At 41.0% G+C, this 144,179-nt stretch overlaps 1 protein-coding gene across 1 annotated transcript; it reads left to right on the forward strand.

Annotated features, from left to right (window-relative positions):
• The first annotated feature begins 39,302 nt into the window (after positions 1-39,302).
• fam155b (family with sequence similarity 155 member B) lies at positions 39,303-100,439 on the forward strand. The gene is made up of 3 exons (XM_039004758.1): positions 39,303-40,028; positions 96,369-96,540; positions 99,534-100,439. The coding sequence occupies exons 1-3, from the start codon at positions 39,303-39,305 to the stop codon at positions 99,842-99,844; spliced, it is 1,209 nt and encodes a 402-aa protein (XP_038860686.1). The 3' UTR covers positions 99,845-100,439.
• The last annotated feature ends 43,740 nt before the right edge of the window (positions 100,440-144,179 follow it).

Consider the following 144,179-nt stretch of genomic DNA (forward strand, 5'->3'; position numbering starts at 1 on the left):
CGCTTATTTACATAAGTATTCAAACCCTTTGCTATGAGATATGAAATTGAGCTCAGGTGCATACTGTTACCATTAATAATCCTTGAGCTGTTTCTACAACTTGGAGTCCCCCTGTGGTAAATTCAATTGATTGGACATGATTTGGAAATGTACACACACACACACACACACACACACACACACACACACACACACACACACACACACACACACACACACACACACACACACACACACACACACACACACACACACACACACACACACACACACACACACACACACACACAATATATAAGGTCTCACAGTTGACAGTGCATGTCAGAACAAAAACCAAACCATGAGGTTGAAAGAATTGTCCGTAGAGCTCTGAGACAGGATTGTGTCGGCACAGATCTAAAGGGTAACAAAAAAATAAAAAATTATTCTGCAGCATTGAAGGTCCAAGAACACAGATTCTGAAATGGAAGAAGTTGGAAACACCAATCGAGGGAGAAGGGCCTTGGTCAGGGAGGTGACCAAGAACCCGATGGTCACTCTGACAGAGCTCTAGAGTTCCTCTGTAGAGATGGGAGAACCTTCCAAAAGGACAACCATCTCTGCAGCACTCCACCAATCAGGCCTTTATGGTAGAGTGGCCAGATGGAAGCAACTTCACAGTAAAAGGCACATGACAGCCCGCTTGGCCAAAAGGCACCTAAAGGACTCAGACCATGAGAAACAAGATTCTCTGGTCTGATGAAACCAAGATTGAACTCTTTGTCCTGAATGCGTCACGTTTAGAGGAAACCTGGCACCCTGCCTACAGTGAACAATGGTGATGGCAGCATCATACTGTGGGGATGTTTTTCAGCGGCAGGGACTGAGAGACTAGTCAGGATCGAGGCAAAGATGAACGGAGCAAAGTACAGAGAAAGATCCTTGATGAATACCTGCTCCAGAGTGCTCAGGACCTCAGACTGGGGTGAAGGTTCACCTTCCAACAGGACAATGACCTTAAGCACACAGCCAAGACAAAGCAGGAGTGGCTTCGGGACAAGTCTCTGAATGTCCTTGAGGGGCCTAGCCAAAGCCTGGACTTGAACCTGAACGAACAACTCTGGAGACCTGAAAATAGCTGTGCAGCAGTGCTCCCCATTCCACATAAGAGCTTGAGAGGATCTGCAGAGAGTAATGGGAGTAACTCACCAAATACAGGTTGTAGCGTCATACCCAAGAAGACGAGGCTGTAATCGCTGCCAAAAGGTGCTTCAACAAAGTACTGAGTAAAGGGTCTGAATAGGGTCTGGTATTTTTCCTTTTTGTACATATGTTTCGTTACCAGCAAAAATATTGTAATCAGATTACAGATACTTTTGAAAAACTAGAAGATTACTTCAAGTATTCATTTTGACTTCAGAAAGGATGTTTACGAAAAGAAATAGGGCATGTGCTGTGGGATTATTTAAAATACTCTTTGAAGAGGTAGGGTTTCAGATGTTTTCGGAAGATGGGCAGGGACTTTGCTGTCCGAGCTTCAGGGCGAAGCTGGTTCCACCATTGGGGTGCCAGAACATAGAAAAGCTTTGACTGGTCTGAGTGGGAGCTGCCCTGCTGTAGGGGTGGGAGAGCCAAGAGGTGACAGAACTGAGTACTCGGGTTGGGGTGTTAGCATAGCCTGAAGGTAGGGAGGGGCAGTTCCTCTTGCCTCTGTCCTCTTTCCTGTGTGAGGAAGGTTGTACTCTACGGATGTTATAGAGCATGAACCTGCAGGAGTGAGTCACTGGTTCGATCTTTCGATCTTTCGAGAGAGAGAGAGAGAGAGAGAGAGAGAGAGAGAGAGAGAGAGATCTGAGAAAGGAGGGGAAAGAAAGAAATTAAAATCGAAGGCATTGGGAGGTTGAAGTTGCCCAGTGCAGTGAGCCATCGTCAGGAAATTAACTTATCAAGGTGTCAAGCTCATTGGGGAACTCTAAGGGAACCTGGTGGGCGATAGATGACAACAATGTTAAGCTTGAGTGGACAAGTGACAGGAGTAGCAGTGTTCTCTGGGGTGATCTATGTCTCCGTCAGGGCTGAAAAGTCTAGGGACTGGAGGGCAGCATAAACTGAGATGAACTCGACATTCTTGACCGCAGATCGGCAGTTCCAGATGCTGCTGGAGATCAGGAATTCCACATGGGTTGTGCGCGCAAGGTACACTAAATTAGGAGGGTTGCAGCCAAGGTGTGGGAAGCATCTGTAAAGCCTACAGGGATAGGAGCAAACAGGTATAGAAAACACATACATATTTGACAAAGATACAAAAGAGCTCATCTGAAAATAACTAGATAAAATAGTCAAGCGAAAGAGTGGTGTTGCGCTTTCCTCTCTTTCCTTTTCGAACAACTCTGCAGCACAACAGTCTACGTTTCTATGAGGAGACCATCACTTGCACCTGTCGCTGAGAATACAGTACAGGGGGAAACGGAAGTACTAACACTAATTGCCTAGCAGCGGTGAAGAGCACACCTCCCGGTACTAATTGCTGATTGCCTGGCAGAGGAGAGACCACTCCCCCTCCAATAAAGCTAATGATTACCAAAACAACAGCAGTCAGAAATTGCACCTGCCCCTTAATCCTGGTTGATGTGTAAACAATCAGCTGCAAGTTTTGACCAGTCAGCAGTTCACACACCAAGTAAGCTACTGGGAAGACAGACAGTGCTTAAATTAGATTGCCTTAGCTAGCAAAAATACGGTACTGGACAACAATTAAGACAAAAAATTATACCTATCACTCCTGGAGATATCAGCAGTCCTCTAGCTATAGATTAAAGAATGACCAACTTGAATAAACGATCGGAGGTAAGGACAACAGCAGTGGTACGCCTATATCACTTAGGCCTATTATTGATACTGTATCTACATAGCATTTACACTATATATAAAATAGTATGTGGACACCCCTTCAAATTAGTCGATTTGGCTATTTCAGCTACACCCGTTGCTGGCAGGTGTATAAAATGGAGCACAGAGACATGCAATCTCCATAGACAAACATTGGCAGTAGAATGGCCTTACTGAAGAGCTCAGTGACTTTCAACGTGGCACCGTCATAGGATGCCACGTTTCCAACAAGTCAGTTCGTAAAATGTATGCCCTGCTAGAGCTGTCAACTGTAAGTGCTGTTATTGTGAAGTGGAAACGTCTAGGAGCAAAAACAGCTCAGCCGCGAAGTGGTACGCCATACAAACTCACAGAACTGGACCGCTGAGTGCTGAAAGAAAAAGTATGTCCTCGGTTGCAACACTCAATACCAAGTTCCAAACTGCCTCTGGAAGCAACGTTAGCAAAATAACTGTTCATCGGGAGCTTCAAGAAATGGGTTTCCATGGCCGAGCAGCCGCACACACGCCTAAGATCACCATGCGCAATGCCAAGCGACGGCTGGAGTGGTGTAAAGCTCACCGGGATTGGACTCGTTCTCTGTAGTGATGAATCAAGCTTCACCATCTGGCAGTCCGACAGACAAATCTGGGTTTGGCGGATGCCAGGAGACCACTACCTGCCCCAATGCATAGTGCCAACTGTAAAGTTTAGTGGAGGAGGAATAATGGTCTGGAGTAGAGGTCGACCGATTATGATTTTTTAATGCCGATACCGATTATTGGAGGACCCAAAAAAAGCCGATACCGATTAATCAGCCGATTTTTTATTTATTTATTTGTAATAAGGACAATTACAACAATACTGAATGAACATTTATTTTAACTTAATATAATACATCAATAAAATCAATTTAGCCTCAAATAAATAATGAAACATATTCAATTTGGTTTAAATAATGCAAAAACAAAGTGTTGGAGAAGAAAGTAAAAGTGCAATATGTGCCATGTAAAAAAGCTAACGTTTAAGTTCCTTGCTCAGAACATGAGAACATATGAAAGCTGGTGGTTCCTTTTAACATGAGTCTTCAATATTCCCAGGTAAGAAGTTTTTGGTTGTAGTTATTATAGGGGCGGCAGGGTAGCCTAGTGGTTAGAGCGTTGGGCTAGTAACCGAAAGGTTGCAAGTTCAAATCCCCGAGCTGACAAGGTACAAATCTGTCGTTCTGCCCCTGAACAAGGCAGTTAACCCACTGTTCCTAGGCCGTCATTGAAAATAAGAGTTTGTTCTTAACTGACTTGCCTAGTTAAATAAAAAATAAAAAAAGGTTAAATGTAAGTCGCTCTGGATAAGAGCGTCTGCTAAATGACTTAAATGTAAATGTTATAGGAATTATTATTTCATATACTTTTGACTATTGGATGTTCTTATAGGCACTTTAGTATTGCCAGTGTAAAGGTATAGCTTCCGTCCCTCTCCTCGCCCCTACCTGGACTCGAACCAGGAACACATCGACAACAGCCACCCTCGAAGCATCGTTACCCATTGCTCCACAAAAGCCGTGGCCCTTGCAGAGCAAGGGGAACAACTACTTCAAGTTCTCAGAGCGAGTGATGTCACCGATTGAAACGCTATTAGCGCGCACCCCGCTAACTAGCTAGCCATTTCACATCAGTTACACCAGCCTAATCTTGGGAGTTGATAGGCTTGAAGTCATAAACAGCTCAATGCTTGAAGCACAGCGAAGAGCTGTTGGCAAACGCACAAAAGTGCTGTTTGAATGAATGCTTACGAGCCTGCTGCTGCCTACCATCGCTCAGTCAGACTGCTCTATCAAATATCAAATCATAGACTTAATTATAACATAATAATACACAGAAATACGAGCCTTTGGTCATTAATATGGTCGAATCCGGAAACTATCATTTCGAAAACAAAACGTTTATTCTTTCAGTGAAATATGGAACCGTTCCATATTTTATCTAACGGGAGGCATCCCTAAGTCAAAGTATTGCTGTTACATTGTACAACCTTCAATGGTATGTCATACTTATGTACAATTCTGGCAAATTAATTACGGTCTTTGTTAGGAATAAATGGACTTCACACAGTTTGCAACGAGCCAGGTGGCCCAAACTGCTGACTGATACACCCTGACTGCTTGCACGGAACGCAAGAGAGGTGACACAATTTCCCTAGTTATAAGAAATTCATGTTAGCAAGCAATATTAACTAAATATGCAGGTTTAAAAATATATACTTGTGTATTGATTTTAAAGAAAGGCATTGATGTTTATGGTTAGGTACACATTGGTGCAACAACAGTGCTTTTTTCGCGAATGCGCTTGTTAAATCATCACCCGTTTGGCGAAGTAGGCTGTGATTCGATGAGAAATTAACAGGCACCGCATCGATTATATGCCACGCAGGACATGCTAGATAAGCTAGTAATATCAATATCATGTGTAGTTAACTAGTGATTATGTTAAGATGGATTGTTTTATATAAGATAAGGTTAATGCTAGCTAGCAACTTACCTTGGCTTCTTGCTGCCCTCGCGTAACAGGTAGTCAGCCTGCCACGCAGGCTCCTCGTGGAGTGCAATGTAAGGCAGGTGGTTAGAGCATTGGACTACTAACCGGAAGGTTGCAAAAACGAATCCCAGAGCTGACAAGGTAAAAATCTGTCGTTCTGCCCCTGAACAAGGCAGTTAACTAGGCCATCCTAGGCCGTCATGGAAAATAAGAATGTGTTCTTAACTCACTTGCCTAGTTAAATAAAATAAAATATTATTTTTTTACCGATAGTTATGAAAACTTGAAATCGGCCCTAATTAATCGGCCAATCGGTCGACCTCTAGTCTGGAGCTGTTTTTCATGGTTCGGGCTAGGCCCCTCATTTCCAGTGAAGGAAATCTTAACATTCTAGACGATTCTGTGCTTTCAACTTTTTGGCAACAATTTGAGAAAGGCCCTTTCCTGTTTCAGCATGACGATGCCCCTATGCACAAAGTGAGGTCCATACAGAAATGGTTTGTCGAGTTTGCCCGACCTCACTAATGCTCTTGTGGCTTAATGGAAGCAAGTCTAGTGGAAAGCCTTCCCAGAAGAGTGGAGGCTATTATAGCAGCAAAGGGGGGACCAACTCCATATTAATGCCCATGATTTTTGGGATGAGATGTTCGACGAGCAGCTTTTCTACATACTTTTGGTCATGTAGTGTATGTGAATCACACAGCTGCTCTCAATTATTCAAGCCTTAAGGATTGTGGTGGTTGTGGATGGCTATTCACAAATGTATAGGTGTATTTTAACCCAATAATGTTTGAATTAAAGAAGTGTAGGCTAAGCTTCCTATCAATCATGGTTTTTGCAACCCGTGGACAGCCAGTTAAAATTGTGCATAGGGGGGGATCTCAGCCTATAGAATACAAGTTTGAGGGAGTTCCGTGGTGTTGTGCTCCATTCGTACTGTCAACTCATTTAATTTAAGAAGACCACAAAGTAGGGTTTTTTGCTAAATTTAATTTGTGCTGATTCACAAAAAATCGAAATGCCTAACGGACAAAATCGTACACTTTTGATAGACAAATTATCGAGATATCAAAGTGTCACCCATAGAGATCCCAAAAAATGTATTAATTATTCCAATTCCTTATTCTATGGTGTCACAAACAAAAACTTAAACAATGGGCCTGAATGCAACATACGGCATTCATTTTTCACGTTTTGCAAATAGCACTTTTCGGTAATGCTCAAAGCATGCCATTCCATGAGAGCAGAAATCTTTTTCAATCATGTTTTGAAGCAATGACACCGATCAATCCTCCATGACAACAAAAACATAAACAACTGTAATGCTCGTCAGAAGAAGACCAAGGTGCAGCGTAATACGTGTTCATGCTTCTTTATTAAAAACCGAAAACCAAACAAAACAACAAAAGAACAACGAACGTAACGTCTTGAAGGCTACACAGAGCTAACAAAAACAACATCCCACAACCTAAGGTGGCAAAACAGGCTGCCTAAGTATGATTCCCAATCAGAGACAACGATAGACAGCTGTCCCTGATTGAGAACCATACCCGGCCAAAACATAGAAACACAAATCATAGAACTAAAGAACATAGAATGCCCACCCAAATCACACCCTGACCAAACCAAATAGAGACATAAAAAGGCTCTCTAAGGTCAGGGCGTGACAACAACAGAGTAGACTAATAAGTTCTGTGTTTTTGGGTTTGTTCAGGTAAAACAATTTGACTAATCTACAGTATATTTTCAGGGTATTTAATTACTTGGAATGACTGGAAATCTGACAGACTTTGGTTTTTAATGTAGATATATATCTTCATTGTTTTATTATCTAGATGTCGTTCAATTGGTAATATTCATTTTTGTCTTCTTCTAATGACTCTTAAGGAGAAAGTAATCTAAAGGTTACTGAAAGAAATCAGATTACGTTACTGAGTTTGGGTAATCCAAAAGTTACGTTACTGATTACAATTTGGGACAGGTACAGTGCCTTGCAAAAGTATTCATCCCCTTGGTGTTTTTCCTATTTTGTTGCATTACAACCTGTAATTTAAATATATTTTTATTTGGATTTCATGTAACAGACATACACAAAATAGTCCAAATTGGTGAAGTGAAATGAAAAAAATTACTTGTTTCAAATAATAAAAATTATTTAAAAAACGGAAAGTGGTGCGTGCATATGTATTCAGCCACTTTGCTATGAAGCTCCTAAATAAGATCTGGTGCAACCAATTACCTTCAGAAGTCACATAATTAATTAGATTGCACACAGGTGGACTTTATTTAAGTATCACATGATCTGTCACATGATCTCAGTATATATACACATGTTCTGAAAGGCCCCAGGGTCTGCAACACCACTAAGCAAGGGGCACCACCAAGCAAGAGGCTTGAAGACCAATGAGCTCTCCAAACAGGTCAGGGGCAAAGAAGTGCAGATGAGGGTTGGATTATAAAAAAATATCCGAAACTTTGAACATCCCACGGAGCACCATTAAATCCATTATTATAAAATGGAAAGAATATAGCACCACAACAAACCTGCCAAGAGAGGGCAGCCCACCAAAACTCACGGACCAGGCAAGGAGGGCATTAATCAGAGAGGCAACAAAGATAACCCTGAAGGAGCTGCAAAGCTCCACAGCGGAGATTGGAGTATCTGTCCATAGGACCACTTTAAGCCATACACTCCACAGAGCTGGGCTTTACGGAAGAGTGGACAGACAAAAGCCATTGCTTAAAGAAAAAAATAAGCAAACACGTTTGGTGTTCACCAAAAGGCGTGTGGGAGACTCCCCAAACATATGGAAGGAGGTACTCTGGTCAGATGAGACTAAAATTGAGCTTTTTGGCCATCAAGGAAAACGCTATGTCTGGCGCAAACCCAACACCTCCCATCACCCCGAGAACTACATCCCCACAGTGAAGCATGGTGGTGGCAGCATCATGCTGTGGGGAGGTTTTCATCGGCAGGGACTGGGAAACTGGTCAGAATTGAAGGAATGATGGATGGCGCTAAATACAAAGAAATTCTTGAGGGAAACATGTTTCAGTCTTCCAGAGATTTGAGACTGGGACAGAGGTTCACCTTCTAGCAGGACAATGGCCCTAAGCATACTGCTAAAGCAACACTTGAGTGTTTTAAGGGGAAACATTTAAATGTCTTGGAATGGCCTAGTCAAAGCCCAGACCTCAATCCAATTGAGAATCTGTGTTATGACTTAAAGATTGCTGTACACCAGCGGAACCCATCCAACTTGAAGGAGCTGGAGCAGTTTTGCCTTGAAGAATGGGCAAAAATCCCAGTGTCTAGATGTGCCAAGCTTATAGACATACCCCAAGAGACTTGCAGCTGTAATTGCTAAAAAGGTGGCTCTACAAAGTATTGACTTGGGGGGGGTTGAATAGTTATGCACGCTCAAGTTCTGTTTTTTGTCTTATTTCTTGTTTGTTTCACACAAAAAAATATTTTGCATTTTAAAGTGGTAGGCAGTTGTGTAAATCAACTGATACAAACCCCCCAAAAATCTATTTTATTTCCAGGTTGTAAGGCAACAACATATGAAAAATGCCAAGGGGGTGAATACTTTATCAAGCAACTGTAACTAGAAACAGATTACGTAGCCCTGGCTACATATTCGTCGCCAAACCCGCTGGCTCCAGGTCATCTATAAGTCTTTGCTAGGTAAAGCCCCACCTTATCTCAGCTCACTGGTCTCATAGCAACACCCACCCTTAGCACACGCTCCAGCAGGTTTATTTCACTGGTCATCCCCAAAGCCAACACCTCCTTTTGGCCGCCTTTCCTTCCAGTTCTCTGCAGCCAATGACTGGAACGAATTGCAAAAATCATTGAAGCTGGAGACTTATATCTCCCTCACTAACTTTAAGCATCAGCTGTCACAGCAGCTTACCGATCACTGTACCTGTACACAGCCCATCTGTAAATAGCACACCCAACTACCTCATCCCCATATTGTTTTTTTGCACCCCAGTATCTCTACTTGCACATCATAATCTGCATATCCATCACTCCAGTGTTAATGCTAAATTGTAATTATTTTGCCACTATGGCCTATTTATTTCCTTACCTCCCTAACCTTACTACATTTACACACTGTACATAGATTTTTCTATTGTGTTTTTGACTGTAAGTTTGTTTATCCCATGTGTAACTCTGTGTTGTTGTTTTTGTCGCATTGCTTTGCTTTATCTTGGCCAGGTCGCAGTTGTTCTCAACTGGCCTACCTGGTTAAATAAAAGGTGAAATAAAATAACAAATGTAAATTAAAAAACATTTAGAAAGTAACCTTCCCAACCCTGTCAGTAGGCTAGTTTTTGGTTTCGTAACATCATTATAAATTATGTTTATGGATTACTCTACCCTGTTGGTCAAAAACAAAAACAAAGCATGTGTGTATATGACCCCAATTTTGTTTCCCTACCCATGGCAACCAATGTGTCCTATGCAGACTAGAATTGGCAGTGTTAAAAGAGTAGACTGTTTTGGTCATGGAATACGGTGGCAGGGTTGGATTCAAGTTCAGAGATTTCTTTAGGCTGGTTTGTTGTTGTGCCGACATAGTGAGTGTTGATTGCTGTCCTGAAGCATTTTATTTGGTTGAAAGATTGTTGGAAGCTAGGGGGAAAACTTGGAAGATGTGCTTTTTGCTCAGTGGATTAAAAAACAACTTCCTCCACAATGTCTGTTGCAGTGCAGAAACACAGGGGTGCTTAGTACTGGGTGACTGTGCACAACTCTTACCCATAATGATGCCTTTGTATCATTAGAAAGTGCCTTTGGCTTTCTGTCCAAAACTCTGCTAGGACCATTTCAATGCACACACTTCTCCCCAAGCCGAAAGAGAGTATCATTGTGCAAGAGTATGGCAAGAATTGTAGCCCGGGTTAAAATAAACAACTCTATCCACAAGCTATTAAACAAACACTTGTGAGTCGTGACAACATCAAGTTGCTTGTGAGGTTCAGACCAAGACTTCAAGCCCCCCCCCCCAATGTTGTTCCTTCTCTAGATATGCGTATAAGGTCTCAAGATTCCCCCAGCCAAAAGTCCAAAGTCTAAGGGCCCAAGTGTTGTGCTAGAAATCTAACATGCAGAAGCAGACCTTTTCTAATTACCCTCCGGTTCCTGACTGCTTACATTACACAAAGTTATTAGTTTGGCCTTAGCAATCAAAGCAAATAAAGAGTCCACACTCTGAAAGACAATCTGTGTTTATTGGCCTTGGTGATGCCGACATTCCAGCTGGTGGCTCCATCCCAAATCCTGATCCTGCTTCACTGACTTTTAATGACCTCAGCAATATGTCATGAGGGCCAACGGTGGAGCCAACGGGCACCCCAGACCACTGCAAATGATCCATGAACTAGCCTTATATTCTGGACCAATGCATCATCAAGCTGAGACCCCTCTTTCTACTTTCAAATCAATAAGTCTCATACTGTATATGGGCAGAAAGATAAACAATTAATTGCTGGTGTTTTCACACTCAACATCTGTAAAAACAAAAGGTGTTAAAATATTTTGGGGGGGGGGTGGCAGTTGCTATGAATCACTCATCGTAGTTGGACCAAATGAAAAATTATACTGGCTTTCATGAGCACCTATTCCCTAGGACTACTCTTTTACATGCGCTAACAGGCCCTGTTGAAGTGAAATGCACTTAAAGTGAACATGTTGGCTAGTGTTACACGTCTCCAAGGTACAGTGGTTTCACAGTGAAGTTGGTTGCGGCGGCCTGGTCATGTTCAGGATTTGGACTTGGCAAGAAACGAGGCTCCTGGTTTTTAAAGTGCAGGATATCTTACGCGAGAGCATGAGGAGTCGGGTTCAAGAAACCTGCCACAGGGAAAAATCGAACCTGGCAAACAGGGACAAATTATTAAAGACTCTTTTTAAACCAAGCCATGGTCACACACACTCTGACAGCCCAGAAGGAATAGTCCTCTTCTCCTTACAAAGGGCCTGATGTTTAGGTGAGGTCCAACAGGGAAAGGAGAGACATTGAGCATCCGCTCAGCTATGGAAACTGAACATGACTCATCCAAATGAAAATACAATGTTATAGTGTGTCTGCGTGCGCATGTCCGTCCATGGGCGTGTGTGTAGCCGCGCATGCGTGTGAACATATGTGTAGGCGGAGGAGAGAGGAGAGGACACAATGACTTTCAGAGACAGCACCATTGCATGATCCTTCTCTGCCAAAGGCCACCCATCATTGGCTGTGACAGGTCCTGACTGTGATGTTGCTGCAGGTGTCTCCTCAGCAGTGCAGCGTCTGGGAGAGGAGCAGGAGGCCTGTCTCCCACAACCACATCTACAGCATGGAGCTGAGCAGGCCACAGCCTGGCTGACTCCGTGCCAGCCAGCACCTCTCTTGTCTGACCTGCCTCCACTACATACAGACGTAGGATCTTAATTTGTTCACCCTATTGCAGGAGAATTGAGGCTTAAAAAGGCTTCTGAAGTTTGTAATTCCCACCGTTAATTATAATCCACATAATAATTCACATTTCCTGTTGCTGCAGGATTATTTTCCTGCTATAGCTCAAATTAACATCCTACATCTGTACTGGTAGCAGGCGTTTCCTTCTATGGCAAAACTAAACAGCAGATATGAGAACGTGGACATCCTGAAGGTTGTGAGCTGAGTAATGGAGCCTGGACCAATAGGAGACTGGGGGTGGTTTTAAATTCATGATATGACTGACATGACTAAGATTTACATTGACAACATGACATATAAGTCAAATCTATTCATGGACTTTGATTTCAGGAAGACTTTTTAGATCAAAATTTAATTTGTCACAGTCTGCAAGAGCCTATGGGTGTCCAACTTTACCCTCTCTGAGGCAATATAAATATCCACAAACACAAACACCCAGTGTATATAGAGGGCTGACCTCAACCTGACAAGAAATGCATGCCTCTGGTCTAGTTCTCTTTAAACAGGATGCACATGGAAGCAACGTTTTTTTCCCATTGAGTTTAAATGTCATTACAAAATGTCCTTAAGCTCAGCTTTCATATTCTTTGGCATTTGCTCTGATACATATGAATAAAGGTATTCCTCACCTGCGGAAAAAGTTTGCCTTTCTTAGCAATATCATTGCACTAAACATCAACAAGATGCAGTAGTGTCCAATGTGGAAGTAAGCAATTATGAGACCATAATTAAATGTAAGCACAGTATAATGAGGCCTAGTGGGCACAAAGGAAACTGTTTGTTTGGTTGCTGTAATCACAAAGACAGCCCTCCAGTTCTGCCTACTGGCTCTAAATCCCAAGGAGACCAGCCCACTGGCCCTCCCATTTGTAAGGCTCAAAGCAAATAGGCCTGAAATCACTAGTGTCACCACAGAGCCCTCCCTGGAGACTCCAACAGCTCTGAGATCAGTGATAATATCAAACAGAAAAATGTTCAATTTGGAAAAGGATCTAGGGGATTTCTGCAGTTGCAGGCAGCAGTTTTCTGGGTTCCCTGTATTTTCTAACAAAGCAGTTAACTATCCGAGGTAGTTTTTATTTTTGTTTGTACCTGAACCAGTGGTTGTAAATCTCAATTAACTTACATGGTTGTGCACATGGAGGATAGCAGAACCAATAATACAGCCAATTTGTAATGAAAGTGAGGGTTGGTTTTATCATTTAGCCTTTATTCTTACTTAAACAGTTCAATGTATGTATGTGGAGTAACACCTGGGAAAGCATAATGAATAATACAAGGCTTTTACAGCATCTCTATACCCATGGATCCTTGCCTGCTAATGAGCAGATCAGCCCTGAAGCAAGAAGAGTACTAAAAATAGTTTACTGATAGTTTTACTGAAAGATGCTGATTTTACTTTTTACAATATTTATATTGGTTTTGCTTTGTGCAAGTTTAATAGATGAATCTGGCTTTTTCTTCTCAATTATTTTCACGTTTTGAATGATCCACACTATTATTGCTGAAAATATTTTCATCATATTCCACAAGTCTCACGTCTTAAAGGCTCACATTTTACCACGTCCTTATTTGACGAATCAAGTTTGTCACAGGGATGTAATCTGTTTCATCACCAATAAGCTCCATACTCAGATAAAGGCATGAAAGAGGAATGTGTGCTTCTGAGAGAGCCTCATCAAACACAATAGAAGGAAGCCATGCCAGAGAGAGTCTCTCGCGATGTGTGTGTGTGTCTCATGTCCCTGGCCAGCCTTGTGTGCACAGCTCATTAGCATTTCCCATACACTTCCCGGCCCTCAGCTTGGAGAGGCTGCCTGGCACATGTAACTGCTGAGGAAGCCACGTTGAGCCCACCCACATGAAAAAATACTACAGTTTACTATAGCATACTACAGTACTTACTATATAATTCTGTAGTAAACTGTAGTATACTGTAGAATACTATACTACACACTGTAGTATCCCTCGATCATTTGTAGTACTTACTAAGGAACAGGGGTCTCTAACAGGTCGACCGCGAGGTACCAGTGGCTTGCAGCACACCTATGACTAGGTCGCCAAACAATTCTGAAAGTACATTCCATTTTCAAGTGTTGCACCGAAAACTGTCATAAACAAATCTCACAAGTATCAGACACCACAAGCTCCCAGCTACTATCTAATCAACACATTGGGTGTTTCTCAAAATGCATACTACCGGGCTCCAAGCATGCAAATTGGAGCACGGGAGGGTCGGAGTATGAGTCCAAATTAAAGTATGTGAAACGGAGTATGTAGGGCACTTCTCAAATGCGTACTCCATTTGTACATATTTTGAAGCATGTATCAATGCAAGCTTCAACGGAAAGTATGCTAAGAAATTTGACACAACCACCTAAAAAATGTCTTGAAATCATTATTTGAGCTGAAGCGAGAGAATATACACTTCGACTTCAAATGAAATTTTGCCTATTCACATCTTATTTGTTGCATGACTACAATAATTTATCTTGATACATCAATAAATACATGCTGTGCTCATTTTGGCATGGTTACCTGCCTACAATACCCACTGTAGTGTGCGTAGGTCGTAAGTCAATAGAGCTAACTGGCTAGCTACTACTGTTAGCTAGCCAGATAGCCACAAATAATTTTTAGCTAGCTACCCACGAAGAATTGACATTGGATAACATTGGTTTTGGGTAATTTTTCCCTGTTATACTATCTGGTTAGCTACATTATTAAGATTCACATATAGTAAGCTGATTGTTATGAAGTAAAACGTTTAGTTTGTGTATATCTTGTTTAGTTTCTATTGTTGCCATTGTCCTTGACTGGAAGAAGGTTCAGTGAATGGGAGATGCAGTATAAGGTAATACAGTAGGGGGAGTGCAAGTGCTTCTCAAATGAAATGTGTTATGCATTTTCCACACTCTCATACTCAGAAGAACGTACTCAAGAGAACGTCCTCGGAAAATGCATTTGGAGCATGAGAGTGTGGAGCACGGTAATATGCATATAGAGAAACACCCAATATCTGCAAGTTAATTTCCAGCAATATTGACTCTGTCTGTCTGTGTGGTGTGCGCGTTTGTCAATCACACCGTGTATAACCGTGTGTGATAATCATCTTATGGGTTGACAGAAATACTTTTTCCAAAACCTTCTCAATGAAATGTTAACTGAAAAGTAGGCTTACCTGGCAGAAGAATATCATGAGTAAGAATATAATTTGTATCTATTATTTGTTATTTGCAAACTTTTCCATTAAATGAGTAGCAGCAGTACAGAACAATCGCTAGACCGGCACATTAGACAGCACATTCCTCACTTGCTAGATGCACAATTAAAGGGCCAGATGCGCAATTAAAGGGGAATTACACTTACAAATGCAAATTTCTTAGTTTTCTTTCAGACCTAAATATTGTTTCTTCTGGTGTGATTTAAGCATTGACATTGACATTGACCAGGAACAATTGTAATTTTGAGAGTGAAAAACTAAAAACATCTAAAACCAAGAAAATTTCAACTCAGAAAACATAATTTGGGAAAATGTCACTGATTTGGGAAAGAAAATCACAGATTTTATAGGGGCCTCCTTCGAGTTTATTATGAACTATTATTTTACCAGGTATATTGACAGAAAACACAGTGCACTACTTTCTCTTGTACACTAAAGACCCAGGGAAGAGTTGCAGGGGAGAGGAGAAGAGAAGAATGTGCCTATTTGTGCCTATTTTTTTTAAGTAGCTCTCAAGCTAGTAAAGGTTGGAAACCCCTGCTATAGAATGTTGTAGTATATTGTAGAATACTATAGGGAAAAAACACTAGTAAAATTACAGTAAGGTCCGCAAAAACACTACAGTCCCCAAAAACACTACACTTTAACTATAGTAAATAATATCAAGTATTTAATGTGCATATACCCTTCCCACTCCCCTTCCCCATATCACAATTTGTGCCACCCATACAGTGTATTCTGAAAGTATTCAGACCCCTTCCCTTTTTCCACATTTTCTTTCATTACAGCCTTATTCTACACGTTTCCTGTAGTTCTTGACCAGGTTTGCACACACTGCAGCAGGGATTTTGGCCCACTCCTCCATACAGACCTTCTCCAGATCCTTCAGCTTTCGGGGCTGTCGCTGGGCAATACGGACTTTCAGCTCCCTCCAAAGATTTTCTATTGGGTTCAGGTCTGGAGACTGGCTAGGTCACTCCAGGACCTTGAGATGCTTCTTACGGAGCCACTCCTTAGTTACCCTGGCTGTGTGTTTCGGGTCGTTGTCATGCTGGAAGACCCAGTCACGACCCATCTTCAATGCTCTTACTGAGGGAAGGAGGTTGTTGGCCAAGATCTCGCGATACATGGCCCCATCCATCCTCCCCTCAATATGGTGCAGTCGTCCTGTCCCCTTTGCAGAAAAGCATCCCCAAAGAATGATGTCTCCATCTCCATGCTTCACGGTTGGGATGGTGTTCTTGGGGTTGTACTCATCCTTCTTCTTCCTCCAAACACGGCGAGTGGAGTTTAGACCAAAAAGCTCTATTTTTGTCTCATCAGACCACATGACCTTCTCCCATTCCTCCTCTGGATCATCCAGATGGTCATTGGCAAACTTCAGACGGGCCTGGACATGCGCTGGCTTGAGCAGGGGGACCTTGCGTGCGCTGCAGGATTTTAATCCATGACTGCGTAGTGTGTTACTAATGGTTTTCTTTGAGACTGTGGTCCCAGCTCTCTTCAGGTCATTGACCAGGTCCTGCCGTGTAGTTCTGGGATGATCCCTCACCTTCCTCATGATCATTCATGCCCCACGAGGTGAGATCTTGCATGGAGCCCCAGACCGAGGGTGATTGACCGTCATCTTGAACTTCTTCCATTTTCTAATAATTGCGCCAACAGTTGTTGCCTTTTCACCAAGCTGCTTGCCTATTGTCCTGTAGCCCATCCCAGCCTTGTGCAGGTCTACAATTTGATCCCTGATGTCCTTACACAGCTCTGGTCTTGGCCATTGTGGAGAGGTTAGAGTCTGTTTGATTGAGTGTGTGGACAGGTGTCTTTTATACAGGTAACGAATTCAAACAGGTGCAGTTAATACAGGTAATGAGTGGAGAACAGGAGGGCTTCTTAAAGAAAAACTAACAGGTCTGTGAGAGCCGGAATTCTTACTGGTTGGTAGGTGATCAAATACTTATGTCATGCAATAAAATGCAAATGAATTACTTAAAAATCATACAATGTGATTTTCTGGATTTTTGTTTTAGATTCCGTCTCTCACAGTTGAAGTTTACCTATGTTAAAAATTACAGACCTCTGCATGCTTTGTAAGTAGGAAAACCTGCAAAATCAGCAGTGTATCAAATACTTGTTCTCCCCACTGTATATCATTTTTTTTAAATATATTTTTATATTTATAATTCTTATTTAGGTGGCTTCATAGCATATGTACGCACCACTTTCCATTTAAATTTTTTCGAATTTTTTGAAACATGTTCTTTTTTTCATTTCACTTCACCAATTTGGACTATTTTGTGTATGTCCATTACATGAAATCCAAATAAAATCCATTTAAATTACAGGTTGTAATGCAACAAAATAGGAAAAACGGCAATGGGGATGAATACTTTTGCAAGGCACTGTACTATAGAATTTTTTTCATGTGGGCACCGTGCCACAGTTACATTTCAAAGACCTCAAAGAGGGCGGTGTTTCGTGTGAAACCCCCGTGCTATGTTCTTATTGTGTTTCAGAGCCGTGTAATGGAGGCTGCTCTGACTGAGCTAATGGTACAGACGTGGTGCTGTAGCTGCAGGCTTTGCTATTTCAATACTAACTACTCTGCAAAACACTGCCCTGTTTGCCATACACGTAGACTCTCTCTAAAGTGCATTTACTGTATTATGGTGTTATGTGATTTTCACAAATCTTTTAGGCCATAGATAAAGCCAGAAGGGCATTATTTTCAGTGAATTGAAAGGAAATGTGCTTTTCTTTTCTTTATTTTGAGCTTGTCGTCCTCCAACTTTTGCACTCAAAATGGTAAACGGCTCAGACTCTGTTTTCCATTTTTCCAGAGAAGGACTGTGTCATTATTCTGTGTTGGCTGGGTGGTGGTGAGACACTGTGAATTTTGTGCTGGCACATTAGTCGTATGAGACAAGAAATGCTGTTTCTCATATTCTGTTGACGTGTCAAATGTACTTGCTTTTTCACATCCAATGAAGCTGAGCTCAAAAAAAGAAATGGATTTATGCTGACATTCTGTTCAAAAACCCACAAACCAATATGACGTGGTGCAGCAGCACATACAGAAGTCCAGAGCCTACCCTGTCAATGAATAAGAAGACAGACTAGTTCAGCAAGGAAAGACTGTTACTGCCATCTAATGGCTCAAAGAGATCAAATCGTTTTTCTTAGCCAATAACTGCTTCAATTAGCTATTATTTATTTCTGAAGATTTTTATTTTTATGTTTAGTTGCCTCTAATTTCACATTTAGCCTTTTAGTTTCCGCAAATGCTTATTTTTATATATCATGGTGTCTCAGGGGTTATTAAGATGGCCTCAAACTTCAGAATGACAGATATTTATTAAGTAGTACTTTAAACTATTTTTACTTTGCACCACTGTATAAAACAATAAGTTACAATGGCCTTACATTAATTAAGAATTGTTGGAAATCATAATATTTTAGAGAAAAGAAAGACTATAAAAGCTCAGTCCTTTTCTCTTTCTTAAGTGTCCACTCTTTCACTTCTGTTATGAGTGAAATGTGGTCTCTATCACAGGGCCGCTCTTGGAATTTGTACCCTGACGTTTTTTTTAGGGCAGGTTATCTCAGTGTGCAGCGACATAATTCTTAATGGCACAGGGTTGTGTTGCGTGACCCAGGTCAGTAGTCCACTCCAGACAGTGGGAAGAACTGATAAAATTTTAGGGGGGGGTAATGAATTACAGTTTAGGGCAGATGAGTGGCTCCTCTTATGATGTAATTCACCCTAAGTCCCCCCTACCTGCCAGGCATTACTCATCCTGACCCCTGACCCTTCAACTCTGTTATTCCAGGTCCTGTCAGAGAGAATGTGCTGAGTTGCAAGGAGCCTTATCTGCTAAGCCTGTTGAGTGTTTGTTTAAAGGCATGTCGATGATGATCCGGGAACAGCAAAATGAAAGTAAGAATGTACTGGGATAGTTCTAAAGGGATTTTTATTTTTCCTCAAACATGCAAATGCTGTGTAGGCATATACAAGTTCCAATGAATTCATGTTTCAATATGTTAGTAAATTATTTCATTATCATAGGCGTTTTATTACACAGTTACTGTAAATTCAAGTATATAATCTAATGTGTTCTAGCTTGACTGTACTGAGTTGTACATTATGTGATACCATTTCCGATTGAGGGAATGAATGTGGATGTTGAGTTAGTTTTTCCTTGCTTCACCACAGCAAAGAAAAGGGTAGCTCTGTTATTCAGCATCCTTTCCCACTTATAGAATGGCACTGGGTGGGGTGCAGCGCTGGATAAAAAACTAAAACAATGGCTGCCCATGTTGTGGTTGGCAGGCGGAACACTATCATTATCAAATCATTTATGTGACAACCGCCTGCCATCGACCAACATAGGAAGTATGATGAAAGCTATCATTAATAGAAGACCACAAGATGGTTATTGTTGGCCTTTTTTAGTTACAGAGGAAGTCAGCTTGTCATTGGAGTTGTTTTTTATGAAATGGGATAAATCTTTGTTGGAGATGGAATAAGTCATGTTGTCAGTCATGATGGCTGATACTTCACATAAAATACAATGCATCAGATTGTCTATTTTATAGAATCTGCATTATTACAAAGTGCAAAACAATCCGTTTTGAATTTTGATTAGAGCTTGTCTGCAATCATACATACAATTTTATAAATCTTCTGTGCACTGGCATCCATCTAACAATTCCCACAACTGTCATTAATGTAATAACTAGATGTTGGCTCCAGGTACAATGGCTGTTGGTCTATCGAGAAACAGCCTGGCAAATGATTCATTTTGCCAAGAGTAAGATAGTTCTGCTATTTTTCATGGGGCCGCTCCACACAGTATGTTACGAATGTTACGAATGATATATAGGTTTACACTACCACTGTGATTGTATGTATTTGTCCATACATGTTAACTGTTGATAAATATACATCTAGTTTCACAGATACAGTACATTTCTGAGAAGCATATTTAATCTCAGATATTTTAGTGTAGGGTCTTATGTGGATCGCACTAGCATTTTCACAGGTGCGGTGTTATCACCTGAGACCTGGAGCCATCACAAATCAAAAAGGCAGAGACTGAGAGCTTTGGCCCTCAGAGTATAAGGGCCTGAGGTGATTCACTCCATGGCTCAGCACTCTAGCCTATCACGTTACGCCAGCTCTCCAAACATACCAGGGCCATCTAAGCCTGCCAAAGGAAGTGTTATCTTACCTCACAGTTCAGCAAGTTTGGACTCCTCCACTTTCAGTACCCTCACCATCCCCTTAGCCTTCAGGAGTCTTTAAGGACTGAATCAGGATCAGCTTCTGAGGGACCTCTGGAAACACAAACCTCTGTGGCAGCTTAGACAGTTATCAGGAGCTGGGCTGAGACTGATACTAGCATTATGCCAGGTAGTGGTGGCTGACCCCTGACCTTGGAGTTTGAGACTGATCATTGGAGCTCTTGGGAGAGGCGGTGTATTATTCTAATTGAGAAGCAGAATACTGTTGATCTGCACGCACAGGACATTCATGAGTCTTCTTCTCGAGGGATGGATTACTCGGTCCTCACAACTCAGGCAGTCACCCTCTCCATTACACTCAATCCGTGTCCTTCTGACACACAGGGGGCAAATAACCAATGAATGTCCCCCATGATCTCTCAATGCACTGCTGTAACCCAAAGCCTATTGACAAACATTAGAGGACTGAATGTTCTCGATATATCTATTGACTGGATGTTCTCAGTGACGTGGGAAAGTTATTGATTGTCCACTGATCTGATTCACTGCTATTGGCCTTTTCTATTTTGGTTTCTGTCCATTATTTACCCAATAAATATTTACTTGTTTGTCCAGTAATTTGGCTATGTGTGGTTGTGTGTGGGCCCGAGGTTTGTTATGAGTGAGACCCTTGAGTCTTTAAGAGCAACTTCCTGAGAAAGGGAGTCGACAGCCACACTGATGGCAGGATGCTGCAACAAAACACCCACAGTCTTCCATCATCACCAACCCACTAACCATGTCGCCACAGAAACCAATGAGCCCTTAGCGACAATCAATGGTAATATGGGGAATCAAAACATAGGCCGTCTTTCATCTGGAGTCATATGCATAAATAAAGAAGTGTGTTCACCCGAAAGTATTCTCAACAGAGGAGGTTGGTGGCACCTTAATTTGAGAGAATGGGCTAGTGGTAATGGTTGGAGAGGAATAAGTGGAATGGTATCAAATACATCAAACACATCGTTTCCGTGTTTGATGCCATTCCATTTGCTCCGTTCTGGACATTATTGAGTCATCCTCCCCTCAGCAGCCTCCTGTGACTCAAGTATGTTTATAATCTGTTTTAGATGACATATCTAATGGTAATGACTTAGCCTTCCCACTGGGCACACGCTGGTTGAATAAACGCTGTTTCCACATCATTTCAATGAAATGACATTGAACCAACATGGAATAGACGTTGAACTGACATCTATGCCCAGTGGGTTTACTCTTTATTCCCCAACAACAAAAGATGTAACACAACACCACATCTGACAATGGTGGAGGCGTAAAACCACTCCATCATTGTCGCTGTCATTGTTTGATATGGCAGTCGTCTATAAAGAAATATAAACAACCATAGTAACCTCTTTATAGAGAAAGCATCTCTAAATCGAATCCACTCAAACATCTTAACTAGTGCAGCTAGAGGGTGCCAGGTTGAGTTTCATCTATATTAAGCTTTTAGTCAGTAATCGAAATGGAAAGGGAAAGGGGGATACCTATATCTTCCACATTTAACCCAACCCCTAAGCAGATAATTACCATCTCATTATTCCCCTTGTCCCCAGTCCAAGGCTCAGGGATTGATAAGATGCCTAATGATAGTACATCAAATCAAACTTTATTTGTCACGTGCGCCGAATACAACAAGTGTAGACTTTACCGTGAAATGCTTACTTACAAGCCCTTAACCAACAGTGCAGTTCATGAAGAAGAAAATATTTACCAAGTAGACTAAAATAAAAAGTAACACAATAAGAATATTACAAGAATATCAATGTAAATTGTCCGGTGGCGATTTTATGAATTGTTCAGCAGTCTTATGGCTTGGGGGTAGAAGCTGTTGAGGACTTTTGGTCCTAGACTTGGCATGACCATTATGTGCCTGTATTGTGGCCTTCTGGGAATGTGATGTGGAGTCTGTCTAAACTGAAGCACATCTCTAATATTTGAATTTCTTCCCAGTGCAGAACCGGAATCCTGACCTGCCTGACTCTGATGTACGATGCTGGCCCTGAGGTTGAAGCAAACCCGAACAGAACCCTTTTGTTCTGAGTGCATGGCCCCACACCATGGCCTAGCTGGTCATGAAGCTATCAGTGGTAAATATGTACACATCTCTCCGGGATCTGGTCGTGGTCTTCCAGACAGCTGATACCGCAGTGATATACTACAGAGCCCAAAGACATAGAGATATTTAGAGCACTCGGTGTCATAGGAAGGCCTCGATGATCATCAAGGACCTCAGGCACCCGAGCCACGATCTGTTCTCCCTGCTACCATCTAGCAGACGGAGACGGTACAGGTGTATTAGAGCCGAGACCGAGAAACAACAATCTCCAGGCCATCAGACTGTTGAACAGCCATCACTAGTCGGCTACCTGCCTGGTACTCTGCCCTGCACCTTGATACTAATGCTCCATGTACAGTATATAGAGTCATTGAATGCTGGTCACCTCATATTCTGTTTATATACTGTTGTTTAATCACTATGTATTTACATTATATACTGTATTCTCGACATAGCTCATCCTAATATACCTACTACTGTACATATCATTGCCTTTCCAAATGATATACTGCCTATACACACACCACGTATTTTCTATTCTGGATACTAACACATGCTCACTCTACTCTAGATTGTAAATTGGACTCGTTCTGTTTTTCCTTGATTTCCTGTTTTGATTATTTATGTAATTGTATTGTATTTGCGTGACTTTCTACTGCACTGTTAGAGCTAGTAACATAAGCATTTCGCTGCAACTGACATAAGTCCTGCAAATCTGTGTACACGACCAATAAACTTTGATTTGATTTGACAAAGGAAACATCACATGCATTTGTTTTGTGTTTCCACTTCAAACAAACTGTGGTGTTTGAGCTAGAGCGAGGAGGGGAGTGAGGAACTGCCCAGCACACTGTGCTTATATCAAAGAAAACTTCCTTCACAACACACCTCCCACCCTGTCACCCGCACACACACACACACACACACACACACACACACACACACACACACACACACACACACACACACACACACACACACACACACACACACACACACACACACACACACACACACACACACACACACACACACAAGAGGTTGGTGGCACATTCATTTGAGAGGACAGGCTTCTGGTAATGGCTGGAGTGGAATGTGTGGAATGGTATCAAATATATCAAACATGGTTTCCAAGTGTTTGATGCCATTCCATTTGATTCGTCACGGTCATTATAATGAGTCGTACTCCTCTCAGCAGCCTCCTGGGGCACACAGGCATGCACACACAACAACTTCTGACTTTTTCTTGCCCTCATTGTTTTTAAGAGTGGGGTTGAGTGTCCAAAAAAGCAGCCTTTACAGAGGAGTGAGAGTTCTATTTCACCATGTGGACTAGTGTCAGGAGGATATTGTACGAAGCCATATGCATCAATGACAGACTTGAAAAACACAATTAATTCACAGAAAATGCTGTCAGACAACTTTCCCAACCCCCATTAGGTTCTAAAAGGTCAGAGTTGACGTTTCGAGAAAAATGTAGTACTGTTTTCAAAATATACGCATTACAATGCATATACCTACAGTACTGTAACTGTCGTTGTGGCTAAACAGAGAGCAGTTTCATTTTGTCCCATTTGGAATTATTAGAAACTGACAGCATCACCCACTGTAGAATATGAATGTGTATACTTATTTTGTCATTACAAAATAATAATAGTTGATAACAGGCTTATTGTTACCTTACTTTTTCATAATTTCATAAAACGTTTTCATAATTGATATGGTTTCTATTGCCCTCTATTGGCTATGAACATGTACATTGTTGTTATAGAATTCCCTTACCAGCAGGGGGAACTGCAAAGCCATTTGTAGACCCTCTTCTGTGTTTGCAAACATTGCGCACAAGGGCGATGTGCGCAAGTTGGTGGGAGAACAAGGGGGAGTTCTTATAGAACGGCAGCAAAAAAAGTCTCTATTTACATGTTTCTTATGAGTGCATTTCACACTACTTTTGGATTATAATTGGATTTTAAGGCTAATATGAATGTCCTACTTAATATAATGTTTGTGTCATCATTGCAAATCAACTGCATTATAATTAAACACTTCAACTTCAAACAATAAATTGGCTCTTTGGCTAGCTTTTGCTACAACCTATATCAATGAGCGTTAGCATTGTAGCTAACAATTGCTGCATCCAAAATAGTTATTTTGAAAAGATCACAACCAAATATAATCTTAGCGACTGTTCAAGCAAAAATCAAAACATTTTTGTAAGCGTATGAGAACCCCAAAAGTGATTTTGTTTAGAAGTAATAAAAACGTACATCTAGGCTATGTTGAATGGGCGCAGATGGAAATGGCTTTCTTACTGTCGCCAATAGTAGTGCGCATCTTTGTGTGACATCAGTGTGATGTGTACTGGAAAGGGGTCTATAGTACTGGTATGTAGCCTGTCACCATATTGTCTATGGTTCCTTTCCTATGGTTGATTGAAATCATGTGGTATTGCAAGTGGCTTGTTAATGGAAGGCAGCATGTGGGATTTCAGTATAGGCAGGCAGAATCCTCATGTGAGATTAACATTTTCCTATAAATCATTGCATTGATGTCAGTTACAGATGTGCACAAATGTTTGGGCAACAGAAGCATATATATTCTGCCCTGTAGTTCCACTTTCTTTCCACTAATAGAGGTTGAAGCCATGTGCAGCTATACCATATCTGAATCAGGCATTTCTTGGCCATAGAAGTTACAGACAACTGCTCAATGCAAAGCCATGGAAACTGAAGGTTTATAATCATTTATTTTGGTTACCTTAAACTGATTGTGTGTGTGTGTGTGTGTGTGTGTGTGTGTGTGTGTGTGTGTGTGTGTGTGTGTGTGTGTGTGTGTGTGTGTGTGTGTGTGTGTGTGTGTGTGTGTGTGTGTGTGTGTGTGTGTGTGTGTGTGTGTGTGTGTGCGTGCGTGCGTGCGCGCGCGTGCGTGCGTGCGTATTGTAGAAACATGGTAATAACTCCTCTTTGAAACTGGGTAAATGAAAGGGAACTAGAGTCTCAGATTTCACATGATGCATATGCATCATATTCCGCATCCATCACAGGAAAGTCCTGACATCATGGAGGAAGAATTTTCTAATTCCATTTGGGCAATTGACCACAGATGCAGCCTTAAAAAGTACCATATTTCAATGAAGATAAATGTATATCCACTCTTATTATGTATTTAAGCACAAAATACTGTACTTTCATCTTCTGCCTTCCTTTATAATAATATACATAACTTTTCTGAGCGAGAAGGACTGATTGTGGAATTTACTGCTGGTGTTTTCCAATTTTACAGTAAAATGCAGAATGCATTGGCAGGAATATTAGGATAGAACCTATATGTATCTGTTTATTTATTTTCCCTTTCATGCTTCAACTATTCGCACATTGTTACAACATTGCCAATAATAAAGCATTTGAAATGTCTATCATTTTTTATTGTTTATTTCCCTTGTTTATTTCCCTTTGGTTTCTTGTCTTTTCACTTGCTTTGGCAAGTGAAATAGATAATAAACAAAAGTTAAAGAAACCATAGAAAATTAACAGTAAACTTTACACTCACAAAAGTTCCAAAGAATAGAGACATTTCAAATGTCATATTATGTCTATATACAGTATGGTAACAATGTGCAAATAGTTAAAGTGCAAATGGGAAAGTAAATAAACATAAATATGGGTTGTATTTACAATGGTGTTTGTTCTTCACTGGTTGCCCTTTTCTTGTGGCAACAGGTCACAAATCTTGCTGCTGTGATGGCACACTGTGGTATTTCACAGTCCCCAAATCAAAAACAAATTCAAGAAAATGTACAGTATTATATAGAGACATTATTGCATGGAACTTTGTTCCATCTCAAATTGCTCAAATAAACAGCAAACTTGGTTTCAAAAAACAGATAAAGCAACACCTTACGGCACAACGCCTCTCCCGTATTTGACCTAGATAGTTTGTGTGTATGTAGGCTACGTGTGCCTTAAAAAAAAGTTCTGTCCTTGAGCTGTTCTTGTCTATTAATGTTCTGTATTATGTCATGTTTCATGTTTTTTGTGGACCCCAGGAAGAGTAGCTGCTGCTTTTGCAACAGCTGATAGGGATCCTAATAAAATACCAAATACCAAAATAGATATGGGAGTTTATCTCTCTCAATAGCAAGGCTATGCTCACTGAGTCTGTACATAGTCAAAGATTTCCTTAATTTTGGGTCAGTCACAGTGGTCAGGTATTCTGCACGGTGTACTCTCTGTTTAGAGCCAAAGTAATTATCTCTTTGTTTTCTCATGATTTGGTTGGGTCTAATTTTATTGCTGTCCAGGGGCTCTGTTTGTGTTTGTGAACAGAGCCCCAGGACCAGGTCGCTTAGGGGACTGTACTCCAGGTTCATCTCTCTGTAGGTGATGGATTTGTTATGGGAGGTTTGGAAATCGCTTCCTTTTAGGTGGTTGTAGAATTTAACTGCTCTTTTCTGGATTTTGATCATCGTGTATTGACCTAATTCTAACACTCAGGGCTCCCAAGTGGCGCAGCAGTCTAAGGCACTGCATCTCAGTGTTAGAGGTGTCACCATAGACCCTGGTTCGATTCCAGGCTGTATCATAGGGCGGCGCACAATTGGCCCAGCGTCGTCCGGGTTAGGGTTGGCCGATGTAGGCCGTTATTGTAAATAAGAATTTGTTTTTAACTGACTTGCCTAGTTAAATTTAAAAAATCTGCTCTGCATGCATTATTTGGTATTTTAGGTTGTACACGGTTTCACTCTCAACAACATCTATCCAAAATAATCCCAGTGCATTTATATTGTCTTATTTTGGACCTGCCTTCCTGCCTTTGGGATAACAACTCCCATTGTTAGGGCGGAGACATGAGCATCTTGTCATTATATACAGATCTCCGGATGGATACACAGCCTGCTACTTTAGGTTAGATGCACACATACCGCACACAACACAACGATGAGGGACAGAGACAGTTTGTGAAAGTATGCCTTATCTACGTACTTTGAAGAACTAGTGCTGCATACTTAGGTAGGCTAGCTAAATAGAATGACTAAAGGCAGTACAATACAGTAAAAGCAGTACAGTATGGGGAGCACTGTCTGAGCAGAGATGAGATGATTACTTTTAAGGAATAAAAAATAATAAAGTCATCACATAAAAATAAAGTAATATACACAACTGAAATATTGTAATATTTTATAATAATTTCCTATTTTCTTATTGACGTCTACCCAATGTGGACCTGATTGAATGTTCACTATTTTGGCCTTTGGAATTTCCATTAAAAAGCTCTAAAATCTTTGTACTGTCATTATTTCATAATGCATTTAATGTTGAAAAAAATTATCAAGACCGAAATCGAAAAACCTGGATTCTTTTTTAATAATCTTACCGAAACCGAACCAACCTCAAAAAGCACTAATCGCTCAGCACTACTACATATAGTAGTGCACCACCATCACACTGCATTAAAATGTATTGCACAAGTTTATGCTTTACTGGCATGGGGACAATTCTAGAGCACATTCAACAGCCAAATTCATGTATCTTCTTTACACCAGTCATCTGTGGCCGACCAGTTATTTAGAAATCACTACTGTGCAGTGGCGTGCCGTGGGCCTGGGGCCTGGGCCTTCAGTGAGGTACTACACAGTCCCACCCGAATTAATCCACCTCTTATTACCATCATTATGATGCCATGGCTCTAGACACTATACATTTAGACAGAAACGCAGTATAACCAGGCGTTGCGTCACCTTGAAATTGACAAATTGACATTTTTGGGTAAACAGTGTTTACCCAAAAACATGACACAATCAATGAGTCTTTTCAATATTTCCCTTCACCTTTTCATTGTGCAGCTCCGTTGCCCTGCGCGCTTGTTCTTTGAGCTGTAGATCCACTCCGGTGTCCCCAAAAGTTTTCAAAAGCACCATTGCTTGTAAGTGCCCAGCCGTACTTTGGTGTCTCGTTGCTGCCTTGGTTAGACAACTCAAGTTTGCAAAGCCAGTGTGGCTCCAAACACCAAATCGATCACTTGCAAATAATAGGCATTCCCAGCAGTACAGTTTGCAGTGCTTCTCGGAGCCTGTGAGCCATTGACAGCGCTCGTAGTTGAAACTTTGAAAGTGGCGAGCGAACGAACCCCTTTCCCGCCTGTGACAGGCTTTGTGGCGTCGGGCGACCTCTCCTTACAATGTCTAACTTTTCTTGAAAAGTTCGTCTTGAGAATGGCGTTATAATTATATCCTCGACCAAATCGATATCTTCTCCTCCTTCCGCCATTGTGGGTTGAAAAAACAGCTTAGTAGTACGCGAATTAATTTGTTTATCAAATTCAGTTTCCTAGATCTGCATAGACCTGCCCATAGGACCTGCCTCTCAATATTGGTAATCCAATCAAAAGACGTGCACGCACTACGCCTGCTAGCTGGCTCCTGTGTAACACTGGAGCCAGGCAGCAGGCGTACAATAGCCAACTCTAAAGCTGATTGGTTGACACTAAATTTTCATTTCCATTCACTATAAGCTACAAGCGCCCGCACTGTTGATTCTGAAGGCCTGAGGGCAGATTTTAGACCCCTGGCAACACATGATGGCTGAATATGATTGGATAAAAGATCTAACATAAAGACCAGCCCTCCAAATCTCAACCTGGGGCTGGAAGCAGTGCAACCAAGAGGAAAGCTATGAAATGAAGAGTATAACTCTTACTCTGGGGAATAATTTAATACATATTTGTGGGAAAATATATTTAAAAAAAAATTATATTCTGATGATGTTTAGGCCAGCAGAGAAGGCCTTGCAGGCCCTGACGGCCCACCACTGCTACTGTGAAACCACAAGGGCAGGAGAGGTGTCCTCTGTAAAATTTCTATGGCATGGCTTCATATACTCAATCTGTGGCCCAAAAAACTATTCCAGGATTTGTGAGGATTGAATGCTCTTTCACTAGGGAAGCAGGGGGGGAAATAATGTTTGAAAAAAATCCAGGTTAACGCACTAAAGAAATGTAATAAAGCATGGGCAATGTTTGAAGCAGCACGCCATGTTAAAACAACTAGGGTCTGTAGCTGGCAGGTTACCAGGGCAGATGGTTCTTATTTAACCTTTGATCTTGATGCCAAGGTCTGTCATAAGAAAGCCCATTCTCCCCATCTGCTGGTGACAAGGTCTCATCTTTAAAGCCTATTTGACAGAAGAGAGGTGAGACACATGTTCATGTGCATTACAGGGTTAGCTACCCTATACAGTCTGATCTCCCATGGATAACATGGCGTTTATACAATAGGCTGTTTTCTGACTTCAGAGACGTGTTGTAAAATGTCTTTGTCCAAATGGTCTGATTTGCGCAGAGCTTGAACATGCATGTCTGTCTCTCCAATCCAGTGGCGATTTTAGCACGTAAATCTTGGTGCAGCAGACTCCCAAAATGTATTTTGTGATGCATGCCAGCAAAGCCACTACACAACACAACACTAAATAATACATTAATTGCACTATAATGGTGACAAACAGTTACCACAAACTGTTAGGGCCTACATAAAGCTGTCCCAACAGCAGAGTCCCAAAAGCAGTCCCAACAGATGTCCCAACACTTTACCACTGCTACACCTGGCTATCAGCGGAGCCTTGTCTGGCAGCGAAACAGTTCATTCAGCCTCATTTACTGATGTGGCTGACTTGCTTAAACAAATGTGGTTTCTACTGAAAATTGAGATGTACAAACTATGGCATAAGGGGACGACGAGCAGATAAGAGGCAATCCGTAATTTGGATTAAGACATAAATGAGCAAGCTAGGACGGACGTAGTCAATATAACTATTTGTTCAGCACTTAACCCTAACCCTAACCCTAACCCTACAGCGACAGAATTCAGAACATGGGCCGTTCTTACAGTATTCTCCCTGTACACCAAGTCAGAACCGTAGGATAAATAAAGGGGGCAGATAAGCAGACAATGAAAGCTCTTACAATATTCGATGATTACATTTCTCTAAAATAGGTTATAGGCTACATGTGCACCACCAAGTGAGAAAAGTAGGCTAAATTATGTGGTGGGAAATGGATCTAATTATTAGGGTGAGGCACATGGGCTACTAACAGCTTACTACACAACATACATTTAGTATTACTTTCTTAGCTACAGTATACATATCTCCCTGGCATATTACATAATTTATGCTGCAGCATACAATACATTTTTTGACTCACCTTGTTGTGCTGTGCTCACTTGAACAGGAAGGTGGCGCATCAGTCCTTCACAGGCAAATTTTGTCATCAAACTTTGTCATCAGAGTATGGCATTTTCTGGATTTATGGTGCTTTCAAGATCACTGGGAACTCTGAAAAAACAAGGTTGAATCATGAGGACGTCAGTGATCTTCAAGTTAGAGCTCTAGAAAGAGACCAGAGTTCCCGACTTGCAATTCCGAGTTGGATGACTGTTCAAAACGTATTTTCCCAGTCAGAGCTCATTTTCGTCGAGTTCCCAGTTGTCTTGAACACGGCAGAAGTCATGCTGGATTGACAGCATGGCCACTGTTGAATGTTTATCCTTTTAAGCTTGGAAAAGAGACCCTTAAACCCAGACTTGGACCACACACCCACTCCACTGAATAGCAGGCTAGTGATTGCTTTGCAATGCTTGCAGTTAACCAATGATTCCTTCCAAACCATTCATTGTTGAGTTTGCGATTTCCAACTCGTTGTGTAATGTTTATGTCCAATGGCCGATGAGCACCGATACGTTTTATCTATAATTTCTCTTCATTATTTGTTTTCATATGACAAGGATTGTAAAAGATTTGCCAGTAGATTGTTGAGTTGATGCATGATGATGACTGCTTGTCTAGCTTGCTAGCTAAGATTTTGAAGGTATGATGTTGACATGATCAGTCCAATCAAATCTACTGTAGATATAACGTGATTTGACGTAATTTTATCTGTAGCCAATTACCTTGAGCCTTCTTGGATGGGAAATTCTAATGTAACTCCATGGCAGCACCCAAGGGGCTTGAATTTTCGAGCTATACTCGTACATTTTGTGGTGACGTAGTGTCCCCATGAGTGACAGAACACTGAGCAAATCATGGTGCAACTAGAGAACATTACCCACCCCTATGCTCCGTATTTTCCACTGGCTGCCCCACCACCACAGAAAGCACTGAGCTAGGCTGAAAGTCCTGCATTTTGGAGTTGCCTTACTCAAGAAAGCAAAAAAGAGACCAAGTTTGTATGTGACTTTATTCACTTTATTAATTTTTTTAAATATAATTTGCAAACTGTTATGTACTAATTCCAAAATAACATGCAAAACATGAAAAAAAATGAGGGGTGCTCATTGCTCCAATCAGAATTAGTTCCTATAGGGTAGAGACATGACCATTACAACTGTTTCTGGATGAGGATAGTGCAGACTAAATAAAAATCAGATGCAAAACTTTGGGGAGCCTGTGTGAGATTCTGTACTTTTGCTTGAGATACTGTATTGTCAAAATGTCTGCTTGTTACTAGTTAGATATGCCTGCTGAAAACAAAGCAAAAAACTGTTCATACTTCTTATTTTTATTATTCCGCTAACCTCGTCACCAGGATCGAATTGCTGCCGCATATAGCCTGGTAACATTGTGCAATCAAGTGGCACTCGAAAGGAGTGTGTTTAAAATCGAGGCAGGAGAGGGAGCGAGCCTGCTACGGCTGTATTAGATGGAACCATATGATTTTTTGGAAGCACAATTGATTCTGAGTTCCGGCATATAAAGTCCTCGAGCATATAAAGTCTGTCAAAACAATTTCTAAGATGCGCACTTTCAGATTTTCTGAACTCATGTCCACTTTCGCTGCTTGTGCTTTGAAGTCCACAATGTAGGGGGGAGGTTATACAGGTTATATTCGATGGCGATGGACTGAGAGATCAGTCAATTAAAACTAGTGCTTGTTTCGTTCGCTCCTGCCATAGACTTCCAGTCAAATCCCGTTCTGAGGCGCTGTGAAACCAGACGGTTCGACAGAGAGAGAGCCGGCTGGTGAACTAGATTATTATTCCACTGGAACCTGTAGCGTCAAAATCGTAAAAGCTACCAACACCAAAACAACTTTAAAATGTCCAGACAACCACTGGTAGGTGTGCTTGAAAAAACTTTTTTATACTACTTATACTTTTCACACTACAAACATTATTTGCATAATTTCCAATACATTCCAGGTGCCATAGACTTGAATGGGAAAAATTCAGGTCACTGCTAGTCTTCGACCATTTAATCTAGAAACACCATCAAACGTTAAAATGTGCAGACCGGTCTGGAATAGTGTGCTTGTATACAGCTTTTTCATACCATTTATACAAAAATAATGTACATAAAAGCTCCATAGGCTTGAATGGGAAGTATTTGAATTCCCTCTGCTCTTGAACCGTTAAAGATACGAACACCAAACAAATGTTTACATGTGCAGACTGACTCAACTTAAATTGCTTGTCAAAAGATTGTTGATGCTATTTATTCATTTTGAACTATAACTGTCTTAAATTAGCATAAAGGTTCCATAGACTTCAAAGGCACAATTTTATTCAACACAGCGTTGTGCTACCATTCCTACTTCATAAACTATAAAGCTCGTCTTATCCCCACTCATTTCAATTGCGGAATGCGGGCTCCAACATTCTAAGCTGAAATCACTGCCATGAAACTCAGAATGTTCAGACTAAAACATATTATATGTCTTAGTTTGTGACTCACTCTAACCTATTATACTAGCTACTAACCCACTATCATAGCTCCACACCTACAAAACACCCAAAATAGGTCACTATAACTAACACATAGCCTATGAAAAACCTATTACTACTACCATTACTACTGCCGACACTACCACTACTATTTCACAACTATAAATACTTCAAGACTTGCAAACACACCACATTTACTGAAGTAAATGTAATTTTGTAGTTGTCTATTTGATCCACTTCAATAACATTAATACACAACAAGTTATACAAAACATGTGCCTGTTAATTAGCTATACTGTTATTAAAAGCACTTTGCTAATATTAAATTCATATATAGCTTATGAGACAGTTTATGAGTCACTTTCATTATTTCTCCAGCAGGTGTCACTGTACTGCAAAAAGAAGTGTGCTTAGTTAGGTCAATGGTTGAGTTACTGAATACCTGATTCACACTATATATACTGTACTGTATAAATTCACACTGTTCTGCCTTTGTTGGACTATGGTGATATTCCTTTACATGAATATCCCAGGCTTACACGTACACACTAGAAACACGTTACCATGCTGCTCTAAGAGTTTTAACAAACACAAGGCCTCTTACACATCACTGTACCTTCTATCAGTTAGCAGCATGGTCATCCTTAAACAGACTAACTGATACATGTTTGTTTATAAGCCATTTTAGGGCAGTACCAGTCAAAAGTTTGGACACAACTACTCATTCAAGGGTTTTTCTTTATTTTTACTATTTTCTACATCTGGAGAACAACAGTGAAGACATCAAAACTATGAAATAACAGCTATGGAATCATGTAGTAACCAAAAAACTGTTAAACAAATCAAAATTCAAAGAAGCCACCTTTTGCCTTGATGACAGCTTTGCACACTCTTGGCATTCTCTCAACCAGTTTCACCTGGAATGCTTTTCCAACAGTCTTGAAAGAGTTCCCACATACGCTGAGCACTAGTTGGCTTCTTTTCCTTTACTCTGCGGTCCAACTCATTGGGTTGAGGTTGGGTGATTGTGGAGGCCAGGTCAGCTGATGCAGCACCCCATCACTCTCCTTCTTGGTCAAATAGCCCCTACACAAACTGGAGGTGTGTTGGGTCATTGTTCTGTTGAAAAACAAATGATAGTCCCGCTAAGCGCAAACCAGATGGGATGATGTATCGCTGCAGAATGCTGTGGTAGCCATGCTGGTTAAGTGTGCCTTGAATTCTAAATAAATCACAGACAGTGTCACCAGCAAAGCACCCCCACACCATCCCACCCCCTCCTCCATGCTTCATGATGGGAACCACACATGGGGAGATCATCCATTCACCTACTCTGCATCTCACAAAGATACGGCGGTTGGAATCAAAAATCTCAAATTTGGACTCATCAGACCAAAGGACAGATTTCCACCAGTCTAATGTCCATTTCTCGTGTTTCCTGGCTCAAGCAAGTCTCTTCTTATTATTGGTGTCCTTTAGTAGTGGTTTCTTTGCAGCAATTTCACCATTTAGGCCTGATTCACTCAGTCTCCTCTGAACTGTTGATGTTGAGATGTGTCTATTAATTGAACTCTGTGAAGAATTTATTTGGGCTGCAATTTCTGAGGCTGGTAACTGTAATGAACTTATCCTCTGCAGCAGAGGTAACTCTGGGTCTTCCTTTCCTGTGGCGGTCCTCATGAGAGCCGGTTTCATCACGGCGCTTGATGGTTTTTGTGACTGCACTTGAAGATGATGTATTGATGATGCATTCACTATTATTCTACAATGTAGAAAATAGTAAAATAAAGAAAACCCCTTGAATGAGTGGGTGTGTCCAAACTTTTGACTGGGACTGTATATAAGCACTTTACTCACCCTACAGAGTCATGGACATTACCGTCTGATATCACAGAGCTGTAAATCTCAATGTGACTTCTCTGGTTAAATAAAGTATAAATAAAAAATCTATAAAAATATAGGACTGAGCCGAACCGGCTCTGATATTTTTTCTTTTAACATTGTCCTTTCCAGCATAGTTCCAGCAGCTAAGGTGGATGCGTAACCAGGACCTAGCCTAGGCCAGCACAGTTCGGCTCAACATTTACTTGGCTCAGTTTGCCCTATAGTGTGAATCAGATTGAAATCTACATGTATTATATGACATTTAAGCAAATACCTTCTGTTATTGCATGTGACAAATGTATATAGCAGCCCAGGATCAGTCTAACAATGAGTAAAACAGATACTTGATACCTTTGGGACAAGAAACAGACTAAATTATACTTAATTATAGAAACTGGTTGCAAGTAATCTTATTTAATCCATTGATTTAGCTAATGGGGGAGTTATTTTGCTTGCATTATTACAGTATATAGTGAGCAACAATTCTAAAACAATCTAATTTGTGCAGTAAAATTGAGCTTACTTTCTTGTGGACCTAAGGATGTCTTTACAATGCAAACCTGCATTGAAGAGAAATTACATTTTTCCAGTGCCAACATAATTATGAGTGTCTATAGAGATGACTAGTCCTTCTCAATTTATTCACTTAAATGTCATATACATTTAACAAAAATGTGTTTTCAATACAATATAAGGCTTGATCTACATAGTTGTTTTCTTCAGCGAGCAGGCCTTTCTAATCGACCTGGCCCGGGTATCCTGGAAGGATATTGACCTCATCCCGTCAGTAGAGGATGCCTGTTTTTTGTTTTTTTAAATGCCTTCCTCACCATCTTAAATAAGCATGCCCCATTCAAGAAATTTAGAACCAGGAACAGATATTGCCCTTGGTTCTCTCCAGACCTGACTGCTCTTAACCAACACAAAAACATCCTATGGCGTTCTGCATTAGCATCGAACAGCCCCCATGATATGCAACTTTTCAGGGAAGTTAGAAACCAATATACACAGGCAGTTAGAAAAGCCAAGGCTAGCTTTTTCAAGCAGAAATTTGCTTCCTGCAACACAAACTCAAAAAAGTTCTGGGACACTGTAAAGTCAATGGAGAATAAGAACACCTCCTCCCAGCTGCCCACTGCACTGAGGATAGGAAACTCTGTCACCACCAATAAATCCACTATAATTGAGAATTTCAATAAGCATTTTTCTACGGCTGGCCATGCTTTCCACCTGGCTACCCCTACCCCGATCAACAGCACTGCACCGCCCACAGCAACTCGCCCAAGCCTTCCCCATTTCTCCTTCTCCGAAATACAGTCAGCTTATGTTCTGAAAGAGCTGCAAAATCTGGACCCTGACAAATCAGCCGGGTTAGACAATCTGGACCCTTTCTTTCAAAAACTATCTGCCGAAATTGTTGCAACCCCTATTACTAGCCTGTTCAACCTCTCTTTCGTGTCGTCTGAGATTCCCAAAGATTGGAAAGCAGCTGCGGTCATCCCCCTCTTCAAAGGGGGGGACACTCTTGACCCAAACTGCTACAGACCTATATCTATCCTACCCTGCCTTTCTAAGGTCTTCGAAAGCCAAGTCAACAAACAGATTACCGACCATTTCGAATCCCACCGCACCTTCTCCGCTATGCAATCTGGTTTCAGAGCTGGTCATGGGTGCACCTCAGCCACGCTCAAGGTCCTAAACGATATCATAACCGCCATCGATAAGAGACATTACTGTGCAGCCGTATTCATCGACCTGGCCAAGGCTTTCGACTCTGTCAATCACCACCTTCTTATCAGCAGACTCAACAGCCTTGGTTTCTCAAATGATTGCCTTGCCTGGTTCACCAACTACTTCTCTGATAAAGTTCAGTGTGTCAAATCGGAGGGCCTGTTGTCTGGACCGCTGGCAGTCTCTATGGGGGTGCCACAGGGTTCAATTCTTGGGCCGACTCTCTTCTCTGTATACATCAATGATGTCACTCTTGCTGCTGGTGAGTCTCTGATCCACCTCTACGCAGACGACACCATTCTGTATACTTCTGGCCCTTCTTTGGACACTGTGTTAACAACCCTCCAGACGAGCTTCAATGCCATACAACTCTCCTTCCGTGGCCTCCAACTGCTCTTAAATACAAGTAAAACTAAATGCATGCTCTTCAACCGATCGCTGCTTGCACCTGCCCGCCCGTCCAGCATCACTACTCTGGACGGTTCTGACTTAGAATATGTGGACAACTACAAATACCTAGGTGTCTGGTTAGACTGTAAACTCTCCTTCCAGACTCACATCAAACATCTCCAATCCAAAGTTAAATCTAGAATTTCGCTTCCTATTTCGCAACAAAGCATCCTTCACTCATGCTGCCAAACATACCCTCGTAAAACTGACCATCCTACCGATCCTCCACTTCGGCGATGTCATTTACAAAATGGCCTCCAATACCCTACTCAATAAATTGGATGCAGTCTATCACAGTGCCATCCGTTTTGTCACCAAAGCCCCATATACTACCCACCACTGCGACCTGTACGCTCTCGTTGGCTGGCCCTCGCTTCATACTCGTCGCCAAACCCACTGGCTCCAGGTCATCTACAAGACCCTGCTAGGTAAAGTCCCCCCTTATCTCAGCTCGCTGGTCACCATAGCAGCACCCACCTGTAGCACGCGCTCCAGCAGTTATATCTCTCTGGTCACCCCCAAAACCAATTCCTCCTTTGGCCGCCTCTCCTTCCAGTTCTCTGCTGCCAATGACTGGAACGAACTACAAAAATCTCTGAAACTGGAAACACTTATCTCCCTCACTAGCTTTAAGCACCAGCTGGCAGAGCAGCTCACAGATTACTGCACCTGTACATAGCCCATCTATAATTTAGCCCAAACAACTACCTCTTCCCCTACTGTATTTATTTATTTAGCTCCTTTGCACCCCATTATTTCTACTTTGCACATTCTTCCACTGCAAATCTACCATTCCAGTGTTTTACTTGCTATATTGTATTTACTTCGCCACCATAGCCTTTTTTTGCCTTTACCTCCCTTATCTCACCTAATTTGCTCACATTGTATATAGACTTATTTTTCTACTGCATTATTGACTGTATGTTTGTTTTACTCCATGTGTAACTCTGTGTTGTTGTATGTGTCGAACTGCTTTGCTTTATCTTGGTCAGGTCGCAATTGTAAATGAGAACTTGTTCTCAACTTGCCTACCTGGTTAAATAAAGGTGAAATAAAATAAATAAATGTGCAGAACCATAGAGATTAGGATTATTGTGAGGATTGATTATTATTATTATGCAATACATATTATGGTTAGTTTTTTTTGTTGGTATTATTATTGTGACACACTTTAGTACTAGTAGCCTAGCCAGGCAGTAATAGAAGGACTACAGTAGCAATTGATGACAATCAGTACCACTCTAAAATATGGTGAGGGTGGTTTCTCTGTGGGGAAAACACTATCAAAGAAGTGTAAAATGAAATGAACTAACGTTTAATGATCTTCTGACCTCACATTTTTGGGGTTGTAGTATATCACCACACTCAACATCATCTAAATCCGTTACCATGGCATATTATTTTACAACATATGAATTGTCACATTTATCTATAGTCACATTAAATATTTTCTTGCGAACCAGATGAATAACGTGGTGTTTAATCTCTATCCTTAAATGCCTCCTGGGGTAAAGCTGTCCAGCGAAAGGAATGAATGAAAGCTGGGGAATGAATGGAGCTTGCGTTAATGGGGATGTAAGAGATGTGGAACCACAGGGGCGACGAAGAGCGCAGGCGCCCCAACCCCCTTCAATTAAAAAATCTCAAGGTTTTCTGTGCAAAACCGAAGATGGCGACAGACTAAACGAGACTATCAAGGAGGGAGAAGATGAGAGGCAAATGTAGCTTTTTTTTCATCAGAAACGGAAGAAAAAATAAATCATTGTGTCATGTTTGAGGATGACAGATATAGAATAAAGATTTCGTTTTTGTACATACTATGCGTTTCTTGTGTGATGCTGCACCGGTGCTGGAGGTGTCAGTAGGATTTCGCAATATGTTACAATTTTGGGTGTATAGGGAATATTATGCCGGACGTTATCTATTTGCGATGGATCATTGTAAAAATTAGACGCCAGGGTTTGGAGCTGGATTGATTTCTTGACACAACAACTTGGGGAAAATTCTTCCCATCACCATGTTGCAAACGAGGTAGGTGACATTGTTTGGGGGATAGCCTATATTGCAGAGGTGAAAAACCCATCTGAGATCGCTTTTGTCTCCCCCCTAAAATATGATCAGGGGTGCTTGGATGTTTCGAAGGGAAGATGACGCCGTGTTAAAAATCTGTTGTGCACCCAAACAAAACGACAAACCCTGTGCCGATTCCGAGAGGGTACAGAAATGGCGAATGTCTTTGGCATCCCTATTATTTTTCACTGTCCTTCTCTCTGATCACCTCTGGCTGTGTGCTGGAGTTAAACTGAGGTCCAAGGATAGGAGCAACCGCAAAATCTGGAGTAACGCGACTGACGGGGTCCACCCGGCTCTAAATGAGGAGAAATTTGGTATTTTTCTAAGCAATTTCACCAAATCCGCTGCTCCAAGTCCTCATTGCACTGATTCTCATAGCCACCACACTCACCTGGAGTCAGCCTGCACCACGTTGTATCAGCAAAAAAATGGCTTTGGGTCCTCTTTCTCAACTCCATCAACGTTCTCGTCACAGATGTTACTTGATTATTTTAGGAATTTCAGCCTTTCTTTTTGTGATTCTTACACCATCTCCGACTTACTGTTGGGGATGTCAAGCCCAGACAGTTTGAATTGCAGTCTTCAGAACATGGTTTTGGATTTGTTTAGAGGCGGTGGGGATGACGAGGATGTCTGCAGCATCTGTATCCAGGCGTACATGCGGCTGGACCAACACGCTCAGGAAAAATATGAAGAGTTTGACTTCTTCTTTCTCAAGTATTTATCGGAGGATTATTCCGTCCGATCCCACACAGAAGACTGTAAGGTAAGATCAACTTGTACATCCTGTCATAAGTGCATTTTACCTTGTAATGGCTGTTTTATTCAGCAGGGAGCTATGGGCGGAACGGTAAAAGCTCCTTCGTCTTCAGGCTACAGAAGACACATTTACACACAATAAATTATTTCAGGTGACTAATTACACAGACAAAGTACCGTATGCCTACACAATACCTCTTATGAATGTTTTCCATCTGAAACAATTTATTTGCTCATTCATGAACAGGCCTACTGTATGTGAATATTCATACTGAATTCATGAATAGCCTATGAATATAATAATACATGTGGTTCATGGTTGTATAATATCTACCTATAGCAGATGTTTGTTTCCTTGTGCTTCTATAACAAAAATCATGTTAATAGTGTTTTGTTTTTCATGCCACTTCTCAGCTCTGGTATCTTGCCACCTGTGTGTCGAGCTGTGATGATGTCACCCCTCTGTGCCCTCTCTGGGTTGTCTGGCAGAGCCTTTGATGTTCCACTACCTCACAGCACAGGGATGTCTGTGGTGAGGGGTATTTATGAGTCATATTGGACCACAGTCAGACTCTTTGCCCTGGTTGGTGTTGATAGAGCCATGATGCCTTAGGTGTTTCCCAAGTCTCTAATGAGAGCTCGGGCAACCAGGATTTCCTAAGGCTTTGAAACTACTCTGTTTCCGGGTGGCACATGTGGAAAGAGGTGTCACTGAGCTGTAGCCTATTGACCCACAGCTGTAGGTTTAAGAACAGCCCTGATGATAAGAGAGACAGTGCTTCCAGCAAACAGAAGATGTACACTACATAGAGCAAAGGTAATATTATCTGATGGTTGTCATAAGGTTTTGACCTATGAATGTTCTAAAAACTTGGAAGGCTGAACTAACATCCATTTAAAAGATTCCATGCAGAAACAACACAGGCAAAAAGGCCACAGGCACACTCAGGGATTTTCAATGAGTGATGGATTTACTTGTGCATATTAACCAACCGTTATTAGAATGTTATTACACAGGTATAAGAGAAACACTACATTTAAAATATATATAGATGAGATTATCATATTTTGAAAACTTCAGATAACATCCACGTTTTCTTGCTGGCTGCCAAGCCATCCAACGCCTTGCAAAGTAACAACTTCATGTAATGTTACCTTGTTATCAAATGAAAATGTTAGAAGTTATCCAGAGTACAATTGATTCCACACATACACTTAATTCTGCATATGCACACCCCAGCGGTAGAAGCTACCCTATCCTAAGGCTACTAATTGGTTCCCAGGTGCTGCATATCAAAAACAAGCACGGCACCCTGTCTTCTTCTTAAACAAGACTGTCTTGACATTTTGTCTCAAGGTCACCTTTTGTAGAGCACATCAGTTGCCCTTCAAGTGTCAACTAAGAAACACCTGTCAACTAAGGAGACCTATCCATGCGGCGCTGCGCTGTGCTGAGGTGACATGTGTCATGAGTTTACTCATGTCCCATGCCCTGTTGTCCCCACTTACATCCTCTATTATGGTATTTTCTCACAAATGTCCCAAATGCACAAAAACTATTTTAAATAGAAAAAAAGATTTGATGTATTCCTGTATTAAAATACCAGATTAGTATTTCAGGAATGTATGTACAGTAAGCCCATTAATGTAATAGAAAACCACATGGCTTCTGCATTTTACTAGTTAACAAACAAAAGGGTCTATTTCTATGTGAGTAGGGACACGAACTGAAACATTTTGGGCCGGAAGAGGTTGCTGTCAGTGTCAATTAGTTCTCACATGTCTCATCTCCTTCGCTGTGGATATTCTTGTTTATATGATCATACACTGGGCTTATGTTGGTTGTAGAGCTTAAAATATGGAGACAGATAGAAGGTGACAGCCCATACAAGCTAATTCCTCATCTTTCCTCTTATGTAGGCTAGAGATGCTGTTATTTCAGACAGCCTCTCCAGGCCCTTGTCCAAAACTCCTAAAAGCCTTCCCCTGTTTGACAGAATTGTTGCTCTTTCCAAGGACAAACATTTTGCTCACAGTGTGACCTTACAGATCAGTCTTCTTTGGTGACGGGACACACAGTGATCCTTCGGGCATAACTGTTATTGATGGTGTCAACCTCTTGGTGGGGTCAGCTACAGATCATTTTCAGTTATGTTTTAACATTGCTAGTGCCAAGTCGTAGCTCCTCCCTCTAGGATGTAATGTATCCCCTGGCTACTACTTTACACACATGAATGGACACATTTCATAGGTGCAGTGGATTAGAAGGGGATTGTCAGTCTAATGCTTGACTCATACACATTTACTCTTAAAACTGCTTTGTGTTTTGTAAAACTACTCTGTCCATACAACTATGAATTGTATAGTTCACATTTTTCCAGTTCAGTTTAACCTGTAGGCCTATCCCAGTTGTTTTCCTATTACCATATCATTATCAGAGTAGAGTGTAGGGCTTGAAGGAGATGTTTGTTACCTTTTGATTTTACATACATATTTTCTAAGACCAGTTCTCACTATTTAAAACATGACATGGTCAATTATTTATGATCCCCTTCTGCTGCTGCTACAAAAAGGCAGCCAGTAAATACAGCCTAGTAGTGAACACTGTGTCTAATCAGAATCAATGTTTAATCACTGTTAATCTTATGTAACATCATCTTTCTTGTAGGAATAACAGGAGCAGCACCTGTGCACTCTGCTTTTAGATATGATAGTAGTCTACGCTTGTACATTCACTACACCAAGCTGCTTTGATACCTATTTCCTATTCCAGAAAGTAGGGAAAATATTGTAATCTTGAAGCTGCAATATGCAACTTTTTGGGCAACCCTACCAAATTCACATAGAAATGTGACTTATAGATCTGTCATTCTTAATGAAAGCAAGTCTAAGAAGCGGTAGATCGGTTCTATGTTATTTGTATGCTTCCCGTTCTTAAGTTTAGTTTTTGCGTCTTTTACTTTTGGTTTTGTACACCAGCTTAAAACAACTGAAAATACAATATTTTTTGGGAATGGAAAATAGATTTGACAGCAGTTTAGATGTATCAAGGATTCTCTACACTATACTTGCTTGTTTTGTCACATAAACTGAAATTCGGTGAACTATTAGAATTGTAGCAACCAGGAAATGGCAGAACGATTTCTGCATAGTGCATCTTTAATGAGTACTGTTTATATTCAACCCATATTAATCCCTTTAACACATTTTCACACACGTTTTCAGCAATTTAATGTTTTCAGTTATTGGTGTGAATATGTGTACTTACTTATTGCATTATCAAATATACATCCTTTACATCGAAGTAAAATACTCCAAACAGCCACATGGTAATTTGTGTACCAGAGGGCTGTGTTTTGGAAGTAACATGGCTGGCTCAAAGAGAGTGTCAGAGTATGAACCAGCTGACTCACAGCACGCTAGAATATCAATGAGGCAATGAGCTTCCTGAAGGATTTACAACAGGGTTGTCACGTACCCACACCCCTAGTATTAGTCCAGACCATTGGCTGCTGATTGGCATCATCTGACCAATAAAAGGGTGCTAACCTGGACCATCTCTTTCATAAGCTTGCGGTCATCCTTTACCACATGCATTGAGTAGCAAGCATACTGCATCACATCTGTGCAGTGGATACCTGCAGTATAAGTAGAAACAACATCTTGCATTGGGATACCATGAAATTTCTCCTAAATGGAAGTCATATTGATACTAATAGTAACATTGCGAATGATGTGCTGCTACAGTCGTTGCCCTGATAGTTTTTGATATCTTCCTGAAAGCAGTGGCCTACAGGGCCCTACTGCTGATGAGTTATTATGTGCTTGCCTTCACGGAAGGCCATGCTGTCTGCCTGCTTATCACCCTGGTGAATGGGCTCCATCAGCTTTGTAATGTGGCCTCCCTCCGTTGTCCTGGATGGCAATATTATAAATGTGCTCACAGAGGAAAGTGGCACCACAGAGAGAAAGACCGTTTCTAACGTAAACAAATTGATATTTTATTTATGCAGTTAATCAATTCCGTGCCTAACGTTTGAGGTTTTCAAGTAATATCTGATCTTGAGATTGTTTGTATTTTTTGATTTTGGCTTTGCATTTATATTATTCATTACACTTTGTTTATTTACTTAGATTATTCCATTAATTTGGTTGAATAATAATGTATGACTAATGTCAATTTAAGAAGCTTTTTTCCCCTCAGGATTAAGGTTATAACAATCTTCAACAGCATATTGTGGCAACTTCTAATTTAATACAAAAGTATGTAGACAACCCTTCAAATTAGTGGATTCGGCTATTTGAGCCACACCCGTTGCAACACTCACTACTGAGTTCCAAACTGCCTCTGGAAGCAACATCAGCACAAGAACTGTTCGTCGGGAGCTTCATAAAAATGAGTTTCCATGGCCGGGCAGCCGCACACAAGCCTAAGATCACCATGCGCAATGCCAAGGGTCGTCTGGAGTAGTACAGCGGCTTACTTTTCTATTTTGTTGCCTTACAACCTGAAATTAAAATATATTTTTTGAGGGGTTTGTATCATTTGATTTACACAACATGCCTACCACTTTGAAGATGCAAAATATTTTTTAATGTGAAACAAACAAGAAATAAGACAAAAAAACTGAAAACTTGAGCATTAATAACTATTCACCCGCTCCTTGGTCTTTATTTAATAAAACATTTTATTTCACCTTTATTTAACCAGGTAGGCTAGTTGAGAACAAGTTCTCATTTACTACTGTGTCCTGGCCAAGAAAAAGCAAAACAGTTAGACACATACAACAACACAGAGTTACACATGGAATAAACAAACATACAGTCAATAATACAGTAGAAAAAGTCTATATACAGTGTGTGCAAATGAGGTAGGATAAGGGAGGTAAGGAAATAGGCCATGGTGGCGAAGTAATTACAATTTAGCAATTAAACACTGGAATGGTAGATGTGCAGAAGATGAATGTGCAAGTAGAGATACAGGGGTGCAAAGGAGCAAGATAAATAAATAATGGGGATGAGGTAGTTGGATGGGCTATTTACAGATGGGCTATGTACAGGTGCAGTGAACTGTGAGCTGCTCTGACAGCTGGTGCTTAAAGCTAGTGAGGGAGATATGAGTCTCCAGCTTTATGGTGCCACTTGCTTGATGGTGCCCCTTGTTTAGTGGTGTTGCAGACTCTGGGGCTTTTCAGAACAGGTGTATATATACTGAGATCATGTGACACTTAGATTGCACACAGGTGGACAAATTATGTGACTTCTGGAGGTAATTGGTTACACTGGATCTTGTTTATGGGCTTCATAGCAAAGGGGTTGAAAACATATGCACACACCACTTTTCCGTTTGTAATTTTTTCGAATTTTTTGAAACAAGTAATTTTTTTCTTTTCACTTCACCAATTTGGACTATTTTGTGTATATCCATTACATGAAATCCAAATAAAAATCTATTTAAATTACAGGTTGTAATGCAACATAATAGGAAAAACGCCAAGGGGGATGAATACTTTTGCAAGGCACTGTATATAGCTGACCGCCATTGGACTCTGGAGCAGTGGAAACGCTTACTCTGGAGTGATGAATCACTCTTCACCACCTGGCAGTCCGACAGACGAATCCGGGTTTGGCGGATGCCAGAAGAACGCTACCTGCTCTAATGCATAGTGCCAACTGTAAAGTTTGGTGAGGGAGGAATTATGGTCTGGGGCTGTTTTGCATGCTTCGGGCTCGGCCCCATAGTTCCAGTGAAGGGAATTCTTAACGCTACAGCATACAATGATATTCTAGGCAATTCTGTGCTTCCAACTTTGTGGCAACAGTTTGGGGAAGGCCCTTTCCTGTTTCAGCATGACAATGCCCCCATGCACAAAGCGGGGTCTATACAGAAATGGTTTCTCGAGATCGGTGTGGAAGAACTTGACTGGCCTGCACAGAGCCCTGACCTCAAGCCTATCGAACACCTTTGGGATGATTTGGAACGCCGACTGCAAGCCTGGCCTAATCGCCCAACATCTGTGCCCGACCTCACTAATACTTTGGTGGCTGAATGGAAGCAAGTCCCTGCAGCAATGTTCCAACATCTAGTGGAAAGCCTTCCCAGAAGAATGGAGGCTATTATAGAAGCAAAGGGTTACCAACTCCATGTTAATGCCATGATTTTGGAATGAGATGTTCGACGAGCTGGTGTCCACATACTTTTGGTCATGTAGTGTATTTAATAGTATAGTTTGAGGTGTCTATCTGAAAAAAGATTTGTTGGTGACAAAGGTCAATATTGCTAGTTATAAAAGTTTTATTACACTTTCATTATGCTTGGGCATCATATAAAATCCCTTATAAAAAACTGCAGAATTGGAGCAGTTTTAGTTTCAAAAACAAATCTTTCTATGAACCAATTTCAATAATTAGATCAGATGAGTTTCAAACAGTTTTGGCATCAGCACTTCAAGTTAAAACAAACTCCAGAGAACACCTGATGACTAATTTACTGTAGAATACTGACACCTTGCATTTCAATTTGTTGCGCAAGGCCATTTTATTGAGTGAGATTGTATCCATCTGCGTTTATCTTAAGATTTGGCAGAAATAACTTTGTATCAAAGGGTGCGAAGATACTTTGACAAATGGAATTATGTCACATTTTCACATTAGAGTGAGTTCCTCACGAAACCAGGACAAAAAGAGACCAAGATTTTTTTCACAAGATTTAATCCATAGAATGGTCTTTTGGAGGAAGGATTGTTGACATATATTTGACATTTGTATCTAAAAGCACAATTGAGAAATAATTAATCAAAGTTAGCATATTTATGACATTTTGGTCTCCTGCTACTTTGAGTTATGATCCAATTTGTAAGCATTACAAACAGTGAACGTGAAATTGGATTCAAAATGCCCTCTGCTGGTGATTTGCAGAATGTGCAATAAAAATAAATCAAATCAATTAAAATTTGATTGGTCACATACACATGGTTAGCAGATGGTAATGCGAGTGTAGCGAAATGCTTGTGCTTCTAGTTCCGACAGTTCAGTAATATCTAACAAGTAATCTAAGAATTCCCCAACAACTACCTAATACGCACAAATCTAAAGGGGTGAATGAGAATATGTACATTTAAATATATGGATAAGCGATGGCCGAGCAGCCTAGGCAAGGTGTAATAGATGGTATAAAATGCAGTATATGATATGAGTAATGTAAGATATGCAAACATGATTAAAGTGGCATTATTTAAAGTGGCATTGTTTAAAGTGACTGGTGATCCATTTATTAAAGTGGGCAGCAGCCTCTCTGAGTTAGTGATTGCTGTTTAGCAGTCTGATGGCCTTGAGATAGAAGCTGTTTTTCAGTCTCTCGGTCCCAGCTTTGATGCACCTGTACTGACCTCGCCTTCTGGATGGTAGAGGTGTGAACAGGCAGTGGCTCGGGTGGTTGTTGTCCTTGATGATCTTTTTGGCCTTCCTGTGACATCGGGTGCTGTAGGTGTCATGGAGGGCAGGTAGTATGCCCCCGGTGATGCATTGTGCAGACCGTACCACCCTCTGGAGAGCATTGTGGTTGAAGGCGATGCAGTAGCCATACCAGGCTGTGATACATCCCGACAGGATGCTCTCGATTGTGCATCTGTAAAAGTTTGTCAGGGTTTTGGGTGACAAGCTAAATTTCTTCAGCCTCCTGAGGTTGAAGAGGCGCTGTTGCGCCTTCTTCACCACACTGTCTGTGTGGGTGGGCAATTTCAGTTTGTGTGTGATGTGTACACCGAGGACCTTAAAACTTTCCACCTTCCTCACTGCTGTCCCCTCGATGTGGATAGGGGGGTGCTCCCTCTGCTGTTTCCTGAAGTCCACGATCATCTCCTTTGTTTTGTTGACGTTGAGTGAGAGGTTGTTTTCCTGACACTACACTCCGAATGCCCTCACCTCCTCCCTGTAGGCTGTCTCATCGTCGTTGTTGGTAATCAAGCCCACTACTGTTGTGTCGTCTGCAAACTTGATGATTGAGTTGTAGGCATGCATGGCCATGCAGTCATGGGTGAACAGGGACTACAGGAGGGGGCTGAGCACGCACCCTTGTGGGGCCCCAGTGTTGAGGGTCAGCGAAGTGGAGATGTTTCCTACCTTCACCACCTGGGGGCGGCCCATCAGAACGTCAAGGACCCAATTGCACAGGGCAGGGTTGAGACCCAGGGCCTCCAGCTTTATGATGAGCTTGGAGGGTACTATGGTGTTGAATGCTGAGCTGTAGTCAATGATCAGCATTCATACATAGGTATTCCTCTTGTCCAGATGGGATAGGGCAGTGTGCAGTGTGATGGCGATTGCATCGTCTGTGGACCTGTTGGAGTGGTATGCAAACTGAAATGGGTCTTGCGTGGCAGGTAAGGTGGAGGTGATATGATCCTTGACTAGTCTCTCAAAGCACTTCATAATGACAGAAGTAAGTGCTACGGGGCGGTAGTCATTTAGTTCAGTTATCTTTGCCATCTTGGGTACAGGAACTTGAAGCATGTGGGGACAGCAGACTGGGATAGAGAGCGATTGAATATATCCGTAAACACACCAGCCAGCTAGTCTGCGTATGCGCTGAGGACGTGACTAGGGATGCCGTCTGGGCCAGCAGCCTTGTGAGGGTTAACACGTTTAAATGTTTCACTCACGTCGGCCACGGAATAGGATAGAGGGCGCACTCCTTGTTAGCGGGCACTGTATTATCCTCAAAGCGGGCAAAGAAGGTGTTTAGTTTGTCTGGAAGCGTGACGTCGGTGTCCGGGACGTGGCTGGTTTTCTTTTTGTAGTCCGTGATTTCCTGTAGACCCTGCCACATACGTCTTGTGTCTGAGCCATTGCATTGCGACTCCACTTTGTCCCTGTACCAGCATTTCGCTTGTTTGATTTCTTGCAGAGGGAATAACTACACTGTTTATGTTCAGCCATATTCCCAGACCTCTTTCCATGGTTAAATGCGGTGGTTCGCGCTTTCAGTTTTGCACGAATGCCACCATCCATCTACGGTTTCTGGTTAGGGTAGGTTTTAATAGTCACAGTGGGTACAACATCTCCAATGCACTTCCTTACTCACTCACCGAGTCAGCGTATAGATGTGATTGTTTACATTGTCTACAACAGGGTTCCCCAACTGGCATTTAGGTGATTTTATTTGGCCCCCCAAGTTTTCGGAGAAAATAATAATATGTATTTTAATAATAATAATATGTATTTTTATTGTTGGGCATAAAATACTATAAAAACACCAGCAAATCAAGTCCAAGTCATTTTTATTTTGGAAATCTGTTCCAAACTATTCCCACGCATAATAGAGAGATACAGTACCAGTCAAAAGTCTGGACACACCTACTCATTCAAGGGATTTTCTTCATTTTTACTATTTTCTACATTGTAAAATAATAGTGAAGACATCACAACTATGAAATAACACATATGGAATCATGTAGTAACCAAAAAAGTGTTAAAGAAATAAAAATATATTTTATATTTTTGATTCTTCAAAGTAGCCACCCTTTGCCTTGATGACAGCTTTGCACACTCTTGTATGTAAAGTGGTAGGCAACAAAGAAAGAGTGAGATATAACTAACTAACTTACTTAACCATTACTTTGCCATGTTCACAGACTGTTTATTCTACTATTTTCAAACTGAGAGGACTGTGTTTTTAATCAGCTCTCCCATCTCAGGGTGCCTATTAGTGGAGGGGACGTGACTGTGGAACTCCTTTCTGCAAGGATCAGAGACTCACATTAAATGAAGACATCTCGCTCTGTTCCTTTTCCCCTAACTTTGCACATCTATGACTCCAGTGTTTATTTGCTAAATTGTAATTGTTTCGCCACTATGGCCTATTTATTGCCTTTCCTCCCTTATCTTACCTCATTTGCACACACTGTATATAGACTTTATTTCTATCGTGTTATTGACTGTATGTTTGTTTATTCCATGTGTAACTCTGTGTTGTTGTTTGTGTCGCACTGCTTTGCTTTATCTTGGCCAGGTCGCAGTTGTAAATGAGAACTTGTTCTCAACTAGCCTACCTGGTTAAATACAGGTGAAATAAATAAATAAACTTTGCATGCACAAGATTTTCAGGGTCATGACTCAATTAACCATCATCCTCCCTCCAGAGTTGGCGTGTCCTTTATATGCTTTCAGTTAACACAGGGAAGTTCTTAATTCCCCATTCTCCAATTACCTTGTGTATCAGAGATACCTCTGCTGACTAGTTTGTGTGAACATGTTCCTATAGGGGTTCATTACACAGACTTCATAATGTTAACTGCCCAATCACACACCATTGTCCTTCCTCCAATAGTCTCTAGTTTCAAATTTCACGTTTCATTAGTCGTATCAACATGATACACATGGTATACAACATCCAACGCAATGCTTACTTACAGGTTCCTTCTCAACAATGCAACAACAATAAGAAATAAGAAAAGATAAGAATACAAACATAATGTAAATGGCTCAGTAGATTAAATATAAAACAGGAAGGCACAATTTATAGTCCAATATTTACACGTGTTTTTGGGAAGGGGGGTTTGGGGGGCAAGTGTTTTCATTGTGCAGTATTTAACAATACTGATAAGTCTGGTAGCAGCAGTTGTTGTGCGTGTGTGTGTATGAGTGTGTGGATGATTGTATATCTGTATGGGTGTGGGTGTGAGTGAGTGCATGTGTGCTAAGGTGCAGAGAGTCAGTGCAGGTGGTCAGTCCAGTGCAAGTGTTCAGCAGTCTGATGGCTTGTAGGTAGAAACCATCTCTGAGCCTATTGGTATCATACCTCATGCTCCGATACTGTCTGCCTTATGGCTGCATCCCGCTACCGGGATCGATATGACAGCAGCCAGTGAAAGTGCAGGGCGCCAAATTCAAACAACAGAAATCTCATAATTAAAATTCCTCAAACATACATGTGTCTTATATCATTTTAAAGTAATCTTGTTGTTAATCCCACCAAAGTGTCCCGATTTCAAATATGCTTTTCAGCGAAAGCACTACAAACGATTATGTTAGGTCACCACCAAACCACAATAAGCACAGACATTTTTCCAGCGAAAGATAGCTTTCACAAAAAGCAGAAATAGAGATAAAATTAATCACTAACCTTTGATTATCTTCATCAGATGACACTCATAGGACTTCATGTTACACAATACATGCATGTTTTGTTTGATAAAGTTCATATTTATAACCAAAAATCTGAGTTTACATTGGCGCGTTACATTCACTAGTTCCAAAAACATCAAGTGATTTTGCATAGCCACATCGTTTCAACAGAAATACTCATCATAAATGTAGATGATAATACAAGTTATACACATGGAATTATAGATATACCTCTCCTTAATGCAACCGCTGTGTCAGATTTCAAAAAAACTTTACGGAAAAAGCAAGTCATTCAATAATCTGAGACGGAGCTCAGAACAATAGCCAAATTAGCCGCCATGTTGGGGTCAACAGAAACCAGAAAATACATGATAAATGTTTCCTTACCTTTGTTGAACTTCATCAGAATGCAGTCCTAGGAATCCCAGGTCCACAATAAATGCTTGATTTGTTCGATAATGTCCGTTATTTATGTCCAATTAGCTACTTTGGTTAGCGCGTTAGCGGTAAACAATTCCAAAGTCACAAAGCGCATCCACTATAACGTGACGAAATGTCCAAAAGTTCCGTAACAGTCAGTAGAAACATGTCAAACGATGTACTGAATCAATCTTTAGAATGTTGTTAACATACATCTTGAATAACGTTCCAACCGGAGAATTAGATTGACTTCAGAAGAGCGGTGGAACGGAGGTCCTCCTCATGTGAAGGCGCGTGTTCAATGCGTGGTCACCTCATGGCAGTGATTACTAATTCCTGTCTTCTTCGGCCCCCCTTCGCATTAGAGTCATCAGACAAAGTTCTATTGACTGTTGACATCTAGTGGAAGTCGTAGGAAGTGAAAACTCATCAATATCTCACTGTAATTTCAATGAGAGCTTGGTTGAAAATCTGCCACCTCAGAAACAATTTTAAACAGGACGTGGAACTTCTCAGGTTTTTGCCTGCCATATTAGTTCTGTTATACTCACAGACATAATTCAAACGGTTTTAGAAACTTCAGAGTGTTTTATATCCAATACGAATAATAATATGTTTATATTAGCAACTGGGACTGAGGAGCAGGCAGTTTACTATGGGCACCTCTGTGCACCTTTCATCCAAGCTACTCAATACTGCCCCTGCAGCCATAAGAAGTTAACGGTAAGGGAGTGAACGGCTCATGGCTGGGGTGTGTGGGGTCCTTGATGATCCTGAGGGCCATCCTCAGGCACCATTTTGAGTAGATGTTCTGAATGGGTGGGAGCATGGTCCCAGTGTTGTACTGGGCCATCATCACCTCCCGCTGGAGAGCCTTGAGGTCGCAGATGGAGCAATTCCCATACCAGGCCGTGATGCAACTGGTCAGGACTCTCTCGATGGTGCAGCGGTAGTATTTGGAGAGGACCCGGGGTGTCATGCCGAATTTCTTTAGCCGCCTTAGGAAGTAGAGATGCTGTTGCGCCCTTTTGACAAGAGTGTTAGTGTTGTTGGTCCATGTCAAGTCCTCAGTGATGTGGACACCGAGGAACATGCTGACTCTCTAATGCAGTTTCATTGATGTGGATCGGGGCATGTTCCCTCCTCTGCTTCCTGAAGTCAACAATCAACTCCTTTGTTTTGCTGACGTTGAGGGAGAAGTTGTTGTCCTGGCACCACAATGCCAGTTCACTTACCTTCTCCCTATAGGCTGACCACTGCCGACAGTGTGAGACGATCAAACAAATGTTCAGAGCCCTTTTTTACTATGAGGCTGTGCTCTGTGTTAGGCCACCAGGGATAACATAGTATAGTAATGACCTTCTCTGCCCACAGCTGGTGTAACCCTCACAAGGTCTTGGTGTCCTTTCTGATTGGTGCCCACCTGGAAGAACCTGGGGCCTCATTTATAAACTGCGCGTACGTACAAAATATACCACAAAAATGTGCGTGCGTCATTTTTCACGCAAAAGTTAGCATTCATACAAATTTTGCTTGACAAGAGAATGTGCTCATCTCTCCGCAAACCTTAGACCATGCGGACACACATATTACACACAAATATGACACACACAAATATTGTATTGCAAGCTGACAAGTAAGTGTTTTGTGCAAATGGGGGATATGATGAAAAGCTTATTCATAAAAAACGAGCGAAAAACACAGATTTATTTTTAGAATCTAAAATAATTAGACATAAGAATCTTATAATTAGACATACAGTACCAGTCAAAAAATGTGGACATACCTACTCATTCAATGGTTTTTCTTTATTTTTACTATTTTCTACATTGTAGAACAATACATTTTATATTTGAGATTCTTCAAAGTAACCAACCTTTGCCTTGATGACAGCTTTGCAGACTCTTGTCATTCTCTCAACCAGTTTCATGAGGTAGTCACCTGGAATGCATTTCAATTAGGAGCTGTGCCTTGTTAAAAGTTAATTTGTGGAATTTCTGTCCTTAAGGTGTTTGAACTAATCAATTGTGTTGTGACAAGGTAGGGGTGGTATACAGAAGATAACCCTATTTTTTTAAAGACCAAGTCCATAATATGGCAAGAACAACTCAAATAAGCAAAGAGAAAAGACCGTCCATCATTATTTTAAGACAGTGAAGGTCAGTCAATCCGGAAACTTTCAATAACTTTCTTCAAGTGAAGTCGCAAAAACCATCAAGCCCTATGATGAAACTGGCTCTCATGAGGACCACAACAGGAAAGTAAAATCCAGAGTTACCTCTGATGCAGAGGATAAGTTCATTGGAGTCACCCGCCTTAGAAATTGCAGCCCAAATAAATGCTTCACAGAGTACAAGTAACAGACACATCTCAACATCAACTGTTCAGAGGAAACTGCGTGAATCAGGCCTTCATGGTCTAATTGCTGCAAAAAAAACACTACTAAAGGACACCAATAAGAAGAAGAGACTTGCTTGGGCCAAGAAACACGAGCAATGGACATTAGACCTGTGGAAATTTTTGAGATTTTTGGTTCCAACCTCTGTGTCTTTGTGAGACGCAGAGTAGGTGAACGGATGATCTCTGCATGTGTGGTTCCCAAAGTGAAGCATGGAGGAGGAGGTGTGATGTGTGGGGGTGCTTTGCTTGTAACACTGTAGGTGATTTATTTAGAATTCAAGGCACACTTAACCAGCATGCCTACCACAGCATTCTGCAGCAATACGCCATCCCATCTGGTTTGCGCTTAGTGGGACCTCCAGGCTGTGTAAGGGCTATTTGACCAAGAAGGAGAGTGATGGAGTGCTGCATCAGATGACCTGACCTCCGCAATCACCGTACCTCAACCCAATTGAGATGGTTTGGGATGAGTTGGAACGCAGAGTGAAGGAAAAGCAGCCAACAACTGCTCAGTATATGTGGGAACTCTTTCAAGAATTTTGGAAAAGCATTCCAGGTGAAGCTGGTTGAGAGAATGCCAAGAGTGTGCAAAGGTATCATCAAGGCAAAGGGTGGCTACTTTGAAGAATCTCAAATATAACACTTTGTTGCATCCCAAGTTATTCCATATGTGTTATTTCATAGTTTTGATGTCTTCACTATTATTCTACTATGTAGAAATTAGTAAAAATAAAGAAAAACCCTTTAATGAGTAGGTGTGACCTAGTAGCCTAGTAAATAGATAGGCTAAATATATTTCAAGTTTTGCAATATCATAAGCAGCACGGTTTATAATACCGGTATACAGTCGAATTTAACAGCTGATCTATTACATAGAAGTAGGCCTATGTATCAAGTTTCAAGTTTTTATTGTCATGTGCACAAGTACAGTGAACTGTAAGTGCTGTTATTGTGAAGTGGAAACAAGAAGCAACAACATCTCAGCCAACATCTCAAAAGTGGTTGCAAGCTCACAGAACGGGGCCGCCAAGTGCTGAAGCTCGTAGCGCATAAACGTCTGTCCTCTGTTGCAACACTCACTACCGAGTTCCAAACTGCCTCTGGAAGCAACGTCAGCACAGAACTGTTTATCGGAAGCTTCATGAAATGGGTTTCCATGGGCGAGCAGCCGCACACAAGCCTAAGATCACCATGCGCAATGGCTAGATTTGGGTAATGTTTTGCCGCCATTGGACTCTGGAGCAGTGGAAATGCGTTCTCTGGAGTGATGAATCACGCTTCACCATCTGGCAGTCCGACGGACCAATCCGGGTTTGGCAGGTGCCAGGAGAACGCTACTTGCCCGAATGCATAGAGCCAACTGTAAAGTTTGGTGGAGGAGGAATAATGGTCTGGGGCTGTTTTTCATGGTTCGGGCTAGGCCCCTTAGTTCCAGCAAAGGGAAATCTTAACGCTACAGCATACGATGACATTCTAAATGATTCTGTGCTTCCAACTTTGTGGCAACAGTTTGGGGAAGGCCCTTTCCTGTTTCAGCATGATAATCCCCCCGTGCACAAAGCGAGGTCCATACAGAAAAGTTTTGTTGAGATCGGTGTGGAAAAACATGACTGGCCTGCACAGAGTACTGACCTCAACTCTATCGAACACCTTTGGGATGAATTGTAACGTCAACTGCAAGCCAGATCTAATCGCTCAACATCAATGCCCAACCTCACCTCCAGAAAGCGAGGTCAGTACAGATGCATCAAAGCTGGGACCGAGAGTCTAAAAAACAGCTTCTATCTCAAGGCCATCAGACTGTTAAATAGCCATCACTAGCACATTAGAGGCTGCTGCCTATATACATAGACTTGAAATCACTGGCCACTTTTTTTTATTTGGATTTTAATGCTCTTGTGGATGAATGGAAGTCTCTGCAGCAATGTACCAACATCTAGTGGAAAGCCTTCCAAGAAGAGTGGAGGCTATTATAGCAGCAAAGAGGGGACCAACTCCATATTAATGACCTATATTTTGGAATGAGATGTTCGACATGCAGGTGTTCACACACTGTTAGTCATGTAGTGTATTTGACAGTACGGGTAGGCTACAGTATTGCTGTGCGATAGGAGCATTTTCTATTTTCTATTTAATCACATAGCCTTTACCAATGCAGGACATATAAACCTAATGCCAATAGTTCCAAATTATACAGCAGATAAAGGGCGTTATTGTCACCATAAAAGGTGATTGGAGGCGTTTTCCAGGCAGAGTTTTAATGCTGTTCACTCGCGCACAGTTTTACGACAGGTCTGATTTATAATAGGAAACATGCATACAGACTGTATGTATGGCGAGCGCCAAGTTTATTAATCTTAATATTTTTTCCGTGAGCAGACTTTTCAGAAATGGCGCAGAAATATTGTGTAAAATTTACGGAATGGTTACAAATGAGGCACATTTACTTTCCACCTTGCCTCCTATGCAGCCCGCCTCTGCTTTAAGGGACATAGTGATCCATCATCTGTCAAGATCATTTTGTTTACTCATAATTTTCTTGCCAAAGCCAATCAGTTTGTTTACAGCTTAAAATCACTTGCAACACTGAATTCTTATGAAGCCCTATTTGTAACTTGAAGCAGTATACTATGACTGCTGCAACTAATCTGTATGGCAACTAGCAGAATGGACTGAACATGATCCTTTACTATCTATTTACCATAACCTTTACCAGATTTCATACATTTCATTCTGATTGCAATGAAAACTTTTGTCTTCAGCACGTAGTAGAATATTAACACCTGGAAGCTGGATCAACTTTTCTGGGGCTCCTGCCCTCTAAACCAGTACTGATAGGAATGTACTGTGGTGGTGGCATAACGCATGTCAGGAGAGGACTCACATTTAGCTGATCAATGTAAGCTGTTAATGAATCCAATCACAGGGATGTTTAATGAGATCTATGGGGACTTTAGCATTACAGATTGACCTGTCACGCTTTAATGTCTTCATATGGCAGCAGTTACATTAGACTGCTTACTCAGATATGAAATTATGTTATATTTTGCCCCAGAGCAGTAACTGTCTGATATTCAGACCACTAGTTCCACCACTGAGGGACGTCTGTGTGGGTGCTTGTGTGTGTGTGTCGTTTCTCTGCTACATGGATATTCCAAAGATCTTGACAACAGTTGTATAACAGTGTAGCTGTGTTAATTTACATGCAAATGTAATTCCCGTTACCATTGTCCAGACACCCCATCTCACATCAGTGTAGGCTATGTGTGGCCTGTGCTCAGCTGCTCCACTCCATGTGAATGGCCCTGGGTAGGGTCTGTCTATGAAATGTCTGCAGTCAGTCAGTGTTGTTATTGTATTCTGTGAGGTGTGGGTGGAACCTGTTTGCATGATCCGTTTCCTCAGTCTTTATTTAGCTGTCCAGGCAGCTGACTGTGTCTAAAGGAAGGGTTGGCAGTTCACAAGCTCCTAGCCTTCCCTCGGGACTCCCGTTCGGGGGAGTCTGCAGTTACCATAGATACGACAGTCCATGACTAGCAACCTTCCTTTGTATGGCTTAGAGAATAATCACAATTAGAAAGGATTTGTTTAAATTTAAACTAGCCTCTGAAGGGTTTACCGGCAATGCCCATTTTCAGATATTTAGATACCTCGACTTGGTGCAGATGAGATAAGTGGTGAATGGTGATAGGGATAGGATTGTTCAATTTATTATCAAGAATTGACAGAATTTACATAAATATTACTGTCACACTGATTAGATTGGCACCACTCAATCTGCAATAGTTTTTTTCTGGAAAATGTCTTGGGTGCATTGAGCTTGAAGTTCTATCATGGAGTATAACAGATTTGATTTCCCTCTTTAGAGATAAATGTCACGCCCTGACCATAGTTTGCTTTGTATGTTTCTTTTTTGTTTGGTCAGGGTGTGATCTGAGTGGGCATTCTATGGTGTATGTCTAGTTTGTCTATTTCTATGTGTTTGGCCTGATATGGTTCTCAATCAGAGGCAGGTGTTTGTCGTTGTCTCTGATTGGGAGCCATATTTAGGTAGCCTGTTTTGTCATTGTGGGTTGTGGGTGATTGTCTATGTGTAGTATTTTGTGTCAGCACTATTATTCGATAGCTTCACGTTCGTTGTTTGTTATTTTTGTATAGTTCGTTTAGTGTTCTCTTTTCTAAATAAATTCAAGATGAACACTTACCATGCTGCATATTGGTCCTCCGATCCTTCCAACTACTCCTCCTCAGAAGAGGAGGAAGACGAACGTGACAATAAAGTAGAGTCAATATTAAACATCATCTCACAGTTAAAGGGATACTTCCGGATTTTGGCAATTATGTCCTTCATCTACTTCCGCAGAGTCAGATGAACTACTGGATACCATTTTTATGATTCTGTGTCCAGTATGAAAGAAGTTATAGGTAGTTTTGTGAGCCACTGCTAACTGGCAATGACTGGAAGTCTATGGGTATCTGCTAGCATGATAGTCAAATCAAATTGTATTTGTCACATGCTTTGTAAACAAGCAGTGAAATGCTTATGGGCCCTTCCCAACAATGCAAAGAAAAATACAATTGAGAATGAATAGAAAAGTAATAAGATGTTATAATAAAAGTAATAATAAATACACAATGAGTAAGGATAACTTGGCTATATACATGGGATACCATTACCGAGTCAATATGCAGGTGTACGAGGTAATTGAGGTAGATATATACATATAACTAGGAATAGAGTGACAAGGCAAAAGGATAGATCGTAAACAGTTGCAGCAGCGTATGTGATGAGTCAAAAAAGTTAGTGCAAAAAGGATAAAATCGATTTTAGCAGTCTTATGGCTTGGGTGTAGAAGCTGTTCAGGGTCCTGTTTGTTCCAGACTTGGTGATCGGTATCGCTTGCCGTGCGGTAGCAGAGAGAACAGTCTATGACTTGGGTGGCTGGAGTCTTTGACCATTTTTTAGGCCTTCCTCTGACACCGCCTGGCATAGAGGTCCTGGATGGCAGGGAGCTCGGACCCAGTGATGTACTGGGATGTACACACTACCCTCTATAGTGCCTTGCGGTCGGATACGAAGCAGTTGCCATACCAAGCGGTGATGCAGCCAGTCAAGATGCACTCAATGGTACAGCTGTAGAACTTCTTAGGGATCTGAGGGCCCATGCCAAATCTTTTCAGCCTCCTGAGGCGTTGTCGTGCCCTGGTGTGTTTGGACCATGATAGATCCTTAAGGATGTGGACACTGAGGAACTTGAAACTCTCGACCCGCTCCACTACAGCCCATATTTGCATTTGAGGTTTGGTCCAAAAAAAGTTTGAGGTTTGAGCATAAAAGACACATTTTTATATAAGGAACTGGCAACTTGTAAACATTGAAATTAGGGTAGAACTTCAACTTAAATACATTGACCTAACCTGAGTAACAGGTTCTTACGTCAAACTAATTTCATCATAATCATCAAAACTCTGTATACGTTGAAATTGCTGATAATTTTACATAGAAACAAACAATATTTTTCATCCCATATTCAGTATATGTTGGTTGGGTGGTTGTAAATATGTTTCATTTTATATTTGATTACAAATATTTGATTTGACCTTGTTTCAATGTTGGTACTAAAATGTTATGTTTGAATCAATGTCATTGTTTCAACGTCATGCCATCAACCTAAATAAAGAGGTACTGTATATTGAAATAAAATGTGAAGCCACAGTCCAAAGATTGACTCCTACTGGTATATGAGTGTTCATGCAGTTCAGTAAGAAGGAATCCACCATCCAGATGCCTACCTCTGTGTACCCTGTTTAGCTTTGGAAACAAGCTGTGTACGTTTCAGCTGCGCAGGTTTCAGCTGAGGTATCATGTCAACACATTTAGACATTGATCAGCTTCCTCATTTGCGAAAACCACCTAAATAACATTGAATAGTTGAGAGTAACTCCTCATTTTTCTTACACAAGCTGTATGTGAAAGTCAATTGTTCTCTCCAATAACCGTGATCCAAATTCCATGACCGTCACAGCCCTACCTGTGTTTATTTTCTATTATGCCTGCTACAAGAAGTTGGTCATTATTAGTGGATGTGAACTTTGCTTGGTTCTGGCTACATTTTTTATGAAAAAGGGCATTTTCATAGAAAGACTTGAAAGCCAGATCAATGATTATTGCAAGCATGTTAAACTATTTTGATAAAATAATTAAATTATTAGTGGGTCTTATGGTTGTGGAAGGCTTATATTTAGCCCTGAATTCATTCGATTATTGCTGACTGTTTGAAATATAGTGTATTGAGCTTTAATTTGCAACACCGCTTATTTAGAGAAAACATTTTTTTATCGAGATATATATCGTGAATCGCCCATAAATTTGAAAGAAATCTAGATATGATCTTTAGGCCATATCGCCCAGCCCTACGTAGAGCCCTCTGGCAGCATTATGGAAAGTCACCCTTCCATCACATTTTTGCCCTTGATGCAATATAGAACATATTATTTTATGCAGCAATGTGCCTTGAGCACGAGGGGAGAATGGTGCTTGTTGTTCACCTTGTGGGCTAATAGCCTACCTATAGCTATCAAAGTGATAGCCTGGGGGGGGGTTCTTTCAGTCTGGAAAACTTATTTCGACTGTGACACCATTCGCTGTAGCTGGTCGGTTCTAGTTAACAGAAAAGGAGTGAACAAAAAGTGTGTTGAAAAGAGAGGTAAATTAGCAATTCCACCGAGATTCTATCCCCTTCCTCTTTTTGTCCTGTTGTCGCATAGAGATGTACAAAGTTCGAAGTTGAATCGGTCTCAATGGCACTGCCCATGCGCTCACAGACGCGATAATGGGATAGACACAATGTTGCGATCCCTATACATGTCTATGCGACAACGGGACAGAATAAGGAAGTAAACTTTGATTAAGGGGCAGTGCAGTCAAAACTAGATTTTCCCGTTTTTTTCTATGATATTTCCACTATATGACATCGAAATAACACTGAAATTGTGAAAATGACGATAATGCCCTTTTAGTGTAAAACAGTGGTATTAAAAGTCTGGGTCACGACCCCTAGTTTGGTTGAGGGGGAACTGCAATAGGGTCATACATATACAGTACCAGTCAAAAGTTTGGACACACCTACCCATTCTAGGGTTTTATTTGATTTTTACTATTTTCTACATTGTAGAATAATAGTGAAGACATCAAATCTATGAAATAACACATATGGAATCATGTAGTAACCCAAAAAGTGTTAAACAAATAAAAATATATTTTTTGCACAGTCTTGGCATTCTCTCAACTAGCTCGGGTGATTGTGGAGGCCAAGTCATCAGATGCAGCACTCCTTCACTCTCCTTTTTGGTCAAATAACCCTTACACAGCCTGGAGGGGAATTGGGTCATTGTCCTGTTGAAAAACAAATGATAGTCCCACAAAGCACAAAATCACAGACAGTGTCACCAGCAAAGCACCCCCACACCATCACACCTCTAACTCCATGCTTCACGGTGGGAACCACATATGCAGAGATCATCCGTTCACCTACTCTGCGTCTCACAAAGACACAGAGGTTGGAACCAAAAATCTCAAATTTGGACTCATCAGACAAAAGGACAGATTTCCACCGGTCTAGTGTCCATTGCTCGTGTTTCTTGGCCAAAGCAAGTCTCCTTTAGTAGTGTTTTTTTTGCAGCGATTCGACCATGAAGGCCTTTGTCACGCAATCTCCTCTGAACAGTTGATGTTGAGATGTGTCTCTTACTTGAACTCTGTGAAGCATTTATTTGGGCTGCAATCTGAGGTGCAGTTAACTCTAATGAACTTATCCTCTGCAGCAGAGGTAACTCTGCGTCTTCCTTTCCTGTGGCGGTCCTCATGAGAGCCATTTTCATCATTGCTCTTGATGGTTTTTGCGACTGCACTTGAAAAAACTTTCAAAGTTCTTGAAATTTTCCAGATTGACTGACCTTTATATCTTAAAGTAATGATGGACTGTCATTTCTCTTTGCTTATTTGAGTTGTTCTTGCCATAATATGGACTTGGTCTTTTACCAAATAGGGCTATCTTCTGTATACCACCCCTATCTTGCCACAACACAACTGATCGTCTCAAACGCATTAAGAATTAAGGAAATTCCACAAATTAACTTTTAACAATGCACACCTGTTAATTGAAATGCATTCCAGGTAACTACCCCATGAAGCTGGTTGAGAGAATGCCAAGAGTGTGGAAAGCTGTCAAGGCAAACAGTGGCTACTTTGAAGAATCCCAAATATAAAATATACTTTATATAACACTTTTTTGGTTACTACATGATTCCATATGTGTTATTTCATAGTTTGGATGTCTTCACTATTATTCTATAATGTAGAACATTTTAAAAAAATAAAGAAAAACCCTTGAATGAGTAGGTGTGTCCTAACTTTTGACTGGTACTATATATAGACACACCCTATGTGTTTGAACTTTTACTGAACTTGTCTGATGCTTTAAGTACGCTCTTTGATTAAATAATGAAGACACACTAATGACTCGAGGGAGCCAGAGATCAATATAGCCTAACCAGAAGAAAAAAAACTGTTTCCGAGCCTCCTCACGCTGCTGCTGGCCTTTGCAGATTCTGCCATTATGCTCCTGAAGTAACCCGGTAATATGCTACATCAGCGGTCGGCAACCATTTCTATTTGGAGTGCCAATTTATCTTACCATTTCTACCAATCTGCGTGCCAGTTATGATTTTCATATGCACATTTTCATGGAACAGTTTCACTTCATTTAGAATAATATTTGTATCTCAAAATCATTGTGTGTGGTTAATCTACATTCAGTCTAAATCTATATAAAATTATGCAAATCTAAAAGTAACCTGTATTGCCATTGCCAACTATGTAATAATAACCTACATAAATCCTACAAAAAAACATTGCAGCCTACAGGTAGAAAATATCCTGATAAAAATAAATATCCTTTAAATCACATTGGCTACGCATGGCCTGTCTGCAACGATCTTGAAACATTGTATCAACTATCAACTGAGTCACCCCAAAACTTTACCAAGCAAACTTCAAACATTGTATAAAATATTCTGGGCCCTCAGTTTCCTGTGCCAGTGAGCTCGAGACAGACACAGGTGTAGGCTATTTGTGGAAGGGATAAGAAGTAATCAGGTATTTTATGACATTTCCACTGGATCAGAGCGTTACATTTTTTTGTTTCATGCCAAGTGGTTATCGAAAGAGAGAGAGCTGAAAATGTTGTTCAAATACTTTGAGGAACTATTGTCATTCTCAATTGATTCTAAAAACAGACTTTGTTTACTTGCTGTTTGAGGTGAAGAAAAAATACTTTGAGAAGCTCCACAGCTCATTAGTGGTGGTGAGTTAAGACAATCAGATATACTATCAAACATCCCCAAATGGGCACATTCATAGGCCTACAATTGCACGCAGGCCAGGTAGACTAGTCCTACTTCTATATGCGTAATCAGGTGTGCATCCTTACGCAACATAGACAAGAGCGTTTAACACAAAAGATGATGAATAAACGGACAAAACTCGTAAATGGAATGAAATTAACAAAAACTTGTTTCTCACAAGTGTAGTATAGGTTGTGAGTTCTACAAAACACATGTCCACTCTGACAATGAGAACGGTCAATTACTGTAATAAAAATATATTTAATGTATTAACAGAAATTACCATAACCAAACAAACATTGCAGATTAGAAATTATGTGAATTAATAGGTAAATGTCGGCTACTACTGGTGATGTATCTAATGGGGAATTGATAGACACAGTAAACAATGCACACAATGAAGTTATGAAACAATAAATACTCACAAAATGGCGGGAGAGAGCGCATTCTGGAGAGAGACGCTCCTTATTCATCTGAGCCACAATCCCCATATTCTTGGACCGTGGCCTCCTCAATGGATTAGTTCATTAAAACAGGCACAAATCACACAGGTGTCTCGTGTGCCATGAAAGAAAAAAAGTTTTCTATATTGCACTGTCAAAATGTACCGGTCTTCAAGGGTTTGCTGGTTTCATCGTTTGAGGCAAAAAATAATACCTAAAGTTAGTGAGCTAGCTAGCTAACGATAGCAAACTTTTGGCTAGCTCTAATGGTAGGTACATCAACTGGTGAAAACTAGCCAAGTTAATTTACTTCTGTTGAAACGGGACAAAAAGGCTATAAAACATTTCCATACACACAACAGCACACTCTAATATACTTGTCCTCTTGCTCAGTTGTGCACCGGGGCCTCCCACTCCTCTTTCTATTCTGGTTAGAGCCAGTTTGCGCTGTCCTGTGAAGGGAGTAGTACAAAGCGTTGTACAAGATCTTCAGTTTCTTGGCAATTTCTCACATGGAATAGCCTTCTTTTCTCAAATCAAGAATGGACTGACGAGTTTCAGAAGAAAGTCTTTGTTTCTGGCCATTTTGAGCCTGTAATCAAACCCACAAATGCTGATGCTCCAGATACTGAACTAGTCTAAAGAAGGCCAGTTTTATTGCTTCTTTAATCAGAACAACAGTTTTCAGCTGTGTTTTCAGCTAACATAATTGCAAAAGGGTTTTCTAATGATCAATTAGCCTTTTAAATGATAAACTTGGATTAGCTAACACAACGTGCCATTGGAACACAGGACTGATGGTTGCTGATAATGGGCCTATGTACGCCTATGTATATATTCCATAAAAAAATCTGCCGTTTCCAGCTACAATAGTCATTTACAACATTAATATCTACACTGTATTTCTGATCAATTTGGTGTTATTTTAATGGACCAAAAATGTGCTTTTCTTTCAAAAACAAGGACATTTCAAAGCGACCCCAAACTTTTGAATGGTACTGTATGTGAACAGACATTTTCAGTGAGGAAATATAACAAGTCAAGGCACAGATCATCTCTTACTGACTCTCACCTCTCAGCAATCCTGTGCATAGCGACATCAGAAACTATACCTGACTTCACTGCTCTAGTCAATGCCCATCAGAGACTATACCTGACTTCACTGCTCTAGTCAATGCCCATCAGAGACTATACCTGACTTCACTGCTCTAGTCAATGCCCATCAGAGACTATACCTGACTTCACTGCTCTAGTCAATGCCCATCAGAGACTATACCTGGCTTCACTGCTCTAGTCAATGCCCATCAGAAACTATACCTGACTTCACTGCTCTAGTCAATGCCCATCAGAGACTATACCTGGCTTCACTGCTCTAGTCAATGCCCATCAGAAACTATACCTGACTTCACTGCTCTAGTCAATGTCCATCAGAGACTATACCTGACTTCACTGCTCTAGTCAATGCCCATCAGAAACTATACCTGACTTCACTGCTCTAGTCAATGCCCATCAGAAACTATACCTGACTTCACTGCTCTAGTCAATGCCCATCAGAAACTATACCTGACTTCACTGCTCTAGTCAATGTCCATCAGAGACTATACCTGACTTCACTGCTCTAGTCAATGCCCATCAGAAACTATACCTGACTTCACTGCTCTAGTCAATGTCCATCAGAAACTATACCTGACTTCACTGCTCTAGTCAATGCCCATCAGAAACTATACCTGACTTCACTGCTCTAGTCAATGTCCATCAGAAACTATACCTGACTTCACTGCTCTAGTCAATGCCCATCAGAGACTTCACTCCTCACACTGATTGAGTAGTTTAAATGTAATGTTGAGCTCTCTCTCTTTCTTGTGCATACCCGTTAACAAGAGTTCTGTCCGTGGTGCTGACCGTGGTGCTGAATGCACAGTGTACTTTCTCCTCCGTGTAGTTCATTGCATGTTTAACAATGAAAATACCTACCAAAAGGAGAACATGGATATGGTTTATTTCTGTGCATGTTAAAAAAGTAAAATAAGTAGCATATCTGAATGTGATTTACAGTAGATATATCTGTCAACACAGTCATACACATGATGTATAATCCTGTAATATGATTCTGGCCCGCGATGGCAAAAATATATTCTAATGTGGCCCTCCATGGAAAATAATTGCCCAGGCCTTCTCTAAAGTCTAGATGATCCTATCCGCCAATCAGTGCTGTGTATGTATATATATTAACATTTGTATCAACACAATAATTTTCTTTTTTAAAAGACAGAGATACATACATTGACATGCATTGTATTGTTGAATGGGATGGCAAATTTAGAGGACAAAACAAAACTTAACTCACACATACAAAAATAATAAATACAAAAATCCTATTAGGTGGTACATATTATATGAAGGCAGCATATAGTCATTACAATGTCACGTTCGTGTGTAGAGATGGACCAAGGCGCAGCGAATGTAGAGTTCCACATAATTTATTATAAAGTGAAACTTAGCAAAACAAACAATAAACAATAAACGAACAACAAACCATGACTACAGAGGTGCAACGTGCACTACTCAAAACAATATCCCATAAAACACAGGTGGAAAAAATGCTACTTAAGTATGATCCCCAATTAGAGACAATGATAGCCAGCTGCCTCTAATTGGGAATTATACTAAAACACCAACATAGAAAAAACAAACTAGAACCCCACATAGAAAATATAAACTAGACTAAACCTCTAGTCACGCCTTGACCTACTCTACCATAGAAAATAAAGGCTTTCCATGGTCAGGACGTGGCATACAAGCAGTGTAGTTAAGCCAAATGTAAATATTGAGTGGAGTACAGCACAGAGTAGCAGCAGTTCATCAACCCAGTTATGAAGCTGGACTAGACCATTTATCCTGTATAGGCTGCCATATTTCGTAAAACATTGGACTTCTATTGGAGGTATTGTATTGAATCTTTTCCATATGTATTACATTCCCTAAATCCTATAACCACATTTCAAAGGTAGGTACAGTCTCCAATTTCCAAAATTGCAATATGAGCCTTTTGGCTAATAGAGTACAAAGTGAGACAGTCTTCCCTTCCTGGTTATTCCCATCAACTGTAACCAAACAGAGCGATCAATGGGTCTGGGGCTATAATTCTATCAAAGGCTTTAGATAAGTAATCAAAAATGAGAGCCCAGTAAGCATGTAACTTAGGACATGTCCAAAACATGTGGGTCAAAGTCCCCTCCTCCTGCTTGCACCTCTCACACAGTGGTGAGGTGTCTGGGAATATTTTATGCAGGTTACATTACCTTTGAGTAATGTAACCTGTGTATCACCTTAAACTGAACAAGGTTGTGTCTGGCATTCACTGAACGGTGGTTTATATTCCTGAGAGCGTCTACTGAGGCCTCATCTGAGATTTCTGAACCAAGTTCCTGCTCCCAAGCCATTTTAATAGTGCCTGTGGATACCTCTATGTGGGCCTGTAGCACATCATACAGGTTAGAGACTGACCCTTTTGAATGGGGTTTGACAAGGATCAGGCTATCTAATGTAGGATTATTTGGTTTAATGCCATACTGTGGGATATGTGTCCTTAAGAAATTCCTGATTTGTAGGTATCTAAAAAAATGTGTTGTTGGCATGGCTGCAAGCCCGATGTCGGTACACTTATGACAACAGCCAGCTCAAGTGCAGGGCGCGAAATTCAAAATATATTTTTTAGAAATATTTAACTTTCACACATTAACAAGTCCAATACAGCAAATGAAAGATAAACATCTTGTGAATCCAGCCAACATGTCCGATTTTTAAAATGTTTTACAGCGAAAACACCACGTATATTTATGTTAGCTCACCACCAAATACAAAAAAGCACAGACATTTTTCACAGCACAGGTAGCTTGCACAAAACCAACCAAACTAACCAAGAACCAACCAAACTAACCAAGAAACAACTTCATCAGATGACAGTCTTATAACATGTTATACAATAAATCTATGTTTTGTTCGAAAAATTTGCATATTTGAGGTATAAATCAGTTTTACATTGCAGCTACCATCACAGCTACCGTCACAAATAGCACCGAAGCAGCCAGAGTAATTACAGACACCAACGTGAAATACCTAAATACTCATCATAAAACATTTCTGAAAAATACATGGTGTACAGCAAATGAAAGACAAACATCTTGTGAATCCAGCCAATATTTCCGATTTTTTAAGTGTTTTACAGCGAAAACACAATATAGCGTTATATTAGCTTACTACAATAGCCAACCACACAACAGCATTGATTCAAGGCAAACGGTAGCGATAGCGACAAAACCAGCAAAAGATATTAATTATTTCACTAACCTTCATAAACTTCATCAGATGACAGTCCTATAACATCATATTACACAATACATATATGGTTTGTTCGAAAATGTGCATATTTAGAGCTGATATCCGTGGTTATACATTGTGCTAACGTAGCATCTTTTTCCCAGAATGTCCGGGTATATTTATGACACTCACCTATTCTGACCAAATAACTATTCATAAACTTTACTAAAAAATACATGTTGTATAGGAAATGATAGATACACTAGTTCTTAATGCAATCGCCGTGTTAGAATTCTAAAAATAACTTCAGTACGACATCCAGCTTACGTTATAGCAAGAGAGCGCACAAAATCTGGGCGCAAACTAATAGTAAACATGTTCGACAGATATATGAAATAACATCATAAATGGGTCCTACTTTTGATGATCTTCCATCAGAATGTTGTACAAGGGGTCCTTTGTCGGGAACAATCGTTGTTTGGTTTTAGAATGGCATTTTTCCCTCTTGAATTAGCAAGCACACTAGCCAAGTGGCGCGAAGCTCTCCTTCGTGAACAAACGCAGAGAACGCAACACGCCTAACCTCCCGAAAAATGTTCAATAATATGATAAAACTATATTGAAAAAACATACTTTACGATGATATTGTCACATTTATCAAATAAAATCAAAGCCGGAGATAGTAGCCGTCTATAACGACAGCTTTTCAGAAGGCAATCCCCGGTTCCTTCTCGCGCCTTCCTGAAAACAGGAAATTGGTGTCACGTCATGCCAAGAGCTCTTATTTGACCTCAGATCAAGCTATACACTCCATTTCTTCTCTCACTGCCTATTGACATCTAGTGGAAGGCGTATGAAGTGCATGTATACTAATACATATCAAGCAAATTAATAGGGATGCCCTGGAACAGAGCATCGATTTCAGATTTTCCACTTCCTGTCAGGAAGTTTGCTGCAAAATGAGTTCTGTTTTACTCACAGATATAATTCAAACGGTTTTAGAAACTAGAGAGTGTTTTCTATCCAATAGTAATAATAATATGCATATTGTACGAGCAAGAATTGAGTACGAGGCCGTTTGAAATGGGCACCTTTCATCCAAGCTACTCAATACTGCCCCTGCAGCCCTAAAAAGTTAAACTTACCCTGTAATTGTTGAAATGAAGCTAAATGACCATCAATGTATAAATTACCGATTGTTGTGAGCCTCTTCTCCCTCCACTGTGAAAACACCATATCATTCAATACGTGGTGGAATGCATGATTCAGGCAAATTGGGCTGTCAATGTATACAGTGGGTATGTTAAGAAAATACCTAATCTGTTTCCAGATCGTAAGAGTGTGGCAAATGACTGGGTTAGAGTCATAAGTGGCTTTTTTCACATATGATGGACTATTAACAAGTGCAGGGAGTGAGGAATGTTGACAGGAGGCCTGCTCAATCAAAAGCCATGAAGGCATATCATTCTGTCGCATCCCAGGTAAACTTTCCCTCCAGAAAGACAGAATATTCAGATTAGCAGCCCAATAATACCATTTAAAGTGTCACGATCTTTCAAGATCGAACCCAGAAGCAGACCAGGACAAGGAGCGTAGGAAGAAGGTGAGTATTTATTTACAGTGAAATGTGAAAAGGTAGATATATCCAGCTGGCGTAGCGGGCAGCGGTGGTGAGTAGATGAGAGGAAATAGGTGAATCCAATGTAGTAGCAGAATCCTCTGTCAACCAGGCGGGAATGGAGTGAATGATCCAGGTGAGTAACTGAAGACAAAACAAACGGAGGTAAGTTCAAGGCAAGCAATACGTAAATGAAAACAACAAAACAAATTCTATCCAACTGGAGTCTGGTACTCAGGCACAACATACTGTTCATGGCTAACGATCCGGCAGGGAATGGAAGTCAGGTCAGAGCTTTTGAAGGGTAGAGATGATGATCAGGACAGGTGTGCAGATTACTGACGGGAAACAGGTGCGGGTGAAATCAATCTCCCAATGAGCTAATTCGCCCGGCAACCAGACAGGGTGCGTTCCAGGACACCTGAAACACACTCCAGGACAGACACACAGGCAAACCCAGACTCAGGAAGCGGGATTCGTGACAGTACCCCCCCTCCGACGAACGCCACCGGGCAGACTACCTGGAGCGCCAGGATGGAGGCGGTAGAAGTCACGAATCAGGTCGTCATCCAGAATCTGTCGCCGAGGAATCCAACTCCTCTCCTCTGGACCATATCCTTCCCAGTCCACTAGAAACTGGTACCCTCGACCCCGCCGTCTGGAGTCCATGATGCGGCGCACCGTGTAGACAGGACCACCTCCGATCATCCGAGGAGGAGGAGGACGAGGAGGAGGAGGCAACAGAGGACTGAGGTGAACCGGCTTGAGACAGGAGACATGAAAAGTGGGATGCACTCTAAGTGTTGCAGGCAACTTGAGTCGAACCACCACAGGATTTATGATTCTCTCCACTACAAACGGACCAATGAACTTAGGTGACAACTTCCTTGACTCCGTCCGTAGAGGAAGATCCCGTGTAGCCAACCAAACCTTATCTCCAACCGTATAAGCTGGGGCAGGAATACGGCGACGGTTCGCCTGTATCTGATACCGGTCAGAAACTCTAAGGAGAGCCTTCCTGGCCCGATGCCAGGTCTGGTGGCAACGACGAATATGGGTCTGGACAGAGGGAACCGAGAGATCCCTCTCCTGAGAAGGAAACAAAGGAGGTTGGTATCCGTAAAGGCATTGGAAGGGAGACATCCCAGTGGCAGATGAAGGAAGGGTATTATGGGCATACTCAACCCAGGGTAATTGAGATGACCAAGAGGTGGGATCAGAGGAGACAAGACAACGCAGCGTGGACTCCATCTTCTGGTTGGCTCTCTCCGCTTGACCATTAGATTGTGGGTGAAATCCAGAAGTGAGACTGACTGTAGCTCCAATGGCCAAACAGAAGGATTTCCAGACAGCAGAGGTAAACTGAGGACCACGGTCAGACACAATGTCACTGGGCAATCCGTGAACCCTGAAAACCTCCCTGACCAGGATCTCGGACGTCTCCGTAGCCGATGGAAGCTTGGAGAGAGGAACAAAATGAGCAAACTTGCTGAATCTGTCCACAATGGTCAGAATGACCGTGTTCCCAACAGAAGGGGGCAATCCCGTGACAAAATCCAGGGCCAGATGCGACCAAGGTCGCCGAGGAATAGGTAGGGGGTGAAGAAGCCCAGAGCTGGGCCGATTGGTACTCTTGTTCTGGGCACAAACAGGACATGCGGCAACAAACCTCCGGGTATCTTCTCCCATGGCAGGCCACCAAAAACGTCTGCGCAGTAGTGCCATAGTCCGAGCAACGCCAGGGTGACAAGCTATCTTGCTGGCGTGGGACCACTGAAGGACAGCAGAACGGACCGACTCGGGTACGAACAACCGACCGGGTGGACCGTTACCGGGGCCGGGCTGCGTCCGAAGGGCCGCCATCACATCCTCCTCTATCCTCCATGTAACGGCTCCCACGACAACATTCTGGGGAAGAATCGTCTCAGTCTTGACCCCACTCTCCTCCGTCTTAGAGAACATCCGGGACAGGGCGTCCGCCTTCCCGTTCTTAGACCCAGGTCGGAACGTCAGGGAAAAATTGAAACGTCCAAAAAACAAGGCCCACCTAGCCTGACGGGCGTTGAGACGTTTAGCCGATTGTACGTAAGCCAGATTCTTGTGGTCAGTCCAGACCACAAACGGTTGCTCCGCTCCCTCCAACCAGTGCCGCCACTCCTCCAAGGCAAGCTTCACAGCGAGAAGCTCCCGGTTACCCACATCGTAGTTTCTTTCAGCTGGAGAAAGACGACCAGAGTAGAAAGCGCAGGGATGGAGTTTACCGTCAGTGGAGCTACGCTGGGACAGGATGGCGCCCACACCCACATCAGAAGCATCCACTTCCACAACGAACTGACGGGAAGTGTCAGGTTGAGAGAGAATCGGGGCGTTGGTGAATCGGCTCTTCAAGTCCAGAAATGCTCGGTCTGCCTCAGGAGTCCAACAGAACTTTCTGGTGCAAGACGTCAGGGCAGTTAAAGGTGCAGCCACCCGGCTGTAGTCACGGATAAACCTCCGATAAAAATTCGCAAACCCCAGGAATCTCTGGAGCTGCAATCTTGTACCGGGCTGGACCCAATCCCGAACCGCCCGAACCTTCTCTTGGTCCATCTTGATCTCTCCCCTGGATATGACGTACCCGAGGAAGGACGTTGTATGGGCGTGAAAATCACACTTCTCCGCCTTCACGAACAGACGGTTCTCCAATAACCGCTGCAGGACCTGCTTGACATGCAGAACGTGGCTAGAAAGCTCCTTTGAGAAGATGAGGATATCATCCAGGTAAACGAACACAAAAATACCAATCATATCTCTCAAAACGTCATTCACCATACTTTGGAACACCGCCGGAGCGTTGGTCAGTCCAAACGGCATCACCTGGTACTCAAAATGTCCCATCGGAGTATTGAACCCAGTCAACCACTCGTCCCCCTCCTTGATCCGAACCAAATGATAAGCATTACGTAAATCAAGCTTCGTAAAAACCGTAGCACCCTGTAAGGAATCGAAAGCCGAGCTCATCAAGGGCAGGGGATACTTGTTCTTAACCGTAATCTCATTCAAACCCCGATAATCAATACACGGTCGAAGAGAACCATCCTTCTTGCTCACAAAAAAAAATCCTGCTCCCAAAGGTGATGACGATGGCCGAATGAGACCTGTAGCTAGAGACTCCTTGATGTAGGTCTCCAAGGCCTCACGTTCCGGTCGAGAGATACTGTATAACCGTCCCTTGGGAAAGGCAGATCCAGGAAACAGATTAATCGCACAATCATAAGGTCGGTGGGGAGGAAGAGACAGAGCCTTCTGTTTACTGAATACCTCACCAAACTCGTGATATGTTTCTGGAACCAGGGACAAATCAGGAGGAGCAGAGTCACTGACCTGACTGGAAACAGCAGGAGAACAGGCAGTCCTAAGGCAGTTAGCATGACACTCAATGTTCCAACTAGTTACCTTCCCTGTCACCCAATCAAACGAGGGATTGTGTTCCTTCAGCCAGGGGTAACCAAGAACCAGAGGAACATGGGGCGAGGACAAAATGAAGAAAGAGATAAACTCTGAATGATTTCCCGACACCAACATCTTAACCGGTTCAGTCCTCATAGTGATCCGTGCCAGACTACTGCCGTTCAGAGTGGTTGCTTCAATGGCTTCCGGCAATTGCTCCTTGGAAAGCCCCAGCTGTTCCACCAAGTCGGCATCCATAAAGTTGCCATCGGCACCTGAATCGATAAAAGCGTTCAGGTCAAAACTCTGATCCTTATTCATAAGGGTCGCAGGAAAACGGGGTCTGACAAGATCCTTGAGAGATTGAAACTGGCTCGCTAAAATTCCTCCCAAATTTAGCGAGCCGGGCAGTTTAACGGGCGCTGTGGACAAGCGGAGTTGTAATGTCCCGATCTACCACAGTAGAAAGAGCTATTGGTCTCACGTCTACGTTGGCGCTCCTCCTTAGTTAGCCCGTGTCGCCCCACTTGCATTGGTTCAGAATCTGGTGGCAAGACTCCTCCACTAATCCCGTGTGGAGAATAACGATCAATACGTCCTGGTTCACCTCCTGAACCGAATGGTAACCGAGTTACAGATTGATTGGATAGACCCCACTGCTTCTCCCTCCTTCTCTCTCGGACTCTATTATCAACCCGAATAGATAAAGCGACCAAGCTGTCTAAGTCACTAGGCTCTGGATAAGAAATCAGCTCATCCTTAAGTTCATCTGACAACCCCTTGTAAAAAAACGCTTGTAGTGACTCCTCATTCCAACCACTCTCCACAGCCAATGTCCTGAACTCAATCATAAAATCTGCCACACTGCGATCTCCTTGGCGAAGAGAGAACAAACGTTTAGCTGCGTCCTTACCTCGGACTGGATGATCAAAAAGCTTCCTCATCTCTCCCGTGAACTCCTGATATGAAGCCGTGCAGGTTCCCTGTCGTTCCCAAACGGCTGAAGCCCATTCCAGAGCTCTTCCACGCAACAGTTCAATAACCAAGGCTATCCTAGCCTTGTCAGTGGCGTAAGAATGGGGCTGTAGATCAAACACTAACCCACACTGCATAAGAAACGAACGGCATTTTCCCAAATCCCCTTCATATTTATCAGGCGTCGGTACCTTGGGTTCACGAAATGGAACCGCTTCAGACACGGCAGGTGAGATGGGTGAAACCGGTGGTGAATGAATCACCTGCAAACTGAGCTGATCCTGGACTTGTGTCAAGCTAGCAGATAAATTCTGGATCGAACTCGCTATCTCCTGTAGCGCCGTATTGTGTTGTCCCAATTTCTTCTCCTGCAGGGTAATGGCATGGCAAACGGAGTCCAGGTCCGCTGGGTTCATTACTGGCCGGATCGTTCTGTCACGATCTTTCAAGATCGAACCCAGAAGCAGACCAGGACAAGGAGCGTAGGAAGAAGGTGAGTATTTATTTACAGTGAAATGTGAAAAGGTAGATATATCCAGATGGCGTAGCGGGCAGCGGTGGTGAGTAGATGAGAGGAAATAGGTGAATCCAATGTAGTAGCAGAATCCTCTGTCAACCAGGCGGGAATGGAGTGAATGATCCAGGTGAGTAACTGAAGACAAAACAAACGGCGGTAAGTTCAAGGCAAGCAATACGTAAATGAAAACAACAAAACAAATTCTATCCAACTGGAGTCTGGTACTCAGGCACAACATACTGTTCATGGCTAACGATCCGGCAGGGAATGGAAGTCAGGTCAGAGCTTTTGAAGGGTAGAGATGATGATCAGGACAGGTGTGCAGATTACTGACGGGAAACAGGTGCGGGTGAAATCAATCTCCCAATGAGCTAATTCGCCCGGCAACCAGACAGGGTGCGTTCCAGGACACCTGAAACACACTCCAGGACAGACACACAGGCAAACCCAGACTCAGGAAGCGGGATTCGTGACATAAAGTGAGGAAGGCCAAAACCCCCCACTAACTTGTACTTGCATAAATGCTTCTTTGAAATTCTGGCTGCCTTCTTAGCCCATAAGAATGGAATTACTATTGAATCCAGTTTCTTAAAATAGCTTTGTGGTATGAAATTGGGTAGACATTGGAAGAGGTAAAGAAACCTGGGTAGGACAACCATTTTAATAGCGTTTATACAACCAAGGAGATAGGCAGAGTTTTCCAAAAATCTATATTTTGTTTAAACTGATCAATTTTCATATCCCAATTCGTTTTCAATAGCTGATGAAGTTCTTGTCACTACGATGCCACGACTTGTGAACTTGTCCATCACTGTTCTAAATGGGGTAGAGTGCAGAAATTGCATATCCACAGGCCGTGATATCGGCATCAATTCGCTTTTTTGCCAGTTTATCTTGTAGCCCGAGAAGGAGCCACATGTATCTATCAAGTTAAGTAAGGGGGAATATAAGTTTTAGGCTTGGATAAAAATAAAAGAACATCATCTGCATAGTGGGAAATGTTGTGCTGCGTGTCTTTTATTTTAACGGGAGCTATATCGGCACATACACTACTGAGAGTAGCAAGGGGGTCCATGGCTATAGCAAAGAGAGCAGGCGAAATAGGGCACCAGACTGAGTATTTCAATGGCAAAAGGAGGCTCAGGGAAATACATGATACAAATATATTGGAGTTATTTTCATGAAATAAACACACACAGTGATTTATTAGACATGCTGTGATGATTTCAAAATACAATTAAAAAGACTGCATGGGGGCTTTAACAAGAACTTCCTACAACAACAGCTGTTTAGTGGACTTGGTGCACCATGCTATTATCAACATCAGGGCTTTTCCCGAAACCTAGCTATCTCCCTGTCTAGCTACATGTTGTTGTGTATGGAAATGTCTGATGAATGCCTATTTTGAAATAATGCTGATACTGCTAAAGCACATTAATTACCAGTTCATTACAAACAATACACGTTGAAGAAAATATAATTTTCCTGGAGGCCTGTAGAAAAGAACAGCACTATTGCAAGCAGACATAAGAGAAAGCAGAAAAACACCCCCTGTCTCTGCGCTCATGCTTCTGCCCATCACTCTGAGTGAGTCATCTATTGGCAACTGACAAACCAACAAGGAAGACACAGGGCAAAACTAATATGTCTCTCTACTCTGGCTGCTGACTGGAAACCTCTCAGTAAGGAACTGTAGTATGCTATGGTCTCTCTTCTCAGACCGACACACAGATACCTGTGTGTCACATTAATGTGTATCATGTTTTAATATGCCATTGTGCAAAGCACTGCATTATCCTGTAAGACTACTCACCCGAGTCATAGACTGTTCTCTCTGCCACCACACGGCAAGCGGTACCGGAGCGCCAAGTCTAGGTCCAAAAAGGCTTCTTAACATCTTCTACCCCCAAGCCATAAGACTCCTGAACAGCTAACCAAATGGTTACCCGGACTATTTGCATTGACACCCCCCCCCCCCCCCCCCCCGCTATTTTTATTCTGCTGTTACGCTCTGTTTATTATCTATGCGTAGTCACTTTACCTCGACTAACCTGTGCCCCCGAACATTGACTCTGTACCGGTACCCACTATATATACAGTTGAAGTCAGAAGTTTACATACACTTAGTTTGGAGTCATTAAAACTCGTTTTTCAACCACTCCACAAATTTTTTGTTAACTATAGTTTTGGCAAGTCAATTAGGACATCTACTGTGTGCAGGACACAAGTAATTTGTCCAACAATTGTTTACAGACAGATTATTTCACTTATAATTCACTATATCACAATTCCAGCGGGTCAGAAGATTACATACACTAAGTTGACTGTGCCTTTAAACAGCTTGGAAAATTCCAGAAAATGATGTCATGGCTTTAGAAGCTTCTAATAGGCTAATTGACATAATTTGAGTCAATTGGAGGTGTACCTGTGGATGTATTTCAAGGCCTACCTTCAAACTCAGTGCCTCTTTGCTTGACATCATGTGAAAATCTAAAGAAATCAGCCAAGACCTCAGAAAATAAATAGACCTCAACAAGTTTGGTTCATCCTTGGGAGCAATTTCCAAACGCCTGAAGGTACCACGTTCATCTGTACAAACAATAGTACGCAACTATAAACACCATGGGACCACGCAGCCGTCATACTGCTCAGGAAGGAGACGCGTTCTATCTCCTAGAGATGAACCTACTTTGGTGCAAAAAGTGCAAATCAATCCCAGAACAACAGCAAAGGACCTTGTGAAGATGTTGGAGGAAACAGGTACAAAGTATCTATATCCACACTAAAACAAGTCCTATATCGACATAACCAGAAAGGCTTCTCAGCAAAGAAGAAGCCACTGCTCCAAAACCGCCATAAAAAAGCCAGACAACAGTTTGCAACGGCACATGGGGACAAAGATCGTACTTTTTGGAGAAATGTCCTCTGGTCTGATGAAACAAAATAGAACTCTTTCGCCATAATGACCATCGTTATGTTTGGAGGAAAAAGGGGGAGGTTTGCAAGCCAAACAACACTATCCCAACCATGAAGCACATTAGTGGCAGCATCTTGTTGTTGGGGTGCTTTGCTGCAGGAGGGACTGGTGCACTTCACAAAATAGATGGTATCATGAGGCAGGAAAATTATGTGGATATATTGAAGCAACATCTCAAGACGTCAGTCAGGAAGTTAAAGCTTGGTCGCAAATGGGTCTTCCAAATGGACAATGACCCCAAGCATACTTCCAAAGTTGTTGCAAAATGGCTTAAGGACAACAAAGTCAAGGTATTCGAGTGGCCATCACAAAGCCCTGACCTCAATCCTATAGAAAATGTGTGGGCTGAACTAAAAAAGTGTGTGTGAGCAAGGAGGCCTACAAACCTGACTCAGTTACACCAACTCTGTCAGGAGGAATGGGCCAAAATTCACCCAACTTACTGTGGGAAGCTTGTGGAATGCTACCTGAAACGTTTGACCCAAGTTAAACAATTTAAAGGCAATGCTACCAAATACTAATTGAGTGTATGTAAACTTCTGACCCACTGGGAATGTGATGAAAGAAATAAAAGCTGAAATAAATAATTTTCTCTACTATTATTCTGACATTTCACATTCTTAAAATAAAGTGGTGATCCTAACTGACCTAGAGAGGGCATTTTTACTACGATTAAATGTCAGGAATTGTGAAAAACTGAGTTGAAATTTATTTGGCTGTGTATGTAAACTTCCAACTTCAACTGTAGCCTTGTTACTGTTATTTTATTGTTGCTCTTTAAAACAAATCTTCTATTTTCTTATTTTTTTCATTTTATTTATTTATTGTTTCCTTCAGTTTATTTAGTAAATACTTTCTTAACACTTATTTTTTCTTAAAACTGCTTTGTTGGTTAAAGGCTTGTAAGAAAGCATTTCCACTGTTGTATTCGGCGCGTGTGACAAATAAAATTTGATTTCATTTTAATATTTGATTTGAGGTAGTATAGTCATACAGGGGGGGAAATTAATCACCTAATGATATAATGTTCAAGATCATGTCAACGCCACACAACATGATCTTGTGATCATTTAAAAATCAGAGAAGTTGACCCATCAGAAGGTCCTGATTTTTCTGTCTCATGCAGTTATTCTCTTTCCAACAATAAGGTGTTCCTTGGTCCAAGTCTCCAATGAGACTTGGTCTCTCTGATTAAGTAGATGTGAAATGTTTAAGACAGCTGTATATTGGGCCATTTCCACCCCATTTATACACAGATAATTGCTTCACCTCACTATTACTCAGAAGGAACCCTGCAGTTAGTTGCAAAAGAGCTGCAGGGTAGGCCCATTGTCACCTCACCCCTTTAGTTATGAGAATAGATTTGAAAGAGAGCGAGAGAGAGAGAGCTCTTATAGCAGGACCTTCTATCCCCTTCAGTGATAAGAACGTATATGGGAGAGAGAGAGCTCTTATAGTCTTCAATAATATATTACTATATCATACAGTATAGCCTTTTGTCCCAAAAGGGACAATATGGGGTAGCTAAGTAGATTCTAGATCGACAATAGGTAATAAATACTGGAAAACAGATCTACTAAAGCTACTGCTGGACAATACTGCGCCATAATATACTTGACAATATCGCTTGTCGATGTCTCAACTGTGTTGGACTGAAACTGGACTGTGTTTTGTACCAACTGAGTGTGATCTGAGGTCACATTCGTAGCTGATACTTACTCCAAATGTTTATCTTGGAACAATTGATTTTACTTAACTGTGGTTCAGATAAGCAACCTCCCCTTTGCAACAAGCTATACCTATTGATTAAACAGCAAGCTAGGTGCACCACAGACAAGTGATATGCATTTTTTTCTCATAGCTAAAATGATAGGAAAAATACAATTGTAGAAGATTGAATAGGCAATACTATAATAAGCTGTATGTACAGTACATTGAATACAACACACACACAATACTAGGAATTTCTAAACTTGTTTTGGCAACCTTTGAGGCTTATACTCTTAACTCACTCTCTGCTCTTTTCCTGAGCTGTGCATAATGACAGGTTTTACTGTGTAGTGGCAGGAGTGAAAATCACATCTGCTCTGAGAGACGTTAAGGCTGTCTGACCGCCTGCTGACTGTATTTATTTGAATGTATTAAGGATCCCTATTAGCTGCTGCTGCCTCTTCCTGGGGTCCAAACACATTAAGGCAGTTATATACAATTTAAAATATTACATGACATTACATTTCATAACACTTTTCACAACACATTGTGTGTGCCCTCAGGCCACTACTCTACTATCACATATCTACAATTCAAAATCCATTTGTATGTGTGTGTAGAGTGTGTGACTTACCATGTGTCAATGCCTGTGTGTGTGTCTCTTCACAGTCCCCGCTGTTCCATAAGGTGTATTTTTATCTGATTTTTTTATCTGATTCTACTGCTTGCATCAGTTACCTGATATGGAATAGAGTTTCATGTAGCCATGGCTCTATGTAGTACTGTGCGCCTCCCATAGTCTGTTCTTGACTTTGGGATTGTGAAGAGACCTTTGGTGGCGTGTCTTGTGTGGTATGTATGGGTGTCTGAGCTGTGTGCTAGTAGTTTAAACAGACAGCTCGGTGCATTCAGCATGTCAACACTTCTCACAAAAAAAAATTGTGATGAAAATCCATCTCTCCTCCACTTTGAGCCATGAGAGATTTACATGCATATTATTATTTTTAGCTCTCCGTGTACATTTAAGGGCCAGCCGTGCTGCCCTGTTCTGAGCCAATTGTAATTTTCCTTTTAGGCTGCGTTTACACAGGCATCCCAATTCTGATCTTATTTTCAACATTGGTCTTTTTACCAATCAGATCAGCTCTGAAAAAGATGCAATTTCCATAGACAAAAATTGGCATTAAAATGACCTTACTGAATAGCTTAGTGACTTTCAATGTGGCACCATCATAGGATGCCATCTTTCCAACAAGTCAGTTCGCAAAATGTCTGCCCTGCTAGAGCTGCTCCGGTCAGCTGTAAGTGCTGTTATTGTAAAGTGGAAACGTCTAGGAGCAACAACGGCTCAGCCGCGAAGTGGTAGGCCACACAAGCTCACAGAACGGTACCGCCAAGTGCTGAAGCGCGTAGCACATAAAAATTGTCTGTCTTCGGTTACAACACTCACTACCGAATTCCAAACTGCCTCTGGAAGCAGCCATGGAAACCATGGCTCGAGGGCCACTTCAGGATTTTGAAATTCAATGGAGGGCCGCATTTGTTGGCGGACCAATTGTTTGTTAAAATTTTTGGGAACTTCCAGAGTGACGCAGCGGTCTAAGGCACTGCATTGCAGTGCTTGAGGCATCACCACAGACCTGGGTTCAATCCCAGGCTATGACACAGATTGCCGTGACTGGGAGACCCATGAGGCGGCGCACAATTGGTTAGGAGAGGGTTTGGCAGGCCGAGATTTCCTTGTCCCGTTGCGCTCTAGCAACTCCTGTGGCGGGCCGGGCGGATGCACACTGACATGGTCGCCAGGTGTAAGGTTTTTAATCTCACACATTGATGCGGCTGGCTCCCGGGTTAAGGGGGCATTGTGTCAAGAAGCTGAGTCGTGTTTCGTAGGACGCACGGCTCTCGGCCTTCGCCTCTCCCGAGTCCGTACAGGACAAGACTGTAACTACCAATTGGATACCATGAAATTGGGGAGAAAAAATGGGTAAAAACAAAAGTACTTTTATTTTATTTTTAATTAAAAATAAAGTATGTCTCGGCCGGATTGAAGTGCCCGGCGGGCCGTACTCCCCCCCCCCCCCCCCTTGTTCTAGACAATTCTATGCTTCCAACTTTGTGGCAACAGTTTGGGGAAGGCCCTTTCCTGTTTCAGCATGACAATGCCCCTGTGCACAAAGTGAGGTTCATACAGAAATGGTTTGTTGAGATCGGTGTGGAAGAACTTGACTGGCCTGCGCAGAGCCCTGACCTCAACCCCATCGGACACCTTTGGGATGAATTGTAACGCAGACTGTGAGCCAGGCCTAATCGCCCAACAGCAGTGCCCGACCTCACTAATGCTCTTGTGGCTGAATGGAAGCAAATCCCCTCAGCTATGTTCCAACATCTAGTGGAAAGCCTTCCATGAAGAGTGGAGGCTGTTATAGCAACAAAGGGGGGACCAACTTCTTATGCCCATGATTTTGGAATGAGATGTTCGACGAGCTGTGTGTGGTGTACTTTGCTTTAATTGAATCTGCTCTGGATGCTTTCCTCCAGCATCACTTTCAGTCCTGGCCGAATATAGGACCTGCAGCAAATATGACTCATTACATTCTACCTCCACCTTTACATACTAGAAGCTATCTGTATACACAAAACCACCATGACACATTCTTCATGGGCTAACATTAAACACTATGTACATGTACAGGAAGCACATTATGACAGCATGAGAAGTACTGGATGACTGGTAAAAGGCTTATTTTCCCTGTATCTCTTATGACTTTCTATTGAGCACTTGAAGCATCAGTGATCTCATGCATTTGACTGTCTCCAGCGTGTTAGAGTAGCCCTGTGCTGTACTGTGCTGTGTGTCTGTCTGCGGGGCTAGGCATGGAGCCAACTCATTGGGCTGTGTAAGGACAGCCAGCCAGGTTAGCAGGCCCACATTCAGAGCCAGGCAAGCGGCTAACACTCCTTAGTCTGAGACCCACACAAAGCCAGGTTGTCAGGTTAGCACACTCTGCTCTCCTTGAGTCTTTCACAGAGCACATTCAAAGCTAAGCTAGCATTTAGCACATCTAGGAGGCAGGCTATCACCTATATGTAGAACATAATTTAATGATTTGGACTTTGGGTTTGTTGATCATAATGTGCTCAATGTCTATTTGACCAAGAATTCAATCAATCTGATGCTGTCACTCGGAAAGCCATCTCAGTTATTTACACTGCTCTTTGCACAACTGCTCACATAAAACTCACTAATGATGGAGGTTGAAGAATGTTTCATTTAAGGTAATTTATTAAGATTGTAGGAAAAAAATGGATTTGTGATTTTTCCCATTTCTAGGAATTATTTTTAATTATTGGATGGTTAACGGGAAATCATGTTTTATTGTCCTGAGACCGAGCAATTAATTTTTGTCCACTCTTATGGACATTGGTTTTTGGTCTGTATCTTTGAGGCCATTCATGCCATTGTGGTAATTAATTCCTGTTGTGCCTTTGAGAGGACATTCTGGGCTTTTCAATGATATCACGTGTGAGGCTGTGACCTGGATAACTTTCTCTTCCTGGTTTTTCAGAATTGCTGCCAAACACAATTAGCGCATTTTATGGTATAACAAAGGTTAGTGCGTGTAATTGTGTAATTATATTTTTTGTGAGTTTGATATTCAAATTGTTTATAGTAAGTAAATATCTCAAGAATAGTTTGGTGAGTTGTCAGATCAGTGTAATGTTTTTTTCACATTAAATAAATAAGATCTTTTTTATAAATGTCCTCTGTAGTGGACATCAGGATGCGCCGACTATGGTTTTTACCTACTGAACCCATTTATTGTAATGTTAAAGTGTTTCATATTTATTATCAACCAATTCCTTATGTCCACTACATAAAATAAACAATGTATAAAAATATGTGTTCACGTTTTATTTTCTTTGTAAAATGTTTTTTTTTCACCCCAAACACTAATGTGATGTGAAACAAATAAAAATAACTGTTTTTGCTGGGTGTCAGGAGGATGACAACTAACAGCCACGCTGAATGTGATTTATGGCAACGCGAAACAGGGTTTCAGTGTAGCAGTGAGGACATCTGCTGGTGAAAAGAATACTACAGACAACTTTTGCTTTGACTTAAAGACTACTGCAGTATGTCGAACTACACTACAGTGTGCCCAAAGTCAAATCAAAACACACATTTCATAGAACTTCCCATGTCACGCCGTGTGGCCTCTAACTGTGGAGAGGATAGCTATGTGGAAGATAGGCTCGGTTTTAACAGTGTGTTGTTGACTGACTAGGGATGCCCAGGGCTGACTTTTTAATAGGCCTCATAAAAGGAAGACAGACCCATGATGTCATGAGAAAATCCATGGAATGGTCGTTAAAAAGCAGACATTTCCTTTGTCTTCTCTGCATCATTATACCCATATTGCTACAGAAGAGTAAAGAGCCCCCTATTAGCTAGAATAGTAAACTCCATCCAACTGTGTGCAGCACTTAAAGGTGATTCTGTTGTGTTCTTGTTCTCTATGCAATTTGTTTGGAGCCCACTGAAAAATGCCCTACAGCATGGTAGGTCAGCGCTATAGGTCTATGGCGGCATCAATCAAACTGGCCTAGACACAGTGTTGGCTGTGATCTCAGTGGTGGACATAGGTGGCCTTTAAAGTTCACTGTATGTCTCAGTTCATCATTGTGAAGTCAACTTACCCTTGCTAGATTGAAGTTTTCCAGATGCATCATCCAACATCTCCAAGTTGTAAAATGCTCCAGTTTATCCATGTTGAAAAGATAAACGTGTCTTGCGGTCGGGGAGACAGGCAGGTAAGAGGCTAAGGATAAGAGGAAAAATATGTTTCAAATCAAATTAAATTGATGGTAGAGGTGGTTAGAATAAATATAATGTTGGCAAAATAAATCAAATCAAATTGTTTTGGTCTCGTACACATATTTAGCAGGTGTTATCGCAGGTGGAGTGAAATGCTTGGGTTTCTAGCTCCAACAGTGCAGTAATACCTAACAGTACAAAACAATACACAGAAATCCAAAAACAAAAACAATACAAAGAAAGAACTTAACAAATAAGCTAAAGTACTTACTATGAACCACATTTGACAGGTTCTGATATCAAAATCGAATCTAAAATAATCAATACTGATTGATTAATTTTATTCTGGGTTAAACAATTTGTACAGTTTAAAGGTAGAGTCAGCAAAATGACGTTGCATGAGCAGCACCACAGATATTGTGATGAGTAAAATTGCAAGACTTCGCTCTCACACAGTCACATATAGTATCTGCGCATGTGCATGGGTTCGCTTCACGCTCTTGCAATGTGGTAGCCACGGAACCAGAACAGTGGAGAGTTTAGCCACGAGCTCCAACACTCTTAGTTGTTGCTGAAATTGACCCTCTATGCTGTTTACTTTTGCATTCACGTCAGGGGTGCTGAACTACTATTTGAGAAGGTCCGGCCACACACATTTCCTAGGTGACAAATGTCCGGAGGGATACTGTCATTTATCAGCGTAGTAATTAGAGTTAGATAGAGGACTCATCTTTGTATCTGTGCCATTATAGCGTTTTTGACAGCATGGGCAGTAGTCCATTTTCTTCTTCACGATTAGCTAATCCCTCCTGATGACCCGGTTGGACATGACTCAAACAGGGTCACCATGAGGGATCAGCCAATGAAGTTGGAAGTCCCACCCAGTTGACTACACAGGAGGCTGCTGAGGGGAGAACGGCTCATAATAATGGCTGGAACTGAGCAAATGGAATGGCATCAAACATCTGGAAATCTTGTGTATTTGTATTTGTATTTGTTACCATTGATGTATTTGTTACCATTCAACTAATGTCATTACTACGATCCCTTTCTCCCCAATTAAGGTGCCATCAACCTCCTGTGATTGACTACAATAAAATGGTGGACGCACTCAAGGGCGGACAAACTCTATCATTCTTTAGGGCGTAGTAACAAACCCCCACCTCACGACCAATGTTTCCTCTACTTTTTTTCAGCACTGACAAAATTTCAGGTCTGCTGAGTGCAAACTTGAATATTGTGAAAATTCTGTGCAACTATGAGCATTTACTGTGAACACTGAGGCTGTACCCGCTTTAAGTTACAGTTTTAACAGTGGCCAAGTAGGCTGCTGTGGCTATTTGATCATAATGTAGGCCTACCAGAGTGGCCTACCATGAAAAACAATGGAGAAAATGCATCCCATAACATTTTAACATGGGAATAGCTGTTCTGTCAGTAGCGGCAAATGTGTGGTGTTCAATGTAGGCCTGAGAAATGTACACATTTTGTGCTCTTGTAGGAAGCAATCACTACCCCATTGTTGACTAGACGTTAGCAATAACTGGGCTAATAACTCACTAACGAGCAAAGAATATTAACAAATGTATGCACAGGTGACTACATGCAGCTCTCGCTTTGATATCAAAACAAGCGCATCTACTCACGACCGCTCATGCTATAAAATAGTCCAGTTCAAAGTGAATGACACAGATCCATATATGGCAATAGCTATTTGCAAAATCGCTTGCACAGTTAGTTTTGCATACTAAGTCTTGCATAGTTTGTTTTGTTTCAATATGTTACACCGAAAGAGTTTAATATTGCATTGATTCAAGCACAATTCCCACAGTAAAGGGAAACGTTGATAGTGTTAACTAAGGGGAAAACTCTAGAAAGTTGAAGTTCAATCTCATGCTTCTCTGCACAGGCTGATATTTCTTCTGCGTGCCAGTCCGAGGGGAGCTGCACACCTGCACATGCGTGCAGCTTAGAGGGAACATTGCTCGCAACCTGTTCACACCCCTCTTGTTGGCGGAAAGAAAATGTTGTGCTATATTTTAAACTAATTTCCTACAATTCTACACACTTTGCTATGGAGCGGAGAGAACATTTTGCAATTTAAGCAAATTTCCTGCAATTCTACACATTTTGCCATGTCTTACGTGTGTGCAAAAAGTGTATTTATTTTTTCTCGGACCCGCTGTCCGTATTGACCCCATTATTGATACTGATCCTGATCCGGACCACCATCCGCCTGCTGGGTATGTATGATCTACGTCATATCACTGATTTCAAAGTAACAAGAAACCCAGAGGATGACACATAAAAGCGTAAAAACACTGATTTCCATTGTGGTCCTAGGTGTAGGACACTAGATCTGTCCTAGAATCAGGCTAAGGGAACTGTATAAGCAGCAGCCTATCACATGGACACTCTCTCAAAGAACACTTACAGAACACGTGGGTGCGTTCAGTTCGATTAAACGTTTGTACGTTGAGTGACTGTTTATTTCCCAAAAACATTCTTCATCGTTCTTGAACAGACTTTGAGGTATGTTTGCTCTGTTTGGTGGATGTGGCAGGGAGTGGCTTAAAGCAATGAGTAATGTATTTAAAGGGCAGAGGTGCATTTGAAATCTTCATATATGCACAACCCAACCTCTCCCTGTTTTTCAACTGGCTTTTCAGAACAGCACCGTTTCTGTTTAATTGAACGTTGCACATCATTTTTTTGTACTGAACGCAGCCCTGGCAGAGCTAGGTAGAAATACATGGGCCATGTTCTGTACGAAAAGTTTTGGAACGTTGCAGATAGAAATGCTATGAATAGAGTCGAGGTGATTCTTTATTCTACATGTCAGAGAGGCATGTTTGTTCTACATAGCATAATTCTATCTGAACATAACTTGTGTCCTGCTAAGCACACTCCTGGTGCCACTCTCGGTCTAAACCACAATGAGCAGGGGTGCACTTGACCAAATAACTGGTAACTTATTTTACCCAACACAGAGGCTATACAATGTCTAAACCAGGCATAGCACAATTTTCACAGGCCTTTCTCAAACAAACTGTTATATATGTCAACAAACTAATAATAAATATGGTATGAAAGTGACTTGTCGTTGACCAGGAAGTTGCCTTGTAGTTTTTACCCACAAACACTGATATAATTGTAAATATCTAAAATGACCATGTTTTCACAAATTTGATAAAATAATTGTCACGCCCAAAATTAGGGCAGAGACGGAAGAGGATCCCACTCCCTCATTTTTTCTGGTTCATATACAGTCAATGAACTAAGCAGACCAGACCTACAGTAGCTGCTATCACATTGGTGTCTATAGGAGAGCAGAACGGAACACCCTATGAATGTCCCGCCTGGTTCAAGTCCTTTACAGTTTTTGAATGGGCTTCAAGCTTATATCATTACATTTATGAAAATGAGGTCATTTAAGATATATGTAAAATTATATCTTTACCCAATGCCTTCTATGTAGGTTTTCGATTACGAAAAAGACAATAACACAATCGAAACTAAATAAATCAACAAATAACATTTTACATATTTCTTAAATGACCACATTTTCATGAATTTGAAGCCTGAAAGCAGAACGGGACTTGAACCAGGAAGTAGGCGGGACTTTCATAGCGTACTGTGACAATTTTTGTTCAATGGTAAACGGCCTGAGTGGGACATCTTCATTTTTCCATCATCTTTGACTTGGGGACAGGACAAAATGACAGAACCCTTGGGGGAAAGGAGTGTGAGTGTCTCATGCATCCGATGGTGTACAAGCACACGTGCGTGGGCGCGTCTCGTATCGAGGGCCAAGCCCAGGCCACTGATACTTTTCAGCTTGTATTTACATAACAGTGGCTAACTGTGAACATGGGTTAACACCTTCTTCTTCTTCTATGGTATATTGGCGATCGCACAATTGAATGTGCATCCCGCCACCTACTGTGCGAGGATGGAAACAAAATTGCCAAAAACGGTAACAAACTACCATAAAACTACCAAACTACAAAAAGAAAAAATTCAACAACTTTTCTGTTAAAAAATCAAACTAATCTATCCCTACACAGGCTCAAGGGAAACCTGAAAGGGCGGGTCTTCCAGCACCAGTACCCCTTGCAGGTCTTTAGATGTAAAATCCTTAATAAGTCCCAAAAACTTTTCTCCCGCAGTCACACAAATCTCCAGTTTCTTAGACTTCGTTGAGACTTGTGCCGTACGGTTTATAACTGTGGCAATGATAGCCACAAAATCCACCAAGGAATCTTTTGACTGGCAGCAAACATTTACTACAGGCTGTGGTGCATTGACTACCATATCTTCACTAGCATCACTTGTTTTCTCAATTATTTTAATAGCTGCCGCATAGGAGATTTGATTGACCGCTCTAACTTTTACCACCTCAATCTTCTTCACCCTTACAGGGAACTCCAGGAACTCGTGATCATGATCCCCATCACAATTGCAACACTCACTGTCGTCCTTCTACACATCGTTGTACCGTATACTCTGTCCGTCTGCACACACTGGAAACATGGTCAAATCCTTTACAATTTTTACACTGCAATGGTTTGGGGACAAAAGCTCAAAATCTTACATAACCAAGCTTCACATGCATAGGCATTTGCTCTTTATCAAAAAACAACAGCACCGACAGGCTCTCTTCTTTTTCTCCATTCACCCAGCGGGTCAGACGCCGGGCACCAACCACACCAGGAATTCTCTTCAGGGATTCAACCTGAACATCCGATGTCACCCCGAGATGACTCCTTTGACGGCTGTGTAACGATTGTCTATTTCGTCCTCCTCAGACGAGGAGAGGCGAGAAGGATCGGACCAATATGCAGAATGGTTCGTGCTCATGATGATTTATTAAAACCGAAACTGAACACTGAAATACAAAACAATAAACGAAGTGCAGAAAACCGAAACAGTACCGTGTGGTGAAAACACTAACACGGTAGACAAACACCCACAAAACACACGTGAAACCCAGGCTGCCTAAGTATGATTCTCAATCAGGGACAACGATTGACAGCTGCCTCTGATTGAGAATCATACCAGGCCGAACCCAAAATCCCAACATAGAAAACACACATAGACAACCCACCCCAACTTACGCCCTGACCATACTAAATAAATACAAAATAAGGGAAAATAAGGTCAGGAACGTGACAGGCTGCTCTCCTCCGAAGTTCAAAAGACAAAACTTCTGTTGTCCAGATTCTTTTGAGGCTCACTGCAATCTTGCTCTGTTCTTCAGAAAAACAATTAATCTAAAGAAGACCTCTCCTGGTTTTTTAATGACTACCTCATTTCTGTACCCCACACATACAATTATCTGTCAGTCGAACAGTGGATTTCAAACACAAATTCAACCATAAAGACCAGGGAGGTTTTCCAACGCCTCAGGTACATTTTTAAAAAGCAGACATTGAATATCCCTTTGAGCATGGTGAGATTATTAATTACACTTTGGATGGTGTATCAATACACCCAGTCACTACAAAGATACAGGCGTCCTTACTAACTCAGTTGCCAGAGAGGAAGGAAACCGCTCAGGGATTTCACCACGAGGGCAATTTAATGGCTGTGATGGGAGAAAATTGAGGATGGATCAACAACCTTGTAGTTACTCTTAAATATTAACCTAACTGACAAAGTGAAAAGAAGGAATTCTGTACAGAATCAAAAATATTCCAAAACTTTGAAAATGTGGTCATTTAAGAAATATGCATCCTGTTTGCATATTAAGGCGCTAAAGTAAAACTGCTAGTAATTTGGCAAAGAAATTCACTTTTATGTCCTGAATACAAAGCGTTATGTTTCGGACAAATTCAACACATCACAGAGTACCACTCTTCATATTTTCAAGCATGGTGGTGGCTGCATTATGTTATGGGTATGCTTGTCATCTGCAAGGGCTGGAGAGTTTTTACAATAAAAATAAACAGAATAGAGCTAAGCACAGGCAAAATCCTAGAGGAAAACCTGGTTCAGTCTGCTTTCCAACAGACACTGCCTGCGAGACAAATACTGCAAGACAAAAACCTGGTTCAGTCTTCTAAACAAATACACCTTTCAGCAGGACAATAACCTAAAACACAAGGTCAAGTATACACTGGAATTGCTTACCAAAATGACATTGAATGTTCCTTAGTGGCCTAGTTACAGTTTTGACTTAAATCAGATTGAAAATCGACGGCAAGACCTGAAAATGTCTGTTTAGCAATTATCAATAAAAAACTTGACAGAGCTTGTAGAATTTTTTTTTAAATGATGTGAAAATATTATACATTGCAGGTGTGCAAAGTTCTTAGACCTAGCCAGAAAGACTCACAGCTGTAATCACTGCCAAAGGTGATTCTAACATGTAATGACTCAGGGGTTTGAATACTTAGTTAAATAAGATAGATTAATGTTTTATTTTTCATACATTTTTTACAAACATTGGAATTTTTCTTCACATAGATTTTTCTTCACTTCTTCTTCACTTTTTCCAAAGCAATTTACAGTCATGTGTGCAGACATTTTACTTACAGGTGGTCCCAAGGAGCAAACCCACTATCCTGGCGTTGCAAGCAAAAATTGTGTAACAATGGATTAGATATCTTGTGCAGTAGGCTACACCATTATTATTCTATTCACTGGTCTAATCGCCTCATCTCTCGCAAGTATTTAATTTTGTATTGCAGAATTAGTATTGTGTTGCAATAGGTTGTACATACAAAACAGCCTCTAGCTCCTTTTTTTCTTACTCTGCTCAAGTGTCTTGTAAAACATGATGTTTGATAACGTCTTATGTTACAGAGTCACCTTCTGTGGTGTTAACTTATTTAATCAGATGGGTTCAGTTCTCTGAGCCCCCTTGTTCATGTGGATGTTGATGAGTTCCTTGATGGTCTTTGTCATTCTGGAAACACAATTCCAGCGAACCATCTGTCAGCAACATACTGCAGGTTAATGTGTATGGAAATGTAGTCAGGGAATTCCTCTCTCGTCTCTGTCTCTCTCAGGAGTGAGTGGGGTTTGTAATTGAAAGATGAACCGAGAAAGCATGCAGAGGGAGACACAGAACATTGGACAAAGTTGTAATATACTGTAGTGTTTAATGTATTGTGTTGTAATTGTGCAAGAAAATAATTGAGTATCTGTACTTAGATTTGTGTCGCAGCAGACATCCTAATCCTTTACAATGTTTACTCTTGGTGGGGCTGACTCATCTTCAGAATTGTATTATTTTATTTTACCATGTAAGTTGACTGAGAACACATTCCCATTTACAGCAACGACCTGGGGAATAGTTACAGGAGAGAGGAGGGGGATGAATGAGCCAATTGGAAACTGTTGATGGTTAGGTGACCATGATGGTACGAGGGACAGAAATTTACCCAGGACATTGGGATTAACACGCTTACTCATACGATAAGTGCCATGGGATCTTTAGTGACAACAGATTCAGGACACCCGTTTTAACATCCCATCCAAAAGACGGCACGCTACACAGGGCAATGTCTCCAATCATTGCCCTGGGCCGTTGGGATATTTTTTTAGAGCAGAGGAAAGAGTGCCTCCTACTAGCCATCCAACACCACTTCCAGCAGCATCTAGTCTCCCATCCAGGGACCGACCAGTACCTACCCTTATCCTGTTGTGAATAAAGCAAAGACAGGTTGTAGTATTGTGTGTGGTGATGGGAGGCTGACCACATGATAAATAGAATGGCTGTGAAAGGCTCTGGATCATCCTGCTGCCATGACAGCGGTAGCCCTTGGCTCCACAGCAGAGTGAGGTGAAGAAACTGCTGTGGTCCTCTGTCTACATCACTGCTGCCCTGTTTCCTGTGCCTCTGTCTGTGGAGGGCTGCTGCTGCTGCCTTGCTCATATTAATATCTATATTTATCTCTCTTACTTAATCAAACACAGGGCCTGGTGGAGAGCTTCCTGAGTAGGATGAAGATGTACCCTGGCTTTCCTTTAGCTACATTGTACTGTACTCACTGTAGTTCACTGGCCCCATACAGTGCTTGTCTTACAGTGATTTACAGTGTGCATTACCACAGTGGCTGACTCAGTAAATTTCACTATAGGGTTCCATGGCTACAGCCCTGAATAAAATCAAGTTTATTGGTCGCGTACAAATTTGCAGGTGTTATAGCAGCTGCAGTGAAATGCTTGTGTTACTAGCTCCAACAGTGCAGTAGAATGTCTTGTGTTACTAGCTCCAACAGTGCAGTAGAGTGTCTTGTGTTACTAGCTCCAACAGTGCAGTAGAATGTCTTGTGTTACAAGCTCCAACAGTGCAGTAGAATGTCTTGTGTTACAAGCTCCAACAGTGCAGTAGAGTGTCTTGTGTTACTAGCTCCAAAAGTGCAGTAGAATGTCTTATGTTACAAGCTCCAACAGTGCAGTAGAATGTCTTGTGTTACAAGCTCCAACAGTGCAGTAGAATGTCTTGTCTTACAAGCTCCAACAGTACAGTAGAATGTCTTGTGTTACAAGCTCCAACAGTACAGTAGAATGTCTTGTGTTACTAGCTCCAACAGTGCAGTAGAATGTCTTGTGTTACAAGCTCCAACAGTACAGTAGAATGTCTTGTGTTACTAGCTCCAACAGTGCAGTAGAATGTCTTGTGTTACAAGCTCCAACAGTACAGTAGAATGTCTTGTGTTACAAGCTCCAACAGTGCAGTAGAGTGTCTTGTGTTACTAGCTCCAACAGTGCAGTAGAATGTCTTGTGTTACAAGCTCCAACAGTACAGTAGAATGTCTTGTGTTACTAGCTCCAACAGTGCAGTATAATGTCTTGTGTTACTAGCTCCAACAGTGCAGTAGAATGTCTTGTGTTACTAGCTCCAACAGTGCAGTAGAATGTCTTGTGTTACAAGCTCCAACAGTACAGTAGAATGTATTGTGTTACAAGCTCCAACAGTGCAGTAGAATGTCTTGTGTTACAAGCTCCAACAGTGCAGTAGAATGTCTTGTGTTACAAGCTCCAACAGTGCAGTAGAATGTCTTGTGTTACAAGCTCCAACAGTGCAGTAGAATGTCTTGTGTTACAAGCTCCAACAGTGCAGTAGAATGTCTTGTCTTACAAGCTCCAACAGTACAGTAGAATGTCTTGTGTTACAAGCTCCAACAGTACAGTAGAATGTCTTGTGTTACAAGCTCCAACAGTACAGTAGAATGTCTTGTGTTACAAGCTCCAACAGTACAGTAGAATGGCTTGTGTTACTAGCTCCAACAGTGCAGTAGAATGTCTTGTGTTACAAGCTCCAACAGTACAGTAGAATGTCTTGTGTTACAAGCTCCAACAGTGCAGTAGAATGTCTTGTGTTACAAGCTCCAACAGTGCAGTAGAATGTCTTATGTTACAAGCTCCAACAGTGCAGTAGAATGTCTTGTGTTACAAGCTCCAACAGTACAGTAGAATGTCTTGTGTTACAAGCTCCAACAGTGCAGTAGAATGTCTTGTGTTACAAGCTCCAACAGTGCAGTAGAATGTCTTGTGTTACAAGCTCCAACAGTGCAGTAGAATGTCTTGTCTTACAAGCTCCAACAGTACAGTAGAATGTCTTGTGTTACAAGCTCCAACAGTACAGTAGAATGTCTTGTGTTACAAGCTCCAACAGTACAGTAGAATGTCTTGTGTTACAAGCTCCAACAGTACAGTAGAATGTCTTGTGTTACAAGCTCCAACAGTGCAGTAGAATGTCTTGTCTTACAAGCTCCAACAGTACAGTAGAATGTCTTGTGTTACAAGCTCCAACAGTACAGTAGAATGTCTTGTGCTACAAGCTCCAACAGTACAGTAGAATGTCTTGTGTTACAAGCTCCAACAGTGCAGTGGAATGTCTTGTGTTACAAGCTCCAACAGTACAGTAGAATGTCTTGTGTTACAAGCTCCAACAGTGCAGTAGAATGTCTCACAAATACTCAATAATCAAAACAAGAAATCAAGAAATGACTGAACAAGTCCAAGTAACTATCCAGAGTAGATTGTATTAGTCAGCATGTGTCAGAAAGAACCCAGAATATAAATATGTGGTGTGTATAGACAGTATCTTATTTGGAAAGAAAATGGTATGTACAGTAGTACAGTGCCTTGCAAACGTATTCATCCCCCTGGTGTTTTTCCAATTTTGTTGCATTACAACCTGTCATTTAAATGGATTTTATTTGGATTTCATGTAATATACATAGTCCAAATTGGTGAAGTGAAATGAAAAAAAAGAACATGTTTTTTTTGTATGGGAAAGTGGTGCATGCATATGTATTCACCCCTTTGCTATGAAGCCCCTAAATAAGATCTAGTGCAACCAATTACCTTCAGAAGTCACATAATTAGTTAAATAAAGTCCACCTGTGTGCAATCTAAGTGTCACATGATCTGTCACATGATCTCAGTATATATACACCTGTTCTGAAAGGCCCCAGAGTCTGCAACACCACTAAGCAAGGGGCACCCCCAAGCAAGTGGCACCATGAAGACCAAAGAGCGCTCCAAACAGGTCAGGGACAAAGTTGTGGAGAATTACAGATCTGGGTTGGGTTATAAAAAAATATCAGAAACTTTGAACATCCCATGGAGCACCATTAAATCCATTATTAAAAAATGGAAAGAATATGGCACCACAACAAACCTGCCAAGAGAGCGCCGGCCACCAGAACTCACAGACCAGGCAAGGAGGGCATTAATCAGAGAGGCAACAAAGAGACCAAAGATAACCCTGAAGGAGCTGCAAAGCTCCACAGCGGAGATTGGAGTATCTGTCCATAGGACCACTTTAAGCTATACACTCCACGGAGCTGGCCACGGAATAGTGGCCAGACAAAAGCCATTGCTTAAAAAACAAAATAAGCAAACACGTTTGGTGTTCGCCAAAAGTCATGTGGGAGACTCCCCAAACATATGGAAGAAGGCACTCTGGTTCGATTAGACTTAAATGTAGCTTTTTGACCATCAAGGAAAACACTACGTCTGGCGCAAACCCAACACCTCTCATCACCCCGAGAACAACATCCCGACAGTGATGCATGGTGATGGCAGCATCATGCTGTGGGGATGTTTTCATCGGCAGGGACTGGGAAACTGGTCAGAATTGAAGGAATGATGGATGGCGCTAAATACAGGGAAATTCTTGAGGGAACCTGTTTCAGTCTTCCAGAGATTTGAGACTGGGACGGAGGTTCACCTTCCAGCAGGACAATGGCCCTAAGCATACTGCTAAAGCAACACTTGAGTGGTTTAAGGGGAAACATTTAAATGTCTTGGAATGGCCTAGTCAAATCCCAGACCTCAATCCAATTGAGAATCTGTGTTATGACTTAAAGATTGCTGTACACCAGCGGAACCCATCCAACTTGAAGGAGCTGGAGCAGTTTGCCTTGAAGAATGGGCAAAAATCCCAGTGTCTAGATGTGTCAAGCTTATAGAGACATACCCCAAGAGACTTGCAGCTGTAATTGCTGCAAAAGGTGGCTCTACAGAGTGTTGACTTTGAGGGGGTGAATAGTTATGAATGCTCAAGTTTTCAGTTTTTTTGTCTTATTTCTTGTTTGTTTCACAATAAAAAATATTTTGCATCTTTAGAGTGGAAGGCATGTTGTGTAAATCAAATGATACAAACCCCCCCAAAATACATGTTAATTCCAGGTTTTAAGGCAACAAAATAGGAAAAAATGCCACGGGGGGTGAATACTTTCGCAAGCCACTGTAGGTATATTAGGATGAGCTATCTCGAGAATAAAGTATATACATACGCACATACGGTGATTAAGCAACAGTATATAAACAGAATATGAAGTGATCAGCATTCAATGACTCTATATACATGGGGCATTAGTATCAAGGTGCAGGGCAGAGTCCTGGGCAGGTAGCCAACTACTGTAGTGATAGCTGTTCAACAGTCTGATGGCCTGGAGATGGCCTTGACAAAGTGTATACTGGGTTGGCTTTGTTTTGGCAAAGTTTTCTATCACTGTAGTCAGCCCAATTTGTATCATTTGTCCCCTTATAGAGGATTCACTATAGCTACCCATTGCCACCTCAGCAGAAAATAGATGTTTGTAGTAGCTGCTGCCCTAATACTGTAGAAATGGTTTTAATGTCCATCAATTAGCCTCAATTACACTGCAATGACAAAAACCTGCTGTGTGTGAAAGCTGCCAGGCGCTGTGCTCTTCTCTTGCAGTCAGTCTACAAAGCCTGGTTATGCTCAGAATACTTCAACGCCACCCAGAGCCAGTGTCAACACAGGATTCCCTGCAAGCAATATTGTCTGGAGGTCCAGACCATGTGCCCCTTTGTGTTACCAGACAATGACGACTTGGTCTACGGAGGACTATCCAGTTTCATCTGTACAGGTACAGTATGATTGGTGCCTTGAGTGACATTTAGTAGTTTTTGTTGTTACCGTTTTTCTCTCAAGCTCATGTATTTTCACAGAAACTGTGGGCCGATTCCACACCAGGAAGGCCTGAAAATATTTTGGATATCTCAGATTGTTTTATAACTAGCTCCTTGCTCTATCTGTGCCCGTAGTTGACAGTAGCTGCCATTACCTCAGCAACGGAAAATCTGTTGTCCGGATCCTTTTGAGGCTCACTGCAATCTTCCTCTGTTCTTCAGAAATGCAATGAATCAAAATAAGGCCACTCCTGGTCACTCTGACAGACTCCACTTTTCCCAGCGCATACTAACCATTTTCGACACCTCAAACAGGTCTCCCACATACGCATCCTTATTCAACAAACGCATCCCAACAAGAAGCAATTCATACACATATCCATATTTTAGAAAATGTACTTTTTGTTCCAGTTATTGATTCTACTGTTGTCCATTCAGAACATTCGTCTACACCAACTTTGCTCACCAACTTTGCTTGATTCGAACTCATCATCCACTTCCGCCACCTTTCCCAAGCACACCCTACTATAGGCCTTTCTCTCGCGTGAGGGGGGAGTCAAATTACGGAGGACTTTCTGGGACTACTCAAGAAAAATCTTCACTAGTACCTGCAACCTGGTTCAGGTTATCAGTCAACCTACCAGGGTAGTTACAAACAGCACAGGAATGAAATCATTAACATGTACTGATCACATCTTTACTCATGCTTGAAAGCGGTATCCAGATGCAGTGACCACAAAATAATAGCCATATCTAGGAAAACCAAAGTTCCAAAGCCTGGGCCTAATATAGTGTATAAGAGGTCATACAATATGTTTTGTAGTGATTCCTATGTTGTTCATGTAAAGAATATCTGTTGGTCCGTGGTGCAACCAGACGTTGCACTTGACACATTTATGAAATGACTCATTCCAGTTACTAATAAGTATGTACCCATTAAGAAAATGACTGTAAAAACTGTTCAATCGCCATGGATTGATGAGGAATTGAAAAATTGTATGGTTGAGAGGGATGAGGCAAAAGGAATGCCTAATAAGTCTGGCTGCACAACCGATTATTACATGTACTGCAAATTGAGAAATCATGTGACTAAACTGAATAAAAAGAATAAGAAACTACAGTATCAAACAAAGATAAATGACATAAAGACTGATAGTAAAAAGCTTTGGAGCACCTTCAATGAAATTTGGGGAAAAAAGGCAAACTCAGCTCCATCATTCATTGAATCAGATGGCTTATTCATTACAAAACTGACTGATATTGCCAACTACTCTAATTATTTTTTAATTGGCAAGATTAGCAAACTTAGGCATGACATGCCAGCAACAAACACTGACACTACACATCCAAGTATATCTGACCAAATTAAGAAAGACAAGAATTGTAATTCTGAAAAGTTGAGTATGGAAGAGGTGAAAAAATTATTGTTGTCTATCAACAATGACAAGCCACCGGAGTCTGACATCTTGGATGGAAAATGACTGAGGATAATAGCGGACGATATTGCCACTCCTATTTGCCATATCTTCAATTTAAGCCTACTAGAAAGTGTGTGCCCTCCATTCTGGAGGGAAGTAAAATTCATTCCACTACCTAAGAATAGTAAAGCGCTCTTTACTGGTTCAAATAGCAGACCAATCAGCCTGTTACCAACCCTTAGTAAAGTTTTGGAAAAAATAGTGTTTGACCAAGTACAATGCTATTTTACAGTAAACAAATTGACAACAGACTTTCAGCACGCTTATAGGGAAGGACCTTCCTAACTCAGTTGACAGAGAGGAAGGAAACCGCTCAGGGATTTTACCATAAGACCAATGAGTTAATGGCTGTGATAGTAGAAAACTGAGGATGGATCAACAACATTGTAGTTACTCCACAATACTAACCTAATTGACAGAGTGAAAAGAAGAAACATGCATTCTGTTTGCAATAAGGCACTAAAGTAAAACTGAAAAAAAATTGGGGAAAAAATTAACTTTTCGTCCTCAATACAAGGTGTTATGTTTGGGGCAAATCCAATTCAACACATTACTGAGTACCACTCTCCATATTTTCCAGCATAGTGGTGGCTGCATCATATTATGGGCATGCTTGTAATCATTAAGAACTGGGGAGTTTTTCAGGATAGAAAATAAATGGAATGGAGCTCAGCACATGCAAAATCCCAGAGGAAAACCTGGTTCAGTCTGCTTTCCACCAGACACTGGTATATGAATTTACCTTTCAGCAGGACAATAACGTAAAACACAAGTTGCTTACCAAGAAGGCAGTGAATGTTCCTGAGTGGCCATGTTACAGTTTTTACTTAAATCTACATGAAAATCTATGGCAAGACATGAAAAGGGTTTTCTAGCAATGATCAACAACCAATTTGACAGAGCTTGAAGAATTTTGAAAAGAATAATGGACAAATGTTGCCCAATCCAGGTGTGGAAAGCTTTTAGCCAGAAAGCCTCACTGCTGTAACCGCTGCTTCTACAAAGTATTGACTCAGGGGTGTGAATACTTATGTAAATGTCATATTTCTGTATTTCATTTTCAAAAAATGTGCAACAATTTCCAAAAATAAATATTAACTTTGTATTGTTTGTAGATTGGTAAAAAAATATATATATATTTAATCCGTTTTTAATTCAGGCTGTAAAACAACAAAATGTGGAATAAGTCAAGGAGTATGAATACTTTCAGAAGGCACTGTATAGGTCTAGAAAGGGCCTATAATGGCCACTTTCATCGTTACTTTCCAAAAAATTGTGATACAAATGTGAAAAGCAGGTCAAACATCATTCCTCCCAGTGAAGTTTCTATGTGAGAATTGCCAGAACATTCTGAGATACCAAAAATATTTTTGGGCTTTCCTGGGGTGGAATCGCCTGGTATCTTGTTGTTTGTTGTCATCTGAAAAACTAATCTGGATCTGAATTATGTTTCTTCTCTGTGTGTGATGCAGGGCTACTAGAAAACCATTTAACCAATGCAGACCCAGAGTGTTGTGATGTCAGATGGAGTGGCTGCGACCCCTCTGTGGGGGCGGCGTGCGCCCTGACACAGCTTCCAGGGTCGTCGTCGTGGCAGCGGCGCAGCTCCCCGCCCGTGTCAGCTGCATCGCGGCTGTGCAGCAGCAGACTAAGACTGTGTGTTCTGGTCCTCATCCTGCTGCACACTGTCGTCTCCTTCTCCACTGTCCAGAGCAGTGGCGCTGTGGGCCTGGAGGCCATGGTACCCCTGCCATTGGAGGAGAGCTCTGCCCGAGAGGAGTGACTGATTATGAACAAGAGTTTCTACTGTTCCCTGCCTCCAGTCTACAGAGACCCCTTCCTTCACAGTACCTGAGGAGTGAGGCGTTTATAACCCTCTCTCTCCATCCAGTCCCCTCCACAGGACATCAGGAATGAGGAGGTTATACACCGCTCCAGGGCAGGCTACAGGTCGGTATACCTCCTCACCCTCCACCACACTGGAGGAGTGGCGAAGCACGGGCCCTCCCCTACCTCGACACAGAGAGGTATGGAGGTGGATGAGGTTTCGAAACTGAGAACCAGACATGTCTCACATGTAAGGAGGACATGAAAGGGCATAGGGAAAGAGAGGCGGGTCTCCTATCATGCCAGGGCCCAGAGGAAGCGTCGATTTTATAACTGAAAGAGGTACTGTATGCTGTTTATGAGAAGGGTTTGGGTACAAATGGCCTTTTTCAAGTTTTATCACTACTCTATTTAATGAGTTGAGTGATGTTTTTGGGGATTTACGTATGAGGTTGGGTGTTGAGTTTGTGAACTGCACAGTGGGGAAAAGTATGAGTTGCAGGCTCGTATGCTATTTTTTTTATCTGTGTGTGTGTGTGTGTGTGTGTGCGTGTGCGTGTGCGTGTGTGTGTGTGTGTGTGTGTGTGTGTGTGTGTGTGTGTGTGTGTGTGTGTGTGTGTGTGTGTGTGTGTGTGTGTGTGTGTGTGTGTGTGTGTGTGTGTGTGTGTGAATACAGTGAAGAAGTCAGCAATATAATGTATATGACCCAACACAAATCAGATGACCATTACATCTTCCAAGCTAACAGAATACGCACAACAAATACTTTGTTTGGCTCAGAGTAAATATTATTCTTATTCTCAGTACCACTACCCTCATTATCATACACCAAGTAGAATCAGTTCATGCAAGTATTGGATTACAGATCCTAATCAAAGGTAAACCATGTTGTTTTTGATAGATGTCAGAAGTACACTACTAATGCTGTGGAGGAACATGTGTTTATGCAAAGCTGATTGAAAGGAGTTGAAACCCCCACTGGGTCTCTAATCGCTTACAGAAGGCACATGATTGTGCAATGGAAGACTGTCTGTATTATAACTACACCAATCATTTCTTACTCATAAAACAGACAATTTACCACGTATTACACATAACAAAGACCCAGAGTGATAATTGGAGCAGAATGTTATCATGGCTGAATGTCTAAGAAATGTTCAAGATGTGAATGCATCGCGTCATCAAAAAACTGAGGCATGTGTCTTTGCCCTCAATGTCTTCTTGTGTGTTCATTACATTCATGGTGAAATACAGTGATTACAGTATTTGGAAAGAACCAAAACTTTATAAATATACTTCTAAATATTAGAGATATAGAAAAAGATCCACCTTGATTTATTCATAGGCAATCTGTTGGAAAAAAGCGGTTTTGTTATTTGTAAAGACAAGCTAGAGCATGATTATATAAATGGTTCTCATATGTTTCTGATTTCTTGGATTGAATACTTCTGACCTCTCTTTTCCTGGCATAATTTGTGTATTATTCTTACAAATAGTTGGTTAAATTTGGGCTTGTATTTGGGAAGCTGAAATAAAATAACTGTCTTCCAACGTGACAAATTGATTCACAAATAGGAATTGTGAATAATTTTTTATCTTACAAAGTATTCCTGTGTTCACCTACCAAACAGATACTGTATGTGACCTTGGTCTACCAGAATACAGGCATATTGTTTATGTCCTAACAAAACTATCTTAACTATTTTACTATTGAAAAACTATATCATAGCACAGGTTTTTACAGAGTATAGTATACAGTATGTATATGAATTTAACTTGGATTTGAATGTCTGAGTGTTTTAGTAATATAAACAAATCAGAGATCTATGAGATGCATGAGATTCAGATTATTTATTTATCTAAAATAAAATATATTATAAACTTGGTGGTTCGAGCCCTGAATGCTGATTGGTTGAAAGCCGTGGTATATCAGACTGTATACCACAATATGCCCCCAAAAATATTTGTACTGTTCTAATTACGTTGGTAACCAGTTTATAATAGCAATAAGGCAACTCTGGTGTTTTTGGTACATGGCCAATATACCACGGCTAAAGGCTATATCCAGGCCCTAAGAACAGCCCTTAGCCGTGGTATATTGGCTATATACCACACCCACTCGTGCCTTATTGCTTAATTATATCACTGTAGCCTTTAATGCCCACAATGAATTAGTAAGAACTAATCTCATGTCAGTCTGATGAACTGCTAGTTTCTTTTGCTAAAAGTGCAATATTTTGTTTTCGACAGCCTGTGTTGTTTCATTTAATATCTAGCGGACATTGTCGGCATGCTGATTATAAACTGGTTTAAGATGCCAAACACTCTAAAAGAGACAACCATGTTGATAACTGCAACTTGGGATTGGAAATCTTGCCTGCCTTATATGACTAACGTGTATAACATTGTATGGTCTCTCCATTTCCAAAAAGGTCACTTGTACCCTTCTCTCTCCTATGTCAGTCATGGCTGTTGCTTATCCGTTAGAATGTAAAGGAATGGTACCTCAATCAGAGAAGGAAAAAGGGGTATAAATCTACACTGGTGTCCTAAGCCTGTATGCTGTGAGGGGACTACTTCTTATGCCATTTTATACACTGTGCTTTAATGTTTAGAACTTTTTGCACTAGTTCTAATAACTTTGTTTTCCTGAGATTTGTTTTAAAACTGTGCTTACTAATTCCGTTCTAAAACAAATATTATCCCATATCTGTGTTTCTAGTTGTATATGTAATCTGTTTTCTGTTTCTATTGTATTTTGGGCGGAGCAGTGCTCACTGTTAAAGCCCAATAAAGTAATACAATCGTTCATTAACAGACTCTCTTTTTGTGAGGGGTTAAATAAAAGATTTAGCTGTTTGTCATTTTACAATCTTATACATCCCGAATGTCTTTTCAGTTAGACACATTTAAAATTAAGGTTAGCACAACCCTTGTAATCATGCCTCGAAATATATCAGTTGGTAGGTCACATACAGTGGCTTGCGAAAGTATTCACCCCCCTGGGCATTTTTCCTATTTTGTTGCCTTAAAACCTGGAATTAAAATAGATTTTTGGGGGGATTTGTATCATGTGATTTACACAACATGCCTACCATTTTGAAGATGCAAAATATTTTTTATTATGAAACAAACAAGAAATTAGACAAAAAAACACATTTTGCAGCAATTACAGCTGCAAGTCTCTTGGGGTATGTCTTTATAAGCTTGGCACATCTAGCCACTGGGATTTTTGCCCATTCTTCAAGGCAAAACTGCTCCAGCTCCTTCAAATTGGATGGGTTCCGCTGGTGTACAGCAATCTTTAAGTCATAACACAGATTCTCAATTGGATTGAGGTCTGGGATTTGACTAGGCCATTCCAAGACATTTAAATGTTTCCCCTTAAACCACTCGAGTGTTGCTTTAGCAGTATGCTTAGGGCCATTGTCCTGCTGGAAGGTGAACCTCCGTCCCAGTCTCAAATCTCTGGAAGACTGAAACAGGTTCCCCTCAAGAATTTCCCTGTATTTAGCGCCATCCATCATTCCTTCAATTCTGACCAGTTTCCCAGTCCCTGCCGATGAAAACATCCCCACAGCATGATGCTGCCACCACCATGCTTCACTGTGGGGATGTTGTTCTCGGGGTGATGAGAGGTGTTGGGTTTGCGCCAGACGTAGTGTTTTCCTTGATGGCCAAAAAGCTACATTTTTGTCTCATCTGACCAGAGTACTTTCTTCCATATGTTTGGGGAGTCTCCCACATGCCTTTTGGCATACACCAAACATGTTTGCTTATTTTGTTCTTTAAGCAATGGCTTTTTTCTGTCTACTCTCCCATAAAGCCCAGCTCTGTGGAGTGTAGGGCTTAAAGTGGTCCTATGGACAGATACTCCAATCTCCGCTGTGGTGCTTTGCAGCTCCTTCAGGGTTATCTTTGGTCTCTTTGTTGCATCTCTGATTAATGCCCTCCTTGCCTGGTCCGTGAGTTTTGGTGGGCTGCCCTCTCTTGGCAGGTTTGTTGTGGTGCCATATTCTTTCCATTTTTTAATAATGGATTTCATGGTGCTCCGTGGAATGTTCAAAGTTTCAGATATTTTTTTATAACCCAACCCTGATCTGTACTTCGCCACAACTTTGTCCCTGACCTGTTTGGAGAGTTCCTTGGTCTTCATGGTGCCTCTTGCTTAGTGGTGTTGCAGACTCTGGGGCCTTTCAGAACAGGTGTATGTATACTGAGATTATGTGACAGATCATGTGACACTTAGATTGCACACAGGTGGACTTTATTTAACTAAATATGTGACTTCTGAAGGTAATTGGTTCCACCAGATCTTATTTAGGGGCTTCATAGCAAAAGGGCTGAATACATATGCACGCACCACTTTTCCGGGGGGTTTTTGTTGAATTTTTTTAAACATTTTTTTTTTAAATGTTCACTTCACCAATTTGAACTATTTTGTGTATGTCCGTTACATGAAATCCAAATAAAAATCTATTTAAATTACAGGTTGTAATGCAACAAAATAGGAAAAACACCAAGGGGGATGAATACTTTTACAAGGCACTGTAACAAGTCATAGAATCTGTGTTACTCTGTATCACCAGTAGGGAGAGCCATTGTTAAGTGAGAATTGTGAGAGAAAGTATGCTGTATATTTGTGAGAACTGTCTGCAGCACCATACTATTTCTGCATCAATATCAGTGAAAAGGTTTTATACTGATTACTGTGAAACAAAATGATTTAACTTCCTACTGACATCTGACATCATAGTCCCACATTCCTGGAACAACAACAAATAGACTCCAAATCACATTTCAAATGTGATGTGTATCAATATATATACACAAGCTAACTGCCTAAGAAAACAAAATCTGATGTATGTATAAGTATGTGACCTATGTTCTTAACAAACCAACCTATTTTAAAATTGATATTTTCATGTCACTTTCAAACACTGGAGTGAGCAACTTACTTACTTACTTACTTACTTTATTGTCCCCATGGGGAAATTTTGTTGCAGTGTCATGTACACATTTAAAGTGGCGTTAAATACAAAACAAGATTGACAATACAACTTTCAATAACAGTCATGCACCAATAAAAAAAATAATAATAGTAAGAAATAAGAAATAAAACATTTAAAACAAAGACTAGCCTGCTGGCCTTACGGGGTCAATGGGAACATTTGCCCGAGCTATTTAAGAGGGATATCACACCTGGCACAAATGATTGTCTCGTTCTATTTTTCCTGCTGAGGGGTGCCCTATACCTGCGCCCAGAGGGGAGTAATTCAAAGTCCAGGTACAGGGGGTGACTTGGGTCTAAAATGATTTTGTGAGCCTTACGGAGGGCCCTGACCTTAAAGATCTCATCCAGGCCTGTCTGTTTGACTCCAAGTACCTTACTTGCTGTGGTAATAATCCTTCTCAGCATGTTTCTCTGACTGACAGTGGCATTGCCAAACCAACAAACAATACAAAAAGTTAAAATACTCTCAATAAAGGATTTGTAAAACAGAGTCAATATAGTACAGTCTATATTAAAAGAACCCAACTTTTTTAGAAAGTACAGTCTCTGTTGGCTCTTTTTGTAGATCTGGTCTGTACATTTACTCCACTGAAGCTTACTGTCCAAAAAGACACCCAGATATTTATATTCCTCTACAATTTCTATATTCTGGCCTCTGATAGATGTTGCAGAGGTAGGTGTTGTACGCTTCCTGAAGTCTATGCACATCTCTTTGGTCTTGTTAGTATTGAGGACCAAGTGTGATTCCTCACACCACTCTACAAAGTCATCTAGGACCGGGCCATGATGTTCCTCGTCATCATGCAACAGGCTGATCAAGGCAGTGTCATCAGCGAACTTAACGAGGTGTCTGTCAGTATGGGAACTAGTACAACTATTAGTGTACAAGATGTACAGAAGTACACAACCACATTAGCATGGTCAAGTGTTACATACATGGTACACCTTTTGAATATTCCTGTCCTTGTGAATGATGCATAAGTAGTCTCCAACATTATTTGGTGATACTGTGTACAGTATATCCACTTTGGCAGCAGTTGTGTCTGATTGATTTTGCAATAATGTTCTATAATTGTTCTATTTCTCTTCAAACAGTACAGTATGTGGGCCTGGTCTCTCCAATACATCTGTTCTGTTGACGTCTGTCAGATGTTGAGAGAATTAATGGATCACAGCAAATGTTCACATCAGAAAGGGTCTCTGTGCTCTGTTGTATTGATGTTCAAATCTAATTCTCAACATTGGATCTAATAAAGTTACTCTAAAAGCATGATCCATTCCCAATGCTGGAAAGTGATGAAAGGCACATTTATATGAAGCTTGTTTTAATGCTCTTGGAATGGTGCTGCTGCTACAGAAAGTCCTCTCTAAAGTTAATACTTTCAGGAACAGACATGGCCCATGGATGATATAGGGGTACATCTGTGGGACAGCCCCCTTGGTTCTGGGACAGGGACAAAGGATCCATGATTTAAAGTATGTTCCCCACTGTTTTACTTTGTCACTGTATTAACTATGACCTTCCCAAATAAAATCAAACTTTATTTGTCACATGCGCCAAATACAACAAGTGTAGACCTTACCGTGAAATGCTTACTTACAAGCCCTTAACCAACAGTGCAGTTCAAGAAGAGTTAAGAAAAATATTGCCCAAATGAACTAAAACAAAAAATAATAAATAATTAAAAGTAACACAATAACAATAACGAGGCTATATACAGGAGGTACCGGTACCGAGTCAGTGTGCGGGGGTACAGGTCATGTCCACCCGCCTCTGTCATGTCTACAAATATGGATCACTATATAGAAACATGAAAACATCTTGTTAACACTGGAGTTATTCTTGTGCACATTGAATAGAAATAATATGCGTCAGTGATGGCTTTGCTTGGATTTACATACTATTAGCACCACTGAATGTTAGTGGGTGATAGACAAGGGTTGTCTATGGGATTCTACGCTGGAATTAATGCTTTACTATTTTATGACAGTGATGGGCAATCCTTACCCTAAGGGGCCTTGGTGTCTGCAAGCTCACGAGGTTGCCTACGAATCCACAACAGATCTAGACTTGGAAAACCAGATGGAGTCACTTACTGCCTATTGTGCCGAAACAATGACAAAACAGAAACCAGCCAATCCTGAAGCTTTCCTGTGGTTTTCCAGGTTGGCCAACTATATATCTATGGCCACTGTTAATGTGTTGGTAAAATAAAGACAACACATAATGTAACTCTATGACCAGAGAGATTACATCAACTAGGAAGCATATTGGTCACAGTCAATGTTTTACACCATTACTGCACATGAGAAGAGATTATTGTGGTTGACAGTCATTTTGCACACTGTCCTTTCCAGTGAGAGGCCAGAGGCGCTATGGCATTCAAGTAGAGAGAGACTAGTCAGACGTCAAAAGGCTAATGTTACTGGGAGTATATGAGGTCGTTCATCAAATCCCTGAAACTAACAACAACTAAAAGAGATCTAGGTACTGTATTAATGTATGCTGAAGGCCTTGACATTGTGTTTGCTTTTCACTAAGAAGTCATTAGATGGGTGAGGGGGTGGGGCTTCAGGGATACTACATTGATCTTTTTAGTGGGCATGAGGAAATTATTACAATCTCCTGTTTAAAGAAAGATATATACAGTACCAGTCAAAACTTTGGACACACCTACTCATTCAAGGGTTTTTCTTTATTTTTACTATTTTCTACAACGTAGAATAATAGTGAAGACATCAAAACTATGAAATAACACATTTGGAATCATGTAGTAACCAAAAAAGTGTTAAACAAATCTAAATATATTTTAGATTTTAGATTCTTCACAGTAGCCACCCTTTGCCTTGATGACAGCTTTGCACACTCTTGCCATTCTCTCAACCAGCTTCACCTGGAATGCTTTTCCAACAGTCTTGAAGGAGTTCCCACATATACTGAGCACTTGTTGGCTGCTTTTCCTTCACCCTGCGGTCCAACTCACCCCAAACTATCTCAATTAAGTTGAGGTCAGGTGATTGTGGTCAGCTGATTCAGCACCCCATCACTCTCCTTCTTGGTCAAATAGCCCTTACACAGCATAGAGGTGTGTTGGGTCATTGTCCTGTTGAAAAACAAATGATAGTCGCACTAAGCGCAAACCAGATGGGATGGTGTATTGCTGCAGAATGCTGTGTTAGCCATGCTGGTTAAGTGTGCCTTGAATTTTAAATAAATCACAGACAGAGTCACGAGCAAAGCACCCCCACACCATTACACCTCCTCCTCCATGCTTCACGGTGGGAACCACACATGCGGAGATCATCCGTTCACCTACTCTGCGTCTCACAAAGACATGGTGGTTGGAACCAACAATCTCAAATTTGGACTCATCAGACCAAAGGACAGATTTCTACCGGTCTAATGTCCATTGCTCGTGTTTCTTGGCCCAACCAAGTCTCTTCTTCTTATTGGTGTCCTTTAGTAGTGTTTTCTCTGCAGCAATTCGAACATGAAGGCCTGATTCACGCAGTCTCCTCTGAACAGTTGATGTTGAGATGTGTCTGTTACTGGAACTCTGTGAAGAATTTATTTGGGCTGCAATTTCTGAGGTGCAGTTAACTCTAATGAACTTATCCTCTGCAGCAGAGGTAACTCTGGGTCTTCCTTTCATGAGAGCCAGTTTCATCATAGTGCTTGATGGTTTTTGCGATTGCACTTGAAGAAACTTTCAAATTTCTTGACATTTTCTGGATCTACTGACCTTCATGTCTTAATCTTATGGCTGAGATCCCGTTAACGGGATCGATATGACAACAGCCAGTGAAAGTGCAGGGCGCCAAATTCAAAACAACAGAAATCTCATAATTAAAATTCCTCAGACATACAAGTATTTTAAACAATTTTAAAGATAAACTCGTTGTTAATCCCACCACAGTGTCCGATTTCAAAAAGACTTTACAACGCAAGCACACCAAACGATTATGTTAGGTCTGCACCTAGTCACAGAAAAACCCAGCCATTTTTCCAGCCAAAGAGAGGAGTCACAAAAAGCAGAAATAGAGAAAATGAATCACTAACCTTTGATGATCAATACATGTATGTTTTGTTCGATAAAGTTCATATTTATATCCAAAAATCTTAATTTACATTGGCGCGTTATGTTCAGTAATGTCTTGCCTCCAAAACATCCGGTGATTTTGCAGAGGGCCACATCAATTTACAGAAATACTCATAATAAACATTGATAAAAGATACAAGTATTAAACATGGAACTTTTGATAAACTTCTCCTTAATGCAACCGCTGTGTCAGATTTCAAAAATAATTTATGAAAAAAGCACACCATGCTATAATCTGAGTACAGCGCTCAGAGCCCCAATAAGCCATAAAGATATCCGCCATATTTTGGAGTCAACAGAAGTCAGAAATAGCATTATAAATATTCACTTACCTTTGATGGTCTTCATCAGAATGCACTCCCAGGAATCCCAGTTCCACAATAAATGTTTGTTTTGTTTGATATAGTCCATCATTTATGTCCAAATACCTTAATTTTGTTTGTGCGTTCAGTCCAGTAATCCAAATTCATGACCCGCAGGTCAGACGAAAAGTCAAACAATTCCATTACAGTTCGTAGAAACATGTCAAACGGTGTATAGAATCAATCTTTAGGATGTTTTTAACATAAATCAATAATATAATGCAATGGAAAGCAGGTTGCTCTCACATGTGCGCGCATGTTCAGGTCATGCCAGACACCTGACTCCAAGAGCTCTCCTTCCCTCATTCTTCACAGTAGAAGCATCAAACAAGGTTCTAAAGACTGTTGACATCTAGTGGAAGCCTTGGGAAGTGCAATATGACCAATATCCCACTGTATATTGGATAGGCAAACCTACAAACCTCAGATTTCCCACTTTCTGGTTGGATTTTTTCTCAGGTTTTTGCCTGCCATATGAGTTCTGTTATACTCACAGACATCATTCAAACAGTTTTAGAATCTTCAGAGTGTTTTCTATCCAAATCTACTAATAATATGCATATCTTAGCCTCTGAGCCTGAGTAGCAGGCAGTTTACTCTGGGCACCTTTTCATCTAAGATACTCAGTACTGCCACCCAGCCATATGAAGTTAAAGTAATGATGGAGGGTCATTTCTCTTTGCTTATTTTAGCTGTTCTTGCCATAATATGGACTTGGTATTTTACCAAATAGGGCTATCATCTGTACACCACCCCTAACTTGTCACAACACAACTGATTGGCTCAAACACAAATTCCACAAATGAACTTTTAACAAGGCACACCTGTTAATTGAAATGCATTCCAGATGACTACCTCATGAAGCTGGTTGAGAGAATGCCAAGAGTGTGCAAAGCTGTCATCAAGGCAAAGGGTGGCTACTTTGAAGAATCTCAAATATAAAATATATTTTGATTTGTTTAACACTTTTTTGGTTACTACATGATTCCATATGTGCTATTTAAATAAAGAAAAACCCTTGAATGAGTGGGTGTGTCCAAACCTTTGACTGGTACTGTATATATTATAACCAAACACATTCCTTGATATTTGAAGTCTCTCAGCCAACTGTGACAGATGCCTAGAAAGGAGTGAGCTGGGTAGCATACGCTCTCTCTCCCTTTGCCAAGAGCTGACGAATCCTGCTGTTTCAAAGGGACCCTAACACTTTGAGGCTTATACATAGCTCTGACATGGATGGGGCTCAGCACTGGAAAGTGTTGGGAGTGGAAAACCAGTCCCAGTTCAATTCCCTTCACCTCCACAGGTCCACTGAGATACTCCTGATGACCTAAATGTGTGACAGGCATACTGTGTGTGTGTGTGTGTGTGTGTGTGTGTGTGTGTGTGTGTGTGTGTGTGTGTGTGTGTGTGTGTGTGTGTGTGTGTGTGTGTGTGTGTGTGTGTGCGTGTGTGCGTGTGTGCGTGCGTGCGTGCGTGCGTGCGTGCGTGCGTGCGTGCGTGCGTGCGTGCGTGCGTGCGTGCGTGTGTGTGTGAGAGAGAGAGATTCATTAGACATGTTCTAAATAGTATATCATTATAGCCAAACAGCTTTGAACTTAATTTCAGAGTTGACTTGAAAGAGGGCAGGGTTGGTAAATCTAGTCAGATGATGAAGAAACTGCACTGCATCTGTTTATATTAGGTAACTATGGAAAAAATGGATATGTATTTTACACATATAACAGTGTTTAGAAGGGGCAATTAATAGGGAACCATCATTGCTTTCCATTGCCATTTTTACATAAATTACCGTCACTACAGTATGTCCAACACTATCCCACATGGACATAAGCAGTGCCTGGTCATGGAACCAACATGTATACCTCTATCCAATACGTACATTAGATGAATAAGGTCATAGATCTAGTCATAGATCCTCATGGCTGTTCAAATTTATTTGACATATGAATCAAACAAGTCTTTTCCTTTTAAGTGGCAGGCTTGAAGGGATGGAAATATATTGCTCTACATATTTACTATTACGCCTTTTTTTAACACTCTAAAGAGGTCAGCTCCATGCTTAGAGAAGGTCTGGTATTTCTTCAGCTGTTGATATTGTAATAATGTTGTGGGTATGATCAGTGAGTAGCAATGGGGCTGTGGGCATATGCCCAGAATAGAGATGTCAACAATATAATTGACATTGCATGACTCCAAGATTGTTGATGCACCAGTAGTGTAACAGCATAAGATCCATAGTTTTTGTCCATATTTCTTAGGGGACCCTAATTAGTGGTGAATATGTGAAAGCTATAGAAGCGTCCCTTAGTCATGTTCAGATGAGAGCCTTTGTCCAGAAGGTCCATACTGTACCACAGGAGGTTGGTGGCACCTTAATTTTGAAGAACGGGCTCGTGGTAATGACTGGAGCGCAATCATGGAATGGTATCAAATACATCAAATATATGGTTTCCTGGTGTTTGATGCCATTCCATTTGCCCCATTCCAGCCATTATTATGAGCCGTTCTCCCCTCAGCAGCCTCCACTGTGTAAGTAGTGAAACTTGTGATGATGATGCATGGCTAAGCATTCAGAATGTGTCTTTGAAATACATATATTATGTGTGGTCTCAGGTAAGCCATAATCTTGACCTCTAACAGGTTGCATTATATTAAAGACATAGCTCTCTCTCTCCTTTCTCTCTCTGTCTCTCTCTGCAGCATGTAAGAAGACACATGTAGGTTGTTTCAATTTTCTAACGTATTGTGAAGTGGAATCTATGTGGAAAATACATTGCATTTAGAAAATGAATCAACGTCAACTGTTGTTTTGAGGGTGAAATTTCAACCACGGGGTTATGTCACCATGGCAACCAATTTTCAACATATACAAGCCTTGAATTTATACCTTTGAAACAACTTCAGATCTTCAACATTATATCCACTATCAGAAAAAACTATAGGCTGGGCAGCACCTCCTACTGGAGAGCTGATCTATCTACAACTATGCATTTGGTCATCCAGGGTTTTAACTGGCTTTGATATTTGTCACTACCAATGTGCTATTGTGAGAATGATTATTGACTGATCTCTTAACTTTTGCTATCAAAGTTATTCCATATGGTAGGTTTAACAGAGCAAATGAAATGTAACCATACCACACTGAACAAACATACAAACGCAACATGCAACAATTTCATAGAGTTTACAGTTCATATAAGGAAGTCAGTCAATTTAAATTAATTAATTAGGCCATGATCTATGGATTTCACATGACTGGGAATACAGATATACACCTGTTGGTCACAGATACCTTAAAAAAAGTAGTGATGTGGATCAGAAAATCGGTCAGTATCTGCTGTGACCACCATTTGCCTCATGCATCGCAACACATCTCCTTTAAATATCTCCTTTAAGCCAGCAGCATACCACCCTGCATCCCACTGCTGGCTTGCTTCTGAAGGTCCTTAGATGGGAGACCAGACACTGCTGGAAGTGGTGTTGGAGGGCCAGTAGGAGGCACTCTTTCCTCAGATCTAAAAAAAATAGCCCCAGGGCATTGATTGGGAACACTGACCTGTGTAGGGTGCCGTCTTTCGGATGAGACGTTAAACGGGTGTCCTGACTCTCTGTGGTCACTAAAGATCCTATGGCACTTATTGTAAGAGTAGGGGTGTTAACCCTGGTGTCCTGGCTAAATTCCCAAGCTGTCCCTCATGCCATCATGGTCACCTAATCATCCCCAGCTTACAATTGGCTCATTCATGCCCCTCCTCTCCCCTGTAACTATTCCCCAGGTTGTTGCTGTAAATGAGAATGTGTTCTCAGTCACTTTTATTTTACCAGGTAAATTATTTGATCAGGCTGTTGATTGTGGCCTGAGGAATGTTGTCCCACTCCTCTTCAATGGCTGTTTGAAGTTGCTGGATATTGGTGGGAACTGGAACATGCTGTCGTACATGTCAATCCAGAACATCCCAAACACACTGAACAAAAATAAAAACTATATATAGTGCATTTGAAAAGTATTCAGACCCATTGACTTTTTCCACATTTTGTTACGTTACAGCCTTATTCTAAATTGGATTAAATAAATAAACATTCTCATCAATCTACACACAATAACCCATAATGACAAAGCGAAAACAGGTTTTTATAATTTTTGGGACATTTATTAAAAATTTAAAACCCAAATACCTTATTTACATAAGTATTCAGACCCTTTGCTATGAGACCCGAAATTGAGTTTAGGTGCATCCTGTTTCCATTGATCATCCTTGAGATGTTTCTACAACTTGACTGGAGTCCACCTGTGGAAAATTCAATTGATTGGACAGGATTTGGAAAGGCACACAGCTGTCTACATAAGGTAAAATCAAATGAAATCAAATGTTATCGTTCACATACACGTGTTCAGCAGATGTTATTGCGGGTGTAGCAAAATGCTTCAGATTCTAGATCTAACAGTGCAGTAATATCTAACAGTAATATCTAACAATTTCACAAAAATACGCACAAATCTAAAGTAAAGGAACGGAATTAACAATATATAAATATTGGGCGAGCAATGTTAGAGCAGCATAGACTTAGATACAGTAGAATAGGATATAATACAGTATATACTGTACATATGTAATGATTAATGCAAAATATATAAACATTATTAAAGTGACTAGTGTTCCATTAATAAAGTGGCCAGTGATTCTAAGTCTATGTACAGTATATAGGGTTGCAGCCTCTAATGTGCTAGTGCTGACTATTTAACAGAATGTAACAGTCTGATGGCCTTGAGATAGAAGCTGTTTTTCAGTCTCTCGGTCCCAGCTTTGATGTACCTGTACTGACCTCACCTTCTAGATGATAGCGGGGTGAAGAGGCAGTGGCTCGGGTGGTTGTTGGCCCTGATGATCTTTTTGGCCTTCCTGTGACATCGGGTGCTGCAGGTGTCCTGGAAGGCAGGTCGTTTTCCCCCGGTGATGCGTTGGGCAGACCGCACCACCCTCTGGAGAGCCCTGCGGTTGCGGGCGGTGCAGTTGCCGTACCAGGCGGTGATACAGCCCGACAGGATGCTCTCAATTGTGCATCTGTAAAAGTTGGTGAGGGTTTTAGGTGACAAGCCAAATGTATTCAGCCTCCTGAGGTTGAAGAGGCGCTGTTGCGCCTTCTTCACCACACTGTCTGTGTAGGTGGACCATTTCAGTTTGTCAGTGATATGTACGCCAAAGAACTTGAAGCTTTCAACCTTCTCCACTGCGGTCCCATCGGTGTGGATGGGGGGATGCTCCCTCTGTTGTTTCCTGAAGTCCACGATCAACTAATTTGTTTTGATGACGTTGGGTGAGAGGTTATTTTCCTGGCATCACACTCCCAGGGCCCTCACCTCTCTGTAGGCTGTCTCGTCATTGTTGGTAATCAGGCCTACTACTGTTGTGTCGTCTGCAAACTTGATGATTGAGTTGGAGGCATGCAAGGCCACACAGTCATGGGTGAACAGGGAGTACAGGAGGGGGCTGAGCACGTATCCTTGTGGGGCACCAGTGTTGAGTATCAGCGAAGTGGAGGTGTTTTTTCCTACCTTAACCACCTGGGGGTTCTCAGTTAATTGTGCAGACAGGAATAAATATATCATGATTCCTTATGTGTTATTTCATAGTTTTGATGTCTTCACTATTATTCTACAATATAGTAAAAATAAAGAAAAACCCTTGAATGAGTAGGTGTTCTAAAACTTTTGGCCGGTAGTGTATATACTGTATTCTATTTTACTCTATCTTAGTCTATGCCGCTCTGACATTACTCATCCATATATTTATATATTCTTAATTCCATTCCACTTTCCTTAGATTTGTGTGTATTGGGTATATGTTGTGAAATTAATAGATATTACTTGTTGATAGATATTACTGCACTATCGGAGCTAGAAACACAAGCATTTCGCTACACATGCAATAACATCTGCTAAACACGTGTATGTGACCAATAAAATTTGATTAAAAGTTAATTTGTGGAATTTCTTTCCTTCTTAATGCATTTGCGCCGATCAGTTGTGTTGTGACAAGGTAGGGGTGATATACAGAAGATAGCCCTATTTGGTAAAAGACCAAGTCCATATTATGGCAAGAACAGCTAAAATAAGCAAAGAGAAATGACCATCATTACTTTAAGACATGAAGGTCAGTCAATACGGAATATTTCAAAAACTTAGAAAGCTTCTTCAAGTGCAGTCGCAAAAACCATCAAGCACTATGATGAAACTGTCACTCATGAGGATCGCCATAGGAAAAGAAGACCCAGAGTTACCTCTGCTGCAGAGGATAAGTTCATCAGAGTTAACTGCACCTCAGATTGCAGTCCAAATAAATGACTCACAGAGCTCAAGTAACAGACACATCTCAACATCAACTGTTCAGAGGAGTCTGCATGAATCAGGCCTTCATGGTCGAATTGCTGCAAAGAAAACACTACTAAAGGACACCAATAATAAGAAGAGACGTGCTTGCGTCAAGAAACACGAGCAATGGACATTAGACCGGTGGAAATCTGTCCTTTGGTCTGATGAGTCCAAATTTGAGATTTTTAGTTCCAACCACCGTGTCTTTGTGAGACGCAAACTAGGTGAACGGATGATCTCCGCATGTGTGGTTCCCACCGTGAAGCATGGAGGAGGAGGTGTGATGGTGTCAGGGTGCTTTGCTGGTGACACTGTGATTTATTTTAGAATTCAAGGCACACTTAACCAGCATGGCTAGCACAGCACTCTGCAGCAATACGCCATCCCATCTGGTTTGCGCTTAGTGGGACTACCATTTGTTTTTCAACAGGACAATGACCCAACACACCTCCAGGCTTTGTAAGGCTTATTTGACCAAGAAGGAGAGTGATGGAGTGCTCCATCAGATGACCTGGCCTCCACAATCACCCGAACTCAACCCAATTGAGATGATTTGGGATGAGTTGGACTACAGAGTGAAGGAAAAGCAGCCAACAAGTGCTCAGCATATGTGGGAAGACTGTTGGAAAAGCATTCCAGGTGAAGACGGTTGAGAGAATGCCAAGAGTGTGCAAAGCTGTCATCAAGGCAAAGGGTGGCTACTTTTAAGACTCTCAAATATATTTAGATTTGTTTAACACTTTTTTGGTTTCTACATGATTCCATATGTGTTATTTCATAGTTTTGACTTCTTCACTATTATTCTGCAATATAGAAAATAATAAAAAATAAAGAAAAACCCTTGAATGAGTAGGTGTGTCCAAACTGGTACTGTATATACGGTGCATTCCGAATGTATTCAGACACCTTCACTTTTTCCACCTTCTGTTACATTACAGCCTTATTCTAAAATTGATTATATAGTTTTTTCCCTCATCAATCTACACACAATACCCCATAACGACAAAGCAAAAATTGTTTTTATATATTTTTCCCAAATGTATATCATTTTTAAACGGAAATATCACTTTTACATAAGTATTAAGACCCTTTACTCAGTACTTTGTTGATGCACCTTTGGCAGCGATTACAGCCTTCTTGGGTATGTCTTCTTGGGTATGACGCTACAAGCTTGGCACACCTGTATTTGGCGAGTTTCTCCCATTCCTCTCTGCAGATCCTCTCAAGCTCTGTCAGGTTGGATGGGGAGCATCGCTGCACAGCTATTTTTAGGTCTCTCCAGAGATGTTCGATCAGGTTCAAGTCCGGGCTCTGACTGGGCCACTCAAGGACATTCAGAGACTTGTCCCGAAGCCACTCCTGCGTTGTCTTGGCTGTGTGCTTAGGGTCGTTGTCCTGTTGGAAGGGGAACCTTCGACCCAGTCTGAGGTTCTGAGCGCTCTGGAGCAGGTTTTCATTAAGGATCTCTCTGTACTTTGCTCCATTCATCTTTCCCTCGATCCTGACTAGTCTCCCAGTCCCTGCCACTGAAAAACATCCCCACAGCATGATGCCACCACCATGCTTCACCGTAGGGATGGTGCCAGGTTTCCTCCAGATGTGACGCTTACCATTCAGGCCAAAAAGTTCAATCTTGGTTTCATCAGACCAGAGAACCTTGTTTCTCATGGTCTGAGAGTCTTTAGGTGCCTTTTGGCAAACTCCAAGCAGGCTGTCATGTTCCTTTTACTGAGGAATGTCTTCCGTCTGGCCACTCTACCATAAAGGCCTGATTGGTGCAGTGCTGCAGAGATGATTGTCCTTCTGGAAGGTTCTCCCATCTCCACAGAGGAACTCTGGACCTCTGTCAGAGTGACCACCTCCCTGACCAAGGCCATTCTCCCCTGATTTATCAGTTTGGCCGGATGGCCAGCTCTTGGAAGAGTCTTGGTGGTTCCAAACTTCTTCCAAGAATGATGGAGGCCACTGTGTTCTTGGGGATCTTCAATGCTGCACAATCCTGTCTCTGAGCTTTATGGACAATTCCTTCAACACCATGGCTTGGTTTTTGCTCTGACATACAGTGTCAACTGTGGAACATTATATAGACTGGTGTACGCCTTTCCAAATCATGTCCAATCGAATTGAATTTACCACAGGTGGATTCCAATCAACTTGAAGAAACATCTCAAGGATGATCAATGGAAACAGGATGCACCTGAGCTCAGTTTCTCGTCTCATAGCAATGGGTTCTGAATACTTATGTAAATAAGATATTTCTGTTTTTGTCATTATAAATACATTTGCAAAGAAAATCAAAAAACGTTTTTTGCTTTGTCATTATAGGGTATTGTCTGTAGATTGATGAGAAAAACATTTATGTAATCAAATTTGGAATAAGGCTTTAACGTAAAAAAATTTGGGAAAAGTCTGAAAACTTTCCGAGTGCACTGTATATATATATACATATAAATACAGTTGAAGTCGGAAGTTTACATACACATTAGCCAAATACATTTAAACTCAGTTTTTCACAATTCCTGACATTTAATCCTTGTAAAAAATCCCTGTATTAGGTCAGTTAGGATCACCACTTCATTTTAAGAATGTGAAATTTCAGAATAATAATAGAGAGAATGATTTATTTCAGCTTTTATTTCTTTCATCACATTCCATGTGGGTCAGAAGTTTACATACACTCAGTTAGTATTTGGTAGCATTGCCTTTAAATTGTTTAACTTGGGTCAAACGTTTCGGGTAGCCTTCCACAAGCTTCCCACAATAAGTTGGGTGAATTTTGGCCCATTCCTGCTGACAGAGCTGGTGTAACTGAGTCAGGTTTGTAGGCCTCCTACATGCCTTTTCAGTTCTGCCCACAAATCTTCTATAGGATTGAGATCAGGGCTTTGTGATGGCCACTCCAATACCTTGACTTTGTTGTCCTTAAGCCATTTTGCCACAACTTTGGAAGTATGCTTGGGGTCATTGTCCATTTGGAAGACCCATTGGCGACCAAGATTTAACTTCCTGATTGATGTCTTGAAATGTTCATCAGACCAGAGGACATTTCTCCAAAAAGTACGATATTTGTCCCCATGTGCAGTTGCGAACCGTAGTCTGGCTTTTTTATGGCGGTTTTGGAGCAGTGGCTTCTTCCTTGCTGAGCGGCCTTTCAGGTTATGTCGATATAGGACTCGTTTTACTGTGGATATAGATACTTTTGTACCTGTTTCCTCCAACATCTTCACAAGGTCCTTTGCTGTTGTCCTGGGATTGATTTGCACTTTTTGCACTAAAGTACGTTTATCTCTTGGAGACAGAACGTGTCTCCTTCCTGAGCGGTATGACGGCTGCGTGGTCCCATGGTGTTTATACTTGCGGACTATTGTTTGTACAGATGAACGTGGTACCTTCAGGCGTTTGGAAATTGCTCTCAAGGATGAACCAGACTTGTGGAGGCCTACAAAAAAAATTCTGAGGTCTTGGCTGATTTCTTTTGATTTTCCCATGATGTCAAGCAAAGAGGCACTGAGTTTGAAGATAGGCCTTGAAATACATCCACAAGTACACCTTCAATTGACTCAAATTATGTCAATTGACCTATTGCTTCGAAAGCCATGAATTCATTTTCTGGAATTTTCCAAGCTGTTTAAGGCACAGTCAACTTAGTGTATGTAAACTTCTGACCCACTGGAATTGTGATACAGTGAATTATAAATGAATAATCTGTCTGTAAACAATTGTTGGAAAAATTACTTGTGTCAAACACAAAGTAGATGTCCTAACTGACTTCCCAAAACTATAGTTTGTTAACCTTTCTGAACCACCCATCCCGGATCCGGGATAATTGTCATCAGAAACGCTGACTAGCATAGCCTAGCCTAGCGCCACAGGTATATAATATAATATAATTTAATGAAATCACAAGTGCAATATTGCAAAACACAGCTTAGCCTTTTGTTAATCCATCTGTCGTCTCAGATTTTGAAATTATGCTTTACAGCGAAAGCAATACAAGCGTTTGTGTAAGTTTATCGATCGCTCGACAAAACAATAAGTACACCTAGCATCAGGTAACTTGGTCACGAAAATCAGAAAAGCAATCAAATTAATCGTTTACCTTTGATGATCTTCGGATGTTTTCACTCACGAGACGCCCAGTTAGACAACAAATGTTCCTTTTGTTCCATAAAGATATTTTTTATATCCAAATACCTCCGTTAGTTTGATGCGTTATGCCCAGGAATCCACCGGAAAGAGCGCTCATGACAACGCCGACAAAAATCCCAAATTATATCCATAATGTCCACAGAAACATGTCAAACGTTTTTTATAATCCATCTTCAGGGTGTTTTTCAAATATCTATTCGATAATATATCAACCGGGACAGTTGGCTTTTCACTAGGACAGGGAGGAACAATGGCCGCCTTTCTCTGTTGCGCAGAACTCACTCTGAGAGCCCCCACCTATCCACTTACGCAATGTGCCCTTTCACGCTCATTCTTCAAAATAAAAGCCTGAAACTATGTCTAAAGGCTGTTGACACCTTAGGGAAGCCATAGAAAAAGAAGTCTGGTTGATATCCCTTTCAATGGGCAATAGGTATGCATAGGAACAGAGAGGTTTCAAAAACAGGGTCACTTCCTGATTGGATTTTCCCCAGGTTTTAGCCTGCAATATCAGTTCTGTTAAACTCACAGACAACATTTTTACAGTTTTGTAAACTTCAGAGTGTTTTCTATCCTAATCTGACACTTATATGCATATTCTAGTTTCGGGGGCTGAGAAATAGGCAGTTTCAAATGGGTACGTTTTTTAGCCAAAAACGAAAATGTCGCCCCCTAGTCTTAAGAAGTTTTAACAAGAAATTTGTGGAGTGGTTGAAAAACGAGTTTTAATGACTCCAACCTAAGTGTATGTAAACTTCCGACTTCAACTGTATATATACATATATTTATATATATACATATATTTGTTTTGTTTTTTTGTAGCTTTTTGTGTTGCTTCTCTAAAAAACTACTAGCAATTTTATTATATTGACTTTAGCTAGCCCAGACAGGTTCCCAATCTCATAATCTCATAACTAGCTACAAAGAAGCCATTTCAGTACATCAATCAAATTAGAGTAGCTATATTAGCTGGCATGCCTGCTGGCAAGGTTGTTAGTCTTTAGAAAAGCAAGCAATTACTAAATGTATTGAATAAGACTCACATTCCTTTTAATATTTATCCCAGATTTGAGATAAAATGCAGAGAAGCATATTTCGTAAAAAATATATAAATAAATAAACAGTAAATCAATAAACAGTCGGGAAGATACCGACAGCTCAAAAAAAACATTTGTTTTTATAGAGTTAAGCATCATGATTATTGCTCTAAATTCTCCAACTTCCAGATGGTGTCCGGAACACCGGAACAGCCATCCTCATGTACTTTTTGTCCCTTCAGATTTTTGGGGTGCATGATGCCCCTGATAACGCATTAAGGGCTCTATTCAATTCATATCGCGGACGTTCAGCGTTGCATATGTCGGTACAATCGGAAATTGCCTTTACATTTATATTGCGCAATATTTAACACTTCAGTTATACAGATTGAATAGAGCTCTAAATTGTTGTATAAATACAAAATATCTGGCATATTCCCATTTGAACTTTGTTGTGCTTTTAAATGGTTGAATGCCCAGTGATAACACATTTAGACGACAACTAAACCAAAAATCTGACATTGTTTTTCCATTGGAATTTTGTTGGACTTTTAGATGGTTGAAGGCATAGTGATAACACATTAGGAATTCAACAAACTCTGTTTGTCCTTTATGAGTGGGTAAATAAAGGTTGAAATCTCATTGATCAACGTCTCAAGCAAATATGATCCACATTTCAACGTTGAAATGACGTGATGTGGCCAGTGGTGGGATGTTCTGGTTTTGGCTGATCTATCAAGCCACACGACCTGGACAGCATTCATCCATGTAGTTTTCAATGGAGTGGCACGTAATAGGCGCAGCCCAATCACATACAAGAGGGGCGGATCTTTCGAAAAGGATCGCTTTAAGTTACCGTATCAGTGTGGGTTACCGTACCGTCCCCCTGCCTTGATGTGGATGGGGATAACTGTCGATGTGCGAACGTTTGAGCATCAGACAGCTCAGGTTAGGGCCATAGCATCATAGACAAAGCCTAGTATGCTGAAATAGCAACGACTGAAAGTATTTAGACATGGCACCTACATCTATGTCTGAGAAGTTTGCACACATAGAGGAGATTGACTTGAAAGAGTCTACTTGCATTTGCAGGAAACATTGTAACAACTGTAAAATCTTCTTGGGATTCTTCGTCTTATCCCTTTCATTGCATCTAGTAACGCTTTTCTGTTATTTGGACCTGAGATCGGAGGTGAAACGGGAGATTCTCCAGAAGAACAGAGAGGAGACAGTGTCACCGGCCGTAGACGATATGAATGACCGATATTCTCCAGTATTCCAGCTGTTGGATATCAGCTACCCAACTGATCTACAGCCACAGGTAGGTTAATTATCGGCTCTTTAATAGCGTAATAACACTAAACATATATTTACATTTTGTAAGAATTCATATAAATACACATAAGAGGACCAAGGTGTAGCCCACACCAAATTATTTTCACTTGTGGGATGTTGAAACAACATGTGGCAATTTCTGTCAATTCCGATGAAAGGATGTGTATGATGAATATTTACTGCCATCAGTTAGACACTTTAATTTGTCCTTGATCAGACACAATAATACAGTATATTGGTCAGTGTTTCTCAGATAAGGACTACTTAGGCTTTGTTTTATTATGATACAGTCTAGTTGCATGTTGGCAGTATCGCTAGTTTCACGGTTGAGGTGCCCAATTGTTTATTGTTGCTTGAGATGGATAATGGTTAATAATGCTTTTGGTGCAAGTATTTTTTCCAAAGTGGCTTAGCGAGGATTTGAATAGTGAGTGTATGGTTTAAGTGACCTGATGGTGCATGTTGAGACGAGCAGACATCTACAGTAGAGAATACTGCCTGCATGCCATCAGCATGTGGCACAGTAAGATTCCACCCATCCACTCCAAGTATTAACAAGCCACTCTCACATTTTAATGCATTGGCATATTATAATGCCTTACAATTTCTTAATTGACTTCAGAAAAAACCTGGGGCCATTTGAGTTGTTACTCGAATCAAATCCTAAAAGTAGCTAAAGTTCTCTTGTCAGCTATTCTTTAAGCCTGTGGATTGACAGCATGGGAGAGAGAATGCTCCCACCTGTCTGAGGCAGGGGTGTAAGATGGCTCTGCCAAATGTGCTTGGTTTAGAAAATATCCTTTTACAGAGGCATGGTCAGCCATGTTAAAAATACTGCTGCACAGAAACACCATGGCAGTAAAATGAGACTAAGTGGATGCCTTTCAATTACACATAAATTACACCAACAATTCTGCAATGTTAAGATCTATCTGGCCCTCATCTATGTTATAATCAGATGAGATGAGAAAAGTTTATTGGTTTGTTTGTGATCATGTCGCTCTGAATTCTCCAGAATCCACATTGTTGTCTTTGACCTTGCTACAGCTGCAAAAGTACTACACGGCACAACTGGTTGCTCATATCTAAAGATTACCATAGTACCAAAAAAATCCTCAGCTTTTAAGTTCAGTCACTATGTTTTTTGTAGGCCTGTGGATGGTTTATTCATAGAGGTTTATTTAGAGAAAAACACTTCAAAAATCCCAAATGAGATTGTAAATGAACTAAAGCAGGTAAATGACCCCCCGCTTCGTCATTTCAACATCCCCGGGCATTGTGGCTTGTCTCCAGAGCTCAGTGTGAAATCTCTGGCTAGCAGAGTTAGCTCCACAAAAGATCCAGTGCCAACCCTCAACATCACTATTAAATCAAACTGTGTGCTCTGTTGGAGTATGAGATTTCTTACAGGATATTACCTTAATAGCAACATTGTGCACACAATTAATAACATCCACACAATTACTCAACTCCATTAAAATGTATCTTTGTGGGAGAATGTACACATGGCTATAAATGTTAATAGAGACAGGCAAATATTTGAAGTGAGAGACCTTTAGAGATGATTTAGGTCCCATATTTAGAAATATCTGTGAAAGATGTGATTACGGATGTGTGTATTGTTTCTGTTGTTTATATTTGTCTGTAATGTAAATTGCATTGGGTCCTTATTACCTTAGATTCAAGCAAAGGCCCAACCTGAACCAAAGAACCATCCAGAGGGGATGTGGTCAGGGTTCAATCTGAGGGCTGTAGTTATAGACGTTAGGGACTGTCATTTTACATAATCTTTTGTAATACCCACCAATCAAGCTCATAAAACATAAGTAAACATCCCTGATGGTGAACTGTAGATGTGTGGTCAAGAACGATGTGCTTATTTTAGCTGTAGGTTTTAATAGACTTATTTGGAATGATTTCAAAGGAACAGTGGGCCTCAGGCCATATTTGTTACTGGGGACAGGTGTCAAGACTATTACAAGTTTTGTTCTGCTTGCAAGGGAGTTAGGAAAGAATGTTTGAATGTCCGTAATTGTCAATTATGTTTCCCATGATATGCACCTGCTTCTATTTAGATTAACTTGAGGGTGTAGCTAGTGGTTACACAGATGTTATTTTCTTTCTTATGGGAAGCTATCCATACAAACAAAACATTTTGTGTCTTTCGGTATGTTTAGAAAACAGAGGAGAGACTAAGAGTTACTGCTAACTAAAGAAATTAGTCAAGAAAGCTAAAATTGTTTCCTGTTGAGTATTATTTTGAAGGTGAAAGCTTTTTATATCATAAAGGGATTTACCTCTTGCATGAGACTGGACACAATAGCTCATGTTCATTGCTTCTCCCTCTTGGAGCTACTAATTAGATCGACCAAACAGTTTCTAACCTGAGTCATGACTTAAGACCGTGTTAGCCCACAGAGCTAAAGTCTAGGCAATGGTATTAGCCTTGGGAACTAAATCAAGTCTCTAGGTCTCAGGCAAGGTTATTCATCATATCAGGGTATTTCACAGAACCACCACTGCAATACTTCAACCCCATTCAACCTCCTGCTCCTCTCCACCAGCAGCTAATATACATCAACTGTATGTTCCAAATCACATGCAACTATTTTCGAAGGAGACTAATATTGAGCAATCATATAGCAGTAAATGGATGGCTTTCCCTTAGAATTCTATTCAACATTTTGGGACAAAGTAGGCCCCCTATTTACACAAATGACAACACACATCACTCAATTCAGTACTTCCTAGTTCCATGAGTCAAACAGTTATTTCAGTTAAATTAAAACCAGGAAAATCTGGAGAGTCCCCTGCTGATTATAGACCCATAAATGGAATCAATTGTGACAATAAAATAATAATAAAGCTTATAAGCAATAGAATGGCAAAAGTCTTACCAGACTTGATACATATCAATCAAACAGGGTTTATTAAAAATAGACACTTACAAACAAATACAAGAACATGTTTCAGTTTAATACAATAAGCAAAAAAAACAAGATATAGATTAATCAATAATGGCTGTTAAAGCCGAATAGGCTTTTGACCGTCTTGAATTACCTTCTCTATTCAAAACTTTGGAAGCTTTCAACTTTTCAGCTGAAATACATGTCATTCAAATATTGTATAAATGTCCTAAAGCAATAAATATACACAAATAATACATTATCTCTATAAAATTGCTTTAGAAAGGGACGGAAGACAGGGATGTCCCCTCTCCCCCCTCCTGTTTACAGTGGCAGTTGAACCGCTTGCAGAAAGACAGGACCCAAACGTAACAGGTATGGTAAACATGAATATAAACTAAACTTATTTGAATATAATCTCCTGATATACCTGGCCAATATTGAAAACTCAATGCCCCCTTTGCTAAAACTTACGACATATAGTTAAATGCATTAAAGAGGAACAATGGGTGCATATTGTCCCCAGAATATTTTCATGTGTCAATTTTCAAAGGATAAATCTAAGAACATTAACAACTTCATAGTTAAGAACACTATAACAATATGGAAGAAAATGAAACTCTCACGCTGGTATAAAGAATTTTGGATACAGGGGCAGGAATACACAATAGGGGTTTTTAATACACCCAAAACAAACACGTATACAAAAACACGGGGCTGTACCCAAACAAAAAAAGCGAGGGTAAACCTACTTGACCGACACGGGACGATACCCGTAATACACAATATATATAGCATGCAGCATAACAGCTGCACCAACGCATAGGTACTCGCACCACCAACAGACATGGGAACAATAACCGACAAAGACAGAGGGAACAGAGGGCACATATATAACATACTAATCAGGGGAAATAGGAATCAGGTGTGTGTAATCAGACAAGAAAGTCCGGGGTTGATGATAATGAATCCTGTTATGTGAAGCCTAGAAAGCCGGTGACGTAGACCTCTGGTGAACAGAATGAGCATCAGTAGCGGGGCGATCCGTGACAGTATCTCCCCACCGACGCGGGACGACACCAGGGGTGCGGTGCGGGTCGGTCTGGGCGTTGACAGTGAAAATCCCTGGTCAGCGAAGCGTCCAGGATATCCACCGCAGGAACCAGGCCGTACCCCTCCCAGTCTTTGAGGTACTGGAGATGCCCCCCCCCCCCCCCCCCTCCAGGGGAGACCGAAGACAATGGGGTGCGTGGGGGTGTCTATAATCAAGAAAGTGATCTGTTCTGAATGAGTGTCATGGGTCATCAAAGAAACAGGAACAGTAATGTGATGTATGAGCCCTGTACCTATTGGACGATTATCCAGGGCACAAACTGGAATGTGTGACTGTAGGGGAACCAAAAGAATGCGTAATGCAGTGGCCAGTGTGCTATCTAAGAGATTCCCGGCAATTCCGGAATCAATCAGAGCTAACAGGAGTGAAGGGCTGTGGTACTCAGGGAATTTAACGGGAAAACACACTGGTTGATTTGACAGACAAGGATAGGAGACCTTGCCTTTTACCTGGGTTGGTGCAGGAGAATTCCCTGGCTTGTCACCTCCTCGCCTCCTAGTGGATAGAGAGAAATTACCCCTTTCTCCACAATAGAAGCAGAGGCCCAGATTACTCCTTCTCCTATGCTCTGCCTCGGGCAAACGTGCAGTGCCCACCTCCATCGGCTCTGGCCACGGAGAAGGGGTAGCCATGGGCTCCGAATTCCGCCTATAGGTCTTCTTTGGGACCGCAGGAGGTTGTCCAACAGCATCGCCATGCTGATGAGCTGGTTGAATAACAGGTTGTCATCATGGCAGGCTAACTCGGGCTAACTCCAGCAGTCCGCTGCGGAAAACGGTGACCAGAGCCAACACGTTCCATCCGGTGGAGGCTGCGATGGTTCGAACCATCGCAGCAGTGGGTAAATCAATTTGTTGGGTAACTAGAACACATCCTTATGACAGGTATGTGCATTATAAATTAATACCACTTGAGAGATACAAATTTGAGCTTTATACTGACTTGAGGTTTGTGCATGTACACTCAGAAAAAAAGGTTACGGTTAGGGTACATTATTGTTCCCTGGGGTACAAAAATATTAAAATACACATACTGTAATGTACCTTCAGAGTTACAGAGTATGATCTCACATAGTACAGTTCAGTACCTTTTAGGATACATATGCAGATAATCTAGTATCATGGCAAATTTTTTAACCCAATATTTTGAATATAAAGGTACAATCATTTCAGGTGTGGCTTAGTGGCTTTCAGTTAGTTATTTTCTGTTACCCGAGAGTGGAAGTGTTGTACCAGTTTAAGTGCTCTATGGTTATGTTAATTCAAGTTTGAGCATGTCTGCTACCAGTTCTGAAGTCTTTATAAAAGCTTACATTAGAACATGTGACAATTAAGAGCTGTAATTCATATTGTAGCAACCTTAACCCAACCCTACATGTGAGGGACATGGTATAGATATGTAGTATCCTAATAAAATACCAAAATACCCCCCCAAAAAATAGAGAAGTGGTACATTTTGGCCACTTTAAAGAAACAAATGGCTATGTCACTGGTGGTACCTTAAAAGGGCACATTTGTACAATTTGGATATTTTAAGGTACAAACTGCAAGAGTACAGTCAACGTACCTTACAGGGTATGACCGGTTGATCTCCAAGGCATTCCTAGTCGATCGCCTAGCATTTCTGTAAAAAACGCTAAAGCCTTGCGTTCCTATTTTTATTTATTAATCTCGCACTATTGGTGGTAGGTGCACCCAATTCAGCTGCTCTGCATGCCGGGTAGGCAAAGTTTTCCCATTTTGAACCATTTCATGTGTATGAAGGTACAAACTCTGCCTTCCCAGCAGGTCCCTAGAGCAAATCAAGTGCATTATAGGTCTACCGCTGGCCAATCAGATGGCTCAGATTACCGTGTCTGCAGTAACATAGCAGGCGTAAAAGAAAGCCAAAGCAAAGTTGACACTGAGTTTTCTAAACTTTTAAAACCATGACTAACGAGACTGTCAATGAATACAGCAAAGAGCAGCTGTTTTTATGAGTGAGTTCATGTTTAAGTTTTTACTCAGCACTGTCAACACTTTTTATTCAACACTTTTATAAGCCACAAAATGTGCATTGTTCTTACTTCCACTGGCACTATAACCAGCACTGCAGCTGTAATGAATGAGTAGGAAAGTGTATCTAGAGGCTTGCGTTGTTATTATTAGCGGCTTGGGTCTTTTTTAATACAGAGGAATATTTCACTTTCTCTGTTCATAGAAGTATGACAATGAATTTGTGCATGAGGCAGAAATAATGCAGTGCGACTCGAGTTCAACTGCAGGAAGACAGTGTCCCATGTTGGTCAGTGTCAGTGGAGGAAAGGGAGAGCGGAGGGATGTTGAGAGGTGGACTCTCAGTCTGCTGCTCTCTCCCTCCATTGAGACTGACCATCACATGCAGGTTCCAGCAGCCCAGTAAAATTTTAATAAAAAGCGAATGATTTAAGTGTATGCTTACTCAGCTGTGCCTACCAAGTAATACAGCAACTCATCTAATACCAGTATGATCATATGGCCTACCTCAAATACTGAAATATTTTTTTTTTTTAAATGGTCCAAACAACAATGCATTGGCAGGGCAATTCAAGCAAAGCCAATATGCAGTGATAATGTAGGTTAATGTTGCTTAAGTTTTTTAAGTCATGTTCCAAAAAATAAATCTAAGACATAGATCTCGGCTTGCATTTTGCTTCAGAAAGTTATCTTGACTCAGAAAAGGTTGGTGACCACTGCACTACAGTGACAAGCATTTGTACCACTTTAAGTACAATTCGGTACCTTTTTTTCTGACTGTTGCCTAATTCAAATGTAACAAGTCTGAGCGGAAAGAGATTAGGAAGTGATTATACATGATTATACAGTTGAATAAAGGTTCAATAAAAAGTATAAAAAATGATCTGAAAGGCCTTACTTGATGGATGTTAATGTGTATGAGCCTCCCAAATTCTTAACATTATTATGGAGGTGATTGTTCAAAACAAAATGTATCTCATTCTCACAAGACCATCACGACCACCTCCCTTCTATCCTCCCTCCACCTCCCTCTCAGATAGTGATCATAGCAACTTCCTGGGCCAATTGCTGGACCTACATCCAACCTAAGGCACTATACAGCATGTATTATAAACCTCAACTGCACTGTAATGTCTATTAGCGTATTAATTGCATTACCCATAGATGTTCATGTAATGCGAAACATTGAATGGCACCAACACTGATTACAAATGCTAAAGTTTATCTTTGATTAATATATATTTGCATCCATATAATAACAATGTACTGAAGCTAAAATGTAAATGATGAACACTGCTATTAGATCAATCAAATAAATAATATACATAGTCTACATTTTCTCAGCATAGATCGTCGTAGTGGTTTGAGTTTGGAAAGACACTACAGATGTAGGATCTTAAATTGAGCCAGTTTGCTACAGCAGGAATATACTCCTATAGCAACAGGAAATGTCAATTATTATGTGGATTATAATTAATGGACATTTTTGTAGGGATTCATAAAACTTTCTGAAAATCAAGTCTGACATTTCTAAGTGGAAATTACAAACTTCAGAAGCTTACAGTACAAGTTAAAAATGTCCTGCATTGCAGGAAGATTCTCCTGCAACAGGGTGATCAAATTAAGATCCTACATCTGTATGAAAAATAGAGGAGTAGTGAAAGCATGTTGTCAACCTTGCTGCAGAACAGATGTGGGGCCACATTTACGAAACATGTTTCATGTGGTTTTCTGGTTGCCCCAAATTGGAATTGTTTTAAAGCCACAACACACAGAAACTGTCCCAGGAGGAAGGGTAGGGTGAGCACTTGGAGGAAAAAATAGGGGGATGAGGTAGCAGGTGGAAAAACATATTTGCCAAATTGCTGACAGGTGCTCCACAGCCTTGGTTAGAAGGTTCAAATAGAAAACACAGCATGGGGAATTGAACAAGCTTTCAGAATTTGGCTAAGAGCCACTCAAAGCAAGATGTGACCTTTTTAGCTACCTAGCACCAAGTTGTTGGGATATTTGTTGGAATTGTCTTTGTGGATATTTATTTAAGTGTGAGAGCTACAGTTTTTAGGTTCAATGTCAATTGATTGGTCACTGTTCATACTGTAGTTTGGTACAGAAGAATGTTAAGTGAATTGAGCTAGACATATTGTGGGGTTTCATGATAGGTACTGATCTGAGCATGAATGTGTTACCTCAGCTGACTAATAGATCAGACTTTAGCCTTACATATGAGGTCATGTCAAGCAATTCCACTTGTTCAACACAGGAGATCAACATGCACCAGCTAGGGCTTGACTTGAGATTTGATCATGGGTTCATGTTAGGGTTGAATCATTTCCCGGTATTTTACAAATATTCCATGCCGAGAATAAATCACTTTTCTCCCGGATAACCCAATATTTGCAGCCAAAACCGGAAGTGTCATTCTAAAGCATATAAAGCATATATGTCTGGATTTGAATAGAGCTTTGATCGGCATGAAAATTCAAGCCTGATGCTACCTGAGCCTGATGAGGCATACATTAAATACCTTTTATGAGCCCTACATTAAAGATATTTTATGATCCCAAGCCCAAAAGATTGTGCCATTATCCAATACATGGCCTATGATATATAGGCTACCGCACATTACGCCTGACAAAAAAACATAAAGGCCCAAAGATGTAGCTATGCTCTCTTGGGTAAGTAAATGAAACAAGCTCCAGTAGGCTAATCTTTTTGAGTGTGGACTGTAGCCAATTACTGTACTGTATTGTATTATACTGTATTATATGGATTGGAATGACGAACCTCGTTCAAACCATGAAGCTGGGAGCGAACATGCGATGCTGGTGCAGGACATGCGGCCAACAAAGTTACAATTATAGGCTAGAGAATTTGATTTAAAATTTGACATGTAATAGGGTCTATTTTACATTTTTATAATTAGTAGGCTGACGGAAATATAGGCTACCTTTCATAATATTTCCCCTAATGTCGTGCGACTGGTATTAGCCTACCTCCTTTCTCTCTCTATTGTTGCTTCATTCCTTCCTCGCTTTCAACAGTTAAATGAAATAAGTTTCGTTTTCCTTAAATTCATAATTGTAATGACATGCTTGAATAATATAGGGTCTGAATAAATAACTGCTATAGCACGTTCTCACACGCACGTTCTCTCTTCTTTCAAACTCCTGTGAGTTCTATTTGCTGCTGTATTTAACATTCAGCAAACAAGAGCGTGCATCCCTCTTCGAATAGTCTATTTGTATAAGAAATGCTTTAAAAGATGTCAAGCAAGCTATTTCTAGTCTAGCTTTTCCTGGGACAGCAAGAGCTAAGGAGCGTTTTTTAAGAAGAGAGGCTAGTGGAGCACAGGTGCATATTGTACAAGAGACCGAGGCTATAAATTAGAAGCGTCTGCATAACAAATCATTCATTAGCTAAATATAAGACCAATACTGCATTTCATGTATTGCCTGAAAGAGGTAGGCAAGGACATATATATATATATATCTTGAACAGGATTATGCCTATCTATTTTGGGTTCAATTGGAATGGAATTGATAGAGAGAAAGAAAGACTGCGAGACAGTGCTCGCATGCGCACTGATTTAAAGCAAGGATATTCGAGTGATAGGCCGTTTTAAAACTCTGCAGATGCAACTAAAAAAATGCATCTTTACAATGAAAAAAATAGGGTGACCCCTAAAGCCAGATGGAGATGTGTAAATTAGAGGTGTATTCAGTCCTTATTTTACTGTAGCATAGGCTAAGCTGCAGCAAATGTAGTCCTTCCTTTCACAAGAAAAAAAGTTACCATGATGAGATAATACATGCATTGTGAACTGCGCTCCATACTGAGATGAGCTGTCTGTTCCCACCCTGAGCGTTGCTGAGTGATCCTGCAGATAGCAGAGTAAGCCAAGGGCCTGTAGAGAAGCCAGATTTAGACTTCACATGTAATTTAACAGTTCCATGTAACGTCATGCTGTTCATATGAATAATGGATTATAATTGACCGGTTTCTCTCAGTTATTTATCCCAGGAAAAGGAGTGGGTTTGGGTGGAGCAATTCGTTTACCAATCGGTAAACCGGTTGGAGCAATTCGACCCTAGTTCATGTTCAAAGTGATCAATCTGGAACGTTGTGTAATGATGACCTATGCTCACTTAATGCTCTTTTTATAAATGAAGGCCCATGTTCTTAAGGCACTCATTAATCTACTGTATCTACTGTAAAATAATGTGTATTTTGGAGGGGGGAGGGTTACTTTTAATGAACCCTGTAAAATCTGGTATTAAAAACTGAAACTAAGAAAACACTGGGCCAACAAAAAGCATGATCCTCTGTTAAAGATGTTGAAAACATTCCAGGCTTTTATTTGAAACAACTAGATGGTCATATGCAGTTAGACTGCCTTAAAATAACATAGAACAGTTTGAAAACATGTTGTCATCTCCAGAGTCTTCTTCTGTGAGGCTCTCTGTTAAGAGTGATTTGGGAAAGCGAATTTTCACAGATAACTGAGCTGTCTGATATGTCAAAAACGAAAGTAGATGAAATTGTTATGAATGATTTGTCTCATGGACCAGGATTCTCTGAAAACCCAATGACATTCTCTTTCTCAAAAGTAAACATTCATAAATAAATATCTTCTTTTGAGAAAAGTTCATGTTTTCCACAAATTGTATCTCTTGTCCTCTTTTGTCTTTTGATGTCATAGAGACAGCGGATTATGACAGTGTCATTTGTAATGAGCCAGCATCTTCATTTCTCGCAGAGCAATGTCCAAAGGCCTTCGTGACTGCCTTACTGAAAGCAGCTGTGAGACATTACTGGGACTAGATGAGATAAGGCGTGTCTGAGACGTCCCAGGCCCTTTGTTGATATGCAAAGTGTTTGATGTCAGTTTCAGTGCAGCTAGGCTTATGGGGAGAAAAAAACAAACGTGTCATGTCGGAAAGCCTTATATTACTTATGTTTTACAGAGCACATCTCAGTTTGTCTTTCTTTGTGATTTAGTCCAATTTTAGAGAGCTATAAAACTAAATTACAGTGAACAGGGGGTTCCCTTTTTGATTTGTAGTATCTACAGAAGGTACAAGAGCTTTGCTAGAAAAGAGGAAGTTAAAGAACATACGAGAGACTATGCAGCATTGACATAGTGGAGGGCATATTCAGTGGCCATCTTGTAACCTACACATATTCAGAAGTCAAGAGCCAGCATTCCTGAGTTGTCAATCATTTACTTTTGACAGTGTTGGGAGATTTAATCAAATGTACATCTGCACCTGGGTCTACTTTCAAACTAATGAGCACATTTAGATGTAAATAAAGTGAAGGTTCCTAGATATGTTTGGATTTAAATTGCATGTAGTTGTGCAAACATGCAAGTGTTGTAATTGTTGTAGACCACACATTCTAAATTCTCTGAAACAAGTTGGCTTTATCATCACACAATGTTGTGGCTTTACTATGTGTGTGGCCGACTTTACAAGATGCCAGGATAAGTAATCTGACTCGTTATGAATTATGACCTGTTTCATTTCTTAAATGTCCTAATTGATGTAGACTATTCAAATGAGCTACAAGGAAATTAATTGATTCTTTACTAGATTACATACAGATGTTGGACTGAAGTATAATTTTATTTCAGGAAAAGCAAAGGCACAAGATAAAAAAATATTTTATATTACTTCAACAGATATATGTTTTATCTTTGAAATCTCATCATCAATCAGATGATTTTCAAACTGACTCTCACCATGCATCGCCCTTGTAGGCTACTCTTCAACACGAATACCATATGCTAAGATTCTAATATTGTCTGATGTTACTTTCCTGTGCCAATTATTCTAAACATTTTTCTATGATTGTATGATAAATCAATTAGTTCCCAGTTCGCAGGTAGGTGCGAGTGCACACTTGATGACAGCATGCCTTGCATATTGGATTGTGATATGGCAGCTGAAATGAGTTGTTTAAATATATTGGGAGTTATTAAAGAGTTACTGCCAGTGACCGTGTTTTACCATTGATTCAGTTTGCCAACCTGCCAAAACATTGGCTTCTATAAAGCTGCAGCTTCAGCTGCCAGTCACTATTCTGTGAGCAGGTGAAGGTGTAAATAGCCAGTACCTCTCAAAGTGTCAAGCTTTGGCTTTCTTTCTGGTTGTTGCTCCCTGCTATTTCACCGTGATCAGCGTGGCAACTATAAACTCACACCGTTGCGGTCATCCATGGCCAAGACTTAGAGTCTGCATGAGGATGACCAAATTACTTGGGATTAGTGATTAAAATAGAAAAACTGAGAGCCTCAAACTTGCATTAACATTTCTCCTGAGAGGTCAAGAATGCGGTGGTCTTGAACTGTATGTTTGGGGGCTTCAAGGTTAAATCTGAAAGAGAACATGCTTTTCCCCTGGTATATTAATGTACTCTTAAACTCAGTGACACATAATCCTATTTTATTATTTCTGGCCTTATATACTAATTTATATTTGATTCTCCATGTAATATGTGAATTGGCTGTCTACATCCTAGAGTATTGCATGTCTATTTGATTTGATTTATTTCTTATCCACTTACTGGAGTGTTTTTTTATTAACTTCCCCCATGTGTATGGGTCCTTAAGCCCAAATTCAAAATCTGTTATCAAACCATCTCTAGAACAAAGTGCAACTGATTGCCAACCCTGCAATTATTTGAGGTTTATTCCATTGCTTAGTCAATAAGGGAATTCTGGTTTCTGGCGTTTTGTGGGAACAATTGGTGCTTGGGAGTAGTTAGAATAACATTTTCGCAATATACATTTTCGTAGTTTGAAGAAAGAGCCCAATGAGTCATATGACAGGCATCTTGGCTATTGTTTAAAGAGGCTAGATACTGTTTGTTGTGTTCAGACAGAGGAAAACCCAGTACTTAAGAAAATGTATTCTCATAACTCTTGCTGAAAGAGACCAGTCTTTGTTTGAAGTCTTCTTGGAGTGTGTTGACATGACCATAGTAACACTGATTCCCAAAGCAGCACTGGATGGTCTCGTTCAATCAGATTACAACAATGAAGGCTAGTCACTCACAACTTTCATAAAGTCACAATTAAGACTTCCTAATGAAAGCAATTTCAAGCTGGCCATAACGAACTGAACGGAAAAAGATTGAGAATCACTATGAATTTTGTTTGGAGTAGAATCACAATGGACTAGATCCCAAATATTTACTGTGCGTGGTTCAGTAACTGTGAAGACCTCACACTAATCTGTCACATAGCTGGTTCATGTTTTAAAACGTTTTCATCAGGGGTTTGATCCAATACATTTTGTATGTAATTGTCAAGACTATTTTCCCTTCTTTTGAGGTTTTCTCATGGTTAGTTGCAGCTTTTAAATTTTATATAAAGCTAATTACAGTTGAAGTCGGAAGTTTGCATACACCTTAGCCAAATACATTTAAACTCAGTTTTTCACAATTCCTGACATTTAATACTAGTAAAAAAATTCTCTGTCTTAAGTCAGTTAGAATAACCACTTTATTTTAAGAATGTGAAATGTCAGAATAATAGTAGAGAGAATCATTTATTTCAGCTTTTATTTCTTTCATCACATTCCCAGTGGGTCAGAAGTTTACATACACTCAATTAGTATTTGGTAGCATTGCCTTTAAATTGTTTAACTTGGGTCAAATGTTTTGGGTAGCCTTCCACAAGCTTCCCACAATAAGTTGGGTGAATTTTGGCCCATTCCTCCTGACAGCTTGACAGAGCTGGTGTGAAATTGAGTCAGGTTTGTAGGCCTCCTTGCTCGCACACACTTTTTCAGTTCTGCCCACAAATTTTCTATAGGATGAGGTCAGGGCTTTGTGATGGCCACTCCAATACCTTGACTATGTTGTCCTTAAGCCATTTTGCACAATTTTGGAAGTATGCTTGGGGTCATTGTCCATTTGGAAGACCCATTTGCGACCAAGTTTTAACTTCCTGACTGATGTCCTGAGATGTTGCTTCAATATATCCACATAATTGTCCTTTCCTCATTATGCAATCTATTTTGTGAAATGCACCAGTCCCTCCTGCAGCAAAGCACCCCCACAACATGATGCTGCCACCCCCGTGCTTCACAGTTGGGATGGTGTTCTTCGGCTTGCAAGCCTCCCCCTTTTTCCTCCAAAGAAAACGATGGTCATTATGGCCAAACAGTGCTATTTTTGTTTCATCAGACCAGAGGACATTTCTCCAAGATGTACGATCTTTGTCCCCATGTGCAGTTGCGAACCATAGTCTGGCTTTTTTATGGCTGTTTTGGAGCAGTGGCCTCTTCCTTGCTGAGAAGCCTTTCAGGTTATGTCGATATAGGACTCGTTTTACTGTGGATATAGATACTTTTGTACCTGTTTTCCTCCAGCATCTTCACAAGGTTCTTTGCTGTTGTTCTGGGATTGATTTGCACTTTTTGCACCAAAGTACATTCATCTCTAGGAGATAGAACGCGTCTCCTTCCTGAGCGGTATGACGGCTGCGTGGTCCCATGGTGTTTATACTTGCGTACTATTGTTTGTACAGATGAACGTAGTACCTTCAGGCATTTGGAAATTGCTCCCAAGGATGAACCAGACTTGTGGAGGTCTACAATTTTGGGGGGAAGGTCTTGGCTGATTTCTTTTGATTTCCCCATGATGTCAAGCAAATAGGCACCAAGTTTGAAGGTAGGCCTTGAAATACATCCACAGTTACACCTCCAATTGACTCAAATTATGTCAATTAGCCTATCAGAAGCTTCTAAAGCCATGACATAATTTTCTGGAATTTTCCTAGCTGTTTAAGGCACAGTCAACTTAGTGTATGTAAACTTCTGACCCACTGGAATTGTGATACAGTGAAATTTAAGTGAAATAATCTGTCTGTAAACAATTGTTGGAAAAATGACTTGTGACATGCACAAAGTAGATGTCCTAACTGACTTGCCAAAACTATAGTTTGTTAACAAGAAATTTGTGGAGTGATTGAAAAAACGAGTTTTAATGACTCCAACCTAAGTGTATGTAAACTTCCGACTTCAACTGTATATTGGTTTGAAGAAGGCATAGCTGCTGGGTCTCAACCCAGTGCAGGCTCATGCCCCACATGCTTTTGGTCAAACCCTATTAATTTCCTATGACAAAAAATTGATGGCTTTTGAAAATTGTCGTGGCACAACAGTGTGTTTATTAAGTGTAACCAAATCCTGTTTCTTGTAAAGAGGGCAAATCCGCAAGAGAGTCACAAACAGATACAGATGAGTTTTTCAAAGCTGTGGCCTTTGCTACTGCGATGACAAGGGAGTGTGTAGTTCCTCCACATCGGCCGGCAGTGCAGTTGAACTGATGTGACAGAACAGAGACAAAGAAGGGCTATCCCCATTATCTCACCATGGCACTGCCACAGTCACACATAGCCTCCCATCAGTTGGTCTTTGCAGGATTCTCTCATCGTAGTACAGTCTTTGTATTCTAACACTGCTAAACATATAATAGGGTAATGAACCCCATCCACCACCCCTGTGTTGCACAGACCTCGGTGATGCATAGCTGTTATTTTGGGTAGGAATGCCAAAATGTTTACTCATAGAGGCTTTCAGCTCACCATGGTTCTCATTGTGAGGATAGTTTACTGCTCAAAATCTATTGTTTGATTTTAGAATCTCTTTTGCAGTAAATTCCCATCATATCTGACTGTTTTAATCAAAGCTGTTTGTTTTCTGGAGGACAAAGATGTATTCATTGATTCTTGTTGTTTCTGACCAAGTGACTATTGGGCAATCATTGTTCACTGGCCAAAAGACTCCTTTCATGTTGTTGGTAGGCTCCTGATATTGAGACCATCAGTAGACTAGAGATGCATCAGCCTTCATTTTGTTGAGAATTGTTGTGTCTCAGAAGGCCTGATCAGTAAACGATTACTTCATATCAATAAGATATTCATAAATATCTCAGTTTGTTATCATTTCTCATCTCGTTGTGCACTGTTCTTCATGTTTCATGAACGCAATGTCAAATATTCATTGGGACCAGATGGCAATAAACACTTGTGCAGCTGTAAATGTTTTACTACACACTTATTTGCACAGATGGCAGTATTAAACAATCCTGATTATGGGTTCAGGTGGATTGCTCTCTCCGTTGAACTCCAGGGGACTATCATTGGACTCTGTCATGAGTGATGCTTTAAATTAAATCATCATCATGCACTTTTAGGAAACAAGGTGCTATCTAGAACCTAAAATGGTTCTTCGGCTGTCCCCATAGGAGAACCCTTTGAAGACCCTTTCTGGTTCCAGGAAGGACCCTTTCCACAGAGGGTACTACATGGACCCAAAAAGGGTTCTACCTGGAACCTAAAAAGGTTCTCCTATGGGGGCAGCCGAAGAACCACTTTGGAACCCTTTTTTCTAAGAGTGTGGGTAATGTCCCATACAATTCTTGATTGTCGAATACTGTTCTCTGACATTGTTGTTTTACACCCTATTCCTACTGTATGATAGTATTTTCTAGTGGCAAAAATGTACAATACTTTTTTGGTATTCTGTAAATTGTTGAGGAGAAGGAGCACAGTTCGTAGTGGGTGAAATCTGTAGGCTGCTTATAATGGAAGATGGTTGGTTTTCTGTGCTGTGATGTAGACTAGCGTCGCAGTACAGCTGTGTACCATCTGGCCAGGGCTGCAGACTGGTGCAACATCTGGAGCTCTGTGAACAGACAAGTCTCTCTCTCTCTTTCCTCCACTGTACTTTATCTAGGCTAATACTGGGCTTGTGAGGTGAGAACATGTTCACGTCTGGTCAAGTGCTCTAGCTGTAACCTCTCATCCAGTGTGAGCCTCGGTTGCTGATGACTGTCATTATGCCACTGAGCACACCACCACCAGGTTCTCTTCTCTTATGAGTCCCTGGGAAATTGATATGATTGGCTGGATAAGAACTCTCATAAACTCAAGGTTAAAGGGTGGATTATGAATACAATGTTAAAAATAGAGGTCGACCGATTATGATTTTTCAACGCCGATACCGATACCGATTATTGGAGGACCAAAAAAGCCGCTACCGATTAATCGGACAATTTTTATTTATTTATTTGTAATAATGACAATTACTACAATACTGAATGAACACTTATTTTAACTTAATATAATACATCAATAAAATCAATTTAGCCTCAAATAAATAATGAAACATGTTCAATTTGTTTTAAATAATGCAAAAACAAAGTGTTTGAGAAGAAAGTAAAAGTGAAATATGTGCCATGTAAGAAAGCTAACGTTTAAGTTCCTTGCTCAGAACATGAGAACATATGAAAGCTGGTGGTAACATGAGTCTTCAATATTCCCAGGTAAGAAGTTTTAGGTTGTAGTTATTATAGGAATTATAGGACTATTTCTCTCTATACGATTTGTATTTCATATACCTTTGACTATTGGATGTTCTTATAGGCACTTTAGTATTGCCAGTGTAACAGTATAGCTTCCATCCCTCTCCTCGCCGCTCGCTACCTGGGCTCAAACCAGGAACACATCGACAACAGCCACCCTCGAAGCAGCGTTACCCATGCAGAGCAAGGGGAACAACTACTCCAAGTCTCAGAGCGAGTGACGTTTGAAACGCTATTAGCGCGCACCCCGCTAACTAGCTAGCCATTTCACATCGGTTACACCAGCCTAATCTCGGGTGTTGATAGGCTTGAATTCATAAACAGCAGAGCTGCTGGCAAAACGCACAAAAGTGCTGTTTGAATGAATGCTTACGAGCCTGCTGGTGCCCACCATCGCTCGGTCAGACTGCTCTATCAAATCATAGACTTAATTATAACATAACACACAGAAATACGAGCCTTAGGTCATTAATATGGTCGAATCCGGAAACTATCATCTCGAAAACAAAACATTTATTCTTTCAGTGAAATACGGAACCGTTCCGTATTTTATCTAACGGGTGGCATCCATCAGTCTAAATATTCCTGTTACATTGCACAACCTTCAATGTTATGTCATAATTACGTCAAATTCTGGCAAATTAGTTCGCAATGAGCCAGGCGGCCCAAACTGTTGCATATACCCTGACTCTGCGTGCAATGAACGCAAGAGAAGTGACACAATTTCACATGGTTAATATTGCCTGCTAACCTGGATTTCTTTTAGCTAAATATGCAGGTTTAAAAATATATACTTCTGTGTATTGATTTTAAGAAAGGCATTGATGTTTATGGTTAGGTACACGTTGGAGCAACGACAGTCCTTTTTCGCGAATGCGCACCGCATCGATTATATGCAACGCAGGACACGCTAGATAAACTAGTAATATCATCAACCATGTGTAGTTATAACTAGTGATTATGATTGATTGATTGATTGTTTTTTATAAGATAAGTTTAATGCTAGCTAGCAACTTACCTTGGCTTCTTACTACATTCGCGTAACAGGCGGGCTTCTCGTGAGGCAGGTGGTTAGAGCGTTGGACTCGTTAACCGTAAGGTTGCAAGATTTAATCCCTGAGCTGACAAGGTAAAAATCTGTCGTTCTGCCCCTGAACAAGGCAGTAAACCCACCGTTCCTAGGCCGTCATTGAAAATAAGAATGTGTTCTTAACTGACTTGCCTAGTTAAATAAAGAATTAAAAAAAACATTTACGATTTCCGAATTGTTATGAAAACTTTAAATCGGCCCTAATTAATCGGCCATTCCGATTAATCGGTCGACCTCTCGTTAAAAACGAAAGCCAAGAATAGAGCTTCTTAGACCATATCAAGTGAGGCCATGATGATCACATAATCAAATTGTGTTGGTCACATACACATATTTAGCAGATGTTATTGCGAGTCTAGCGAAATGCTTGTGTTCCTAGCTCCGATAGTGCATTAATATCTAACAATTCATAACAATACACACACATCTAAAAGTAAAATAATGGAATTAAGAAATATATAAATATTAGGACGAGCAGTGTCGAGGTGGCATTGACTAAAATACAGTATATACATATGAAATGAGTAAAGTAATATGTAAACATTATTAAAGTGACTAGTGTTCCATTATTAAAGTGACCAGTGATTCCATGTATATGTACAGTTGAAGTCGGAAGTTTACATAGCCAAATACATTTCAACTCAGTTTTTTCACAATTACTGACATTTAATCCTAGTAAAAATTCCCTGTATTAGGTCAGTTAAGATCACCACTTTACTTTAAGAATGTGAAATGTCAGAATAATAGTAGAGAGAATAATTTATTTCAGCTTTTATTTCTTTCATCGCATTCCCAGTGGGTCAGAAGTTTACATACACTCAATTAGTATTTGGTAGCATTGCCTTTAAATTGTTTAACTTGGATCAAACGTTTCGGGTAGCCTTCCACAAGCTTCCCACAATAAATTGGGTGAATTTTGGCCCATTCCTCCTGACAGAGCTGGTGTAACTGAGTCAGGTTTGTAGGCCTCCTTCCTCGCACACGCGTTTCTAGTTCTGCCCACAAATGTTCTATAGGATTGAGGTCAGGGCTTTGTGATGGCCACTCCAATACCTTCACTTTGTTGTCCTTAAGCCATTTTGCCACAACTTTGGAAGTATGCTTGGGGTCATTGTCAATTTGGAAGACCCATTTGCGACCAAGCTTTAACTTCCTGACTAATGTCTTGAGCTGTTGCTTCAATATATCCACATAATTTTCCTGCTTCATGATGCCATCTGTTTTGTGAAGTGCACCAGTCCCTTCTGCAGCAAAGCACCACAACATGATGCTGCCACCCCCGTGCTTCACGGTTGGGATGGTGTTCTTCGGCTTGCAAGCCTCCCCCTTTTTCCTCCAATCATAACGATGGTCATTATGGCCAAGCAGTTCTATTTTTCTTTCATCAGACCAGAAGACATTTCTCCAAGATGTACGATCTTTGTCCCCGTGTGCAGTTGCAAACCGTAGTCTGGCTTTTTTATGGCGGTTTTGGAGCAGTGGCCTCTTCCTTGCTGAGCAGCCTTTCAGGTTATGTCGAGATAGGGCTTGCTTTTGTACCTGTTTCCTCCAGCATCTTCACAAGGTCCTTTGCTGTTGTTCTGGGATTGATTTGCACTTTTTGCACCAAAGTATATTCATCTCTAGGAGACAGAACGTGTCTCCATCCTCAGCGGTATGATGGCTGCGTGTGCCCATGGTGTTTATACTTGCATACTATTGGTTGTACAGATGTACGTGGTACCTTCAGGCATTTGGAAATTGCTCCCAAGGATCAACCAGACTTGTGGAGGTCTACAATTTTTTGGGGGAGGTCTTGGCTGATTTCTTTTGATTTTCCCATGATGTCAAGCAAAGAGGCACCGAGTTTGAAGGTAGGCCTTGAAATACATCCACAGGTATACCTCCAATTGACTCAAATGATGTCAATTAGCCTATCAGAAGCTTCTAAAGCCATGACATTATTTTCTGGAATTTTCCAAGCTGTTTAAAGGCACAGTCAACTTAGTGTATGTAAACTTTTGACCCACTGGAATTGTGATACAGTGAAATAATCTGTCTGTAAACAATTGTTGGAAAAATTACTTGTGTCATGCACAAAGTAGATGTCCTAACCGACTTGCCAAAACTATAGTTTGTTAACAAGGAATTGGAACCCTTTTGTGGAGTGGTTGAAAAATGAGTTTTAATGACTCCATCCTAAGTGTATGTAAACTTCCGACTTCAACTGTATATAGGGCAGCAACCTCTAAGGTGCAGGGTTGAGTAACCGGGTGGTAGACGGCTAGTAACCGGGTGGTGACCGGCTAGTAACATCATTGTTCACATATATCTCCGGTGTCGCCTGGATTTTCTCTCTGCAGAGTTACAGAACCATGTGTCATCGTTATTGCTGTTGCGTAGAAACGTTGCGTGCTTTGCTTAACTTGGCAGGCTGCGTGAACAGGAATCTGCATACTATTAGAAATGGCTGGAGTCAGTGCATGATCTGGATGAAGGAGGAAAGGGGAACAATGTCCAAACCTCTTCTGTGGTTCTTCTTTCAATGTCTCTGTGTTAGTCTGACCACACTCGTATCTAAGGAATCACAATAACACTGATGCGATGCAAGATTCTGACAGTATGTGTGATTAAAGTAGTCTGGGGAATGCCCTTTAAGATAAGTGCCCCATATCTTTTACCATTGCTTTATCACTGATGTCTTATGGTTAGTCTGACTTGTTGGGCCGATGCTGTACATGGTGAATCAATTGAATTGTATAGTACTTTTCACTTGATTTAAGAATGTTCAATATATAGCGCCCAATACCCAACACATGTTGTTGCATTCAGTTTGTGCAATACTGTATAAGAGGGGAACAGTGCTCTCTACTCATGTAGACAGTAGACTCCACTTGAGCATCCCATCTACACTATTGTTCTTTATATGTCTTATGGCATTCCTACTGATAGCTAGAGCGGTGATGAATACTGAAGTCTGTTGACTCCTAAGTACAAAGGCTCTAATATGCTGTATGTGGGACTTTCTCATTGTGCTTAAACTGTTCAATCTCCAGAGGCCTGTAACATGAGTTTAATTCTGACTTCATAGTGAGACAATCAGAAAGGCTTGTCTGGGCTGTACCATGACCGTTTCTGACATCTCAGTGGATCTGGTTGGTTGCCTGTGGTGCTGAAATGACATAATGACTCACAAAAGCAGAAGATGTTGAATTGGTTTGTGTCCTGGAATTAATATAAAGAGAGTCATTCTCCTCAACCACAGTCACTTACTGTGGGCTTACTCACCCATTCTCCATGGAAGTGACAAACTTCCTGAGAACACTCCACGCCGGGGAATCCTTTTTGAGGCACTGTACTGTAGCTACTGCCAGCATGGTTACGATGATTGAGTCTCTGAATACAAATGCATCTCAGTGCAACCCCTGATGCGCCTCCCTTCATGGCTCACTCCCCCTACTC

The sequence above is a fragment of the Salvelinus namaycush genome, chromosome 12 (genome assembly GCF_016432855.1).
Source record: "Salvelinus namaycush isolate Seneca chromosome 12, SaNama_1.0, whole genome shotgun sequence".
NCBI classification, from domain to species: domain Eukaryota; kingdom Metazoa; phylum Chordata; class Actinopteri; order Salmoniformes; family Salmonidae; genus Salvelinus; species Salvelinus namaycush.

Coding starts and splice junctions, on each gene's coding strand:
- fam155b (XM_039004758.1), top strand. CDS start 39,303: ATGATCAGGGGTGCTTGGATGTTTCGAAGGGAAGATGACGCCGTGTTA. Junction 40,029..96,368: donor CCCACACAGAAGACTGTAAG/GTAAGATCAACT, acceptor CTTCTCTTGCAG/TCAGTCTACAAAGCCTGGTT. Junction 96,541..99,533: donor ATCCAGTTTCATCTGTACAG/GTACAGTATGAT, acceptor TGTGTGATGCAG/GGCTACTAGAAAACCATTTA.